The 144,179-nt window shown below is 36.4% G+C and overlaps 7 protein-coding genes and 2 pseudogenes across 12 annotated transcripts; 3 read left to right on the top strand and 6 right to left on the bottom strand.

Annotated features, from left to right (window-relative positions):
• Positions 1-11,966: 11,966 nt before the first annotated feature.
• On the bottom strand, positions 11,967-18,223 carry gja1b (gap junction protein alpha 1b). Of its 2 annotated transcripts, none has more exons than XM_052095205.1 (2): positions 18,096-18,223; positions 11,967-14,701 (listed from the first exon to the last, which is right to left on the bottom strand). In XM_052095205.1, the coding sequence occupies exon 2, from the start codon at positions 14,683-14,685 to the stop codon at positions 13,543-13,545; it is 1,143 nt and encodes a 380-aa protein (XP_051951165.1). In that variant the 5' UTR covers positions 14,686-14,701; positions 18,096-18,223; the 3' UTR covers positions 11,967-13,542. The 2 variants fall into 2 exon arrangements, with proteins under 2 accessions (XP_051951165.1, XP_051951166.1); XM_052095206.1 differs by having other exon boundaries at positions 11,967-14,697; positions 18,096-18,215.
• A 1,818-nt stretch (positions 18,224-20,041) lies between these two features.
• LOC127621559 (gap junction Cx32.2 protein-like) lies at positions 20,042-25,757 on the bottom strand. 2 transcript variants are annotated; one of them, XM_052095213.1, is made up of 3 exons: positions 25,569-25,757; positions 25,142-25,226; positions 20,042-21,132 (listed from the first exon to the last, which is right to left on the bottom strand). In XM_052095213.1, exon 3 carries the CDS (start codon positions 21,108-21,110, stop codon positions 20,307-20,309), a length of 804 nt encoding a protein of 267 aa, XP_051951173.1. In that variant the 5' UTR covers positions 21,111-21,132; positions 25,142-25,226; positions 25,569-25,757; the 3' UTR covers positions 20,042-20,306. The 2 variants fall into 2 exon arrangements, with proteins under 2 accessions (XP_051951173.1, XP_051951172.1); XM_052095212.1 differs by having other exon boundaries at positions 25,142-25,207.
• Positions 25,758-29,343: 3,586 nt separating this feature from the next.
• LOC127622452 (gap junction Cx32.2 protein-like) lies at positions 29,344-30,026 on the top strand (annotated as a pseudogene).
• Positions 30,027-31,791: 1,765 nt separating this feature from the next.
• gja12.1 (gap junction protein, alpha 12.1) lies at positions 31,792-35,104 on the bottom strand. Its single transcript, XM_052095214.1, has 3 exons — positions 34,960-35,104; positions 34,386-34,457; positions 31,792-33,346 (listed from the first exon to the last, which is right to left on the bottom strand). Exon 3 carries the CDS (start codon positions 33,310-33,312, stop codon positions 32,638-32,640), a length of 675 nt encoding a protein of 224 aa, XP_051951174.1. The 5' UTR covers positions 33,313-33,346; positions 34,386-34,457; positions 34,960-35,104; the 3' UTR covers positions 31,792-32,637.
• Positions 35,105-36,205: 1,101 nt separating this feature from the next.
• gja13.1 (gap junction protein alpha 13.1) lies at positions 36,206-39,620 on the bottom strand. The gene is made up of 2 exons (XM_052095211.1): positions 39,463-39,620; positions 36,206-38,759 (listed from the first exon to the last, which is right to left on the bottom strand). The coding sequence occupies exon 2, from the start codon at positions 38,735-38,737 to the stop codon at positions 37,868-37,870; it is 870 nt and encodes a 289-aa protein (XP_051951171.1). The 5' UTR covers positions 38,738-38,759; positions 39,463-39,620; the 3' UTR covers positions 36,206-37,867.
• Positions 39,621-40,726: 1,106 nt separating this feature from the next.
• Positions 40,727-45,395, bottom strand: gja11 (gap junction protein, alpha 11). Of its 2 annotated transcripts, none has more exons than XM_052095209.1 (2): positions 45,239-45,395; positions 40,727-42,154 (listed from the first exon to the last, which is right to left on the bottom strand). In XM_052095209.1, exon 2 carries the CDS (start codon positions 42,127-42,129, stop codon positions 41,236-41,238), a length of 894 nt encoding a protein of 297 aa, XP_051951169.1. In that variant the 5' UTR covers positions 42,130-42,154; positions 45,239-45,395; the 3' UTR covers positions 40,727-41,235. The 2 variants fall into 2 exon arrangements, with proteins under 2 accessions (XP_051951169.1, XP_051951168.1); XM_052095208.1 differs by lacking the exon at positions 45,239-45,395 and adding an exon at positions 42,879-44,114.
• A 374-nt stretch (positions 45,396-45,769) lies between these two features.
• On the bottom strand, positions 45,770-55,859 carry LOC127621556 (inactive hydroxysteroid dehydrogenase-like protein 1). Its single transcript, XM_052095207.1, has 4 exons — positions 55,502-55,859; positions 50,497-50,948; positions 47,961-48,179; positions 45,770-47,861 (listed from the first exon to the last, which is right to left on the bottom strand). Exons 1-4 carry the CDS (start codon positions 55,719-55,721, stop codon positions 47,790-47,792), a joined length of 963 nt encoding a protein of 320 aa, XP_051951167.1. The 5' UTR covers positions 55,722-55,859; the 3' UTR covers positions 45,770-47,789.
• Positions 55,860-55,940: 81 nt separating this feature from the next.
• On the top strand, positions 55,941-109,174 carry LOC127622451 (protein broad-minded-like; annotated as a pseudogene).
• Positions 104,115-142,600, top strand: LOC127621553 (potassium/sodium hyperpolarization-activated cyclic nucleotide-gated channel 2). Of its 3 annotated transcripts, none has more exons than XM_052095203.1 (15): positions 104,115-104,153; positions 107,271-107,348; positions 109,122-109,310; positions 109,397-109,457; positions 120,366-120,418; positions 132,761-132,950; positions 134,060-134,164; positions 134,272-134,409; positions 137,007-137,159; positions 137,270-137,360; positions 137,485-137,594; positions 137,695-137,823; positions 139,450-139,687; positions 141,663-141,812; positions 142,182-142,600. In XM_052095203.1, exons 6-15 carry the CDS (start codon positions 132,774-132,776, stop codon positions 142,226-142,228), a joined length of 1,338 nt encoding a protein of 445 aa, XP_051951163.1. In that variant the 5' UTR covers positions 104,115-104,153; positions 107,271-107,348; positions 109,122-109,310; positions 109,397-109,457; positions 120,366-120,418; positions 132,761-132,773; the 3' UTR covers positions 142,229-142,600. The 3 variants fall into 3 exon arrangements, with proteins under 3 accessions (XP_051951163.1, XP_051951164.1, XP_051951162.1); XM_052095204.1 differs by lacking the exon at positions 104,115-104,153 and adding an exon at positions 104,666-105,187 and having other exon boundaries at positions 109,403-109,457; XM_052095202.1 differs by lacking the exon at positions 104,115-104,153 and adding an exon at positions 104,666-105,187.
• Positions 142,601-144,179: the final 1,579 nt, after the last annotated feature.

Below are 144,179 nucleotides of genomic sequence, written 5' to 3'. Positions count from 1 at the left end.
GTGGATATATACTTTGGTTTGTTTATTGAATGTGTCTATAGCAGTTAAAGGAGTATTATGTCATCCAGTGGCGGCTGGTGCTTTTCAAGGGTGGAAGCAGAAGCACAGATGTCACTTATCAATGGCAAACTGTGTATTCTTCCGTTGAACACAAAAGGAGATGTTAGGTAGAATGATATCCATTCACTTTTATTGTATCAGACTAACATACTATCTAACATCTCCTTTTGCATTCCATGGAAGAATGTAAGGTATATGCGTTTGGTACAACATTACAGTACTGTAAATGTTGACAGAATTGTTATTATATTGTGAATTATCTCTTTAAAGCAATAGCCACTTATTTCATTCTCTCTAAATCATATTGTTTCATATAAGCAGCTTACATGTGCCTTGCGAAACTAGTTTCTGCTGTTTTCAGAGTTCCTCAGCATCTGAGAGCCACTATTGCCTTGGCAGGTGAGCAGCCAGCAAAAATGAACATACTGTACTGTACATGGCCACATTTTTTTAACTAGGTTATACAGGTGAAACTCGAAAAATTAGAATATCGTGCAAAAGTTCATTAATTTCAGTAATTCAACTTAAAAGGTGAAACTAATATATTATATAGACTCATTACAAGCAAAGAAAGATATTTCAAGCCTTTATTTGATATAATTTTGATGATTATGACTTACAGCTTATGAAAACCCCAAATTCAGAATATCAGAAAATTAGAATATTACATGAAATCAATAAAAAAAAAGGATTTTAAATACAGAAATGTCGGCCCTCTGAAAAGTATAATCATGCATATGTACTCAGTACTTGGTTTGGGCCCCTTTTGCATTAATTACTGCCTCAATGCGGCCTTCAGCTCTTCTGCATTGTTTGGTCTCATGTCTCTCATCTTTCTCTTGGCAATGCCCCATAGATTCTCTATGGGGTTCAGGTCAGGCGAGTTTGCTGGCCAATCAAGCACAGTAATACCATGGTCATTGAACCAGGTTTTGGTACTTTTGGCAGTGTGGGCAGGTGCCAAGTCCTGCTGGAAAATGAAGTCAGCATCTCCATAAAGCTTGTCTGCTGAAGGAAGCATGAAGTGCTCTAAAATGTCCCGGTAGACGGCTGCGTTGACTCTGGACTTAATAAAGCACAGTGGACCAACACCAGCCGATGACATGGCTCCCCAAACCAACACAGACTGTGGAAACTTCACACTCGACTTCAAGCATCTTGGATTGTGTGCCTCCTCATTCTTCCTCCAGACTCTGGGACCTTGGTTTCCAAATGAGATGCAAAATTTGCTCTCATCAGAAAAGAGGACTTTGGACCACTGAGCAACAGACCAGTTCTTTTTTTCTTTAGCCCAGGTAAGACGTTTGACATTTGAAGCCCATGTCCAGGGCCCGTCTGTGTGTGGTGGCTCTTGATGCAGTAACTCCAGCTCCTCAGTCCACTCCTTGTGAAGCTCCCCCACACATTTGAATGGCCTTTTCCTGACAATCCTCTCCAGGCTACGGTCATCCCTGCTGCTTGTGCACCTTTTTCTTCCACACTTTTCCCTTCCACTTAACTTTCTATTAATGTGCTTTGATACAGCACTTTGAGAACATCCAACTTCTTTTGCAATTACCTTTTGAGGCTTTCCCTCCTTGTGGAGGGTGTCAATGATGGTTTGCTGCACAACTGTCAGGTCAGCAGTCTTCCCCATGATTGTGAATTCAACTGAACCAGACTGAGAGACCATTTAAAGGCTCAGGAACCCTTTGCAGGTGTTTAGCTGATTAGAGTGTGACACTTTGAGCCTACAATACTGAACCTTTTCACAATATTCTAATTTTCTGAGATTCTGAATTTGGGGTTTTCATAAGCTGTAAGCCATAATCATCAAAATTATATCAAATAAAGGCTTGAAATATCTTACTTTGCTTGTAATGAGTCTATATAATATATTAGTTTCACCTTTTAAGTTGAATTACTGAAATTAATGAACTTTTGCACGATATTCTAATTTTTCGAGTTTCACCTGTAAGCTGCTTTAGCATTCCTGATGCAATTGTAAACATGCTTGTGAATTTTTCTGGAGACGGAGAGCAAATACACTGGAGGTAAAATGATGTATAGTTGTTGCAGAGCAGCTGTAGCTTTTAGAAGGCAGGCAAAAGAAAGAGACAGGCAAAACCCAATAGCGCATAGGCCTATACATTCCCAGAGGGTTCAAATATCCTGAACAGCTAGTAGTGTGTTATGAGAAAAACAGGGCTCTAAATCCTGACATACATTCTTAAATTCTTTCTGAATGAAAGGAATGATCCCTGTATCTGTGCATGGCCTAAAACTTTGAGACATAATCAGACTGCTGATCTGTGAGGTGATTCACTTGCTTCTTTGTACTCTGAAAGTTTCAATAAAGTAGCAGGATCCTTTTGCCATGCCATGACTGTGAAACACTTGCTATGTTGGGAATGGAATACCTGCATACTGCACAGTTGTATAAAATGTTGTTTACAATTTTTTGTAAATCTTTTAATACTGTATATTCAATATTTATCTATAAACATTTCCACTGTGTTATAACGTGACCTCATTAGCTGAATTTTTTCCAATACTATGACTGTAAGGCCACATCCACACTAATATGTTATGAATTGCTTGGTCTTGGCTTCAGTGCCTCTTTTAAACTTCAACGTAAATGTTTGAAATGTTCAGAAGCCATATTTGAAACTCAATTGGAAGAAAATGAACAAGCTCAACACAACATTATAAAACTAAATTTCAGGGTTTACACATAACACACATACAACAAATTGCATCCAAATATATTAAACTGTTCACTCAAGCACAACAGCACCATACACTATTGTAACAGTATAAGGACGGGCAAGGAGGATGCAGGAACCGGCTGAACAGTAAACATAAAGTTTAATGGTAAAACTCAATTTAAAACAACATAAAACAAACACGAACACAGACACACAATGCAGCCGTGTGTCTCTCTCTCTCTTAAACTGGCACCTCCGGCTCATCTTTATCCCTCTCCCAGCTGATTGGCCCAATTCAAGGCCAGCTGTGTGTCTTCATGGCCTGGCCCATCCTCCTCCTCAACTATCAAACTGTTTACTTAAGTTTTTACGATCGAATGAAACAGTGTTATTAACTGCCTCATTATTCAATAACAGTTCCTTCGCAAAGTTTGAATCATATTGTGACTGGTTCACAAGCAATCCACACAAACATGAGAAGAAAAAAAGCACATACATTGTCAAAATCAAGGTGAAACAAGACGTACACACGTACAGTATCATCTGGACTGAGGAGCAAATCGCTGGAAATGCATCAAATCGGTCAAAGACATCCATCTAGTGCATTTTTTCAAACTCCAACGATTAAAAATAGCACAGATGGATGCAAGATGTCCAGGTTTTTGCTCAAAACAGCAAGACGCAGAGCAGCAGAATGAGGTCTTCTTTTCAGAGTTGTAACTTGACACTGTGTCTTTTAAAAGCAGTGCGAGATACATAACAACTGTCAAAGACGTCTGTCTCTGAAACAATCCTACAGCATGGCTATCATGATAGTTCTTCCTTCTAAGTGCCCTTCGGAAGCTGATTTATCCTGTTTGGAACACAGGGTTCATGTAAACTCTTTACTAATGTGATATTAAAATGAGTTTTCAATTACTTCATGCCCATTCTATGAGTAGAATTCACAAGCAATCAATAAAAGAAGCTGTTTTAACCACTCAATAATGATTTAACGTAATATATATGCAGTAAATAATGTGTAATTTGTCATGTTTACATTCTGCATTCATGGTGTTAATGTGCAAACATGCCATACTTATGCCTATAATATGTGCTGGGAACCCTCTGTTATTTAAAAATAATTATGACACTGATAATACAGCTATGATGGGTGTATTAAAGAGTGTTAAAGGGGCTGAATCCAGACAAACAAATTGCAGGAATATTTTAATTTGGGCAGATGTGTGAATAGCTTTTGGCTGCAGATGTCAAATGAGTCAAGCAGCATATCACAACAGAGTGAATGGGCACTTAAAAGTATGTGAGTAGATTTGATTCCTTTTGTAGACTAATTAAACAAAAAAAATCACTTGACATGTTCTTGGAAAATGTCTCTAGGTGAACGATCGTAAAGATGTTGGTAAGTTTGCACCAGCTAATAACTCTGCACTCCTGTGTGAATATTGACTGATCTTAACTGACTGTACGGTAATTAGTTGTCGACCAAAAAGTAGGTGGAGCTCCAGGTCACACTTACCGATGGCATGGATCAATGGCAGTAAGTCAAGTCAAGTCAACCCTATCTGAGGGTTGTCCCCCCCCCAAAATATCATTAAAATATGTGTATTGTAAACAATATAATGATATATTCTTAAAATAATTGTTTAAGAAATAAAATAATACAAATGCAAACGGGGCAACAACAAAAAAACCCTTGGTGTCCCCTTCAAAAATCGCACTTGAGAATTGTTATGTTTATTGCCCCCCCCCTCTAAACTCTAAACTAGGGGCTAGGGTCATCATGCAGCTTGGTTTTAGCCTAGCATGGACCCCCGCCCTCTTGCCGCGCTTCTGCTTCCTCGCACACCGCTTACGACGTCCTCTCCCCCGGCCACCGGCATCAGGCAACGCCGAGGACTGGAGGCCTGGTCTCCGCAGCAAGCCGAGTACGCGTAGCGCCTCCTGCAGTTCATCATGCAGCTTGGTTTTTGCATGAGTCTTATATTTCAGTAGTGTCTGGCGATGGTAGACACGAACACCGGTTGCTCCGATGTTCATATGTCACAAAAGTTAGGCTTTTTTAACAAAAATAGCACCATTTTGTATCTGGAGTGGCTGCTGCGTGCTACCGCGCCGCCATCTTGGACCAATCTGAGGTAAGAGGGTGTTTAGCAGCCGGTCCAAAGATTTCCTGAAAGTTCGTGCTTGCGAGCTGTTGAGCCACCAGAACAAACTCAAAAATCCCTTTGTTTTGGGCAAATTTTGTTCTAAATAACATCACATAAATTGTGACGAAATTCTTCAATTTCGTAAATTATTTATGTGAACTTGTTAATTTACATGAACCATCCAAAAAAAACTATTCACTAAAATGAATCGCAGATCCCAATGATAAACATAAGGGAATAGTTTATTTTTATCAGTTCATTTACTGGAAGTGTGTGAAATAACTGATTAACTTAAGCCAGAATGATTTGGTTTTCCCAGCGCTACATGAGAGAGTAAGGATAATTTAGATTAGCGCATTGGCTCCAGTGCTGCTTTCGCAATACAATGTGATAAATGTAGTGTTTTGTGATGCTCAAGCGCGACTCATTGGAAAATATAAAATTGCTGAGCTACTTTCTAACCCTACTGAAAAATATTATTAAGTCATTAGCATTGCTACTTTAAAGTTAACTACTCCCCGTTTCTTGTGGATTCATATTGAAATGAAATTTGACATGACTTTTACCGTCTAGGTTACTATTGTAACCTCCGTTCCCTGATGGAGGGAACGAGACGTTGTGTCGAAGAAGCGACACCAGGGGTCTCTCTTAAGAGCCTCGTGCATCTCTGAACTTGAGAAACACTTCCTCAACGCCCCATAAATTCGTCATAACCATCTGGTTCCCGGCACCCTGAAGGGGGGAACAAGGTGATGTGCCAAGCACGGGAGCAGGCCACGCCAGCCGCGCCTTTTCTCTCTCAATATTTCTCGCACAGAGTTAAAGTGTCTGGGGCCATCTTAACGCTATCATACGCATTGGGGAAGTCGTTCTTTCCAACTCCTATTTTTTCAGGGGGAAAAGCCCAGGCTAGGGGAGGAAAAGAGTGGTGAAATACATCACATGAGTTTTCAGGCCACATGTGTAAATTGGTGTGGTGGTAGATCCTACCTGCTGAGAGGGAGGAGTTGCTACAACACGCCGACCGGGGGCAGCGGGGACTGCCCAAGGGAGACGCGGGTCCACTCGTAAGGGGACCGTACTGCAGAAAATACACACAAAGGGATTAATCCACACAGTGGCCCGTCCTGTGGAGCGACTATTCCAGTACAGAGTAGTTTCAGTTCCCGTAGTGGGTCTGGTCGTGGAATTCCTCCATTGAATTCGTAGACCAGAGGGCTACGGAGGAGTTATCCAGGGAGCCAAGTTAGTGGAGTCTCCTGGGATAAGAGCGCACGTGATCACCAGTAGAGGGGAAAGGCACTAGATGGAAGCGGTACAACCGGTTAGTTGTTTACGCGTTACCGAGTTCTACTGGCTTGGACCTGAGAGAACACGGGATGAAACCGACTTTTTGTAAAAAATAAATCAATCTCGTATAGATATTGGGTGTTGCAGGAGTGCCATGGCATGCAAGGCGGAAGCAGCCTGTCCAGCAGCACTATAGGCTTTGGAGGTCAGTGTCGATGTCATCCAACAGGCCTTGGAGGGGAGCACCGGGCGATCCCGCCAGATGGCGGCATTCTCGGGACACAGGTGGATCGCAACTGCTCTGTCCACCTGGGGGACCGCCGAGTACCTGTGTGCCGCTCTGCCGTCGAGGGTATTGAGAGCATTATATTTGCAGCCAGCACAGATTTGCACTGTACAGATTCTCATTGCATACACAAAGCGTTAATGCTGCTAATGGCATTTTAGTGATAGGTCACTGTTTGCCTGACCCACTGACTCCATAAATCCCCTCTATTGATGTCCCTAAGATGTTACACCATGTTCCTTCTCACTAAGTAGCTCTTTAGGCATCTAGAGCCCTCAAAAATTTTAGCTATGGCAAATTCATATTGCCAAAAGTGCACTGCTCAAGTGATTCAGAATCCTGCATTCCTTGAATAGATGCTGGTTACAGTCAGGCAAATGAAATATATTTTATTCCCCATGCTTAGAATACTCCTGGCTTGATTTTCTCGAATTTGGACCTCTCAGTGGAAAACCGGGGAGCATCTGGCTAAATTTAGAGTAATGACCATAGTCGAAATATTGGATGTTGCTGGTGTGGAAGTGAGGGGAAAAATGCAGCGCGGCATTTAGGGGTGAGCATGGAAATATTTTGCTTATGCCAGTCAACACCACTATTGACTTTGGATGTGGGCTGCATACTTTCTACTCTCCTGACCTCTCCTTAACCGATGACAAGTCTTGTAATTTTAGCTATGGGCCCAGCGTGCCTGACTCTCCAAACCCCATCTACCTCAATTAGATATATCTTATAGAGTCCTGGTGAACTTTAAAGTCTCTCGTGAGACTCTCAGGAGCCTGCCATATTAAAGTTTATATGGCCTTTACACTTGGACAGGGAGCCAGTGAGCGATTGCTATCAAAACAAAGGTGGAGCTGGGCTGTAGACAGTGGAGAAGACAGTGGCAGGATCATGGTATAATCCGTCCCACATGGCCAACCAACTGCTCTGAGGGTGACACACGGCAGAGCATCTTATTTCAAAAAAAAAAAAAAAAAAGACTTTGTTTCAGTTCTTCCAAGGCTTTGCTGATTCACTCTGAACAGGGTTTGTATCTGGAATATGCTGCATGTGCTCACACGTCATGCTTTGATTTTCTTCTTATTCTAGTGCTTGTGTTCTGGGTTTGCACTTTATTCTGGCTAATTCTCTCTCTATCTTGCTCACAAAAGCTGCCTGAATGATTTGTTCACATATCGGACTAATTCGGTTCTTAAGTAAATTCCCTGACTCAAAGATCCAGAAGCAATAGTTCTCAAGTAAACAGCTCTAAGATTATCAGTAAATAACAATTTATATGTCAGTCTTTTCCTAACAAAAAGCTACGTATGAGTTTATAAGACTTGGAATGTAGTGCACCACCCCTAAGATACATTTATGGGAATTTTGGATCCATTTTGAAGCATAAAAGTTCCAGTCCCCCTTCATTGTGAAAATAACAACCAGTACATTCTGCAAAATTTCTCCTTTTGTGTTCTGCATAAGTAAGAATGTCATGTGGATTTAAAATGACACGAGAGTGAGTAAATGATGACAGAATTTTCATTTTTGGATGAACTATTCCTTTAAGATTTGTATCAAGACATTATACATAGCAATATATATTTCCATTCTTTACTCTTTCCTGTGCAAGATATTTGGTGCTTATGCATGCCATTTGCTTTACCCAATTTCCTGTATCCATATTATGAGTTTGTGTCTGTGTTTTGAGGCAATGTTTTAGTTCCTTCCTTTCGCTGTGCACTTGAGGGATCAAAGAGGCCTCATGAACACTGTCTCTCATATAATGCTCTCTAACTTAACATGTCTGTGTGACCGCTTTTCATAATAAATAGTTTGTGTGCCCTTAAATGAAGGAACATAAAAGTATGGCTTTTTGTGTTTGATGAGTGAGAACAAAAGCATAGTGAAATATGGTCCACTGGTGAACAAAATTGCTTGCAACCAATCTCCATTCTGTCAATTATATACAGTATTACTAATAACGCAGATGATTAATATGAATGATTTTTGGATTCAGTTAAATGAAAATGAAATGAAACTGCCCAAACCTTTTGTTGTGTCAATGAATATCAGATTCTCCCATGAAAGGAAATGGCAAAACTTGGGGTCACTCTCTGTGCAGACTTCCTGCTGGTACTTCAGAGGCCTAACCTAGCAGGGAGGAGCTCAGTTGCCTACGGTCAACATTAACCCACTCTAAACAACCAGCATGGGACTGAATCAATGTAATAAAGAAGGTAACAAATTCTGAGAGTGACAGACTGAAAAAAGTGTGCGATTTGGTAAGAAACGAGAGAGAGAGAGTTAAAGACTTTTGTGCTCTTTTCCGAAAACAAACAGAAAGTTCTAAGGATAAATTATACAAAGTTTGTAAGACTATTTTATTCATAAGAATCTACCCAAGATGGCACCTATTTCATTTAATGACAAGAATTATTGATTAAAAAGTTAAATTTCTTGCAAACTGGAGTTGCAACCAAGTTTCCGGGTCAAATGTCTACAAAGTGGGGCCAAAATACATGGAATTTACTGTATATTTTATTAACCATACACCCTAACCCAAACCCCAACTGTCAGTAGAGTAATTTAATCTTAGGAAAATGAGTGAAAATATAACCTCCAAATCCCTCTCACCATTGTTTCTGTTATTACGTCCTGGTTTTCATGGGACCAGAACTTTGTTTCTCTATGGCTGCTTAGATCAGTAGCACCTCAGGAAAATTTAAACATTTAAATTGATGCAAAAATGTCCAATGGGATATGCCGCTTGTCAGTTATCCAGCAGAATGGGATCGATGTCAGGGAACCGCAACATGTTGTATTTCCACATGATCCATTTTCTTTAAGCTATCTTTAAGCAAATCATTGTCTGTTACACTTTTTACAATGTTAAAAACTTTTTATTTGTGTGGCACATGGAGTTGATGCAAATGTAAAGCTTTTCAAATTGGTTTCTTATTAAATTCATTTAGGATGCTACCTTAGAAAATAGCTGCCTATTTAGGCAGTAGACAGCAAGGCAACTCGGTTTTGGAACAGAGCTTTGCTCATGCTGACAGAGAGAGTCTATTAGTGCTAAGTTTCTCTGACTCTGTGCATGTTCTCCACCTCATTAGACATGTTTGGGATCAACTATTCCATGTTTAATAAAACCGCAGCTTTTCTCTCAGCAGTCCCGGTCTGTCCAGCAGTGGAAAATTTTAAAGAAAAAATGCGATGAGGACGAATCCAATTTCTAACCGCACAGAAAGCTGAGACACCATTTGGGACTGGCGGTTCTCGCCATTGTAAGATTGGAAGCATCCTATTGTTTTGCTTTGCTTATGCTTATATAAACAGCAGGGAGTGGGCAGATCTCTCTGGAAGCATGACTGTGCATGATATGCGCACTGCCCCAGAGGTGAAAAGCGGCCAATCCCTTCAAATGTTGACTGTCAAAGTATCACACAATTTCACACCCAGCATGTGCGCTAGCATTCCACTGCTCTTGCTGAGATCCAAGAAGAACTGGACTGTTTTTGGGAGTGATATATGATGTTCTCATGTACTGATACTTTGTAACCACTGACAGATACCAGCAGGAAAGAGCTCCATGCAGGGATTTAATCAAAATACTGCTCTAAGTACTTTTAGGTAGCTGATCAAGATGGAGGTCAATTATTCTTGTTTAAGGATTTTTATACACTAGAAAACAAGATAAATATACTTCTTGGTGAGATTTATGCTTAAAACATGGAAAAACTTTATCTCAATATGATAAAAAGAAAAAAGTTAAATTAAATGTGAATTCAGTTTCTTTTCTTGCACCATTAGCCTGTTTTGTTATATTTCTCAATGGCTCTTTGCTTCCCTAGTAAATGCATCTCGTGTTTAGATTTTTTTTTTCCAGAATTTGTTGTAAACTTGTTTTGCATGGATAGAGAGGGGGAAATGGTTTAGTTGGTTTGTGAAGACGTGTCATTACAAAATAAATTTAGGCGGGTGTCCAATATAAAATATTATGAGAGAAGAACAGCAGCTGTTTTTATCAAACATGGGCAATGTCATAATAAGACGTCCGTTTGCCATTTTTAGTAAAGTTAGCAGCTATAACATAGATTCCCAGCACCACCCAGAAGTTGTGGTCTGGGTGGCTGTATAGGCACAGCAAATGTACAACTCACACACTGCAGTAGTTTGTGGGCAGAAGCCTGCTGCTATATATGCATTTAAACTATGCTTACCTAGATGAAATAAACTCAGATTAGACGTGTTTACCCATCACTTGATAGTGCACTGATTGGTTTCTAAGATGTATGGTGATCTGATGTTTCAGACTCATTACTTAAATATTTAGTGGTATTAATAGTGACTTATACTGGCTGTATATTATGTAGCATTTGGACACTAAGGTCACACTTAAAACTGGCTGGATGTCATTGCATTAGATACAAAATGTCAAACAAATTTGCACCACTAACAAAAGCTGATTGAGTGATTCTCACAATCAACTTCACTTTACCGAGCCATTTTTGCAATGACTTGTATGCAACTGGTGTCAAAGTATATTTTACTGGGCTTATGATGTCAGTTCCCCTCAAGTTCACAGAGATGTCCTGTCATCACATTAACTGTAGACGTGTTCCACCAATGTTTGACAACATGCAAATTGTTTTATAATTTCAAACAAACTTATTTGCTTGAAGTATGTGCTATATTTCTAAATTTTTATCAATTCATTTTTGAATGCACACACACACACACCTATATATATATATATATATATATATATATATATATATATATATATATATATAGGTGTGTGTGTGTTTTAACTCTTTACAAAAAGCCCCATCCCATGTGCATTACCCTGTATCATGTTCTGATGATTACTGGCTGAATTGATCAGTTCAGGCTCTATTATATGCACTAGGATTGTGTGATAAATCTGGTTGCAAATGATCTACATTAATTAGCACTAGATCAAAGTCTCATGCTTTTTTCTCATTCTTCTGCTCTAGCCACATGTGGTTCACAAACTCGGCCCAGGCATATGGTTTTATTTTGCTTTGTGGAAAGGTTAAACAGGAAACTTGGATAAGAGAAAAGGCACTGAAACTTTTTATATGATGAAATTTTGAAAGTTTCTGGGGCATTTTAAAACATACATGTAAAAAACTTATCAGTCTTTTGGTTTGCAAGTCGGTCTTGGCGTAGATGGATTTTGGCCGTTACACTGTTTTTGTTGCTATTGCCTGTTTAAACACAGTGGTTTGTGTAGGGCTAATTCTCTTGGATAAAACGCCTGCACCAGACTGCTTTAGATACTGGCACCAGACAAATTGCAGTGCATTTTGTCTTTTGTTTATCATAAGCCTCTTTATGGGTGTAAACATAAATAATGAGTAACTAGAAGCAAAGTTTGTGTATTAAAAATATCTACTTACAGTAATGAAACTTTTCTGTTCAACAACCTCATGAAAGTTTGCTCATTAAAATGTTTTACTGAGTCACACAAATACAAAATTACAAAGAAAAAAATCTTTATTGGTTAAATTGCTTTTTCACAGATTTGAATAATGTCCTTTTTTGTTTCATTGCTTGGTTTTTCCACTGTCATGCGCACTGTACAACAGTGGATTCCCATGGAATGGCATTAACTTTCTTTCCAATTAAACCCCCTTTTTTGATTTACCAGATGCAAAAATAGCTACTCAACGTCCAAAAACCAAGGTTTCTGCGAGAGCACTGTTAAAGTGTAGTGATTTTACACCTTGTAGTGTGTTGTAAAATAAATTAGTTACATGCATAACAGAGAACTTTTTGTCATTTTTGCATCAAATAACACCCTAGCCAAAATCTCAGTGCAAACACCATTGTAGCTGAAATATCCATGAGACTCTGCGAATGAGTACCAATATACTATGATGCAAAATTTGAAAATCAAAACAAAAGAATGTCCATAATGAAATTTTATCTACTAGTGTTTGGTAGTTGTGGAGCTACGCTGGCATATATCTCTTAAAATAACTGACTAAATATTAGTCCAGCTCTAACAAGCAGTCTTCTAAAAACTCACATTTGTGACATAGTTAGCTTGATTTACAGTACTAAATCTCTATCTCTCAAGCAGCAATGATTACATTGAGTTAAAAAAAATTCATTCACTCCAAGGTAAGAACAAAAAACATTAATTCTATTATTCTAATTGAATCCTAACTCATTCCATCCCCTATCCTCTCTCATTCCAAAAATCAAAAGATGAAAATAAAAATGGCATTTTAAAAGAGAACAAAAATAAAGCCTTTCTCTCAGAGACTTTTTAGAGCACAATTTCTTCAAAAATAAAAAATAAGGACTCAAGCTGTGTGACTGTTGGTAAAGCAGCTTAGTCCACATATAGACACTTCCATATCATACCACCACCCAAAACAACAAAATATCATCAAATAACAATAAACTGACACCACATAAATTCAAAGTTTATAAGGAAACTGACAGTCACACTGTGATTAATAAAATCCTCTTAATGTATTGCTGAAATCTGGATTATTGTCAATAAATATGTGATTGGATGGTATTAATTATGTAGACATAACCTTGAGTCTTTTTCTAGTGGTGGATATCCTGTTAGTCTTTATGAATAAATAAATATTAATTCATTAACACTAGGAGCCTGTTGGACAACATGGATTTGAGGTCAAACAAATGAGACATCTGACTGAGATCCAATTAAAAGTGTGATGTGGGAGTTAGAATGCAATTCTACAAATAGGAGTGCAACATGTTAAAATGGAATCATTGTGTGGCATTTTTAAAAATCAATCAAGGCATATTCTGGTGGGTTGAATTAACAGTTTGACAGGTTTGCCCTTGTGCCCTTGGCTTCGACAGTTCAGTTGTTAGGGCATGTTAGCTCTGCTAGTTTTAACATCATTATTAATCAATAGTACCTCCAGCAGTGTGAGTAATTTTATGTCTCTGTATCGACTAGAGTCTAGAGAGGAACTTGTGCAGAAGTAGCCCCGCCCCCTCGGTACAGGAAATTAGCCTGTCTCACTTCCTGCATCAGTCCTCTAGCATCATGACGTTGCACCAAGTCGCACAGCTAGACATCCAGGTCGTCGGGCCTCGGTCGACTGCTCATGCGGCTGCTGGCCCGACTGCATGGCCGTGCATCTATCAAAGCTAATGGCTGCAACTCGGGGCCTGCCGTTAGTTTCTTGTGCTCGTGCGTATCATCGGGGTACTCAAAGGCTTGAGCATGTGAATTGGAGATGGTGCTGCCGTTCTGGCCAAGACGATTTTGCTCGGTACTGTAGTTGGCCCAGTTTTGCTCATTGGCCTGCTTGTTGTAATTGCGACAAGAGTTGGTCCGCTCGCCGGTGGCTAGCTTGTAGCCAGGCGGTGACATTGGCGAAAGTGGCGCGGTCGGTGAGGAGCAACCATTGTAGTATGCGTATTTTGTGGGGGACAGTTCCTTAGGTGTAGGGCTCAAGGTGCCGGTTTGGAACTCGTTTTGTCTACCTTTCAAGCGGTCCTTGATCCGTTTGAATGACACGTAGAATAGCTCGATAACGTTGAGCACAAGTGAGACCACAGAAACCACCAGCATGAAGATAATAAAGACAGTCTTCTCCGTAGGCCTAGAAAGGAAACAGTCCACTTGATGGGGGCAAGGCGAGCGCTCGCAAGTGTACACGGCCGACAGGCTGAAGCCGTATATGTACCACTGGATCATCAGGAAGACCACCTCAAAGATCGACTTGAAAAGGATGCTCACGATGTAGGTGCGCAGGAGAGCACCCTTCATCTTCACCTTGCCATGTTCCTGCAGGCCATACTTGAGCTTCTTGAGCTCGATCTTCTTCAGATGGAGATCCACATCACCTCCGTCATTCTGTACCACCTTCAGCTCCTCCTCTCTGCGGTTCAGCTTCACCTCTTTGCGCATCAGGTAAAACACATGTGCTAGGTACAGAAGCGTAGGGGTAGACACGAAGATGATCTGCAGCACCCAGAAACGCACGTGTGAAATGGGGAACGATTTGTCATAGCAGACATTCTCGCAACCAGGCTGCTGGGTGTTGCACTTGAAAGCCGACTGCTCATCCCCCCAAGCTGACTCCACTGCAGTTCCCAGAACCAGGATCCGGAAGATGAAGAGTACAGAGAGCCAGATCTTCCCTCCGGCAGTGGAGTAGGCCTGCACCTTGTCAAGGAGCCTTCCCAGAGCACTCCAGTCACCCATCTTGAGGGAGTTCTAGCTAAAAAGAGAAAGCTGAGATGTAATATAGTGTATTTTTTGGCACATAAGAAGAACATGATGAGAGAAAGTAGGCTTTGGTGCCTGATCTGGACATCATTGTGAAAAGAATTATGATTTAAATGTAAGATTTACATAACATGAAGGTAACCTTGTCTCAGATCTGTTAGAGAGCTAGTTCAACCAAAAATTATGTTGTCATTTAGTCACCCTCATGTCATTCCAAACACGTTAGACTGTCTTTCATCTGTGGAACAGAAAAGGAGATGTTGGGCAAAATGTTAGTCTCAGTCACCATTCACTTTCATTGTATAGAAGAAAAAAAATGCAATATAACAAAGTGAATGGTGACTGAGACTGTCAGTCCCTAATATTCTGCCTAATATTTCCTTCTTCTTTTTTTTTGGTCTCTTTTTGAATGAACTATTCCTTTAAGGTAACTGTTAGGACTTTAATGATTACCATCTTGTATTTCATGAAATACAATTTCTCAACTAAATGCTTCCACAAGAGATTTTGCAGAAAGCGAGTATACATATTCTAATTTAACTATCTTAAAGCCTCTTTATTATCAAGAAAACATGGTTAAGCCACTAGGACATGGCTTGACTGGGGAATTTAAGGTGCTTATTTAGCAAGGTGTCTGTTCTTCCAGTCACAGCAGAGATTTTCAAATAAAAAAACAACATTGGCTTGAAATGAGAATTGAACTGGGAATCAAGCCCTTTATTAATTCTTTGTGCTTTGAAAAAACTCAAGGAACCACTGAAGAACTGTGTAACAAGTTCGTAAGTTGAGCAATGGAGGAGTCAGGAGGCAGAAGACTGTCATAGGAGTATTTTATTACTCTTCAGCATCACTCAAAAAAACATAAACAAAAATGGCTCTTAGTAGCCCCAAACAAGTCGTACTGCTACAGATGCAGGGATACTCTCTCTTGTCTCTCTCTGGCTACTGCCGCATCCATCTGACTGTCAGGTCTCCCTCCGCCATCACTATAACAAGACACAGGTGTTAGAGATAATGACAGCCCAGGTTACCGCTCTCCCTCTCCCGCAGACAGATAAACGGCCACGCCCCCAACCCACATACTCTGCACCGCCCAACTCATGCCGGGGCAACATACGGCCTGTCAACCCCCCCAACCCATTTGCACCCCCGGTCTGTGGATCACCTCAAATTTAAATGGCTGAAGTGCACCAGGAACCAATGGGTGGTCCGTGCATTGGTAACTTTCATGCAGTGGAGCCATTGGAGTGGGGTGTGATCTGAGCAGAGGGTGAAGGCATGCCCCAGCAGATAGTAGCGGAGGGTGAGTACAGGCCACTTGATCGCAAGACACTCCTTTTCAATGGTGCTGTATTTCGTCTCCCTCAAGGAAAGCTTGCAACTTATAAACAGCACCGGCTGTTCCTCCCCACCCACCTTTTGCTAGAGTACCGCCCCCAGCCCCCTGTCAGATTCATCTGTCTGCAAAATCAATGGGAGAGAGAAATTAGGAGCGTGTAAAAGCGGCCCCTCTCAAAGCACAGATTTTAATTTCAGGAAAGCCTGTTGGCACGACTCTGTCCACTGGAAGGATTAGGGCCCCCTATTTAGTAAGATCATCACTCTGCCCCATTTTGATGAGGGTCACTGGTGTTGAGGGCTCCGGGGTTGCAGCAGAAGCCCCCTCTCTGTCGATCAGGCTCTGGAATACCTGCCGGTCAAGGCGTAACTCCATGAGGGCCTGATATTGACTTTGCTGGATGCCAACAAGGGACTTGATGACTTAGCCCAGTGGTGAAGATTCCATGAAGACGTTTCCTCCGATCGCTCTCGGGTATCGGCACCACTGTAACACGTTCATAAGTTGAGCAATGGGGGAGTCAGGAGGCAGCAAACTGTCAACATGAGTATGAGTACTCTTCAGCATCACTCATAAAAACGTAAACAAAAAGGGCTCTTAGTAGCCACACAGATGCATCATACTGCTACAGATGCAGGGACAGTCTCTCTTGTTTCTCTCTCTGACTACTGTCGCATCCGTCTGCCTTTTAGGTCTCCCTCCACCATCACTGTAACATGACTCAGGTGTTAGAGCTGATGACAGCCCAGGTGACGAGACTTACCACTCTCCCTCTCCCGCAGACAGATACACGGCCACGCCCCCATCCCCCACAAACTGTCAGACTCAAGGGCTGCTACAGACACGAAGAGGAGCATCTCTTTAATATACTGGACATATTGTTTCCCTTTAGCATAAACCAAATCCCACATAAAAAAAAATAATTGACTATGTGTTTCGGCAATAAAGTCCCTTAAAGTCTCTTTAAATATTAATAGTCCCAATTAAAGACATCGTTCTCTATATTGGGGTTTGAGGTTCTTTACTCCTGCACTTTCAATGCAAGGTTCTTCATGGAATAACAACAAGGCTAAATATTATATTATTAAATATATATATTTTTTAAATAGTTCTGCTGTTGTTACAAGCTAAAGAACCCTTTTCTGGGTTTGTTTTCGTAAAGAGTGAAATGACTGGTGGTTTTGTCTGTCTGTAATGACGCTATAAGGGCAAACTCTTGTATGGTACTCTGTTTAGATATGCATTAAATATTGAGATATCTGGTCTGTATATTTATTGATTTGAAGATACAGTTATGACGATAACACTATATGACCCTTGAATCTGACCAACTATTCTGTCCAACTGTTTGGTATAAGCCAAAAATTGTATGAACAAATAAAATAAACCTTTTTTAATTTGAATTACACTGCATAAAATATGTAGTCATCATAAAAATCAGTTATAAACGCATGAGTATAACAGGTTCAACATATGAACAGCACCCCCTATTGTGTGCTTTTGAGGTGGAAAAAGCATCCCGTTTCTTCCCTGTAAAGTCGCATAGACTTTTACAGTTATTATAACAAAGTTAAAAAAAAAGAAGAAGAAAAAAGTTTTCTTTAGTTGATTGTCGAAAATAAAAAAAAAGATTTAGTTCCAGTTCGTTCATCATGTTTTTGATTCCCACCTGTCTTTTCTTTCAAAACTTTTAAAACTGTTTTCCAGATGCAAATATATTTTAAGTAATTTTATATTATTTAATTTTCTATAATTGCATTTCTGCCTCTTAAATAGCCTTTTTCAACCAAAAGTAACCTCGATATCTTACGTGAATAAAATATAATATCATGAACAGTATGACTATACTTTATTATAGAATTATTATAAACGTGTAAACTCACAAGTTTAGTTCAGTTTGTTTAAATTGAAATTCAATTTAAGAAGAACAGTTTAAAACACTTAAAAAAAACTTTCCACCGTGTTGCGCTCAGTCCTGAATATCAGTGCCGCTGTGTAAAGAAATCAAAAGTTTCTAAAAACTTTTAAGAGTGTGTGTAAATCTTACCTGGAGACAAGTAAAGAGTGGAGAGCCCTGTTGGGACTTTCTCCGTCACTTCTGGAGGTCAGGCACAAAATCCCAAGTAAAGCGACTATGGGGAAACTGAAGCAAACTTATCAAACTTTCCTCCCTTATAAAAGAGTCAGAGGGAAGGCAAAGCAGACGCACAAATCTGGTGAAGTCACATGACTGTCGACGTCACAAGTCTTCCTCGTACACTCTCTCTTTATGGACTTCTGCTAAAAGCAAATGTTTTTCTCTTGAAAACTTTGAGACATTGTCTTGTAATTCTGTAACATGTCATAGTGACTTTTCTTAAAACGTTATTATTAAATAATTTATTAGGCTAATATATTATGAATGTATTTTCATATTATATTATGTTATATTACATTACATTGTTATGACATTTCTGAATGCAATAATCTGTTACGCTACTGTATATATTTTCATGGATAATTTTTGGTAAATTTTATTTCTTAAAGTTAAAACACATTTTTGCCTGAGTTAAAAAAAAAAAAAAACGTTTAAAGCGTACAGTATTACTCTATAAACTTTTTTTTTTTTTTGTATAACAATATGAAGGAGATAAGTGGAAGTGAAAAGAGAAAGATCATGAAGGAATATTAGTAGCCTAATTGTCATTTTTGCATATATATAATTTACATCAAATTGAATTGAGTATTTCTTTGCCAAATTAAAGAAAAACTGACTTTAAAAGTATTTGTTAAATAAACATTAAATACATAATAAACAATACAAAATAAAATGAACAGTTTTTTTTTTTAATTTAATACTTTTATTTTTTTTGTCAATGTATCCCTTTTTTAAGATTTTTGCATTATTAATCGTATAGCAAATTCCCATCAACCTGAAGAGAGTAATTGTTTACTAAAATGTAATTAATACAGATTAAATGTATTTCAGTTAAATGAATACATTCGTTGAATGATTGAAATGTGTAAACCTTTATTTATTTTTATTTAAATTTATTTTGTGTTTGGAGTGATGGAGACCATTGTGTCATCTTCTTGCATGAATGTTCTTTAAAAATAATAATTATATTAAAATCCCAGGAGATCAGCGATACTCAAGTTACAGAAATACTCAAACCAGCCCATTTGGCACCAACAATCATGCCACGGTCCAAGTCACTAAGATGAATTTTTTTCCCTATTCTGATGGTTGATGTGAACATTAACTGAAGCTCCTGACCTGTATCTGTGATTTTATGCACTGCTGCCACACGATTGGCTGATTAGATAATCGCATGGATGATTGTTGGTGCAAAATGGGCTGGTTTGAGTATTTAATTAGGCACAATTAGGCAACTACATTTTTTATGATAATTCTCATTTCAATTCCACTGATCTCATTCCTTATACATTTAAAAGCAAATTAAACCAGGATTTATTTGGCATACATTAAGAAATCATTATATATTATAGTAGCTCAATCATTCATTATCTAGATATTCTCAGTGTTTTTACTTGGTGAGAGCACAAACTACATTGGTTGAACATCTTTCGGGTTTCTGTGTTTAGCAATAAATGCAGGAAGAATAGTGAAATAATAGTTTGTTATTTAATTTGTGTGTTATTTAATTTGTTACATTTTATTCAAAAAACAAAATCCGGTATGCTCCAAAGTTCTTAAAATATATGAATGTGCTCTTGAATGAGGAATAGTAATAATCCAACAAGAAAAAAGGAAAATCATGGCACACCTCCATATCAGAAATATATTTAAAAAGCCTTAAATGTCAATGGCTATAACAATAAGAGTTAAAAACAATGGGGAAAAGAGGACTGCAAACCTATGTGTGTTTTAGGCTGCACCCTGATGAAGGCTTTTTGCAGTCCTCTTTTTTCCACTGTTTTTAACTCTTATTGTTATAGCCATTGACAAAGGCTTTTTAACTATATTTTTGATCTGGAAGTGTTACTATTTATTGGCATGACAGAGAGAAAAAGAAATCACTGGCCTTGTAATGACAGGAGAGTCAGCCTGTGTGCAAATTGATAAATATTACAGCACCATCTAGTGTACAATAATATAAAGTGAATTTCCACATAGGCTAAGTTTAACATTGATTTGAATGATATTGTTGATTACATTGGAAGTATGTATTTTCCAATTACTTATTGACATGCATGCTAAAACCTTACTAGTACATTGACAGAATCTAAAGCTGAGGTCTGGCCCCATCAAGACCAACTATGCTTTGGTCCCACCTGTTTGAAGGGCCATGTTTAGCTCATTGTGTCTCATGCCATTAACAGGTTCTAGTTCTAAAGGAAGTGGCAAAGGATATCTGGAATCGTGAGTATACATTATCTCTCTCTTTTTGTGTTTTTTCCTAGTTATCCTCTTACAAAGCAAATAGAATATTTCTAGAACATTTAAAGCCAGAGACACACATGCTACAACCAGCATGAAAACCATGAAGATGTTTTTCTCAGTGGGTCTAGACATGAAACACTCGGTCACAAATGTACAGGGTTTTTGGTCACAGTGGAACTTATGCTGCATGAGTAATCCATACAGATAATACTGTCCAACGATAAAAGCAACTTCTAATAGGATCTTAAAAAACAGTTGAGTCAAGTAGCTACCCAGCACGCTGCCTTTAATAATGATTTTGCCCTTTTCATTTGAGTATTTCGGTGACTTTGCAACTGGGTTCCTTTTCAGCTCCTCTCTCAATTTGTTCTCTTGATGAATAACGTGCACTGCATGGCCCAGATACACCAAAGTTGGAGTAGATATGAAAATGATCTGCATCACCCAGAAACGAATATGTGAAATGGGGAACTTCCAGTCGTAGCACACATTCTCGCAACCAGGTGTTTGAGTGTTGCATACTAAGTGAGATCTCTCATCACCCCAAACACTCTCTGCTCCGGCTCCCAAAACCATGATTCTGAAGAGGAAGAGGACGGTCATCCATATTTTGCCGATCACAGTGGAGTGCGACTGCACCTTTTCCAGTAAAGCCGAGAGAAATCCCCAGTCTCCCATGTTCTCAGTTGCTCAGGGCTTCCTGGAGGGTAAATTGTCATAACTTTAAAACATCTATAGAACTGCTATAGAACTGCAATCACTGCAAATGTGATGAGTGGATTTGTTTAAGAGAAAGCACTGACATACTGCTCGTAGCTTTACCGTTTGCCGATTTTATATATGCTGCTTTTATTTTATTTGTTGTAACTTGCAGTTATTTGTCATTTTGTGATTATTCAGAGCATTTTTTATACTTAATATGTTGTTTTGGATTGACAGCATTATTGTGAGTTGTATGTCAAATAATGAGGTCCAGACGTGAATGTTCTTGAAGAATAGTGTTTACAGTGTTTGAAAATGTAAAAATATGTAATTCTTGGTGTTTCATAATTTATTATACCGGGGATGTACCCGCATCCCACACTTCTGCAACAGGTGCTGGATCAAGGCAAAAAGCATTGAAATAAAACTTAAGTGGATCCACTGTTTAATTATTCCCTTTTATTAATTTAAAAATCACAGCACCGTTTCGAACAGAATGATCTTCGTCAGGCACACATCAATAGGCAACACATCAATTTACAGTAAGTACATTTGTTACAACCAAACACATCATTATGTTCATCTGTTAATAATCACGGTCAATTATCTCATGATCACTCAATCTCACTTAATGAGAACAATTAATTAGTGTTCAAATGTCAGCAAAACATACATCACATCACAAACAGCAGTGAATTACATGATTGTAAATGTCACAATTTAAGTAAAAATGTTTAAAACGGCAAATATCAGATACAGGTCAAAGTCAAACAAATACAAACACCGATACAAAGGTAAACGTTACCCAAAAAGTTAATAAGTCACAAGAACGGATGAATATCAAAATCCAAATTAAGACCCTTAAGATACAAAGTGTTAAGTGTTTAAATATAATAGGCCTCTCTTTTTAATAAAATTGTATTTACATCACCACCTCTTCTGGGTGATTGACATGTTCAATACCAATGTATCTAAGTGTTCAAAGATTATATTTTTTCAAATTAAAATGAATTACCTCTGGATTATTTTGATCATTTGTACGTATACTACTTTAATGTTCTGCAACCCTTGTTTTTAGAGCACGTTGTGTTTTTCCAATATAGGCTTATACACAATGACATTTAATCATGTAAATAACGTTCTTTGTAGTACAATATTTTTCTAAATGGGGATGGGGAAAACATTAGTTTTAACAGTAAAATTGCATTGGCACAGTGACCACAACTATAATTGCCAAATGGGATAGATGACAAAAAATGAGTGGGACAGTCAATTGGTAAATCAGCTCTCATGGCAGAATGAAGAACGGGATCTGAATTTAAACTGTACCAGTGTTTGTTGACAATCTTCTTTAAAGGTGCACTCAGCTATTGCTGAGAAACACTGTTAATATTCCAACTCAACTGCTAAAACAAACACACCCCTCCCTTCAGTGCTCCTTTGGAAGCTCCGCCCCCAGCTCCAGACACTCACAACTCTCCTGCTACTTAATTTAACATCACAAAAACTGCATATATGAGTTCTGTGAAACATAGCAAAATGTATGTTACCCACCTATTGAGAAGAAAAAGAGGAACTACTGCATCTGTCTTCAAGCCTTTTTAACTCACAGACATCTCTCCACTGCTGAAAAGCCTTGCCGATGTTGACATGGCTCCTAGCCATTGACTTATCATTATCCTTCTTTTTTTATTTTATATTCGTATGACCTTTTTCTCTTGGTCTGTTTCTCAGCCATTTGTCCTCGTTGGAGTTTAGAAAGTTCGCATCAGCTGGATTTACCGTTGCTCTTCTAATATATTTCACTCTGCCCCCGTCCTGTGCACGCGCAAGGACTACACCCTGTTGCTGATTGGCTGGTGTAGTGTTGTGTGGATCGGTCTGATCCACTTTATTTTTGTGCCATTTACAGAGCCAGGGCTGTGTACAAATCCTAGATTTGTTTGCAGCCCACCCACAGAATGGACAGCTTGCAGACTGTTTGCAGAATTTGACAAAAAGTGTATTGGATTAGAATTACTGAGTGCAAGTCTGAAGAAATAGGGGAGTATTGGAATGACCAAACAACTTTATTTTCTTAAAATTTAACCTGATTTTTGGTTAAGCATACGTCCTGATTTTTATTTTCAAATCTCCTAACAAGGAACTCTCTCCAATTTTCGTTATAACCTCTCTCTCTAACTCTTTTCGTTAAGTCAATATTTTGTAGTGCGTAAGACTTTTTAGAGCTACAGATACGACAAATTCGATTAAATTGACTAATAGGCAAACTATGCTTCAGAGGGGTAGGATGATAACTTTGTTCATGCAGGAGTGTATTATGATCAGTCAGTTTTCTGTTCAGATCTGTAGAAATCACTATCCCTAATAATCAAAATATCAAGAAAATTAACTTGGGACGAGTCAAATATGACAGTAAACCGAAAATGTTTATCACTAGCATTAAGAAAGTGCTGAAACTGTAGCAGTTTATTTTCAGTACCAGACCACAACACAAGAATGTCTACAATGTATCTACGCCAGAGTCTTATATGCGAAAAGAACGGATTCTGAGAACAATTGAAAATGTGTTTTTGTTCAAAGAAACCCACACATTGGCATAATTTGGTGCTATAGTGTTTCCCATGGCTGTACCTTTATTTTGGTGGAAAAAAGTCATCTTTATATTAAAAAAAATTTGGTTAGCACCAAATTGTTTAATGTTTTAATTCAATCAAATCTTAGTCTTTTGTTTTGATGTGGATTTTTTAAAGCATCAATAGCTTCAATGTCTCCATAGTGTGGTATGTTAGTATAACGAGACTCAACATCAAAGGTATCTAATAATATATCATCAGATAATTAAATAGTATCATGTCAGTTGAATCCTTTAAAAAGAGGGTGATGAAGACACAATATGATTTAAAAAGCAATCAACAAAGGTTGAAATTTTCTCAATAAGAGACCCAATCCCAGAGATAATGGGTCTTCCTGGAGGCTTTTCAAGATTTGTATGTATTTTTGGAAGCATATAAATAACTGGGGAAATTGGGTGATCAACCTTCATGAAAGTAAACTCCTGTTTTGTTATCTCACCTGCATCCAAACAATGTTGCAAGTATTCATGAATCTCAGTCATAAAAACCTTAGTGGGATCAGAATTCAGTTTTTGCTAAAAGACATTGACACTCAAATGTCATTTCACTTCTTGATCATAATCAGAAAAAATAATAACTATAATGGAGCCACTCTTATCTGCTGGTTTAACTATAACAGTTTTATATATTTTTTTAAGCTTTTCTTTGATCTATTGTCAGGTTGTTGTGTACCTTGTACTCTTGTTTGTTGGGAAAATGTACTTTTTGATAACTTTTACCTTTGTATCTGTGTTTGTATTTATTTTACTTTGACCTGTATCAGATATTTGCTGTTTCAAAGTTTTTACTAAAATTTACAATCATGTGATTCACTGATGTTTGTGAATTGTTTGCAATTTTGGGAGACGGGTGTATGTTTTGCTGATGTTTAAACTCAAATTAATTGTTCTCGTTAAGTTACTGATTATTAACAGATGAACATAATGATGTGTTTGGTTGTAACAAATGTATTTAAATTGATGTGTTGCCTATTGATGTGTGCCTGACGAAGATCATTCTGATCGAAAAGTTGATATGATTTTGAAATGAATAAAATGGAATAATTAAATAATGTATTTTATCCCCACAGACATGTTGGATTCCGTTTACCAAAAAGATTTGTTCAGATTCATTTATTGATTCATTTATTGACAATTTCTGCAAGCCATGTAGATGGCGCCAAATGACCATCATTTAGGCCCATTGTAATTGCATTAAACCAAAAGCAGTCATTCACGACCAGAACAAGTCTAATTATCTTTAATTAAAATTTTCATTTCTACATTTCTACTAATTCTACTGAGAAACGTCAGCCCTGCAGAATATTGTAGCATCATAAGTGTTTCTTGCATAGACAGCCACAAACTGAAAATGATTTTGCTGCTGACTCACCAATGATTGCTGTGGATAAAAAAAATCTTTTAGATGCCTTGTGGGTTTAATACATCTGTTGCCACCCTGCAGAAATATGGCATAGCTATGGATTAGAAATAAACAAGCACACACACACACACACACACACACACACACACACACACACACACACACACACACACACAAATAAAAAAACAAAAACAAGGAAATACTTTTTTTGGTTTACTTATTTTGGTGATATGAAACTTTAGAGGCAACTTTTCTGTTACTTCACATAGTGTTACAGGCAGAATCAAGTTTTTTCCCTAATTTAATAAAATGCTAACAAATTAAACTAACTCGTCAGCAGCATATTGCTTGAATATATTTGACAATAAGTTATAGCCTATATAGAATATGTGACATTATTAAATAATATTTCAAAAATATCTTAAAATATTCTTACCTGGACAGATGGCTGCTAATGTGAACTTTCACATAAAACTAGTACTACTAATAATAATTATTGAAAGAAAAAGAAAAATGACATATATGTATTTCCTTTATCAGCTTGTTTTAAGATTCTGAGATTCAAAGATTATTCAATAACAATAATCTGTAGCTACAACTGTAGCCTAATTATCAACGTGGTGACAGACTCTCAGTCATCTTGTATGAAGTGTGATTTATTTGTATCTATTGGGTCACAAGATGCTCCACCCTGCGTGACAGAATAAAACTAGTTTAAACCAGACAATTTCACTTCTCTTTTTTATATCTAGCTGTATACATTAACACATTAGCGAACTTTGCCTGCATCATCAATCAGATTATTTTGCTGGGTGAGAGTGTTGATTGTGGTGGTGGTGTGGTGTTCTGAGTAAAGTTTAGGGCTGGTTATTCAAAGAATGCTGACTTGTAAGAAATTACAATCACTGTCGTGCACATGAGCAGGGCATTTAACCCTGTTTTACTGCAGGAGAATTGTCCTTGTAAACACTGCCATTCAAAGGTTTACTACTATACTATACTATACTATACTATACTATACTATACTATACTATACTATACTATACTGTGCTATGCTGTGCTGTGCTGTGGTATACTATAGGCTTCTATACCATACTCTATTATACTATACTATACAATACTGTACTATACTGTAATGTACTGTCATGTATTATACCATATTATACTCTACTGTACTGTACTATGCTATATTATATTACAGTATACTATACTATATTGTTCTGTATTGTATTGTACTATACTAATCTGTGCTTTGCTGTAATGTTTAATACGACTGTATATTGTACTGTACTGTGCAATGCTGCTAAAATATACTATACTGCACTGTACTATGCTATACAGTACTTTGCTGTGGTATACCATATTATACCATACTATATTATACTACACTGTACTGTGCTGGACTATACTATACTATAATATACTGTATTGTACAATACTTTACTGTTCTGTACTGATCTATACATTAACTATAATATTTCCCCTGATTTCCCAGAATTATGTTTAAAAATCTGAATAAATTTGTTGACAAATATAAATTGTGCCTATACATTTCTTGACAAAACAACATTTTAATTTTAATGTAATTTTTTAAGTGGACTAATGTTGGCAAGGCAGTGAAAGAAAAGCAACTGACAAGTGCCCAGCAGACATGTCAACTCTTTCAATATATGAAGTTGGTTTGTTGTTTTGACTCTTAATGTCACCTTTTGCATGTCATGTTTTAGATGAGTGTTAGATGTTTATTTGAATTTTTTTCTGCAACATAAACATGGCATGAAAATTAATCCTCTCTATACTGAAGCCAATAAGCCATTTTTTATCCATAAAAAAAAATTTATTGTCAGGAAATACATAGTACTGCGATGGACTGGCGACCTGTCCAGGGTGTCCCCCGCCTTTCGCCCAATGTTAGCTGGGATAGGCTCCAGCCCCCCGCGACCCTGTACACAGGATAAGCGGTTGACGATGGATGGATGGATGGATGGATGAAATACATAGTAGTTAAAGTACATAGTAGTTAAAGTCACCTAATATAAAGTTTGACCAAATATTTTAATTATGTAGATAAAAAAGCATACATTGAGTTTAACAAATACTTGAATTTATTTAATGTATAAGCCTTGTGCAATATCTGTGTTTTTGCAAACTCAGGACCCTTTTTTCAGCATAAAGGAGGCTTTCATTTATCATTATTTCACACGTATTTGAATTCTTGTTTGTATGTAATTGCGTGGGAAGCAGATCTGTGGACAATGAAACTCATATACAGTGAACTTTTAGCCTGACTTGACCCTGACTTGACCCTCTGGGTAAGCTCTGCTTACTTGTATAAGGCCATATAACACATGTGAGATACAATAAAAAAAAAATTCATGGCACTGTTTTCTGGATATCAGATTATTATGTTTGGATTGACCTATCACTTTACTATGTGTTGAAACTGAACAATACACATAGTTTGGGAGTGTAACTTTTGAAAAGTATTCCACATGAAGATTACAGAATGCATTCTGTAAAATGTAGTTTGTAATGTATTCTGTTAAATTACTCATGGTCAGTAACATATTCTAAATACTTTGGATTACTTCTTCAGCACTGGTAGATATTTTCACTTGTTTTGACTATGAAAACTGACAGTACAGTAAGACAAAATACACATGCTAAAAATCCTTTCTCTGAAAAACCGAAATATCTTATACAGTATTGTTTCTAAAACAAGATAAATCAAACTGATGATGTTTTAAGGATTTTTAGATATTTTTACAGGAATACAATAAAAAAATATTATCAAGAATATGATTTTTGCCCTAATATCAAAGGTCGTACTAGAAAAACTAATTATGATCCAACGTGAATTTTCTTGATAAAAAAATATGATCGTGTAATCATATGCACGTAAAATGGCTAGAAATAGCATTTTAGCTTAGCGTCAAACTGACAATTTTCACAAGGTTTATTTATATTTTCTCTGCTCCAAACTTTCTTCAAACGTACTTCTCTGTCTGCTCGTATGAATGTAACACAACAAAACATTATAACAAAATGTTTCACTGCTGTTCAAACGCATTTTGGATCACATCATTTATATGTATAAATGTTTTCCATCTGAAAGGACTAAATGTTAAATGAAACAGATGACAATAAAATGCAAAGTAATCTCTTCAGTAGTCAAAATACATTTTGAATGTAACTGTATTCTAATGACCAATTATTTAAATTGTAACTGTAGTGGAATACAGTTACTTATATTTAGAATTTTATATACGTAATCCCGTTACATGTATTCCGTTACTCCCTAAACCTTTGACTGGTAGTTCTTTACTAAAAAGCAAATACAAAAATGCTTTGAACACAATGCAAACGGTCAGATTATTTATTTTAACATTGTGCTTATGCAATTTTTTGATTTAGAAAAAAAGTATTTTGAAAAGACTATTTCATCACATAACATGTGGGTCATGACATTTCTGGGTTTATCATTTTCATGTATTGCAAAACATCTTGAGTCAGAGCTACGTACGTGCGTGCTTGTGTGCGTGCGTACGTGCGTGCGTGCGTGTTTGTGCAAAATGACCTGAGCACAAATTTAGCTGAAAATTATTTTGTAGGAGGTGGACACGGAATGAAAAATTTACTTAATATGAAATAAAAAAACTTGTTGAAGAACGGACCCTGGTGGTCCTTGATATCATCTCTTCATCCACATACAATTGAAGAAAGAGTTTCCTTCACTAAGGCTTATTATCATAAACATAAGTTAAGTTCAACACCTGGATCATGAATCTGATTTCTAATTTGCTAACTCTAGTTCTGTTGATTGATTATACGATAATTATAGCTGTAATTTATAGCATGCTTGCTTCCTGTATGTCACATTTAGATTATGTTAATGTTTTACCATTTTTTCTTATTGTATATTAGTAGCAAACTTTTAGATTTGCTTTTACTCTTCCCTCACCTATAGGCTTACATTTTAATTTGAAATGAAATAAAGTGAAAATCACTGCAAAGAGAGCAAATGCAGTGGTGGATCTTCCCTAGGGACAAAAATTATACAAAATTTCCAGTGGTAATTTGTAGCCAATTATCATCTTATTGGTTTCTGTGTTCCTTAAAGCACCAGTAAAATCATGAAATTCCTCAGATTTAAAAAGTAAAATCTCCCATGTTGTAGCTTCCCTCACAAATCAACTCATTTCCAGGTCAGCATGGGAGACTGGGGAATCATCTCCATGTTACTTGACAAAGTGCAATCTTACTCAACCAAAATCGAGAAGGTATGGCTGATAGTTTACTGATCTTCAGAATAATTGTTCTCGGTGCTGGACTTGATAAAGTCTGGGGAGATGAGCAGGACAAAATGATCTGCAACATCAAAACTCCTGGTTACTTAAACGCCTGCTATGACACAATCTTCTCAATATCCCATATGCGGTTCAAGGAAAACAATTTGAGATTAAATTTACGAAACCAGACTGAGAGAAGGGGTGTCAAACTACCAAAGCACACTGATGACAACGGGAAGGTTTACTACAAATGGAGCTTGCTTTGTTGTTATGATGAGTCTTTTTGTGACTATTGTGTTTGAGGCAGGTTCTATTGTGGGCCAGTACTATACGTAATTGGGCTTTGGATGCCTAAACAGATAGACTGTTTTGAAAAACCTTGCCCTGAGGTTGGCCTGCATTGTTTTACATACTGTAAACAGAGCGTCTTCATTGTGTTCATGCTTGTAATATCGTGTGTGAATTTAGTTTTGAATATAAGAGAAATATTCAATCTGATAGGTCAAAGAGCCCATCACAGAAAGAGCCCAGTGTATACACATAAAAACAACAAAAATACTGTTCTTAAGGTTCAAGATAAATGGTTAAATGTTTCTAAATTTTAAAAGTGGTATAAACTGTCAAAAGTTAACCAAAAAATTGTTTGTAGCTTTTCATGTCTCTCACACCTTACTACCTCTTGGTGGCGCCTATAGACCACAAAGCTAAATTTGGGCACTATTTTACAGCACTTCTGAAATAGCACTGGGTGCCAAAAAGACAAAATGTTTACATTTTGTTAAAATAATACACCAAAATTATTTTACCCAAATTAAAATACTTTTCAAATACAGGTTCAAATATAAATTATAAAAATCTGAGATAAGATGTATTTAGCTACTGCTTCTTTAACAGCACTAAAGGAATAACTCACCCCAAAATTTTTTTAATTATGTGTGTTCGTTTGTGTGTGTGTGTGTGTTTGTGTGTGTGTGTGTGTGTGTGTGTGTGTGTGTGTTTGTTTGTGTGTGTGTGTGTGTGTGTGTGTGTGTGTGTGTGTGTGTGTGTGTGTGTGTGTGTGTGTGTGTGTGTGTGTGTGAGTTGGTTTTTGTGGTTTACAAGGAACTTTATTTTAGGTTACAAACTAGTTATTATGAGGTTAGGGTTAGTAATGGCATAATGAGGTATTATGCCATAAATGTGGTAATGAGGATACCCCTAGTGTCCTCTAGTATTTTTAACTTCTTAGGTCAGCACTGTTCTAACAGTAATGAAGGTAAAACTTTATTCTACGTTATGTGTTTTCACCATTACAAGTGCATTTTCTGAAAGATTTTTCAGTAACACTACAAAAAGATCCCATTTGTTAACAAGTTAACATGAACTAACAATGAACAATACTTTTACAGCAGGGTAATGTTAATTTCAACATATAGTAATAAAGTTTAAATATTTTAACATCAGTTGATGTACTATGAACTAACATTAAATAACAATTACATTTTTTTGTATTAACCCACATTAACAAAGATTGATAAATGCTGTAAGATATATATTGTTCATTGTTTGTTCATGATACCTAATGGATTGACTAATGATAATGAATGGATCAGTTTGTAAAGTGTGACCCATTTTTATTTATTTATGTTCTTCCACTAAAGTATTTCCATCAATGTTTCATTAGAGCTCTTACAGTTCTCAATAATAAAATATATGTCTCCACATACATCATTAGGTAAGGAATACTTTAATAAAAAAATTAATGAACAAACTCTGTATCACAGATTGAAATATTTAAGAAAAACAATTACATTATTTACAAAGAGGGTTTCAACAGATTATTTTCACATTTTAACACCAGTTCACAAGGCAATGGTTTAAATTTACAGCAAAATCTAATAGTGCAAGAATTAAAATGATCTTAACAGTAGGAGCCTTCTAAGACAAGTAACTTCAAATACTAACACTGATCTCATATACAGTTACACATTGACATCCATGGGGTACTTTTTAAATTAACAGAGAAAGAAGAAAATTATTTAGATATGGAGAAAAGTATGTCATCATTCACTCTAGCCTCATGTTGTTCCAAATCCATAGTACATGTTTTCTTCTATGGAACACAAGAGGAGATGATGAATAGAATGTTAGTCTCAGTCACCATTCACTTCTGTTTAATCAAAAAAAAGATGCAACGAAAGTGAATGGTGACTGAGGCATTCTAACATTCTGCCTAACATCTCCGCTTGTGTTCCATGAAAGAAAAAAGTCTTGGAAGTTTGGAACTACATGGGTGAACTATCCCTTTAAAGTCTTGTAACTGTCTCAAAACTGTCATATAAGTCATGTGATAAGTCATAACATTATAATATACATTATATATCATATGTGTTTTTGAACAAACAAACCCCAAAAAAAAAAAATCCCTTTAAAATGGAGATATCTCATGATAAAAGAAATCGGTTTCTTTTCAAAAGGTTTATTTCAAACGAGGATATTGTCCTACATTCTGCTCTTCAACATCACTGAAACCATATACATTACTAATGGTTAATCCTCATAAAACTACCTGAAATACCCTATGGATCGACAGATATACACCAGCATTCATTCTTGCAACTCACAAAAATATTCTGGCAAAACATTGTCCAAAATACAAATAATCATACAACAGGAAACTGAAACTGTGCAAACTTATAACAAAATTAAAATACTTTTTATTACAATACAGGTTCAAATATCAATTATAAAAATCTGAGATAAGATTTATTTAGCTACTGCATCTTTAACAGCACTATAGGAATAACTCAACCCCCAAAAATGAAAATGATGTAATTCTCATTTTTAAATACTTTTATTTACTTTTTGTTCTTTAAGGAACTTGACAGGCTGGAGTCACTATTTACTTTCATTATAGCCTATGGAAAAAAGACATGTGAAGTACAGAAAAAAAAAAAATATATAATAAATAAATATATATATATATATATATATATATATATATATATATATATATATATATATATATATATATATATATATATATATATATATTGTGTTCCACAGAAAAAAGTGAGTAATATGGATGAGGAAATAATGACAGATTTTTTTTTTACAAAAATATTTTTGTGAACCCTTCCTTTTTTTTATCCTCAAATTTTTTTCAGAGCTTGCCGCACCTGTAATGTACATTTTGGATCCATTTAGGTGTTGGGGGAATGAACGCTGTGCACCTTGTTATTTCTTTGACCTGCGGCAAATCAGGTAGAACATCTCTACCACATTCAGCAGCAGAGAAACACATGCCATTACTAGCATAAAGATGATAAAAATTGTCTTCTCTGTAGGTCTAGACATGAAACACTCTACAGTGTAAGGGCAAGGAGACTGGGAGCATTCTATTTTAGGGAGCATTATGAAACCGTAAATATAGTACTGGCCTACAATAAACGCAGCCTCAAGCAAGATCTTAAAAATCAGACTGGCCAGGTAACTGCCTAACAATTGCCCTTTGATTATAACTTTTCCATGATCATCAGTGTATTTGTGATATTTGAGGCCTTTAGTCTCAGCCTGGCTTTCGGCAAGTTGACATAGTTTCTTTTCCTTGTGGAGGACATGCAGAACGTGACCGAAGTACAGAAGTGTTGGTGTGGACACAAAGATGATCTGGAGAACCCAGAAGCGTATGTGGGAGATTGGAAAGGTGTGATCGTAGCACACATTCTTACAACCTGGCTGCTTCGTGTTGCAGACCAGTTTAGATTGTTCATCACTCCACACCTTTTCTGCTCCGGCCCCGAGAACCATGATCCTGAAGACAAAGAGTACAGTGAGCCACACCTTCCCGATGACTGTGGAGTGAGACTGCACTTTGTCCAACAGCTTGGAGAGGAAGCCCCATTCTCCCATACTTGTGCTTCTTCAAACTTCAATGCCTAGAGAACTGAGAAAGAAAGCCACAATTTGTCTGGCTATCTTAAAAGTCAAATGGTAACACTTTAAAATAGGGTTCAATGTGTATTATGTATCAGAAACTAACAATGAACAATATATTTTTAAAGCATATAAACATCTTGTTTAATGTTCATTTATAAAAACATAACTGTTCATTGTTAGTTCACGTTAGCATAGAATTCATTAATGGGGCAGCTGTGGCTCAGTTGGTAGAGCGGGTTGGCCACTAATCGCAGGATTGGTGGTTTGAATCCTGGCCCACATGACTCCACATGCTGAAGTGTCCTTGGGCAAGACACTGAACCCCAAGTTGCTCCCAATGGCAGGCTAGCGCCTTGCATGGCAGCTCTGCCATCATTGGTGTATGAATGTGTCATAGTGTAAAGCGCTTTGAATTCCAGGTTAAAAAGGCTCTAAGTGCAGACCATTTAACACTAACTACTTTAATGTTAACATAAACAACTTAATTTACAAAATCTATTAGTATATGTTGAAATGAACATTAACCAAAAATAATAGGTGCTGAAAAACCATTGCTCATTGAAAGTTCATGTTAACTAATGTACTCAACTAATGTTAACAAAAGCAATATGTTACCAATGTTTTCAATGCTAATTAATGATATGTTTTGTGTTGTACACTGTACAAAATGGTGACCTACCACCTTAAGGAGATAATTCTAAATGATTAAGGTTATTACTTAATAACATAATGCATTCAGGTTGTTAAATACATTTTTAGACTTTTTTTAAAGACATTTTAAACAGTCAATTTAGATGTTAGCACATAAAGCACATTATCTTCAGAGTATATCAAAATAAGTATTGCCAGTCATATATATTATTTATTATGTCTGAATCAACCTCACTATATTACGTTATATAAAATAATTTCCTTTTTGAGGGTCAGATCAGGTAGCAATAGCTCCTTGAGGTAACAACCCCACATTTGCACTTCATACAGTATAGCTTTTGGTTCAAGTAATAATTAAAAAAATTATATAAACAAAGATAAGGTAACCAAAATACCTTGATGGGCTGCAATAATAACCCGATGTCTAGAGGATAAGAAGGGTTCAATGTGCAGCTGTATGTTAAAATCTAAGACAAAACAAATAAAACACGAGTTAAAAACATGAATTTGTTCATAAAGTAAATATGTTTCATAAGACATTTTGAATCGTCAAACATTGAACCATATACTCATAAGTACACAACACAGCATATTGTTTCCTTAAAACAAATAAAGCAAATAATGCCAAGCTGTGAAACATTATATTCAAGTTAATTTGAGCGAGATAAAACAATTATTCATAAGTAGGCAGCTGTTTCACAATACAGCACTCAAGCTACTCAACAGTGTTTTACCATGAATGTCTTAATTTTTTGATCAAGCAAAAAAATTGAAAAAAGTGGAAAACAGTCAGCAAATTTCCAAAATTCCTCTTCATAAATGAACAATACAACATTGTTAGATTGTAATCAGTTTAGTTACCTGCTAGTTTGTTAGAATCGCACTCTCTCAGCCACAGTAAACTTAACAATACCCATGATCTTTTCAGCAATCAATATCAAGAACCACACGGAAAAATATTTGTTTTACCTAGGAAAACTTGTGTCTCAATCCGGTCCTGATTGACTGTGTTGCCCAACGATTAAATGCCATGCATCAGGTGTATAGATTGAACTTCATTTCAGTGGAATTTCACAATCTTTTTTGTGTGTGTGTGGTTTGCTGTCACGTTCCTCTTGGCGTCTACAAATGATTAAAATGGCGTGGCTAAATTTGGGATAACAGGATAAAACTGACGCTGAAGTTAATTATTAATCATGTTACAGTTCTGTCTAGCATAGGAACATAAATGTGAGACAATATCTGACTTAACACTTGTATTCTCACATACTCATTTGTATAAATACATAAATACTGTACATTTGTTCATTCATTGACATGTTCATTCATTGACATGTTCATTCATTGACATGGCTTGCCACAGCGGTCTGATTTTCCATAGATTTGATAAATAATTTCTCAAAACAAGGAATATTGAGCATTAAACAGAAAAAACATTCCGATGACATGCACAACTGCTTTTATTACATAAGAAATCCTTCTGTTTTCGAGCAATAGGGTTTACATTAGACCTGAGCTGTAGTTATTTGAGTTATATGAGCTTTGGTTATTTTGTTTTAACCAACACAGCATCTGAAGTAGATAAAAATAACCACATAAAAACATTAGTTGCTGTTGTACAACAAAGGGTTTGAAATAATTTGGACGCAAAATAATTATATACCAGCTAAATCAGGTGAATTTACGAAAGGTTTGTTTTAGAATTTTTTTTAAATGTCATGAAACTACACATGATAAATCAGCAGCATGTCTATATTTGGGATAGGTCAGTAAAATCAACACAGGTGTAATTTAATTAGAAAAAAGGTATTTGCATTCTTGAATGAAGTACAAAGAAGCAGAAGAATGAAAAAGCTTTTTATGTGCGTTTTGAATAGTAGTATTAAATATATTTGTGGCAGGGTGGAGGGCGGGGCCGGGCCGTGATCATACACACCCGGTCCCTTATCAGGCAAATTAAGCCTCCGAGAGGGATAAAGGCCAATGACAGACGGTGGCGCGACGAGAGAGAGAGATGTGTGTGTGTGTTTGTCTTTTAAGTTTATCATTAAAACTATTATTTATATTGTCAAGCCGGTTCTCGCCTCCTCCTTTCCATTGATCCCTTCACAATATTTATTGGCAACACAGAAGGCACCATCATATATGTTTTTTAATAAACAAACAAAAAAAAATGTTCACTTTAAAATGGAGATACTCATGATAAAGAAATCGGTTTCTTTTCAAAAGTTTTATTTCAAACAAGGAAATTGTCCTACATTCTGCTCTTCAACATCACTGAAACCAGTTCTGATGGAGTTTACAATCAGAATAAACATCACTATAATTTGTCTAAATTGCAACAAATGAATGTGGAGGAAAAAATGAAAATGACAACATCAAAACAAACAAGACATGCGTGCAGTGCTTAAGTAACTCAGTGACTCTTAATACATATTTACTCAATATACATCATATAACACTAAGTATTTATTGACATAATATATCAAAACCATCCAATTAAAAGTAAAAACATGCATTGTGCAATCACAAAAAAAAACAAATTAATAATGCAATCTGTCTCAGGGGTATAAAATCACTGCTTTCTTTCATCAAGTGTGTCAGTAAATACTGTACGATAAGTAAAAAAATAAATGGAGAGATTTTCCTCTTAAAGACCCCAAGAGGTCACTTCACAAGCACAGTTTTCTTTCCTGTGTTGATGAAAAAGGTATTTTGGGTGGCACACTTTAAATTGCCTATAGGTTTTTTTTAGATGCATCACAGCCATTAACCATGATTTGCTACTTGCTAGCCAGAGGCAGTTGGTATTAGGGGAGGGGCATTCTCATTCTAGAAAGCAGTTGATTGGGCAAAATAAGCTAAGCACCCTCAAATGGACGTTAAAGCACCCTTAACTGCGGACGTCTTTATACATCGCTGCATTCATGCAGCATGTAGAAAACATAGCTATTCGTTGCATCATTGTAATTTTTTTTATCCAAAACATCTATGAACAAAGGCAGTGTTATTTATAGATCATCAAAAATAATTTTTACATTCACATGTCAGAATTGTTCTTACATAAAAATATCGTTTGCCTGCTGTTTCATTCTTTCATTCCTTAAAGACTTAATAAAAGTTATGTGTAATTCATTCTATTATTAATTTTCTTGGTTTTACTTCCCCTGTTATATACCAAGTTAGAAACATATCCATGCCCAATATAATATTTTTATTTCAATTGTTTAATTAATAATGTCTTCATACTACTAAATGTTAGCCTAGTTTATGTGTGAAAAAATGTACCTCCTAGTGTTCACTAAAAGCCTGATATTTGGAACCATTTTTATACAGATGGTGCTTTATTGTGTCTTCACTTTTACTACTAGAGCACCCCCACAAAATTCAGAAGCACCCTCAGTGATTTTGATCTGGAACCAGGCCTGGAGTGCAGAATGAGTCATTAATAATTTTGGTCCATTTTCCCAAAAGGGAGATACTGTGCATTTTAAATGCGTATTTATCTGCTAAAAGTACTTTTTTGTCAACTGTTAGGAGTACACTAGCATATCGATGACCTCAAAGCTACCAGACATGGACTAAAAGCCACAAAGCCTCTTTTTGATGCCAATTTTGATATCATAGGGACGTTAAAACCTACTAGAATTTGTACAATTTCAAGGTTTATTTGAGGCCACGTCCACACTAAAAGGTATTCATTTGAAAACACATACATTTTGCTGCATTTATTCCTCTCATCCACACAAAAGAGTTTGCCTCCATCGAAAATGAAGACTTTTGAAAACGCTCTCCACAACACCTCACTTTGGAAAACAAAAACTTAAATGGATTAGTGTGGACTTGTCCTGAATCTCTGGGATACAAAAGTTAACTTTTAATGGTCTGCCAGGAATTGTTTTTCCTCTTTTGCCCCATCCAAACTTCCTCCAAGACTCTGGCCACTTTCGAACTGCATGTTCAACTTGTTTTGCTTCAGGGCGTCCTCAGAGCTCAACTTCGGCTGCCAAGAAGACGAAAGACTGGCAGGATTTTTAGCCGAAGTAATATTACGAGTCTGTCGCTTGTTTGACCGACATCCCACCTTGGTGCACAACAGGTAGAACACCTCTATTACATTCAATAAAAGAGACACACAAGCTACCACCAGCATAAATATAATAAAGATGGTCTTCTCTGTGGGACGGGACATGAAACATTCAACGGTGTAGGGGCAAGGGGATTGGGAACAAGTAAATTTAGCGACCATAATAAACCCATATAAATAATACTGTCCGATAATAAAAGCAGTCTCCAGGATGATTTTGAAGAACAGCTGGGTCAAATAGCTGCCAAGCAGATTCCCCTTAATCTTGACGTGGCCACTTTCGTCTGTGTACTTAGGTGTCTTCAACATGTGGCCCTCACCAAGAATTTGTATCTTCTCCCTGAGTTTGTTTTCTTGGTGAATGACTTGCACCGCATGACCGAGGTAGACCAAGGTCGGAGTGGACACAAAGATGATCTGCATGACCCAGAAGCGAATGTGGGAGATAGGGAACTGCCAGTCGTAGCACACGTTCTCACAACCAGGTTGCAATGTGTTACAGACCAAACTAGACTGTTCGTCACCCCATACATTCTCGGCTGCCGCTCCTAGCACCAGGATTCTGAAGATGAAGAGAACACTCATCCATATTTTGCCTATGACGGTGGAGTGAGACTGCACCTTGTCTAGCAAAGCCGAGAGAAATCCCCAGTCTCCCATGTTTGTTGATGCTCAGACGTTCCTACAAAAAAAGCCAGGGAAAGGGAAGGAGAGCAGGTGATAGGCAAAGTCCATTTTATATCTCATCTAATCAATAAGCTTTTAAAGGACTGTCTTCATTAAAAGCATACCAAGACCACCTCTGAACAATTATTAGACTTAATAAATAATGAATAAGTCCTTCAGACAAGTTTAGTTATTATTGAGTCCAAAAACTTTTATAAAGAAAAGCAAATCGTAGATTAAACAAGAACACAGAATCAAGGACTATAAGAAACATGATTAGTACATTATTCATTGTAATACATGAACATATGGACAAGCACAAGTAAAGAAAGCAAATATTGATACAGAATATAAAGGTTTGCATAGCATTAGAAAACAACTTTATCGTCTTAGATCTGAATCATGGAATGAGAAATATATCTGGCTACTGGTAAGTGTTTAAGAGAACAAATTTTGGTTTAAAACAAGCTCTTTTTTAAGCAACGAAGAACTTGTTTCTCATGCTTTAGAGATACTGTACAGTACTATGAGAAAGCTTGTTAATTAGCTGTAATTAATTGGGCATTTGGCATGATTGCAGTCTTGATTCATTCTAATTTGAATTCATTCTAATTATTCTTAAACATTCACCTCTGTTGGCACAAACATCGCATTACTCTGTAGACTAACTTGAAAAATGTGTAAGTGAAAAGAATATGAACTATTGATGTACAGCTTACCTTTAGCGAAGTACACCTCTTCCTGATAGAAACCAAGCCACATACCAAGTGATAGCCAACAATAGCTGAACCTTGATTTTTTGGCTTTGCTTGTGTAATTGCTGAATATGCCCGTCTGTCACGTTGTCTGAGGGTAAGCAGACGAAAATGACTGGATCTTGAACGCATGTAGAGGAGTGTCACATTAATGATTGAAAGGTCCTTAGAATAATACAGTTTGTACCATGCTCAGTGTTCTGACCCTAATTAAACATAAACGTCCATCAGCTATTAAGTAATATATTGACGTTTATGGAGATGTATTTCTGCTGATGTCATTATTATTATTATTATTATTATTATTATTATTATTATTATTTTGATTATTATTATTTCTTTCTTCTTATTCCCAACTACAAATAGACCATCTCTTTTTTTGGAACATACTAAATTAAATCAATATTTTTATTTAATGAGCTTGTTGAATGTGTAGCAGTTGACAAACGCATAGTTTTCATGACACAATTTTGAGGTTTATTGAACCTTGCATTACAATTAAAAGCAAAAGATTTTAGGCTAAAATGAAAAATTTAAATAGGATATTTTCAGCTAACTTTTTCAGCAATATACAGTATTTTTAATTTGTTTAAGGATTATTCCGGGTTCAAAAAAACTGAATTTGCAGCATAATGTTGATAACCACAAAACATTTTTTTTAAAAGGGCAAGATAAAAGTTACATTGAGGCATTTACAATAGAAGTGAATGGGGCCAATTTTTGGGGGGTTTTAGTGCAGAAATATGAAGCTTATAATTTTATAAAAGCACTTACAGGTACATTAATTATTCTGCTAAGCATTGTGTATTAAATTTAAAGTTGTTTAAATAGTTGTTTTTAAGGGTTTTAGGGTTTACGGCATTATGTGTTCATGACAACACAGTTGTAGAACTGGATTCAACTTTACACAAAATGATTTGTAAGTGATTTTATCACACTAAAATCATGTTAACATCCAAATAGTTTTTGTCTTGTGGCTATAGTTTTGAAAAAGTGAGTTTTTTAAAGTTTACTGTTTGGCCTGTTCACTTCCATTGTAAGTGGTTAATCTGAACACTAATTGTGATTTCTACAAAAGTACAAAACAGTAGAAAGATTTTGGAACAGAAATTAAATTAAATCTATATTTATATTTAATCGGCTTGAAGAATGTAGCAACTGACAGTAAAACAGTTAACAAGACACAATTTTGAAGTTTGACATTTATTGAAGTTTGACATTTATTGCTATACACATGAACTCAAAAGTATGATTTCAGACTAAAATAAAAAACGAGAACAGCAGACGTTTTAGTTAATGTAATATCAATAGTGTAGTGTACTTATATGAAACTTCAACCTAAATTCTAAAGAACAAAAGGACATTTTTTTAATAGAAACTAAATTAAATCAAAATTTTATCAGCTTTATAAAAGTGAAACAATTGACAAAAACAGTTTACATAACACAATTTTGAAGTTTGACATGAAATTTTCTACAACAAAACACAGCAGTATGATTTCAGACTAAAATTAAAAACAAAACACTTCAGCAGTGCAGTATTGATTTGTTAAACAAAGGGTCAATGTAAAGTGTACTTTGTATGAAACTTCAATGGAAATTCTCAAGGTCAAAACAGCAAGCATGGGAGTTGTCAGATGTTGGATTGGGGCGCCTCAACAAGACACGAGTCACTTGGTCCAATGGCTGTTTGCTTAAGTTGACCGTGTGAAAGACCTTGTGTACAGAGACTTGTTGATCAGATATGGACCTCTAGCATGTCAGCTCTGTTGTCCTCTGACACCACACTTTTTGTGGCCTCATTGCCAAGTTCCCTCTTCTGAAGCTCCAGCTCATGATTCATCCAGTTTTGGATCACCTGATCTTTATTTTTGTCCTTTCTTTTGACATCCAGGGTCACAGGAGTGACGGTATAGCCCTGTTTTTGGTTAAGACACTCGTTGATCTTCTTGACAAACAGGTATAAGATCTCAATGACATTCAAGAGTAAAGAGATGCAGGCCACCACCAACATAAACCAAATGAAGATGCTTTTCTCGGTTGGTCTTGACAAGAAGCAATCCACCTTGTGAGGACATGGAAAACGAGAACAAACGTATTTGGCCTGAAGAGTAAAGCCGTACAGATAGTACTGTCCAAAGATGAACCCAACTTCAAGAAGTATCTTACAAAGCAAGCTCAGGATGTAGCTCCTTAGTAGACACCCTCGAATACTGATCTTCCCATTGTCGCTGCTGTATTTAGGGAGTTTGTAGCCTTTCTTGAGGAATAGGCTGATTTGCTCGTTCTTAAGCTCTTTCTTCAACATCACTCTGACTTTCTTCTCGACATGTATGACGTGGACAACATGGCCCAGGTAGGCTAGAGTTGGTGTGGACACGGAAATTATCTGCAGAACCCAGAAGCGAATGTGAGAGATGGGGAATGCTATGTCGTAACACACGTTCTCGCAACCTGGCTGCTCCGTGTTGCAGATGAAGTCTGACTGCTCATCACCCCAGACTCTCTCGGCACCAGCGCCGAGGACTAGAATCCTAAACACAAACAGGACGGTGAGCCAGATTTTCCCCACCACTGTTGAGTGTGTCTGGACTCGATCCAGAAGTCTCCCAAGGAAGTCCCATTCACCCATCTTTAGGTTTTCTTTATCTGAATTCCTGAAAATAAAGATTAGGTCGATAAAGAGTGATTCAGTAGCAACACGAGAGAGAAAAAAATAAAAAATGTATATTGTTTTTATATGATTTTAACACATACATTGCACATATTGGACATCATTATTAAAAAAACGAGCAGAATGAATTTGTGTAAATTGTTCATAAAACCATTCTTGCATTCTGAATTCAATTATATTTCAATTTCCAAAAATAATTTCCGCAAGAATGGATTTACAACTATTTACACAGTAATGTCTTCTGCTTCTGTTTCATGAATGAGGCCTAATTTGTTTTCATATATTTTTACACAATCACTGACTCATTCATAAAACACAAGCAGAATGAATTTGAGTGTCGTTCGTAAAATCCTTCTTATTTTAATTGTTGCATTAATTTCAATGCGACAAATTTACTTAAAGTGATAGTTCACCCAAAAATGAAAACTTGATTATTGTTTACACACCCCTGTGTTGTTATAACCCTATATGACTTCATTTACTTTCTTAACACAAAGGAAGAATTTGGGGAAAAAAATTGTGCTCAGTGATGTCATACAATGGCAGTTTATGGTGAACACCTCATCAAGCTTCAAAAGAATTCAAAAGTATTATTCAGAAGTCTAAATTTGTCCATGAGACTCATGATTGTTATGAAAGCATATGATATGATTTGGTGTGAAACAAAGCAAAATCTAATGTGTTATTTAGTTAAACTGTTCACTGACCGTTGATCTCCTGTGCACGTTCATGATAAGGGCACGAGAGCAACAGTTCACGCAGACCCTCATGACAATGGGGCAGTCAAGGGAAAACTAATTTTGTTTATCTAAAACACTGGTCCTCCATAGTGATATCGACAACAGAACACAACACAGCTGCACACAAAACAGAGAACAGAACTTACTATACATGTCTGAAGAGTTTGTAGTTGAAGAATTTATGCATTTCTATGTCCAGCCTTGATTTTTTGAACGGAGTACTCAGAAATCAAACAGAAACATAAAGGAGGCTACAGGCAGCCACAGTCTCACCATGTCCTAAACTGACGGGAAACGACACTTGATAAAAAGTATATTGTATGTATAGTTTTTGTCCTAACCAGCAGTGATGAACGACGCAACATTTTGTCGATTGCTTGTTTTCTATTTTCCATAACTCCGCCAGCTGTGAACTGCACCGGTCCAAAACAGTTTTTTAAAGACATAGAAATGCATCAATTCTTCGACTACTAACTCTTCAGACATGTTTAGTAAGGTCTGTTCTCTGTCTTGTTTGCGGATGTGTTGTGCTCTGTTATCGCTACTGCTGTGGAGGACCAGTTTTTAAATAAACAAACGAGATATCGCTTGAACACACCATTGAAATGTTGCTCTTGTGCCCTATCATGAATGCTCACAGGAGATCAACGGTCAGTGAACAGATTCACTAAATAATACATTCGATTTCAGTTTGTTTCTCAACAAACCTTATTGTATGCTTTCATAACAATCATCAGTCTCATGGAATAATTTATATTTATAAATCATTTCAATTGTACTTTTGCGTTCTTTTGAATCTTGTAGAGGTAGTCACCATAAACTGCCATTGTATGACATCACTGAGAACTATTCTTTTCAGAAGATCTCCCTTTTTGTTAAGAAAAAGAAAGAAAGTCATATAGGGTTATAACAACAAAGGGGTGAGTAAACAATGCTGAATTTTCATTTTTGGGTGAAGTAATCCTTTAAGAATTTTTAAGAGCAGTTCCAGACATTTGTTCTGATTATGAGGGCCAATTTGAATTCTGGTCCTGGATATTGATTGATAGTGACAATGACAATACTTAATCTCAGCTTGATGTGTTTTCATAATCTGCATAAGAATGACATTTCCATTGCTTTCAGTCTAACTTTGGCTTTTGAAATGAAGATTACCATACAGAAATCTGATATATTGCAAAATATGGAAAACACATATATGTAAAATATGTTAATTTATGGTTTAATAAAAAGTCACATACAGTTCTTGCATATACACTGTACATGTAACATATATTTCAAAACACTGGGAAAATATACACTACCGGTCAAAAGTTTAGGGTCACTTACTCATTCTTTATTTTTATATATATATAAAATATATATAATTACATTTTAGAATAATAGTAAAGTCATCAAAACTATGGAATAACAGAAACTGATCTACGGTAATTATGCTGTGAATCCAAATCCAAACAAATCCAAAATAAGTCAAATCTATTTTATATTTTAGCATCATCATCAAAGTAGCCAACCATTGCAGAAATGTACTCAGCATTTTCTCAATCAATTTCTTGAGGTATCACCCTGGGATTCTTTTTAAACAGCACTGAAGGAGTTATCATGTATACTGGCCACTTATTGGCTGCTTTTGTTAATTATTTGGTCCAAGTCATCCATTTCAAAAACATTATTTTTTTTTTATACATTTTGGTTTTGAAATTTAATAAAGTAATATGTTGGCACAATTATATTTTTGCCTACAAAACTAATTTCAAATATTTAAGCATACACCTTCAGATCAAACGGTTTTTAAGATCATGAGAAACATTTCAGTCAAGTGACCCCAAAAAGAGTATGTAACATAATTTCCCAAATAAACAACACACACACATGTCTATGAATGGATACATGCGTACGTTTATTGTTCATGTTTGCAAATGTACATTAGAATATATCTTTAACAAATGGCAGAAATGGAAATATGTTCATATATGCCCATGTATCAGATTCCTGTATGTGATTATAAGGAATGCTGCTGGCAGATAAATGAATGTCATAAGTTCTCATTTATGAGTTGTAATCATAAAACACAACATTTTATAGTTTATATAGTTACACAATATCAGTATAGTGGATAAACTAGGGTTGGGTTAGGTCAGAATTAGGATTAGATGTCTGTACTAAGTTTACGGTTAAGCATGCATTTATGGACATCCCACAGATTATCCAGTATTCTTATTGTATCTTTAAAAAAATAACAAAATCTTAAGTAAGCACTTTAGTTATGTCATTCCACCTTTGAAATAATTTGTTATACATGATAAAAAATGGCTCTTTTCACTTACCGCTATGAGTAGACGGAGAGCAAGTTACATGGGCTAAGTAGAGATGCAAGTAACAGGATTTCTCTATGCTTGCCTCTATCGAAGAGGCAGCTGGTGTACCAAAACAAACATGAGAATGCCCACACTATCAGTGTATAGACTCCAACCAATTTTCAGCCTTGACAACTAGAATTGGAGTATTTAACCAGAACATTTTCAATCATGTTTCTCATTAAAGAGTGTACGTGACATTATCTTTTCTGTTACAAAGGCCTGCTCATTGCACAGCTCAATAAAGCTAAATAATGAGTAGACCACCAGTTTAAAGATTTAGTTCACACAAAACTGAAAATGATATCTTTATATACTCACACACACACACACACACACACACACACACACGTTGTTCCAAACCTACAGTATGACTTAATTTCTTCTGTGGAACCCGAAACAAGATGAAAGTTTCAGTCACCATTCACTTTCACTATTTGGAAAAGGATGCAATGAATGTGAATGGTGACGGAGACTAATATACTGCCTAATAGTCTTTTGTGTTCTGCAGCAGAAAGAACGTCAGGGGAGTTTGGAACAACATAAGAGTGAGAAAATGACCAAATATAAATGTTGGGTTAACTATTCCTTTTTAGTATAAAAGTTATTCGTAAAGCTTGATTCCAATTGAATCTACTTCTGAAATGATTTTATAATGGGCTTAACTAGAAGAATCCATTGATGAAAAAATTCTATGCTTCGTCAAAGTGTAAAAGTGCAGTTAACGTTTTGTAATTCCGATATGAGTGAGATTACGTGAGGAGAGTGTGTTATGTGTTCTTGGCAAGTTTAGACGCCACATTTGACCTTCTTATCCCAGCATTTGTGATAGCACAGGCTATCAACATGACTAGAGTTTCTACAACAAAACAAATATATATACACATTAAGTTCTTGGACTGAACTAATAAAAAATTATTTCACTGAAGTTAGCAAATCCAACACAATAGCTTACTATATTTAACTAAACAGTAAGTGCTGAACACTGATATATCAAAGTAAAACGAAGTTTCCTCAAAACGTTAGATTGTAGTAGGCTTTTTATTGATGATTTCATAGTTTCAATTGCTAAATGAGTAACAATGCAATAACCAACCACTGCTTACACAATGCAAAACACACACACACACATATATATATATATATATATATATATATATATATATATATATATATATATATATATATATATATACATACACTCACCTAGAACTTTATTAGGAACAGTATGGTCCTAAAAATAGTTCCCAATATGGTCTTCTGCTGTCGTAGGCCATTCGCCTCAAGGTTCGATGTGTTTGCATTCTTAGATGCTATTCTGCACACTACAAATGTACAGAGTGGTTACCTGAGTTACTGTAGCCTTTCTGTCAGCTCAAACCTGTCTGGCCATTCTCCGTTGACCTTTTTCATCAACAATATGTTTCTGTCCACAGAACTGCCGCTGACTGTATGTTTTTTGTTTTTGGCAACATTCTGAGTAAACTCTAGAGACTATAGTGTCTGTTGTGCATGAAAATCCAAGGAGATCAGCAGTTATACCAGTCAAACCAGCCTGTCTGGCACCAACAATCATGCCACCAATTTTCCCTATTGTGATGGTTGATGTGAACATTAACTGAAGCTCCTGACCCATATTTGCATGATTTTATGCAGTGCATTGCTGCCACATGATTGGCTGATTAGATAATCAAATGAATAAGTAGGTGTACAGGTGTTCCTAATAAAGTTCTAGGTGAGTGTATGTATATATAAAAATCACTGCAGAGTATAGCCAGTATACTCGAAAAACTCTAGTAGTTCAAATAAATAATACATGTATTAAATATATTTTTTTCAGTAAAACTTTACAATAAATTTGTATAAGATAATATTAGTTAATGTATTAGGTATCATGACCCAACAATGAACATTGTTTTACATATTTATTAATCTTGGTTAATGTTAACTTATACTATTGTTCATTATAGTTAACTTATATTAATTATTCTGTTAAACATCATGTATTATTTGAGCTGTAAAATAGTTTAAATTGTAATTTTTACAGTCATTTTAGGATTTGTTGACATTACATCGTACAACAAAGACGTAAAATTTGCTATAACTTTACCCAGAAAATGTTAATACATGATTGTGTTACACTCGACTGAACTTAACTTTATTAAACCCAGAATATTCCTTTAAATATATGATCTTTGCAAATATATAAATTGTGGATTAAAGCTTAAAAAACAACAGTGCAAAAACATTATAGAATTACCAGTCTAATGGAGTTTTAAAATCATGACCCGAACCACTTTGAAAACTCTACCAAACATACTGTGCAAACAAATATACTGAAATTCTGAGGTCTTAAACTCATAACTCAGTATGATAGGGTAAAGAGTGAGTGGTTTCAACACACTTTCATCATTCATGTACAATGATGGTCAAATGTAATGTCTGGTCACTATAAAACTGAAATCTACAAAACCAATTTCAAGAACCAGGAAGTTTTTCACATCGAAAGCAAGAGATCCTCTCAGATGGCCTGTGTGAACACACGAGATCCCAGTATCCATGCCCACTCTGGGATGCACTGCACCAGTCGAAACTAGAAAAAACATGAAACAATGATGCACTAAAACTTGTGCTCTCTAGAGGAGTTCTGCTTTTCACTCAGAATAAATTCACTGGAATATGCTTTTTGTACCTGCATGGTGTGAGGCCAGTATCCTGTAGTTCTGTGAGAGACGCCCAGGGTTGAAAGAGCATGGCTTGCATATACTTGAGGACTTGGCACCAGCCAGCCAGCAACACCGGAGCCATCAGATCTTTGAGATGCAATTCTAAAAGGCAGCAAACTCTGCACGAAGATTCCTCGATGACCATATTCATAATTTAGCGCACAACTGAAGTTATCAAGAAAGGCCTATGGGGAATAGAAAACTCAATAGAATCAGAAGACAAAGTAAAACAACGTGTTGAAAAATTTTCCATTGTGTGGCAGTTAGGGCTGGCTGATATAAATGTTCACAATATGCAATGATTTTGAAATGTGCTTCTTATTTGGCCATTAAGTATTATAAAGAGTGTGTTACTAAACTAGATTTGTGATTTGCAGGAATGAGAGGATTAAGATAACAGATATTAACATCTAAAGACAAACATGCTTTAATAAGGTAGTGGACTTCAGTGGCAAAAATGGCAATAGAGTTGGTAAGTTTATTTAATTCTGTGAATCATTTCAGAGTAAATTTTTTTATGAATTGATCACCGATTCGTTTGCTTCAACACTCAAAAATATCTCTGTATTACATTTTTCATGTATTAAAATGATTCACTAAAATATATGTATGGAACTACTAATGTTACTTTTTTAACAATAAATAAAACCATTCTTCCTTCTGTTTATGTAGTAAAAAACAGCGCAGAAAATGTCCCTTGATTATTTTTAGTAAGTGAGTATTTTACATGTTGCATTTAAACATTTTGAATCCACTTGGTTGAAATTATGGTTATAGATAAATAGGGAAAAATCAAAAAAATTAAATCATATATAAGTATTTTCAGAGCAGATATATAAATATGAACACACACATATACATATATATATATTTTTTTTTATCATTACATACAGGTGAAACTTGAAAAATTAGAATATCGTGCAAAAGTTCATTAATTTCAGTAATTCAACTTAAAAGGTGAAACTAATATATTATATAGACTCATTACAAGCAAAGTAAGATATTTCAAGCCTTTATTTGATATAATTTTGATGATTATGGCTTACAGCTTATGAAAACCCCAAATTCAGAATCTCAGAAAATTAGAATATTACATGAAATCAATAAAAAAAAGGATTTTAAATACAGAAATGTCGGCCCTCTGAAAAGTATAATCATGCATATGTACTCAGTACTTGGTTTGAGCCCCTTTTGCATTAATTACTGCCTCAATGCGGCGTGGCATGGATGCTATCAGCCTGTGGCACTGCTGAGGTGTTATGGAAGACCAAGATGCTTCAATAGCGGCCTTCAGCTCTTCTGCATTGTTTGGTCTCATGTCTCTCATCTTTCTCTTGGCAATGCCCCATAGATTCTCTATGGGGTTCAGGTCAGGCGAGTTTGCTGGCCAATCAAGCACAGTAATACCATGGTCATTGAACCAGGTTTTGGTACTTTTGGCAGTGTGGGCAGGTGCCAAGTCCTGCTGGAAAATGAAGTCAGCATCTCCATAAAGCTTGTCTGCTGAAGGAAGCATGAAGTGCTCTAAAATGTCCCGGTAGACGGCTGCGTTGACTCTGGACTTAATAAAGCACAGTGGACCAACACCAGCCGATGACATGGCTCCCCAAACCAACACAGACTGTGGAAACTTCACACTGGACTTCAAGCATCTTGGATTGTGTGCCTCTCCATTCTTCCTCCAGACTCTGGGACCTTGGTTTCCAAATGAGATGCAAAATTTGCTCTCATCAGAAAAGAGGACTTTGGACCACTGAGCAACAGACCAGTTCTTTTTTTCTTTAGCCCAGGTAAGACGTTTGACATTTGAAGCCCATGTCCAGGACCCGTCTGTGTGTGGTGGCTCTTGATGCAGTAACTCCAGCCTCAGTCCACTCCTTGTGAAGCTCCCCCACACATTTGAATGGCCTTTTCCTGACAATCCTCTCCAGGCTACGGTCATCCCTGCTGCTTGTGCACCTTTTTCTTCCACACTTTTCCCTTCCACTTAACTTTCTATTAATGTGCTTTGATACAGCACTTTGAGAACATCCAACTTCTTTTGCAATTACCTTTTGAGGCTTTCCCTCCTTGTGGAGGGTGTCAATGATGGTTTTCTGCACAACTGTCAGGTCAGCAGTCTTCCCCATGATTGTGAATTCAACTGAACCAGACTGAGAGACCATTTAAAGGCTCAGGAACCCTTTGCAGGTGTTTAGCTGATTAGAGTGTGACACTTTGAGCCTACAATACTGAACCTTTTCACAATATTCTAATTTTCTGAGATTCTGAATTTGGGGTTTTCATAAGCTGTAAGCCATAATCATAAAAATTATATCAAATAAAGGCTTGAAATATCTTACTTTGCTTGTAATGAGTCTATATAATATATTAGTTTCACCTTTTAAGTTGAATTACTGAAATTAATGAACTTTTGCACGATATTCTAATTTTTTGAGTTTCACCTGTATAACCCAGCCATAATGCCGGTAAAAGTGCATTGTGGGTAATGTGAAACTTAACCGTAAATGCAGAGAGGGCAGCTTTTCTAGGAGTCGGACGTGAACAGCCCCCAATGGAAATGTTGACCACTGCTCCTTTTCCACTCTCTACCATAGTGGGCAGTGCCAGGCGGGTTACAAGTGTGGCAGCTACTATATTTCTATTCATAGTGTCCCACACTCTAGCTTCAGAGAGGTCAATAAAGTCTTGAGAGAGGTCTAGACTCAGAGACCCATCCAGACTGTTAATGATGAATCCAATGTCTTTACCGCAGATAGCATCTTTGATAGGTTTGCAGGCAGATGGCCCCTGAGAGAAATCGGCCTCAATTAGAATGGCCTCTACCCCGTAATTGTCTGTGATAGCCTTGGCAGTGTCAGCCACATTACTGATGTCATTGCTGATCAGAATCACACAGATGCCATGTCTGGCCAGTTCTTCTGCATATGCTTTTGCTACTGCCTCTGAAGCACCTATGCAACAACAAAAAAAAATAATAGGTTACATTTTTGTCAATTCAAGTTGATTGGTTTATGGTACTGTGACATAAAAAACATTTGTCTTAAGAGGGTTATATCTTCTGCTTTAATGTTTCATTAGACATTCTCAATTTTAGATTCCCAAACATTCCTTTTGCAAACTGAATAGAAGTAGAACAAGGAGTCCTGCAATAGATGGTATGGCCCTGACAGAGCCCAGATCTCAATATCATTGAGTCACTCTGGAATTACATTAGGAGACATAAGTAATTGAGACAGCCTAAATACATAGAATTGTGGAAAATTGTAATTAAGTTTTTTATGAAAGTTATGAAGTAACTTCCATGTATGAAGTTAATTATTCATGGAATATTTTTGAAAACATCCCAACTTTTAATTTTTCACAACTGCCCAAAATTTTGCACAGTCCTGCATACAGTATATATATATATATATATATATATATATATATATATATATATATATATATATATAAGGGCTGCATGATTTGGGGAAAATGTCATATTGTGATTATAGATGCTAATATATATATGCGATTGCGATATTATAAACATATGGTAACATGAGTCAACTTGCTTGGTTATCAAGGAAAATGCACAAATAGATTACTGATAATGCTGAAATGTGTATTTCTCAACTCAAACATACAAACTAGCAACAACAACAACTATAAATGCAGTGTTTCCAAATTAAAATAGTTTTACAAAATTAAATAATAACATCTTTGCATTACTGCATTTGTTATTTTCTCAATATTACACTTAAATAAAATGGAACAATTAAAGAACATACAAATTTTAATGAAATAAGATTGTCCAAACAAACAGGGACATTTAATCAGGATGTAACATGTACTTTCTATAAACTCTTTTGAAAAGGAAACTGGATATAAAAGTGTGGTTCACTCAAACCACTAAAACTCTTGTTGTTGTTGCTGTTGTGTTTTTATTTTTTAAATGGCCAACTGGTATTTCCAAATGCTCTTTCTAAAAAGTTCTAGTTATCGCTGGTACCTCTTGTCCAGTGTGTGGATCATTTTCTGAAATCCCACTTTGCTAACGGTGCATCATGTCTCTTTATATCTCTGTGAAGACTTGTCATATGGCGTGACACTCGCAAACACATCTGTAATTGTGCTTTGTTTTGTTTGGCTTACTGGGCTTTTTAATGTAGTTTTAGTCAATGAAAACTGTTGACATTTTAGACATAAGAGTATTATTGATAAGCATTTGCCAATCTTGTCTATCCAAAACCAATATATACATATACATATTTTATTGTTGTTGACATTTTAGTGTTATTTTTCACACATGAGTGATCTTATGATGATGATCTCATCAATGATGCTACACGTTGCAAGCTGCAGACAGCAGGGGTGAGAGACGAGCGTCTCCGTGTTAGAGTGCGCATCACCCGGCAGAACTTTATATCTCTCCCGGTCTCGACTCCCGCTCAGATTGTGTCTGTTCTGCAACTGGTTGAAGCGGCTCTGACCGCACCGAGAATGACAGTTTTGGAGTTTGTGTTTATTTACATGGTACACTCCTGTATAATATGAACTTTAATTAAGGATGAAATAAAGATATATCGCCAAGCTATGATCTGTGTTATTTTTTCTGGCCACCAGTTCAGTGTCGGTCTGCTCGGCGTCCATCTTCACCTGATTTCCACGCTGCACACCGGAAGCTCACACGTGCCACTCCCTAAACGGAGACCGACTTGTCATCTTTATTAGCGGTGTAGAAACTGGGCAAACAGCTCTCAAGAGAATGGGCGGTCACGTCCACACATGCACTTATTTATTTAATATAATCGCAGCATTTTTCTGTCATATAATCGCACAGGCTGACATCGCGATTGCGATATGATTAATCGTGCAGCACTATTATATAATATATAAAGTGAGCAGACGCATATGAGACATGTCCAATGATATTGCTTCGCAGCTTTTAGAACAAGTGCAAGCCAGTGAATATTTTGCACTGCAGTTGGATGAAAGCACTGATGTTGCAAATCAAGCACAGCTTATGGTCTACATTAGTTTCCTCGGGCAGGACAAATTTATCGAGAAACTTATTTTTTGTAGACCTCTTGAAGGCAGAACCACAGGGCAGGACATATTTAATATGATGGATCAGTTCATGACGGTCAATTCAGAATGGTCATGGTGTGTTGGTGTGTCCACTGATGGTGCTGCCGCTATGACCAGTAAGCGCAGTGGTGTGGTGACCCTGATCAAAGCGAAAGCCCCCAATGCTGTTGCCACACACTGTATGCTTCACCGTGAGGCTCTTGTGGCCAAACACATTGATGATGATTTGCATCACGTGCTGAGGGATGTAGTTAAAACTGTGAACTATATAAAATCACACCCCTTGAAACACAGACTATTCGGTTTACTCTGCAAAGAAATGGGTGCTGATTATGAGAGCTTGCTGCTTTACTCTGGCTTTCCCGTGGTGCTGTGTTAAATCGTGTGTATGCGCTGCGCAAAGAGCTGAGAGAGTTTCTCTCTGGTGAAAAATCAGAGCTTGCCAGCTGTTTTTAAGATGGCTCATGGATACTGAAGTTGTCATACATGGCAGATTTTTTCCAGCATCTCACTGTCCTCAATCAGAGCATGCACAACATTCACATATTGAACGCACAAGATAAGGTGCGCGCGTTCACGCAAAAATTATCTCTGTGAGAATGCAAACTGAAAGAGGGAGTTACAGAAATGTTTCCTCTCTATAACCAGGAGTGCATCTCCTCCACTGCTGACAACATCACACCCATAATCCAGTCTCACCTGTCACATCTTCAGGGCTATTTTAAACAATATTTCCCAGATTTGAACAACACCCACCTGGACTATGTTAGAAACCCATTTGCACCAGGAATTGGCACTCATCTGGATCTAGCAGCCCAAGAGCAACTGATTGATTTGACAAATGAGGGAGAGATGAAAACAAAGTTCCCCTGCCTTCCTCTGTCAGAGTTTTGGATGTCTGTGAGAAAGGACTACACTGTTTTGCTGAGAAGGCAATAAAGTGTATTTTACCATTTGCCACAACCTACTTGTGTGAAGCTGGATTTTCAGCACTGAAAGTACTTCAGTCCAAGCACGGGGCCCGTCTGGAGGTCGAAAGTGACATGCGCCTGGCTCTCACTAAAATGAAACCACGAATTGACAAACTGTGTAGAAGCCACCAGGCTCATCCATCCCATTAGGACATCTTGAATCAGTGAATGTGGTGGTGTTTAGTTTGATTCACATGTTTGAATATGCAAATGCTGCCCTTCAGGTTTAACTTTTCATCTACCAGTGCATTAATACTGTGAAAAAATGTACCCTGTTCAGTTAATGTATATATTTTTTAAGTGTTCAAAAAAACAAAAAACTACAGAAGGTACATATAATTGTTAATTGTGAGAATTATTTTTGGCTATAGTGAGTTGCCAAATAATAAAAGAAAATTTTTATTGAAACAGCATTTCATATTTACGTTTATTGTAATATGAATTTAAATATGTCTTTACATTATATACAATTATTTATTCAAAAATACATAGTTACCTTTATATTTTAGGTAAGGGGGTCCCCAGAATGTAATCATCATATTTGGGGGTCCTTGTGATTAAAAAGTTTGAAAACCCCTGAGCTAGACTGTAAGGTGCGTGAGAAGTGGCCGACTTATTTCCATAGGAGCAGAATCTGTACATTATTCCAAACTTTTGGCTGCCAGGGTATATTGTAAGCAAAATGAAATACAAGACTGTGTTGGAATAGAGAGCCTTTGCTACTAGATTAGGTTTTCATTAAGTGCTTAAATTCCATTTGGTTGTGTATTTAATGTTTCAGATGATGCGTTCATTACAACATTAAAGAGAAGACTCAGGGGTGCAGCCTTATTAGAAGAATAGCAAAGAAAAAGCAACTTTTGAAACAGAAAAAGAAAAACAAAAACAAAAAAGGATAGTGTGGGAAATGAAACACAGACATTGGACAACAGATCATTGGAAAAGAGTGTTATGGATCTTAACCCCATTAAGCTTTTGTGGGATCAGCAAGACTGTAAGGTGCATGAGAAGTGCCCGACAAGACAGCAACATCTATGGCAAGTGCTACAGGAAGTGTGGGGGTGAAATGTCACAGAGTATCTGAACAAACTGACAACTAGAATGCCAAGGATCTGCAAAGCCGTCATTGCTGCACGTGGAGGATTTTTTGATGAGAACTCTTTAAACTACTTCTTAAGAACTTCTGACATTTTTTTTTCAAATTGTAATATAAATTTTCCACATTCTTAATGTCTTGACTATACATTGTGATCAGCTGTATGCCACAAGAGCAAAATTTGTACATTATTCCAAACATTTGGCCGCCAGTGTATAATGTATCTATACACAGAATATACAGTACCATAATGATACTAATAAAGAGCTCAGGGATTGTATATATGCAACACCATACCATTAGATTGGGTTTAATGAGTTAAACAGGTGATTATAAATTATTAATCAGTAATTAATTTTTAACTTACCACAAATGACAGCCCATTGTCCATACTGCTGACTCAGATCTCTATGGCAGACAAGACGAGGAATAATGTGATGTCTTATCAGGCTATAACAGTCCCTCACAAATACAACAGCCTTGCTGACTGTGTAAAATGCACCCACCAGTGCCAGTGTTTCTACATAACAACTGCATGATCTGGCAATTTCTCTATACAAAAGCATGAAACTGTCGACCGCGGCCATCACAATTCTACACAAAATGTGGGGAGGAAAAAAATAACTTTTTACTTTCAAAGGATTAGCTGGCCCAGTTATGTTTTTGCTAACCCCAATATGAACAATATTTCACCAGGTCTCTCCTCTTCAGTCCAGCTGTAACACGTGAATGACGAAACCCGGAAAATAAACAATCAAGTGACGTGAGTCTATCACGTGACCAACCCAGGTGACTTCAGTCAGCGTCCCACATAAACAAGCATCAAATTTTCGTCTGTTTTTTTTTGTTTTTAAATTATTTATTTAACATTATTTGGTGACAGATCGTTGCTAGACACGGAATATATTCATATTGTTGTGCCACGGGATTATATCTGTATAAAACGGATGCTTTATAAACGGTATTGCGAACGCCTCATCTACTCTGGGCTTATTTCCATAGAAACGGCTGATAGTAACTGATGCTAAACTTACTTAATTATTACTCTGTGCTTTAATAAACGTCAATTTTTTTTTTTATTATTTCTAATGATATGGAGGCAGTGCAATTAATTTACTTGGTCAACTCCTGTATGACCTAAACATAGGACGGGTAATGTTTAAAATGGTCTGTATGCGTATACTAAATGTAGCTTTGCTAAGGAGGAACTCTGTTTATTAGCTATGAGTTTGTGAAATATCTGCGGGAGTATGTGGAGAGCAGCTTGGGAGTCATTATTGAATATCTGAATATTTACTTGCCTTTGATTTAATACTCCGATGTATGAATGTATGGATATATAATATGTAATACATATACATACATAATTGTTATTGTATCTTTAGCAATTATAATGATTTATCTTCTATGGATAAGTTACTTCTCTTTATTCTTTGTATGTATAGCACATTTTTTGTCTCCAATAGGCAGTTGACATGAAATACATGTCCTGTAGTGTGATATAATATTCGTGGCATGCTATAATATGCTGAACCAGTAAAGGCAAAAAGGTGGTTAAAAATTGTGGAATTTCTTTTTTTTTTTTTGTGAAATGCTCTGATTGCTGTTACTGTGCAATTTCCTTATCTAATTAATAAAGTGCGTCTATCTACTCAATGCATGTATACTACACCCATGTACTGTTACTAAACACATCTCCCTTAACACTCTATGCAGGAGATCTTTAGAAAAGAGTTTATCACACCCCCTGTAGAGTGATGTCTCATGAGGCAGAACTCCAGTGCCTGCTGTGAGAACTCCAAAAAAGTGTCAAAGAGAGAATCTCAGGAGCAACATCTGTGGAATGTGCCGAGGAGATCTTGTTTCATTTGGAGGAAACTGACAAGAACTTTCACAAGTGAGAGACCTGCCTCTTCCAGTACGTGTGAAAGCAGATTGCATTTTCTGTTTTGTATGTTTTTATGTCCTCCCTCTGTTTATTAGCTATGAGTTTGAGAAGTATCTGCGGGAGTATGTGGAGAGCAGCTTGGTAGTCATTATTGAAGACCAAGGACAAGAATTTGATCAAGGGCAAAGGTCATGCAGTAAGGTCGGTTCACCCTTGGACACCCTTGTTCATGCCATTACAAAAAAGGACAAAGGAGTCCAAACAGTATGCATGTTTTATGATTCCTGTTACCATGTGTTTCTTTATGTGACAAGATGTTTTAAAGTTGGCTCAACTGTTAGAGCATGGCGGCAAAAACGCCAAGGTCATAGTTTTGGTTCCCAGAGAGCACAGACATACTGATAGAACTGTAAGTGTTGCACTGAATTTTTGTCGTTGTGCCAAGTCTCTTTGTTTTATGCTGTTTTCAGCATTTTGTGCAGGTGTGCCATGTTTTTTTATATGCTGTTTCAAGCAATAAAGAACACTGTGTTTTATTCTATTTTAGATTTGTTTTTGTTTTTTGACAAGAATGCCTACAGTCTTAATGGCTCCTAAATCACTTTTGGATAATGGTTTTTCACTGCATGATGAAAAATATCTCCATTAATGCATTGAAATTAATCAGAAATCTTTTAAATCTGAAATGATAAAAGTAATACCACCATGTGCTTTTTGTGCGATTGATAAAACTGTTTATAGTATGCTTTCTCACTATGATGCAAAAATATCTGCATCAGTCCAATGATGAAAGTAGTTTGATCAGATGTATTTCAAAACTGAAATTGATTTATTTACCTTCCCAGTACAGTTAAGCTGTTCATGCTAGCAGTTTAGGATGTATCATGTGACTTGAATGAAGATTACATTTTTATTTATTTTTTAATTGCAGGTATAAACAGATGATGCAGACGCTAATACAGACCATCATGTTGGTTGTCGAATCACTGATCATTACATTTGAGAAAGAGCAACTGAAGAAATAGGAAATGACGACCGCTAAAAGTGAATACTCCCTGCATTCCTTTAGTTTTGAAAATAAACAATAATCTTTACAGTGAGTACTTACATTGGACGTAAACGTGGCAATGCAATAAACCTAAAAATACATACTATTAAAAAGTATAGCTACAATATTTAAACAATATACATGTTATCAGAGACTAGTGTGATAGAATCACTTACCAAATCTTTCTATGCAAAATTATAATCCAATATATTACCTCATGTCATGACCACGTAAATCTGGTAAACTCATTCAATTCCACATGATAAACGTAAGGATGAAAGAAAATGACTTTTTACATAGAGAAATAATTCCTAGAAGTTCATCCACCTAGAATAGTAGTCTCAGTTCAAAAAATAAGATTTAGACAACATTACAGCTCAAGTAATACACATTTTTCTAAGAAAGAATTAAAGTTTAACAAAAATGCAATCTTCACTTTTCTGCTTTTAAACCCTCAAAGTGCATGAGCCATTTTATTTTTTAACTGAGGAACAAGTTGAATTTTATTTCTGACGTAACAGACAATTTGACATTATACCACAAAGGCTGCCGATAGAGCTTACAGTTGAATTCAGAAGTTTACATACGCTTAGGTTGAAGTCATTAAAGCTCATTTTTTACCCACTCCACAGATTTAATATTAGCAAACTATAGTTTTGGCATATCGTTTAGGGCATCTACTTTGTGCATGACACAAGTAATTTGTCCAACTACTGTTAAAAGACAGATTGTTTCACTTTTAATTGGCTATATCGCAATTCCAGTGGGTCAGAATTTTACATACACTAAAGTAACTGTGCCTTTAATCAGCTTGGAAAATTCCAGAAAATGATGTCAAGCCTTTAGGCAATTAGCCAATTAGCTTCCGGTAGGAGGTGTACTGAATTGGAGGTGTACCTCTGGATGGTGACAGCATCATGTTTTGGGGGTGCTTTGATGCAGGAGGAACTGGTACACTTCACAAAATAGATGCCATCATGAGGAAGGAAAATTATGTGGATATATTGAAGCAACATCTCAAGACATCAGCTAGGAAGTTAAAGCTTGGTCGAAAATGGGTCTTCCAAATGGACAACGACCACAAGCTTGCCTCCAAAGGTGTGGCAAAATGGCTTAAGGACAAAAAAGTCAAGGTATTGGAGTGGCTATCACAAAGCCCTGACCTCAATCCGATAGAAAATATGTGGGCAGAACTGAAAAAGCGTGTGAGCAGGGAAGCCTACAAACCTGACTCAGTTACACCAGTTCTGCCTGGAGGAATGGGCAAACATTCCAGCAATTTATTGTGAGAAGCTTGTGGAAGGCTACCCAAAACATTTGACCCAAGTTATACAATTAAAAGTAATGCTTCCAAATACTAACAAAGTGTATGTAATCTTCTGACCCACTGGGAATGTGATGAAAGATATACAAGCTGAAATAAATCATTCTCTCTACTATTAATCTGACATTTCACATTCTTAAAATAAAGTATTGATCGTAACTGACCTAAGACAGGGAATGTTTTCTATGCTTAAATGTCAGGAATTGTGTTAAACTGAGTTTAAATGTATTTGGCTAAGGTTTATGTAAACTTCTGACTTCAACAGTAACTTGTATTGATCCCGGAACACCCCTTTAACACAACACTAAATTCTTCACATAGTTTTTTATAAACTCATTAGGATTGGTCGGCCATTTTCAGTCAGAGAATTCAGGATGATCTTTGTGTTTAATTTCAGATATGCTGGGAAGCCCTGCAGTCTCTGTGCTATGCCCCTCCCTCTGATGTTCTGAGCTATGAAAGCTGGAATGGCTTGTGCAGAAACCTCTCCGCTATGCTCACCGACTCTGATCCTGAGCTCAGTGTAAGCGCTTAGTTATGTGCCTTAACAGCTTAAAGTGGAGCTATTAGGAGTAATATTATCAAGCAATTGCCTGTTTCCACAGAAGAGGTGCAATCTTGTGGCCATGACCGGTTCCTCTAACTGCTGAATCCCACATTATGTAGGAGTGTGTTGCATGTGTTGTGTACACTGTGTCACTGTTTTCACATGATAAGGTCTTTTGATTTTTTTTGCAAAAACATTTTCCTCTTCTCCATTAAATGTTATGGTGAGCCAAGTTTCTTCAAGAAAACATTCAACATATTTTGTTTCAGAGATCAATCTCTACTCAAATTATCAGCATACAGTTCAAATTGATGTCAAACTGTTGTCGTTCAGCATGGCTACTACAGCACAACCGTTGTCTTTGGTGAGTTGTACCATGTTGCATCCATATTTCTGAACGCTAATGCCTAACCCCTAACATTAATTCTAAGGTCTAGTAAGAATGGTTATGTCATTTATGGAAAACAAGCATACAGCTTACTGCCTACTGCCTAGTGTATAAAGAATACAGCCTATTATTTTGTTTAAAATGGTTTGTGTAACAGTACACATTATGCAACAGTAAACATTTCAAAGTAGTATGCTACATTTTTGTCACATGCTCTCATTACATTTGTCACGCATTGCCACATCACCATACGAGCGTGTTTAATTCAGCAAGTGGCATCCAGTTATCATTTCATACATAAAAATGGTTTTCACACATAAAAATTGATTTAGCATTTTATTCCAATTTCCTCTAGGTGACGTCTTCATTCTTGGCAGCCTAATCAGATAATTAATAAAAAGAAGTTGTCACGTCTGATATTAATATTAATTTATTTTAATATTCATACTAATTTGTCACACTGGAAATTGAAGGTCAAGTTAAGCGCGTTTAAAATGTGGTGTATGCTGCACATTTTGGGAAATGTAGTTGGTTATCTGGGTATTCTATGCATACAGAAAAGTCACATACTGTGCATAGTGTACATACTGAGTACTGCAGTAGTAAGAGTAGTATGATAGTATGCTATTCTGAACATAGTCAGTATTCATTGGCTGATTCAAATTAAATGGGTAAAATAAACAAACTTTTCCAAGTGACCCCAAGTGATTAATTTTGAATTTCATTAATACTTTTTCCTAGATTGTTTTATTTTTATTAAATTTATTCCTGTGATTCTGTAAAAGAGGGAACCTTGGAAATTATCCACAGCCTAGAACATCAGCAGATTGGTACGGCTGACCTTTTGCCCAAAATGTGCACATCTACTATCAAACTTTATCTGGCATCTTGGCACATGTTTTGCTCTGCATGCTGTTACAGACTTTCCTCTCATGGTCAACTAGTTAGATTATCACTCCAAGTAGATAATTCCAAGGGTTTTGCGGGCTTACAATGAAGAGCTTTCCCAGAAGCCTGTTCTGTTTTTCAGTTGGAAGACCCACATGAAGAAAACAACCCAAACATTTGCACACTATTGACTTATCGTGTTATCTTCTGTTTGGAAATACTACTGGACTTTTGAACTACCCACAAGTGTAAAACATTCTTAACACGTCAGCTTGTTTCAAAAGATGCTTATCTAGACTCTGTGCTGAAGGTCAGAATACAGTGATTTTTGTTGCTTCCACAGAACAGTCGCTTATTATTTTCAGACATCATAATACAGTAGAATCAAGTTATCTTATCTTAAATTTTTTTTAAATCTAAATAGGTTCTCATGAAAATATGTCCAGGTCACATTTCATACCTTTTGGGAGTCATTAAAGTCATTCTTTTGACCTAGACATATTCCTCACAAGATTGGCAAAATCTCAAAATAGCCACAAAAATATTTCCGTCTCTTAAATGCGTTTAAATATGCTACCTATCTGCACTCACTTCACATTTAGATTTCAGTGCTAATTTAGAAATGGAGGATGAATACAAATGATTAAATTCATTTATAGAATGTTCAGAGAATGAGATCTCCTTGTGTTTTGCCCCTCAGGCCCTGCTCAGTGAACTCTCTACAGTTCTAAACAGTTGGAGTTTGTTTATTTCGTTTATTCGGTGTACGTGCTCGGGAGACTTGTGATGTACACTAATGGAAGGAAAAGTTTCCCCATTAAAGTGAAGAAACAGATAGGTAAGTGTAGATGGGAGGAAACAAACCCAGCTTGACGTTTGAGAAAAGCAAGTCTGACTCACAAAACGATATATCCGAAGCCGTTCTACATGTGTAATCTGTCGTCTGTTTCAGATCCGGCAATCTTGACTGACCTATTGGTGACTTATCAACATCATGTACCAACACCCAAAACCATCCTGTGGTTAGATAACACATACTTGTGTGTCATAAGAGCACGCCCGTTACATTTCGAATATAAATTTAAAGTCTGTCTGTGAGTGCAACTTAAAATATACGGGCAGTCTGTGTAATTTTTATGACCGTCATTATCTAGATGTTCGTAAAATGCCAATATGGGTGTGCCATGTTTTCCTTCTCACAGTGATATTAGCAATTATTTTTATCAGGATCAGAATAAAGATCCTTTTTATGGTTTTCTCTGGTATATCAAATAGACTTACTTCCTTGGGAAAATAAATTACAAATATTCTTAGTTTTACAAATTTTTATTTTGACCAAAGAAAAAAAATGAATGTTTATATACAGTATTTGGTTGTAGCAGTGGTAATATAGTTTTGTGGATCGAAGTTTTAATTAGAACGATTATTTAAGTATTGAGGCAAGTAACATTTTTTTAAAGAGTTATATTTTGTTTGGTAGGACTGTCAGTTTAACCTTTTTAGATCCTGCGTGAATTCCAAAGGACATCACTTTTCTCAGCTGTTTTTAGCATTTGGTGCCACCCAAATTGCTTATGTTCAGTAATATGGAAAAAATCAGTATACTGACTTCCAATGCCATTTTTTTGTAGGTGTATTTTCAATTATTTACTCGCCCGCCACAATAATCTAATGTCTAAACATATCTTTTTTATTTTAGGGCTTTTCATGGTAAATGTTCTATGTGATTTATTGAGATTAATTTGATGAATTAATAATTTTATAATGTACCTTTTAGGATGTTCAATAGATTAACATTCCTAGTTTCTTAACAAAGGAATTCTTGTTTCTTGACTGTCTCAGACAAATTTCCTCTTGGTTTGTCCTCACTGAACCTTTTGTGCTGCATTGTAAATAATTGATTAACCAAGCTCTCTAGTAACCATGAAGGAACTCAACCAATAAGTGTTGAAACGAGTTATCACACAGCTGTGTATGTCGGTGTTTGTATGTGTGAGTTTTCTTTAGACTCTCTCCAGGGCACCCGCAGGTCCATAAAAACTCTTAAATATCTTAAATTACAAGAAGTCTTAAATTTTGTTTGCTGAGGTCTTACATTTTGGGGTGTGAATAGGACAAAAAATACCTTAAAACTGCAAAATCTGAAGAGTCAAAATCATCATCTCTCTCTCTCACTCACTTTCTCTCTTTTGTGCTTCCAGCAATTAGCAGTTAATGCTCGAGTTTAGCGCGAGTGCGCGCAAGGACACACATTTTTTCTGAACGTACTATGTTACACTTGTATTAACATTCATAAACCCCTTAATCCGAAATGCAAATGCCGTTATTCTGCATCTCTGTAAGCGAGAGATTATACTGCTTATAATCAACAAAGCTGTCAAAGTTGCAATTTGCATGCGCTCGAGGTTGGCATGGTTTTTTGACATCTTTCAAGTAGTGGCGCTAGCTTATTTTAGAATTATTTAAGAATTCTAAAGCTAACAGAACTTTTCCGCTGCAGATTTACACATGTTACATCTCTCATCTCCATCTCTCTAGAGCTCCATCTAACATATACAGGTATTTTCTCTACCATATGAAACAGTCAATTTTTTTTTTTTTTTTATAAATTACAAAACAATAATAATAATATAATTATAATATTAATAATATACATAATATGAAAATATATTAGCTATATTTAATATTTAGTATATAATCTGTTTTCAATATACATCATAAATAAATAATTTAATCTGTTAAAATGTTCAATACATATTGTCAACTTTAAATGGCCACTTCTACTTGAGATATTTCACACACAAATAAAAATTGCCATCACTTTCCTTCATGCTTTTGCAAACCAGTATGACTTTCGTATTTCAGTGGATATCAAAAGGAGATATTAGGGAGTTTCAGTCACCATTTACTTCCATTGAATGACAAAAAGATGCAGCGACAGTGAATGAAACTTTTTTGTTCCATGGCAGAGTAAAATTCATGCAGACTCAAGGGTGAGCGGTGATGACAGAAATGTCCTTTTTAAATGAACTGCCCTTTAACTACCTGTTAAAGTATTTGTTAAAGGTATCTGCCAAGAAAAAATATATACATATTTAATTTTTGACCAGAATGAAACAAGGCTGTGAGGGATAGTTGTACAGTCTCTTCAATGGGCTCTATTGCAGTTTAAAGTGTTTTTGGATCATTCCGCAGACAAAACATATTTTAAAATATATTTTCAAGGACACTCAGTAGACAAAAAGTCCAGACAACATGAGTTGTGGAAAATCAGATGTGATCTAGGAGTTTTTACAGCTTTATACCATGTAGCCATTGAAGAGATGGTAACTCTATCTCTCACAGCTTCGTTGTGTATTTTCTTTTTACAAAAATGTCAGCGCATGCAGAGTAAGTGGTGGCAGAAAGACCACTGACTGTTGGGTTAGATTTGACAGATTATATGATTAAACGTAAGTATGACACATAACCATCATAAATACAAACATTCTTCGTGCTACAATTACTATAATTAAAATAGTAAATAACAAATATTTAATCATATTCACTGTAAATTTACAACTTTGTAAACAAATTGGTCTATCGCATCACGTCTCCCTGGAAAGACTAAAGAGAGGGGTCCCAATATAGGCTACATACTTTAGGCTACATGCATTCTTAATGAATTCATTTATAGTTGTAATGTTGCATATACTTTAAAAAGAAAAAAGAAAACGCATAAATGCACATTAAAACATAAAAAAAACATATCCAGCGACATCCAAGTAGTGGTTTTGTATTTACCAGCTAATTAATTATTTAATGTGTGTTTTTTATTATTATTATTATTATTATTATTATTATTATTATTATTATTATTGCAAAAGTGGTCTAAAATGTTTTATTTTATTTGGCCTTAAAGTTTTAAATTTAATTCCTTCGAAAATCCAGAAACCCTGCCTGTCCCCCACAATCGTGTGATGGAGTTGATGACTCTCTGTGACCGAAACTGAGTGTGCTCTGGAGTGCCTCTACCAAATCCCTGTTATAGAGACTTTGCTGGCTCCCATTATCACCCTGCTGAAAGGAAAGCTAGTCAGCACTACAATCACTCCCACAAGACCATGCATTATGTGGAAGTGTCTAGACATGATTATGAAATATGATTGCTGCTTCATTAAAGGGACCATTATGTTGATCACACATTTATGCCATGACGATTTCTGAATTACCTGTTTTTTTGCTGTTCAGTTTCGATAAACTGTCTGGGTAGACTGGGGAGGGAGTTTTGCATTGTGAATGTTAGAGGATTGTACATCAAATCCTTTTATTTTAAAAGAGCAAGGAACATCTTGTTTTCATAAAATGACCCTGAAGCGAAATATGCTTTTCTTATGTAAAATAACCCAGACCAACTGATACATTAATGACATTTTGTTTCACTACAAAGACAAAGTTGGAATTTAGAAAAACAAACATATAAGTACATATAAGAGAGGGATTGAGTCGTAAACAGAATAAGAAGAATATATTTACAGTTACTACTGGAGAAAGTAGTTTATTTAAATTCTAAAACGCAATATACCCTTAGAATGTCTAATCAGAGAATTCATCTGCTTCTTTCTTTTATTATGCATATGCATTATTGTGTTCACCCCAAGCATTTCAATTTGTCTTTTGTCGCAGCCCCAATTAAATTCCCTAGAAAGTGCCCTGACTCACATTGCAGACATCCTGGAATCGCTAACTCTGAACGAGGTTTATTACTCCTACTTTATGACAGAAATCTCATCTCGACCGAGGGTGAAATGTAAGTAAATCTAATTTTACTCTGAGGTTACATTCATTATTTCTTCTTGCTTCAAGTGCTGTACTGAGGTAGTCTCCAATTGTGGCATATACAGTATATTATCATTATGCTCATTATACACATTATACTCTTATAATGAGATGATGAGTGTCTTATGAGAAGAAAATAACCTGTCATTACTTAGTGACATTTGTGTCTTCAGTGAATTGAAAACCAAGGGGAATACCTTAACAATAGAATAGAATAGATGTACTCTGTGAAAGAAACAAAAACTAAGGGAATACTTTAACAATAGAATATAATAGAATAGATGTACTCTGTGAAATAAACAGAAACCAATGTATATACCTTACAATACAATATAATAGAACAGAATAGAATAAAACAAAATAGATGTACTCTGGGAATTAAATTAAAATCAAGGGAAATACCTTGACATTGTAATAGAATAGAAACTAATGTAATATACAGTACTGTGCAAAAGTTTTAGATACTTGTGAAAAATTATGTATAGTGAGGATGTTTTCAAAAATAATGTCATGAATAGTTTTCATTTATCAGTTAATGTCATACAAAGTCCAGTAAACATAAAAAAAGCTAAGTCAATATTTGGTGTGACCAACTTTGCCTTTAAAACAGCCCCAATTCTCCTAGGTACACCTGGACACAGTTTTTCTTGGTTGTTGGCAGATATGATGTTCCAAGCTTCTTGGAGAACTCACAGTTCTTCTATCTGTTTAGGATATCTCAGTTGCTTCTGTCTCTTTATGTAATCCCAGACTGACTCGATGTTCAGTGGGGGGGCTCTGTGGGGATGGCAATGCAATCTCTTGCAGAGTGCCCTGTTCTATTCTAATATTTTCTATTTGCAAAGGTAATGTTTGGGAGTCTAAAATTTATTTTTCCTATTGACACACTAAAGCTGAAGATATAAATAACCATCTTAAGACAAGTGTTTTTGTGAAATATCTTAAGTGCCTAAAACTTTGCACAGTACTGTTTGTACTTTTTGAATGGAGCAAAAAGTAAGGGGAATGTTTTAACATTAGAATAGAATAAAATAGAATAGATGTACTCTGCGAATGAAACCGAAACCAATGGGAATATTTTAACAATATAATAGAATAGATACGTATACTCTGTAAAAGAAAAAAGGGAATAACTTAACAATAGAAATAGAATAGAATAGATGAACTCTGTGATAAACAAAAACCAAGGGAATACCTTAGCATTAGAATAGAAAAGAAAAATAGAGTGCATGTACTCTGTAAAAGAAATTAAAACCAAGGGAAATACCATAATAGAACAGAATAGAATAAAATAGCTGTACTCTTTGAAAAAATGAAAATCAAGGGAAATACCTTAACATTCTAATAGAATAGAATAGAATATAATAGGTGTACTCTGTGAAAGGAGCCACTCAGCGGTTAAAGTTCTGCGTTACTGACTGGAAGGTCGGGGGTTCATGCCCCAGCACGCCAAGATGCCACTGTTGGGCCCTTGACCCTACCTACTCCAGGGGCGCCGTATCATGGCTGACCTTGCACTCTGACCCCAGCTTAGCTGGGATATGTGAAAAAAATAATTTCACTGTATATATGCAAAAAGAAAAATGTATATATAATGTGTGACCACAATAAAGGCTTCAAAAAGGAAAATGCCTTAACAATAGAATAGAATAGATGTACGCTGTGAAATAAACAGAAATCAATGTAAATACTTTAACATTAGACTAGAACATAATATAATAGATGTATGTAAAGCAGTTCAATGGAAAGGAGGCGGCGAGAACCGGCTTGACAGTATAAATAATAGTTTAATGAAGAAATAAACTTAAAACACACAAACATAAACACACAGAACAGGTGCCTGTAATTTTCTCTCTCCCATCAGACTGATTGGGGACCGGGCGTGTGTTGTCCAGCCCGGCCCCGCCCTCCTCTGCTCTACAATGTACTCGGTGTAAGAAATTAAAACCAATGGAAATACAATTATGGAATAGAAAAGACGTACAGCCAGGGTTGGGATGGTTACTTTTGAAATGTATTCCACTACAGATTACAGAATACATGCTGTAAAATGTAATTTGTAACATATTCCGTTAGATTACTCAAGGTCAGTAACGTATTCGAAATACTTTGGATCTTTCTTCAGCGCTGGTAGATTTTTTTCACTTGTTTTGACTATAAAAACTCTGCCAGTACAGTAAGACAAAATACACATGTTAAAAAAACATTCTCTGAAAAACCTAAATATCTTATGCATTGTTGTTTATAAAACAAGATAAACCAAATTGATGTTGTTTTAATGATTTTTAGATTTTGTTTACAGGAAAACAATAAAAACATTATTAACAAGAATACGATTTTTGCCCTAATATCAAAGGTCTTACTAGAAAAAAGAAATTATGATCCAACGTGAATTTTCTTGCTAAAAAAATACGATCGTGTCTGGTAACATGTGCATGTAAAATGGCTAGAAATAGCATTTTAGCTTAGTGTAAAGCTGACAATTAACACAAGGATCATTTCTATTTCTTGTGCTCCAAACTTACCTTAAACGTACTTCTCTGTCTGCTCATATGAATCATAAGAAACAAACATCATAAGAAAGTGTTTCACCGCTGTTCAAATGCACTTTGGATCGCATAATTTATATGTATAAATGTTTTCCATCTGAAAGGACTAAATATCAAATGAAACAAATGACAATAAAATGCAAAGTAATCTCTTCAGTAATCCAAATTATTTTTGAATGTAAATGTATTATAATTACCAATTATTTAAATCGTAACTGTAGTGGAATACAGTTACTTATATTTTGCAATTTAAATACATTATTCTGTTACATGTATTCCAGTATACCAACCCTGGGTACAGTATATATCATGGTATGTAATTGTAATAATGTAGCCCTAATATAATCTGGTATTCCTTCCTCAGTATTTCAGTAGCACATGTGATTGTGCAGTTTACCCAGAGGACTCTGGCTAAAGAGCTGCATGTGTTATCTGAGCTGGAGATTTCTCCTGCTGTAAGCGGGGCATTCATCTTTGTCTGTCGCCAGATGTACAACACCTGCAAGGGGCTGCAGGTTCTCTGGCCGTACAGCTTGCACGAGTACATTGCTAAAGCTTGGAGAAAGGAGACTTTTATGCAAACTAGGGCCAGTAAAGAGTACACTAAACACCAATTTACCATTTAGCTGTTGCTTTTATTCAAAATGATGTACAGTAATCTAATTACCAGGATGCTTCCCATGTGGGTAAATGCCTTGCACAAAGGGACAATGGTGCCCGAACCTACAACCTTTCAGTAACCAGCCCAGATCTGTAGACCCTAGGCTACAGCATCCCTGTTTTTTGGCTGTATTTTATTTAAGTTATTGGGTTACATTTATTAAACCTCTTAAGTTGAAAGCATAATTTTTGGGTTTTCTCCTAGTCATCATATTAATTACAACAAGACAGCCTGAACTTTAACTTGTAAATGTTTGCTATGGGAAATATGGGAATTTCTGTGGTTGGATGAGTTAAGTTATTAGTGCAGATTTTTGTTTAATTTAATAATAGTAATCCTTTAACCCATAGATAAAAACAACTTGTGTGGTGTATCACCAACCCTTGATGTTGTAATGTTTTTTTCCTTAGAAATGTATCATAGTGAGCCATTGCTGTTTTTGTATTTTCACAAAAAAAAAAAAAACATCTTTATTTTATTACTCACTGACTGGAAAACATATCATCTTCTGAATTGTTTGATTAATTTTTATCTAGACATCTGACCTATCCCTGCCCCATATTGACATTGAACTGTTCTGGCCTACATTTCATAGATTAAATGCCACTAAACTCGTTCCTTAACTCCAGAAGGGTTATTTTTATTATGACCTGTAGGTACTTGCAACAAAGCCCTTGTTCATAAAAATGAACATTTTGCTGCTTTTAGTCCATATCTGTTTGCATTAAGGTAATCTATAATGGCAAGAATAAGTATGTGAACCCTTTGGAATTAGCTGTTTTTCATAAAATGTGATCTCATCTTCATTAAAGTCACAAGTATAGACAAAGCACAATGAGCTTAAACTAACAACACACAAGCTATTATTATCTTTCATGTCTATATTGGACACATCCAATTAAACAAATTGGAAAAATGCATCTTTAGGCTAAAAGACGACAAAAAGGCTAATTAGAATCAGGAGTTGTCACCTGGCATCCAATAAATGAAATAAGATTGAATGTGTGGGTTAGAGCTACTTTGACTTATAAAAAGCACTCAAACATTTTATTCACAAGAAGCATCTGCTGACGTGAACCATGATCGCAAAAAAGAGACTTCAGAAGACCTACAATCAAGCATTGTTGATTTGCATGGAAAGGGTTACAAAGTTATCTTGAAGTTATCGTGTCCACAGTTAGACAAATTTTCTATAAATGGAGATGATTTAGTACTGTGGCTACTCTCCCTAGAAGTGGCCGTCCAGCCAAGATGACTCAAAGGGCACACCACAGAATGCACAATGAGTTGAAAAAGAACCTTAGAATGACAGCTAAAGACTTGACCTAATCATTGGAACTGGTTAATTTCTCTGTTCATGAGTCTTCTCTATAGAAAACATTAAACAGCCATAGTGTCCAAGGCAGGAAACCACAAAGGAAGCTGCTGCTTTCCAACAAATACATTGCTGTGTGCCTGAAGTTTGCCAAAGACCACCGTTTTACTCCACAATGCTACTAGGCAAATGTTTTGTGGACTGATGAATCTTTGGTTTAATTGTTTGGGAAGAACAAGCAGAACTACATATGGTGTAAAAAGGGCACCGCAATGGTGAAGTACGGTGGAGGGAGCATCATGATTTCTGGTTGTTTTGCTGCTTCGGGGCCTGTATCACTTGGCATCATCGAGGTAAAAATTAATTCTCAAGTTTATCAAGGTATCCTACAGGTTAATGTGTGCTGAAGCTCAGTAGAAGTTGAGTGATGCAGCAGTACAATGGCCCAAAACATCGAAGTAAATCCACTACAGAATGGCTTAAAAAAAAAAATCTACCTTTTGGAGTGGCCCAGTCAGAGACCAGACCTTAACCCAATAGAGATGCTGTGAAATTACCTCAAGAGAGCCGTTTACAGCAGACATCCTAAGAATATGGCTGAGCTGAAGCTGCTTTGTAAGGAAGAATGGTCCAAAATTATTTCTGAACATTGTGCAGGTCTAATCCATATAGCTACCAGATATATGCATTTAAAATATGCAGTCTCTCTTTTCCGGCTAAACAGACCTAGCCAAAATCATGACGTCACATAGCTGCTGAGAAATTTTGTCCAAACAAATGCTTTCTAGAACAAGAATGCACCGTCCCCCTACATCTGATCAGCACACATAGCTGTGTTCTTACCTGCGCTGATGACCACAATCCATGTACGGTGGTTCCAAACAGAATTTCCAATAGGAATCACTCAAAAACTTATATCCAAATGACAGTTATCTCCTTTCAGCCCTCTGAAGCTCTCACTGAGTATTTGTCTTTGAAGGGAATAGGGCATATAGATGATCACGTCTGAATTGAACGTACATGCAGGAATTGGAATGCGAGGAAAAGAGAGTAGTTAATAAATTTTTAAAACAGCTGTTTTTCTGAGGTTTCTTGGGATGTACAGCATTAGTAAGTGTTCTTTATTTGTGTTTGTTTGTGGGCTGGTTATGTAGTAACGTGGTCCGTTAGATCATCGTTTGGTTTTCAAGTCAGTGGTTTAAGCTCTTGACAGCATTTGGGCATAATTTGGATTACCACAAAAATACATTTAGTCTTTTCCCACCTTTTATTTAAAATAAAAGCAAAAATCGAGGTTATAGTGAGGCACTTAAAATGAAAGTGAGTGGGTCCAATATTTGGAGGGTTTAGAGGAAGAGATTTGAAGCTTAAAATTTATGAAAATACTTTCATTAATTATTCTGTTAAAATTGTATTATATGGGCTGTAAAAAAAATTAAATCGTTGGTTTTCCGGGATTACAGGAGTTTAGGGTGTTATGTAATCATGGCAATGAAGTTGTAAAATGGGATATAACTTTACACATAAAAGGTTAGTAAGCGATTGCAATACACTTGGATCATGTTAACATGCATATTGTTTACATCTTGTGACTATACTTTTAAAACAGTGAGCATTTTTGTGTGACTTTTTTTTTTAGTAAAAGGAGGGAATTAATTATGTGGTAATCAACATTAGCCCACAAATGCTTTCTGTTGAGCTTAACTTGTATTGAACCCATCAAATTCCTTTTAAAATCAAATACAATTTTTAGCTTATTCTGGACAGCAGCTGTCTGATCCCTGAGCAAAACAATATTAAAGTTTGAAGAACCACTGAACATCCATTCTCTAGGCTGTGTGAAGAGGGTTTGTTGAATACAAAAACAGTCGTGTTTTCATTACCTACCATGAAATGCTTCACGGTGGGTAATGAAACCCTCAGGATTCCCCTGACTTGATGGGGCAAGTTTGAGCTGGGTAAGGGAATCAACATGGCATATAATGTCTTGTCTCATTATTTAACTGTGGAGTTTGAATGCCATGCAGGAATCCACCCTGACAGTGAAGTGTCTTCCCCGCAGACCAGCTCACTGTTGTAGAGAATTCCCACCCCTGTTCCTGGAGCTCCCCCAACTTTGGCCTCTCAGGAGCTGCAGAGCGCATGAGTATCTCTTCATCATGTTTCCTGTCTTCTTCGGTTCCTGCTCAAGCTGTCTGTTTCTATGCTAAAATTGAGCATGGCCTGCCACTGCTGTTTTGTGAGGATGAATGAAGAAAATGAGAACTAATTAGCTCCTGATTCTTCAGGGTGGCCTGGGAGGAGACGCTGTTAGACAACCTGCTGAAGGGTTTCCCCTGCATTCTCTGCAGGGTTTTTCCTACATTGAAAATTCTGTGAATGCTGGGCCGCCAGAGCAAATTAAAGCCGAAGAATGTAATTTCTGAGACATTAGCGACACCAAACGTAATTGATTGACCTATGAATGGCTTACAGTACTTATAGTTGTCTCTGCATTAAGTATTTTAAAGAGCACCTATTATGGTTTTTAAACTTCCTTAGTTTTGTTTTAAAGGTCTCATACAATAGATTTACATTCATTCAAGGTCAACATTTGTAAAAAAATTCTCTTAATTTAAATTGCAGCATTACCTTTTTTTTCCCCAGTGTCAAAAACGACTCATTCAATGATCCATTCTAAAGGATTAATTCTAAACTCCTCCTTTCTGAGAGCCTACTCTGCTCTGATTGGTCAGATGTCCCAGTCTGTTGTGATTGGTCTACCACTTAGTGTAGTGTTTGAGAGCAGGTCAAAGCTGTTCGTGAGCAGCAAATGTTTTTTGTTTTTACCAAATTACGTAGGTTTGTACAGGAAGTAAGTCTGGAATTACTAACGACTCGTATCAGGTGTTCAGAATCTGTTCTTTCTTTTGGGAGTCAATAATTCCATTTGTCATACACTTTGTTTTTTGAAACTTTGCAGAAGTTTTTACATTCACAAACAGCTATATAACACACTACATGAAGGTTAATGCTTGAACAACCATAATTGGTGCTCTTTAACACAGGAAAATGCTTCAGATATAGCATAGTGCAAAGCTAATCACATGCTCGATTCTACCAGGCTTCCCTCAATACTGCGGTGCAGATCACAAAACGTATTCAACCCATTCAAAATTATACCCAAATTGTTCTACATTACAGCGCTTTGAAGGCTCGCCATTACAAACAGCACTGACAAGGAAAAGGGGGGAAACAATGCTGTGCTGTGTACCAACATAAATTCAAGACTTAGACAACGTTAATAAAATGTATCATGTTTTTTGCTTTAACACTGAGGGACGATTCTAGGTTCAGTGGATATTCAGGGCTTAGCCTAGACCTTTGTGTAGGTTCATGACAGAACTTTTGATCTGGTAACAATGCCAATCTCTAAACCATTTATTAGCCTGCTATTACCAGTCTATTTGCCTGCTTTCTAAGTTATAATAGCTTATAATAGTTATAATATAATAGTTATAATTATATTTCCACCATTTGATATTAGCTGATATGACTAGTAATTGTTATGTCATTGTTGCCTAACTTTTGTAACTCTTCTGCTCTCAGCCTGTGTTTACGGTACAAGCTTTAGCAGTGAGCTAAACACGAGACCCAGGAAAAGGCATACACAGGACTGGAAGTAAACCTTTACTGAAATCCATTTTCCTTTATCTTTTTTCTTGTCTTTTGTGTGAAACTGCAAAAAACAATAAAGATATTCTCAGAATATTGTCTCTTACAATGTCCCTTTGATTATGTACATACATCACAATATAAAGAAAATCACTATATAATACAGAAACTGAAACCATTTAAATGTACTCAAATGTTCTGCATGCCAAATATATGTGAACTCAGAAAACTGATATCTTCACCATACTTAAGCTCACATGAAATCTTTATTCACTCACACAATATATTCAGAATATGGATTACACTCAAATAAACCCACAATCTTATGACATCCACATAATAAGATCACATACAAATGATTTAGAGTATAAAACTTACAGATTATGCCTTTCTCAGGAGCAAATATATATGCAAGAAGAACATGTATGCAGCCTTGAGATCTCCACCATGTGCTCGGACTAAAACAAGATGACCGCTACATACTTAATGCACTACAGTTCTTATAATAACCAGTAGGTGTCAGCATTCAGTCAAATAAACCACAATTTATTTTGAATAAGTCAAAACAACAGCGGAAGATAACCTGCTCATAAGACATATTTTCGGATATATGTATTTTTCTTACTATCATTAGGACAGGGGGTGAGTTTTTTTGTTGTTAATGACATTCAATCTTAAAAGATGATCTCCTGTAACCATGGTTTCTCCTCATGCCATCAGATTAAGTACGTAGAAGAGCAGAGCAGTGTCTAAGCACAAGTCACGTAATTACCAAAACAATGTTCCTCCACAAGTAACCTGCAGTTTTATGCTCCAACTGCTAGATGGCCAAACATTACATAGTGTAGCTTTAAATATTGGAATATAATACACTTTAACTAAAAGTTTAAATATTACATCGGTGAGATGTAATTTATATAGTAAATATTACTGTCATAGTGTACAATTAACCATTTTATTTCATCGATTTGTCAGGTGCTTTAAGATTAGTAGAAGTTTGCAAAGTGTATGGCATTGTGTAAACAAGATAATAAGAGTTTTCAAAAACTCTACCCAGACAGGAAAGTTGACCAGACACACAACAACCGCATTCGCATGTGCAAGCGCTCTTCTTGCTTGCACGCACATACATGAGTTGTCATGGCTTCGGTGAGTTTGCTGGTTTATTCAGTTGTTTTGTTTTTCACTCTCCCTCTTGTCTCACAGGCAGAGCTAGCACGCATGATCAGAGTTTCCATGGGAACACTGAACATTCCCGGGGAGGCGCTGATCATGCCACTGATTAATGTGCTTGCTACACCTGTTCCACTCTAATTGCACTCCCTATTTAATCCTTGTGTATCCTCACTATCTTTGCTAGTTTATTGTTTGACCTGTCAAGTGTTAATCTTACTCTCTCTGTTTAATTGGTTGCCTGTCTCTTCCCATGTGTCCTCTCTGCCACTGGAGGCCCATGTGTCGAGAATATGCCAGCCCTCCTTTACCTGGACTTTGTTCTCTGCTCCACACGTTTCAATGGACACTTCCTACGGATCTGCTCCTGAGTTCCACAACGCATACACCTGTCTATGAACACACTCCTCCCTTTGCCCAATGCACGGCCACTATGCATCACGTCTCTAGCTACTGCAACCGTGTGCCAGGGTCACCAGCCTTCACCAGTCCAGTTTCAATAGACATTTGCTTTTGTTAATAAATCCTTTGAAGTGTTCTTCTGCATTTGGGTCCCTTTGTCTCACTTTTGTTCTGATATGCTGTAAAGCAGCCGGCAACAAAACAACTGAATTGAGTCTGTATTTGGTATTATCGAGATTGTAGAAAGACAGGTATTATTTTTATAAATGCATTGCATATATATAAATGTACTGTTAAAATATTAAATGTTTTAGTATAAACTTGATACCAAAGCAGTCATACATCTGACAACATTTGTGGCTAAAGCCCCAGTTGCCCAGTCCTAGCACTGCCCATGGTAACACTAACTGGTACAATTGACAGAAATGTTACAGATTCATATCAACTATATTGGGGCAAATCTATTAGACTTTGTTTTTGTTTTTTTAAACTGTGAAAGTTGTAGTTGAAGTTTCTAATTGTGTGTAGGATTTGATACCTAACCATGGTAATGAGGAACCATCAATGGTCTTACCTGTGGTTATGGGCTTATTAAAAATGCTACTGTTAAACAATAGAAAAACAATGGTAAACTTTCATAAGGGTAAGTCCAGTACAGTTTTGAATGAAGGGGTATAAAGTCTGGACTTCCATGAATTAAGGACAAATTATTGACAATGTTTTCATCCTGTTCTAGCCTACTCCTGTTCTGACTGGTCATGTTGGCTTTCATGGTCTGATATGTTTCAGTTGTCATGGAACAAAAGGAATATGTTTTGAATTTGAGTTGTTGGTTGATAGATAAACATATTTCCAGATTCTAGTGATTTACCCAAAGCTTTACATTATGCAGATATCCTCAGGCTGTCACCAGGGACAGAAAGCTGATGTAATAATGTACTGTATTTTCTCTTTTTTCAGGTCAGCAGGTGTGAAAAGTTTGGATATGGTGTGATGGTGACCCAAGTTGCTGCTACAGCCCTGGGCATTGTGGCCTTGCAAAGCTCAGGTAGTTAAAAGTCTTATTGATGACTAATATACTGCACATAAGTGAGCAAGAACAACAAATACTTTGTTAATTTAATCTGTCAGGAGACGGGAAATACAAAGCCATGTTAAAAATTTACTAGATGTATTTACATTGTTAGTGTCTCTACAATCCTTAAATGTTCTGTTACTATTGATTGAGGACTTTGGCACAGAGGAAGTTACTCACTGATAAAAGGTGTTGCTCAATACTGAAGGAAATGTTTTAACATTGAAACTTGGGTTTCAAGCTGTTAAACTAGTTGAACTTTGAGCAGATTTGCAAGCTTTGTCCAGACTATTGTGGTAGAGTTGTGGTCAGCCCTGGAATGTGGCCGAGAGGACGTAAGTGTTATCGATCCTAGATTAACCCTAATGGACCCCATCGACAGGAGCTGCCATAAGGTTCTGACCTCCCATCACTCACTTTTCAATAAATATACTTCTATATAAAACATTTTGTGTTATTTACAGTTATTTAGAAGCAAGAGCTATGCTTCAATTCGAATTTATGGATTTAAATAAGACTTAGATTTGCCAATTTCCATAGTGTGTGTTGAAAAGCTGAGTAAATCATGAATAAATGATTTTAGCAATCTTAGACACCATCAGTCACTAGTCACACACAGTTTTATTTGGGTAAATTAAACTTTATCAGGTGATACTTCAATTGTAAATTTAAAGGTGTACTAAGTAATTTTTCCTCCAAAAGAAATTAATTGACATTTTAAAATATATGTATAAAATCATAACCACTAACATGAGGTGAAGATTCTAGTCAAATAAGTAACCTTATAGTAGCTGTTTTATTCCACATGAAGAGGGTCTCCTCATGAGGGCGGCCATGTTAGAATCACATGACCAGCTGCATACTACCTGCGTAATCTCAGAAACTGCCCTGTTATTAGACATATTCACTCATGGATTAAATTAATTATGTCTAACTGAGAATAGTAAATATCTATAATCCCACCTGAAACTGATTACTATTGATTTTTAATTATGCTGCATCCAAGCCGCTAGGTATCAGGAAGTCCAAGATGACACAAATAAAAAAAAGTTACTAAATGCTCCTTTAATATACACTTTAAAGTCAACACAAATTCCCAACGCATTGGGAAACTTCATTTCATTGGAAATTGATTGGATAGTGAAAAGTGGGCGTTTCATGCCAGAATTAAACTAGACTTGAATGTGAGATTGCTAAAACAATGTATAAATAGCTAAATTGCCCGGGTGGCCTTGGTGAAGTCAGTTGTTTCAGAGGCAGAGCTAGTTATTTCATTTGTAATCAAGTTTATTCCAATATTTCACACAATAAGATCAGAAACGGCAAACTCTTTGATTAGAAGCATTCACCTAAAGTGGTAATGAATGACCTGGAACTGAACTGTTGTGTTTTTGTGAGTAATACCAGTAATTATTTATGTGTGGATGTCTGTAGTTGTTCCTGTCACTAGTGAAACTGCTTTCTTCACCTCAAGTTGTTTGGGAACTGCTGGCACATCGAGCACTTCCTAACAAGACCAAATACAATTTGAGAGAGATGATCACCTCAGTTTTTGTGAGTCCTACCTCTCAACACCAAACTTATATTTTATAATCTTAGACTCACTCTCTATGAGTCAAATATTTGGACACCAGAGTTTCCATTACCATTTTTTTACTAATATCCGACACATTCAAACATTGTCTGACACAATGTCCAGTGAAAATATTAACAAGATGCATCAGCAACCACTATAGTTAATGCCAAAAGTGTACAGCATGATGGCATACCAGTGATAACTGCTTTCCCAAAGTTTGCGGAGTCCAAATCCACGACTACAACGTGTTGTATCCCTGGGGAAAGCAGCCGTTATTCCCATCTCGCATGACTGCATTGAGAAACCTTCTCATTTCAGAATCACATTAAAACAGCCTTGCATTGTCGTCTTCCAGAGAGAAGGACATCAGGCTTAAGTGCATCTCAAGTTGTAGAGAAACACTAGACAAATTTGACTTCACTCTGGCAGTAAAACGCTTTTGTATAGTCATAAAAGACCCATAAAAGACCCAAGGAATTTAGCCAAGATAAGACATTCTAGGCCTATGACATAACCTAACAATTTGTTATTTAAATATTTATTTATAGAGGAAAATATATAGTACATTTTTTGTTTTGCCCATATTGTTGAATGTTTTTAATAAATTTTTTAATTTATAATTGGATGCTATTTTCATGATGGACATTTTATTTTATGGAAAAGTAGTTAGAATAAACCAATATTTATCATTTATTTGACTTGATTGTGTTATTATAAGCCTATATTGCATAATTATGCATAGTCCATTACGTTTACAGTGCAAAGTAAACACCAAAATGAGATGATAGAATTTTTTCCAATTTGTCCGGCTGACTTTATCATTCCCGGACACGTTGGCTGGCACCAAAAGTTCTTAGCTGAAACTCTGTATGAGACAATTATACAATTTAGAGTTTATTTTTCTCGTTATCTTAAAACTTTTGATTAAAAGGCCTATTATTGTATGCTTGAAACCAATTTTACAGACATATAAATTGTGCCTGTAAATTGTTCATATTGTGTAGAAATATGAATTTCTATTAAAAACAAAAAAAGTTATTTTATGTAATTTTTTTTATGGAGGAGTTGGACCAGATCGTATAGGAAAAGCAGCCAACATGTGCCGGTATACATGGGAACTTCAGTACTATTTAAAAAGCATCTCAGGATGCACCTCATGATGTTTGTTGAGAGAATACCCAGAGTGTGCAGAGCTGTAATCTAGACAAACAGTGGCTACTTTGAGGAAAATAAAAGATACATATACAAGCAAAAAAAAAAAAAAAAAAATATATATAATATATGGTATATATATATGATGACTATACTATATCTATAAATGTGATATAAATGTATATATATATACATATGAGTAGTAGTATGTGTGTCTTAATCGTTTGACTGCTGTTGTAGGTTTCTTTTTATCATAGGCTAGAACATTCAAATGCGTGTATGATGCCAAAATGCTTTCTACGTAGGTAGTTCACTAGGTTTTAAGTCATGCATAGTATCTGTCTTCATAAATATGATTTTATCAGCTTTCCATTTTCTAAGACTTATTTGTCTGCAGATCTTTAGAATATAGTCTAGCAGGTGAGATTTTATTAATCTGGATTAATCCTGATAATTTGAGAGCAGACTTTTACCAGTGATGTGCCACATAGCACTATGGTCAAAATCAAGTGTTTTCATAATCACTCATTCTTTCTGTCAGGACCTGATGGACCATCTCATCATTATTAACTCTGATGCAAAGATTCACTCCCTTTTCAACTGAGCAGTCCTACACGTTTGGGCTGAGGTAAAATCAATAGTTCAGTCTGCTCTACTAGTAAGTAGACAGCAAGAGCACAAAAATGACAGAGGGTTCTTCTAGAGGCTTATTATTTGATTAGCCTTTTTTTCCCTCCATTAATTCTTCTTCTCCAGGGATCAATGGCAGATTGATTTAGCTCTTTGTGTCCTCTATGCTATGATTATCCTGAATTAATGCCAGACAGGGTGTTACCAGGGTGTTACCATTTGAAAGAGCTCAGACTCTCAAAGGAAGTGAAATTGAATGGTGTAATCTATGCTAGATGCATTTTGCCATCTTTATTATCAGCTAAGAGAAAAGTTAAGGGTTCGGTGCTCTGGATCACTTACCGCAAGGTGAGATCACATTTACATAGTTACATAGTGCTGCGACAATTATTTCCCTTCAGGTGGTATTTATATAAAAAAAGATGATGCCAATGTTATTTATTGAATATAACATACTATAACCCCCACAAAATAATGGATTAAATGGTCGAAAAATTGCTTATTGATTGCAAAAGTAATCAGAAGTCTCCTTAAAATCAAACATTAATTAATATTACCATGAACAGAATGGAATATTAACATGACATCAGCCTCTCTGTTTAGATGATTTATTGTGATGTGTTATGATTCAGAACTTCTTGAAAACAGGCTTGTCTTTATAGTTTGAGTTTCTCTTTTTCAGCAATGTCTCTCGAATTTAATGGTGTTATGCTCTTGGCAGCCAATAATTCTATAAAACTATTGAAACCATATTTAATGTATTCTGGGTAGAATTTGTTTATGGTTTTTGAGGATGAGGGCATGTCAAGCAACCCTTCCATGTTTGCATCTACCTAATTTGGCTAGCGCCTAAAGCGATCAATTTAGCTGCGAAATACTGAAGAGTTTGATTGAACGTTCGGCCTTTTGACGTAAATAACAACAAATATCAAGTGTTTTACCCTCCCTTTTAAAAGTTGATAAACCTGTTTATTTTTCCATACTAACTTCATGTTTAAAGGGTTATTTTGTATTGATTTTTTTGCATTTAGTATATTGTTTATCCCTGCTGGAACCAGAATCACTATTACTGTTTTTCCTATAACAGGAAATGTTTATCTGTTTTATCATGATAAAAATGTTACAGTTATGGAAAAGTGCCTTAGCTCTTTCCTTTCACTTGAGTCGTTCCATTATTTTAGCTAAATGCCATTGTGGAACATAACATCTGTGATCAGCAATGCTTTGCCAGACAGCTTTTATCTAGAATTGAAGACTCAATATTGACTGAGATTCTAAATAAATATTGTGTCTGTTTGTTTCTTTATTTTTATGCATTTGTGTTATACCAGGTTTAATGTTAATGACAAGTGGTTCTGCCTAAATCTAAAGCTTTAGATGGGAAGTTGCCAATAGTGATCATCTGTAGCCATCTGAAGATATTTATGATGATGAAACCAAGTGCTGTTTGTTTGTTGCCATCATGTTTGGTTTTATTACCCAAGTCAAGATGTAAGATGCAGAGAGCACTGTAAAATAAAGATCCCCAGGCATATTCTGCTTATAGAATTATAGACTTTCTCTTCATCCAGGATGTTTACGATGTATTGATGGATGTACTAATTTCTTTTTTTTTTGCATTTTCTAAAGAAACTGTGAGTGGTGCTTACTGCCATGTCCACCATGATGCTAGGGTATGGTGGGTGGTTTCCAGAGCATAGCAATGTGGGTTACTACGTGTTCTGAGTGCTTTTTAGTGTGTTGTAATGTGGTTGCTTACTGGCCCAAGTCCAAAGAACTGGCCCAAGTCAAATATGCAGCATCTTTGATTTGATAAAATGACTTATCGATAACCTGTCCACTTCATTTACTGAGCTCTCATATCACTCTACTTCAGGGGAGACTGAGACTATCAGGACTGAGTGTCTGGCTTTTGGGATGGCAGAGAGAGAGAGAGAGAGGTGAAGATGTACATAAAGCAATGGGAGTTTCTGGGTGTGGGTCTATGGCAAATGAAAGAACAGCGACTCATGCGCCTCTGTAGAGACCCATATTATAAAAGAACCAATCCCACACTCTTGGATTTGAATTAAATATGACCCGTTTACAAAATGTATGCAATGCAATTCACATCCAGTGTCATTCAGGGTTAAGTTTTAAATCATAGTACATTAAAAATAGCATGCCAAAGTGATGCAAGTGTCCATATGTTTGCTTTTACATTGAGTGACGTTTCAGACATTTATGCATTTGGCAGACGCTTTTATCCAAAGCGATTTACAGTGCAATTATTACAGGGACAATCCCCCTGGAGCAACCTGGAGTAAGTGCCTTGCTCAAGGACACAATGGTGGTGGCCGTGGGGTTAGAACCTGTGACCTTCTGATTAACAGCCCTGTGCTTTAGCCACTACGTCACCACCACTCCAATTTAGAAAAAAGCTTACACTGCAGTTTTTAAATGCAAAACCCTTAAAGTATCCCCAGTACTGGCTCATTGTCTTACAACATATACAGAAGTATGAAATACATGCATACAGTGCAGTAGTGCGAAATAGGACACAGAGTTTTTGCCTTCAAAGTAGATGAAGACTGTAGATTTTGTCGTTGTTCATTCTTATTTTTTTTTTAAGCTGCAAACGAACCACTGATGCTGCACTGATTCAACCTCAGTCACAGTACATTACGATTTAATGGCTGCACTGAGAATCCTCTCCAATCAGCTCAACTCAGCTCCATTGAATCACATCATTAGAAACTATTAGAGAGAAAAAAAATCAGTGTCACCTTACAATTCCAGCAGCTCAGTCCCTCTGGCTTCTCAACAACTGATATATGCCACTATATTGTTTTCCAATCCATAAAGAATATCCTTGTCTCATTAGTCCATTGTACGATTTCATGGTTTATTACTCTTATGGCCTCCATGCTAATTTCCATGGTAATTTTTCAGCACAAAAAATATGACAGAATTTTCATTTTGGGTAAACTATCCCATTAATATCATTCTGACAGATTGCAAGACGTCTAGGTCTTAGAAATGATTGATATTTTTCCAGTTTTCAGCAATGGGAAATTGAAGTAATATTGTTTGTTTTCCTTTTAAACACTTAATATTTTCTCTACTTTATTCTTTTCTTTCTGAACTGTTCCAGGCTCTTAAGTGTTCTGTGCTGTAACCTGGATTCATATCTGTACTAGAGTCTCAGTATAACCTCTGAGTTACTGCTGCAGGGTCAGAGATACAATACAATGACAATGCATCTGGCTTAATGTAAATTTCTTCAAGTATCAGCTCTGCCATTTCCACCAACAACACTGCTGCACACAATTCAAAGTGTGGAATGGTGGGTTCTGGTCGATGGGCAAGTTTGGCTTTGCCCAAGACAAATCCTACATGACCTAGTCCGTCATCAGTAAATGATTTGATACTGCAGCCATCACCTTGTTAGATGCATCTAATATGTGCCTCGGTATGCTTAGCTTTAGAGAGTGAGTGCTTTACGTAGGTGCGTGGGATTTGAAGGTTCTTTCATTCCTGTAGTGAATGTCTCCATGTTTCCCTGTCCTTGTTTGTCTTCTGAAAGTGGAGATTTCTCACAGTAGAGCTCTTCTATGTATAGTCACTGGTGCCACTAGGCCAAGGGTCAAAAAGGCTTTTGACAACAGACAATACTCCATGACGTGTGAAAGGTTTCTCTGCATTTGCAACTTTGAAGGTGAATGTATCCAAATCTTCCGTATCTCCCAACATAATCCAAGACTTCTCTGGCTTGGAAGAGTTTCATTGGTAAGATTGAAGTCTTTTATACCTTTGGCTAAATCCTCTGGAGGAAAGGCTTTCATCACTGTGGCAGAGTTAGGTTTGATTGGGGGAATGCTATTTGGGTCTGCTTTAGCAGGTCAATGGCATCTGCTTCAGTTGGCAAATATATCAGTCCATCATACACATAAGTGTCTTCCACAAACTGACGTGATTCTGACCCATGTACATGCTCACCTGCTTGTGCAGCATGTCTCAGACCATAGATAGAAATGTCAGGGGAAGGACTGTTACCAAAGATGCACTCACATCTGATAGTCAGTGATCTCTTTTGCCATATTTTCTTTGTGCCACAAAATCTTCAGGTACTTCCTATGCTCATCTTTCACCACAAAACAATAGAATATCTGAAAGAAATTGAGGAATGCTGGTATCTACCAAATTTTAATGGAGGAGCCAGTTCAGCATGCTTGTTCTCAAACACCTTTTCCATGAAACCCAGGAAGTGTTCCTTAAAGAGCAATCTTGACAAAATATGAAATTAAGCTTTTGAGCCATGAGAGTACTTGTTCTCGATTATTGGGTAGTGGTCAAGGTGCTTTAAAAGGTAGAGGAGCAACCCAGGAATCGGTTTTATCTTTATGAAACTCTTTCCATGATCTCTAGAAAGCCTTTGTCTTCAAAGTAGTGAGCACACTTATTGTCATCTTTAGTCCTCTCAAACACTGTGTGACCAAGATTATCAACCTTTTTATGGACTGTTCTACATTAGGTAGAATGCAATGTGTTGTCTCTCTGCCATTATTTACCTTCTTTTTCAAAGAAATGTGACCTGGGCAAGGTGCAAGAAAGAAAGGTCTGCCATTCTCGAGCACATTTATCTTTAAGCGGTTTATGGTTTGCTTATGAGCATTACCAAGGCAGACTTCACCTATTAGATCCCAGCCTAAATGCACCCTGATGAGGTCTCTACCCAACAAAAGCAGGATTTGGGCATTTGAATCTAATTTTGGAATATATTTTGCAATTAGTTTGAAGTGAGGATGGCAAAGTGATATCTCCTGGGTTGATATCGCTGATATGTTGTCAAAGATTTAATTGCATTCAATGAGTGGTGGAACATCGATGCTCACACCTCTATTGACTGCTTCAATCTGAAAACCATATGCTTTTCTTCCTGTCATCTCTGATGCATGGGGCAGTAAGGGGATGGGCTGCTTTGAACTTCAAATCAAATTCAGATCGAGCCAAGTAGCGATTGCTCTGATTATCAAGAATACAGGTGAAACTCGAAAAATTACAATATCATGCAAAAGTTCATTAATTTCAGTAATTCAACTTAAAAGGTGAAACTAATATATTATATAGACTCATTACAAGCAAAGTAAGATATTTCAAGCCTTTATTTTATATAATTTTGATGATTATGGCTTACAGCTTATGAAAACCCCAAATTCAGAATCTCAGAAAATTAGAATATTACATGAAATCAATAAAAAAAAAAAGGATTTTAAATACAGAAATGTCGGCCCTCTGAAAAGTATAATCATGCATATGTACTCAGTACTTGGTTTGGGCCCCTTTTGCATTAATTACTGCCTCAATGCGGCGTGGCATGGATGCTATCAGCCTGTGGCACTGCTGAGGTGTTATGGAAGACCAAGATGCTTCAATAGCGGCCTTCAGCTCTTCTGCATTGTTTGGTCTCATGTCTCATCTTTCTCTTGGCAATGCCCCATAGATTCTCTATGGGGTTCAGGTCAGGCGAGTTTGCTGGCCAATCAAGCACAGTAATACCATGGTCATTGAACCAGGTTTTGGTACTTTTGGCAGTGTGGGCAGGTGCCAAGTCCTGCTGGAAAATGAAGTCAGCATCTCCATAAAGCTTGTCTGCTGAAGGAAGCATGAAGTGCTCTAAAATGTCCCGGTAGACGGCTGCATTGACTCTGGACTTAATAAAGCACAGTGGACCAACACCAGCCGATGACATGGCTCCCCAAACCAACACAGACTGTGGAAACTTCACACTGGACTTCAAGCATCTTGGATTGTGTGCCTCTCCATTCTTCCTCCAGACTCTGGGACCTTGGTTTCCAAATGAGATGCAAAATTTGCTCTCATCAGAGGATTTTGGACCACTGAGCAACAGACCAGTTCTTTTTTTCTTTAGCCCAGGTAAGACGTTTGACATTTGAAGCCCATGTCCAGGACCCGTCTGTGTGTGGTGGCTCTTGATGCAGTAACTCCAGCCTCAGTCCACTCTTTGTGAAGCTCCCCCACACATTTGAATGGCCTTTTCCTGACAATCCTCTCCAGGCTACGGTCATCCCTGCTGCTTGTGCACCTTTTTCTTCCACACTTTTCCCTTCCACTTAACTTTCTATTAATGTGCTTTGATACAGCACTTTGAGAACATCCAATTTCTTTTGCAATTACCTTTTGAGGCTTTCCCTCCTTGTGGAGGGTGTCAATGATGGTTTGCTGCACAACTGTCAGGTCAGCAGTCTTCCCCATGATTGTGAATTCAACTGAACCAGACTGAGAGACCATTTAAAGGCTCAGGAACCCTTTGCAGGTGTTTAGCTGATTAGATAGTGACACTTTGAGCCTACAATACTGAACCTTCTCATAATATTCTAATTTTCTGAGATTCTGAATTTGGGGTTTGCATAAGCTGTAAGCCATAATCATCAAAATTATATCAAATAAAGGCTTGAAATATCTTACTTTGCTTGTAATGAGTCTATATAATATATTAGTTTCACCTTTTAAGTTGAATTACTGAAATTAATGAGCTTTTGCACAATATTCTAATTTTTCGAGTTTCACCTGTAAAATACATCAAACCAATGGAATCCCACTTCTCCTGTAGACTATGTGGAGGTTTGTCTTCAATAGGGTTGATGCCACAAGCAGTATTGAAGTAATCTAACTCTGGTAAGTATCCATCTTCTTTTGCTAACTTAACTCTCCAAGTCCAAGAAGATCTCCAAGTTCTCTTAATTTGATATGGTATTTGATGGAAATATGTGAGAAGTTATCTAGTTTTCTGAAAAGTGCACTTTCTACAATTTCAGTTGCGTAGCATTGATTGAGTCTGTACCAGGCCATTTGAGTAGGAGTAGTAGTAGTATGTATTATTTAATGCCATGTCAGCGATCAAAGCTATTTTCATGGCAAGAATTCAATTGCAAAAAACAAATATCATATAAATACAATAAAAACAAAACAAATATAAATAGCAAGTCATATTATACAATATTTTTTTTAAGATTAATATATGATAAGAAATCCAAAACCTTTTCAGGCACAATCTCATTAAATAAGTCCTTTAACGAGGTAACTTCATAAAAGAGCATTCTACTTGTGTTAAGACCAGGACAATCTAGTAAAATATGTTTGACAGATAAGGGAATATTACAAAACATACATAGGGTTGGGTCTTCACCTTTAAGCAAAAAGGCATGGGTCAGATTTGTGTGACCTATACGGCATCTGGTGTAGACCACTTGATCAAATCTTGTTTTAAATATTCCACTCTTCTTGCCACTTATTTAAAATATATCGGTTAATAATCGGTCTGATATCTGAGGGAGGGATTTGACATTCATTAACTTCCTGATTAAGAGCTTCCTTAGCAGCTGCATCAGCTTGTTCATTTCCTGCAAGACCAACATGTCCTGGAACCCAGCAAAAGATAATGCTGAAAAACTGATTTAGTAGATAATCCACTTTGGTTAAGATGCAGTCCACTAAAGGATGGTCAATTTTTAAAGTGTCCATTGCTTGAAGGCAGGATTTAGAGTCAGTAAAAATTATAAAAATTTTTGCAGAGAATTTTCAATGTGCTCCAAAGCTAAAAGTAAAGCACGAGCCTCAGCAGAGAAAATTGAGCACTGTTTTGGAATACGAATTCCATAGCGTTGATTTCCAGTCACCATTGCTGCCGTTACACTGTTTTTCATCTTCGAGCCATCTGTGAATATAGGTACATGGGAGGGAATTGGTTTCTTATTTCCAAATATTGCTGTCTATATACATTTGGATGGGTCACTCCTTTCTTCTGATGAGTCAAATCCAAATTGATCTTAGGCTTCTTTAGTTTCCAGGGAGATATAGAATTGAATTGTATTTGGGTTAGAATGTTCAAATTTATATTCAAGTTCTCCAAATGAGGTTTAATACTGAATACCAAAGGATCTGATACTTTTAGGTTTGCTCTCATACAAAGGAGTAAATTGTGGGTTGAAGATTGAAGAATAAGCGGGGTTGGTTTTATTTGCCTTTATTTTGAGAGCATATTGGAGTGAGAGCTTCAATCGTCTGTTTTGAAGTGAAGGTTCATTGGCTTCGATGTACAAGCTTTGCATCGGTGAAGTTCTAAATGCTCCCAAGGCGAAGTCAGTAAGCCCTGATGATGTACTGAGTCCAACATCCGCTTATATGATTCTCTGGCAGAGTCATAAATTATGCTTCCATAGTCCAGCCGGGAACGAATTAGTGTTCTATAGAGTCTCAAAAGAACCATGTAATCTGCTCCCCATTTTGTTTTTGCCAGTACTTTCATTATATTCATGGCTTTAAGACACCTGTTTTTAAGTGCTTTCAAATGAGGAATGAAAGTCATTTTGTTGTCAAGAAGGAGTCCTAAGAACTTAATTTCTTTAACAACATTAATCGGTTCTCTATTAATGAAGAGTTCTGGGTCAAGATGAAGGGATCGCTGGATACAGAAGTGGGTACAGACTGTTTTTGATTTAGAGAATTTGAATCCATTTTCAACTGACCACTGATATATTTTGTGAATGCATAACTGCAGTTGTCTTTCAATTGTACTCATGTTCTTCCCTCTATAGCAGATGCAGAGATCGTCCACATATAAGCTGCAGAATATATTAGATCCAATGATACTCTCAATGCTGTTTATTTTAATACTGAAGAGAGTGACAGAAAGAATGCTTCCCTGAGGAACTCCAATTTCTTGTTGTGAATATCCGACAAGGTGTTTCCTACTTGGACTTTGAAATATCTGCTGGTCAAAAAATTGGAAATAAAGATGGGTAATCGTCCTCTAAAACCCATGTGGTAAAGATCTTTCAAAATCCCATACCTCCATGTTGTATCATATGCTTTTTCCAAGTCAAAAAGACGGCAACAACATGTTCTTTTCTAATGAAACCATCTCTAATATAAGTTTCCAGTCGGATTAATTGATCCAAGGTGCAATTTCCACGTCTAAAGCCACATTGATAGTCACTTATTTGTTTCTTCGACTCCAGAGTCCAAACAAGCCGATTATTTACCATTCTCTCCATCGTTTTACAGAGGCAACTGGTAAGAGCGATTGGTCAGTAGTTATTTGGATCTGAATGGTCTTTTCCTGGTTTGGGTATAGGAATTACGGTTGCTTCTTTCCAGGAGGGTGGTATTGTCCAGAAGACCAGACAGAGTTAAAATTATCTAAAAGAAGAGATAATATGCTTTGGGGTAAGTGCTTTAAGAATTGATAGTGAATTTGGTCTGGCCCTACAGCAGTGTCATGGGAACATTTTAAAGAGTGTATTAATTCATCCATCTTGAAAGGTTGATTATATACTTCTTTGTTATCAGAACAGAAGTTCAATTTTTCCCTTTCCTGCTGTATTCGAATTAACTGGAACTCAGGGAGGCAGTTTTCTATTGACAAATTCTTTTCAAAAGATTCTGCTAATGTGTTTGCTATATCCATTTCCATTGTCTGGAGAATATCTAGTTTTTTAATATGTTGGATATTAAATCCATTTCCAATGTTCTTCATTTTGCGAATCATGTTCCAGATCCTCTCCATGGGAGTATAGCATGTTAAACTTGATACAAATTGTCTCCAGCTTTGCTATTTTGCTTCATTTAAAATTATGCGAGCTTGAGCTCTACAAATTTTAAAAGATATAACATTAGCCGTTGAAGGCTGTTTATTAAAAAGTCTTTCCGCCTTTTTCCGTGCCCCGATAGCTTTTTTACACTGCTCGTTAAACCAGGGGTTAGCTTTACAGTGCGATTTAGAGGATGTCTTTGGAATTGTTTCATTTGCAATATCAATTAACTGTTCAGTAAAAGTTTCTATAGAGTTCTGATTGTCTTGAGTTGCTGAAATACATTTTTCATAACACATAATTTCGAAAGAAGGCCAATTTGCTTTTTTAAGTTGCCATCTTGAAGGTCTTTGTTGGACATCCGATTGAGGGAATGAGGTAATAAGTGGAAAGTGGTCACTCCCACATAAACCGTCCCAGACCCGCCATGTACAATCTAAAAAGATTTCAGCACTGCATATAGTCAAATCAATTGCAGAATATGTGCCATGACCTGGATGAAGGTAGGTTTTGGTTCCATCATTTAGTAAACACAAGTCATTTTTTTGTATAAAATCCTCCATTCTCTTTCCTTTAGCATCACATCGATCTTCTCCCCATAAAGGATTATGGCTATTAAAATCACCCATAAGTATAAATGGAGTCGGCAATTGTGCTACGAGTTTGTCCAATTCTTTCAGTGTAATAACTTCGCTGGGAGGTATGTAGATAGAGCATAATGTAATGACTCTATGAAAGGTGATACGTACTGCTACTGCCTGTATTTGGGTATCCAGTACAATGTGACTGTGAATAATATCCTTTTTAACCAAGACAGCTGATCCACCAGAAGGTCTTTGTGCATTTGGTCCATAGACATTAAACAGTCTAAAATTTTTAACAGTCAGGGATCATTTGGAGATAAGTGAGTCTCTTGTATACAATAGGCAAGGGGGTTCAAAACAGAAGTTAAACGTTGCAGCTTTGCAAAATTAGCTTTTAGACCCCGACAATTCCACTGGATTAAAAGATTACTCATCTTCAAGTGGGAAGGATAGGTACAAATCCTTTATTCTTACACTTAGGGGAAAGACTACGACTTCGACTAGTCGTAGGTTCTGACATTTCGACATCTTTTGGGTTGTCATGTTTTGAAGTTCTGTTTTTATCTTGGTTTGGTAGTCGAGTTACTGTATTTTGAGGTTTCCTTTTCTCTCTGGAATCTCTTTGTTCCAACTGGGTATCTTGAGTCGGGTTGGTTTGGATACATACATTCTTGCTTTTTTGTGAAGATGAATTCTTAATATTACTAATAACTTGAGGTTTGTCTGTAGAAATCCAAGTCAGTTCCGTCTGAGTACTAATTTCTCGTATATTTGGTTTGACCACAGCAGAGTAGGATCTATTCAGCGTGAAGGCAGGGAGACCTTCAACAAGTTTTCGGGCTTCAGGATAGCTCACCTTCTTTGTGTGTTTAATTTTTTGTATTTCCTTCTCTTTAATCCAAGCAGGGCATTTCTTTGATGAGGCTGCATGGTCACCAAGACAGTTTTTACATTTAGAGGGATTAGTACAGTTTGTTTCATGGTCATCCTTACCACAATTGTGGCAAACAGCCTTATTTTTGCATCCAGCAGAACCATGACCAAATTTCTGACATTTAAAACATCTCAACGGGTTTGGTATGTAGATATCTACAGTGACACTTAGGTATCCTATTTGAATTCTCTCTGGCGGGAGAGGTCTGTTAAAAGTCAGAATGTATGTTCCTGTTGGAATTACTTGTCCATCTTTTTTGATACTTATTCTTTTGACATCAATCACACCTAGATGATTCAGTTCTGAGGTTATGTCAGCTTCATCCATGTCTTGCAATTCTCTGGTGCGGATCACTCCTTTGCTGTTATTCAGAGAAGGGTGACAGAATGCTCTCATAGTGACTCCAGCCAGATTTGTTGCTCGTAATAAGTTTTCGGAGTTTGCTTTCCGAGCGCACTCCACCAAAATTTGTCCCGATCGCAGCTTTTCAATATCCTTGACTGTTCCTGCTATTCCTGTGATTCCTTTCTGAATAGCAAAAGGAGACAGTTTAGTGAGAGGGCTGTCAATTGATAGAGACTCAAGTAAAATAAATCTTTGCCAATTTCCTTCTTTTGAAGAAAAAATGTTAGTGGTTAGTTCGGCTTCCAAGTCTTGTTCCAGTATCCGTTTTTGGTGTTTTGTTTATTTGCCATGTTTAGAAAGAATAGATTCATCATCTCTGCTCCTCACCCACCTCGGAGTCCTACAAGGGGATGTACAGTGCCGCGGGATTCCACCGGATGTACACCAAGGATACAGTTATGATATACTTGAGCATATAAATACAAGATTTATACTACTCAATTGACCCTACGCCAGTGCCTTCTGGAAGAGGTGAAAACTAAATAGTTGGTTGTAATTCTGAACCAAGTCCAGGGCAAATCCTGACAAGCCGATTGATTGGAATGGGCCATTCCAACCCCTCGTCTGAATGAAGTAGGAGCCAAAGTGATGTGTGGGATATATGGCGGCCGCAGCAGGCCACAATCCTCAAGCACCAGGATCTCTTCCTCCACTGACACGAGTCGCAACTCACGGCGTACAAGTTGCCCCATTTGTCGCCTCTTACGATCAGCAAGGGGGTGCTAGGGACCTATTCTACCCCGGGTCCCCACGGGGGACCAGGCCATTTGAAGAGCCACTTTTGGTTTATTTACATGTACAGATCCGATTCTCTTCACATACTCTGATGACTCTCTGCCCATCCACTTTGCTAAAGAGATATAGTTCATTACCTGCTGTGATATCCAAGCCTTCAATGTCATTGACGAAAGAAGATTGCCATGCTCTATAATTTTCAGGACAATCGTCAAACTTTGTCAATCCATGTGTCAGATATTTTGCAAAGATATTTTCCCAGATATTTTGCAATGTCTGTCATGCTTGCAGCTTAGGTGTGATCTGCTTGTAGTCTGGTGATTGGTGAAGAATGTGCAAAGGAGTGCTGGTGAGATATGTTGAGAGTTTGGGCTGAGTGTGGTGAAGGTAGTTCATGCTTTAAAGGAGATTGTTGTATTATTTGGCTGCTGGGTAACTGGTAACTTATGGGTTTAGTAGTTAGCTGTTCAGATGGCTTTGTCACCTCAATGTTTTGTGGCTGTTCATCTGCTGCAACATGTGGAGTGTAGTGCTGTTGATGACAGGTCCATGTTGTGAGGTGATGAAGCACAAGAGTTGCTCTCAATGATAAGCCACTTATTCTGATCTTTAACATACTCATCCGTCTGCTCTTTGACAGTCTGAGGTGTACGGAGCTACTTATCACTTCCCCAGTCCTCCACATCTGCAGCCTCTAGAACTTCAGCCTGAGCAGCTGCTGCCTCATTTTCCACCTGTAGTGCCTCAAGTGTGGCTTTCTCAGCTTCTAATCTTGCCCTCTCTTTTTTCATGACCAGCTCTCTTCCAACAAATGATGCACGTGCAGCTTCGGCTACAGCCTGAGCTCTGGCTACTGCACTACTTGCTGAAGATCAAGTGCGTTTAGAGACAGCCCAAGAAAACGTTTTAATTTTTCTTTATTTATCCTCCATTATTCTCTATTGACGCTTGCTTGGTTGTCCAGCAGCTTTTTACTATACATCTGTGCATATTGTTTTACAACGATTGACAGCAAGCTAAACTCATCTAAACTTCATCACAGACAAAGTCAGGAAGCAAGCTTCAGTATTTTAATGAATACAGAAGATTCAACTCTATAATGAATCAGAGTAGAACTAAAGAAAATAATATAATAGTTAGAAGTTTTCCTAGTTATTCTTTTAACAGAATGTGTAATGTTTTTAAACATAAAAATAAATACACAACTACCTATACAGAATGCATAATTCTTAAATAAAATAATAATATGGCACGTCTTCCATTGTATATAAACTAGGTTTCTAATGCTTATTGGTAAAATTATACAAACATTATACTTAAATATAATTCTGTCAAACGTTAGATTATCAAACATATTACAAAATATGCTATATAAACCACATAAATAATACAATACTTACAACTATTGCTCTCTTACAACTTCCAAAAGCAAGGATGGATGAGGATTATCCAGGAACACATTGTCTGTGTGTCTTAGGTACTGGCCATGTGGTCTTAATAACTACCTACTTCCTCTTATGCAACGTCTTGCAATGTTTTTCAGTGTCCTTTAGATGGCGACAGACAACTACACTTCTCACATCATTACTTAATGCAATGCAGGGGCAGAACATTTACCTTGAATGTAGTTCATCATGACACACTGATTCAAAGTGGCTTTCCAAAAGTAATAGACTAAAAAGCTGGGTTTATTATTTAGATTATTTATGTTATGTACTTAACAGAGTGTACAGTGGATCCAAAAGTCTGAGACCAAAATGCTTCTGTTTTTTTATAAATATATATTGTATTAAAGGCATAACAATTGAATGTAAAAAGTTCCTAAGAGCATCATTTGTGCTTTAATCAAAGCAAGGAACTTTTGACTTTTTGTACAAAGAAGTTAACATGGTCAAAGTTATTTGATTAGTGGCCTAGAAATCTTATCAATCTTAAATATTTCCTATACATTTTTTCATCATTTTAGACATTTTTCGCTCAAAATCCAAAAACTTGCCAGGTTTATTTTCAGGTTTTAAATTAGTTTACCAGATTTTCACCATGGTCTCAAGACGTTTTGACCCCACTATATGTATTTACTGTGGTTTCATTGTATTTCTTGTTTATACTACCTTTATTGACCCCAGGGAATTTATAATTGACGGTCTGTCTGTGGAAAGAAACCACTTCCTTTGGTGTAGATGGTGGCCCTTCTGAGAGGAGACTTCCTCCCCGAGCCCTGCAGAAGGTGATGGCACCTCCTCGTTCCTTATCTGCTTGTATATTTCTACTTACTTTGAGTTGATCATGTGGTAGATACAGTATAAGATTTCTTCCTAGTTTTTTCTCTCTGTGTAACAGGGACACATATCGTTTGCAACACACATTATGTACAAATTACATTTTATGCATTTGGCAGACGCTTTTATCCAAAGCGACTTACAGAGCCCTTATTACAGGGACAATCCCCCCAGAGCAACCTGGAGTTAAGTGCCTTGCTCAATGACACAATGGTGGTGGCTGTGTGGATCGAACCAGTGACCTTCTGATTAACAGATATGTGCTTTAGCCCACTATGCCACCACCACTCTAATAGATACAAATAAATATGAATAACAATGATTTTATGGTGCTCTGAAAATACCATAAATACCATTCCCCTCATAGGGGAATGACCCTAAACCAATGGTGTCTACGTACCCTCTGTGAAAATAGTTTTCGACATGCCCAAGACTATCCGCACAAAACTAGTAAATATTGTCCTATAATTTATTAACAGAATTAACCAGATTATAAATTGCAATGCTCCTCTCCAATATTTGATATTAATTTGATAAATGAATGCTGTCATGATCAATAGAAGTACATAAATATATTTTTTTAACAAACTCCTGTTTTTCATCAGTATGCACTGGGCAGTAATAGCGCAAAGTTGATTGCAGTAGACAAATAGTGCTGACCTTTTTTGTTGAATAAAGCTCAATCTATAATAAGTCTAATTTACATTTAATGGAGGCTTGTTTGCACTTAAAGGAATAGTTCACCAAAAAATTAAAATGCTCTAATCATTTACTCACCGTCATGCCATCCCAGATGTGTATGACTTTCTTTCTTCTGCTGAATGCAATCAAATATTAATATATATATATATATATATATATATATATATATATATATATATATATATATATATATATATTCAGCTCTTTAGGTGATTACAATACAGGTGAATGGTGGTCTGAACTTTAAAGCTCCAAAAAGCACATAAAGGCAGCACCAAAGAAATCCATATGACTCCAGTGGTTAAATCCATGTCTTCTGAAGCGATATGATAGGTGTGGGTGAGAAACAGATCAATATTTAAGTCCACAATTACTATAAATGCCCATTACATTTATAGTCTATACATTCTTCTTCTTTTGTTTTTGGCAGTTCATATTCTTCATGCATATCGCCACCTACTGGGCACCTTTACTTGCATTGTATGGACATACTGAGCTGAGATATTCTTCAAAATCTATTTGTGTTCAGCAGAAGAAATAAAGTCAAACATCTGCGATGGCATGAAGGTGAATACATAATATGCTAATTTTATTTTTTTGGTGAACTATTCCTTTAAAAGAATGAAAGTGAATTCATTGAAATATGCACGTCACAACGATATACCAGCGTAGGTAGTGTCTGGGTAAACTGGATTTCTGGGGGTTATTGAATATGACTTATTTTTGAGCTGAAATACCTTCCAAAAGTGGTGCAACTGTTTACTGAATTCACTACAATATGTGTTTTATTTTCCTAAATTTTACATTTCATCTCTACAGCTTAATTCATAGGATATTCCATAGCTATACACTGTCGGAACTTCAAGGACAGTTTTTCCTCTTTTTTTGACAGGCTAATTTTTCTTATTTACTGTCATGGCAATACATCTTTATTTTTATAGTGACAGCTGTCTCCGGCTCAATAAATAGAGGCTGGAGTTTCTTAACAGCTAGCAAAAACTCTTCCTTTAGGAATAAGTATCAGCACATGAGTGAATGCCCATTCGTTGATTCAGTGACATTTCTTTTGGCTTGCCTTGAGATGTTGGTAAGGACTGAGTCAGCACATTGTCATTTTGAAGGCCATGTAGTTACACAGTAGTACAGCCAATGTTAAAAAGTAAGGGTAACAGAAGTGCCATAAAAACGGTGATTGACCTTGTTGTCAGTTATTGATGTCTATTTGTATATGGACTCTTTCTCAGAGTCAAAGATCAGCGCTTTCTTGGCCTCCTCTAAAGAAACAGAGAGGGACGCTAGCTGGATGGATGAGTGCAGGAGTCAGTTCTGCAAGACCATGAATACAAAATCAAACACTCTCAATGGATATGGGATGACGCACATTCAGCTCAATCTGAACTTCACAGCAAGCTTGATACCTAGCTGTGTGAATCTCATCTGAAAGTTTTTAATGTATTTAATAGAGTAATTTCACGAGAAATCAATATGTATGCCTATCCTATTCTCTGAATCCGACCTTGTATTTTTCTGATACAAGGAAATGTTAGGGAGAATTTCTAAACTGCTCTTTTCCTTAAATGGAAAGTAGATGGTGATTTATATTGCCAAGCTCCATTAAGCACAAAAATAAAAGTAGTCCATATGACTCGTGCACTATATATTTCAAGTCTTATGAAGTCTTTGTATGACCAAACAGACAAAAATATATTCAGTGAACTGCAACCTAAATTTCGTCTATGTTAGGCTTTTCCATGAGCGAGCGAGCTCCACTAGGAACTGTACAAGCACTAAAGGTATAAAAGTAGAAGTATTCACTGTATCTTTTTGTCTATATTTTTTAAACTAAATAGCTCAATATGTTCTTTGATTCCTTTGCCATGCACTCAAGGGAGAAAAATGTCTTCCGGTTCACTAGAATTTAAAGATAACTTATTTTCTTTTTGCTACTACTTTAGTACTCACTGATCTGTTGGAGAGGGTTATGTTGCATCTTTCATCTTCACCCACCGACTGCTTCTTTCCACCAAGGCCAAGGTCAGTCAAAAGCACTTAAATGTTTAGTGAAAATATATATATAATCAAAAATAACAGCTAACATTGATATCATTCACATATGAGGACAAGAAGAAAGCCTGCAAGCACATGTGGCATAATAAAAACACATGGTCATAGAAAAATATTCCTTTTAATCTTCAAATAAGTCTATGAAAATAAGATCAGCATTTTATATTCACTGTAAAAAGACTTGTGCTATCTTGACTTTGTATAAGAGTTGAACTATTGAGCTTGATAAGGCCAGTATAAGAGAAACTTGCCTCTGTTGAACAATGTGGTCATTTGAAAAATCTGGCTGCATAGCATAGCTGAACAGAAAGTACAAGAACAAAGACAAATTCAGCATAAAGCATTTCAGTTTACATAATTAATATTTACCTTAATTGATTGATTTAAAAAATATTTCAATATAGACTGAATTCTATATAACCTATTAAAATGTAATGGTTATGAATGGGGACATGTAAGTCGGCTGATATTCCAATTAAATATTATGAGACTAAATTCAGAATCATGTTAATTCTAAGAGTTGAAAGTCATGGGGACACACCTTTGGCACCTTTTCCTAACAATGACCCTTAGGAAGGCATACATATATCTTTGTGTATCATAAATTCTTGATTTAAAGTGCTGTTGTACTTCTAGGCAGAGCATTGATGAAAAATACATGTCTGAAATTTTTCAAATCTTAGAAATATATCACCATAGTATATTCTCTGCCTTCTATTCATACAAACTGAATTATTTAGAAAATAGGCGGCTAGTTGAAGCTCTGTTGGTTTTTTTCATTTATTAAACATAATGGTTCAGAGAAATAATATTGGCCAAGCTCTTTTTACACACACACACACACATATATATATATATATATACATACATTCCCAGTTGAAAGAAATATCTGCAGCGCTGAGCCATTTTATTTTGGCTGATTCAAAAGAAGTATTTGAGAAAAATTTACACTCTCAAATTCGCTCACATAAATGTCAGTTTTCTTTTTATTTCAGAATGATCTCTTAAACTTTCATGCTTTAAAAAAATACTTTTCAAATACACTTTTCTGTATGAGTCATGGATTGGGTGAAGGATCAGTTAAAATGGCATATTAATGGTGGTCTGGTTTTTGGGAAACATATGATCTTTTAATTTAAGCTCAAGCATCTCCCTGAACCTGATAGTAATGTTCAATTTGCAAACAAATTATTTTTTGAAGGAGTTCTTTGTAAAAATTTGGTTGAACCGATTTACAAAACACTTTAAATCACTCAAATCTATAGGAGAATGTTTGTTTGTGAGTAAAACAGTGTTGGCAATACAACATTTAATGCAATCTATTTAACCTTATCGAAAACATAAACATAAATAGCAGAATTTACCGTTAAAGTCAAACTAATATGTGAATCAGTTTTTTAACCCGGTTCATTGAGATGAAATTTCCAACCAACCACTAAAATGGATCAGACTTCCCAACACATTAAAATATGTGTTACCTGTATGTATAATTTAAATGGGAAGTATCCTGCTGTTGGTATTTTGGACTCATCTTTTTATTTTGCAGGATTTCTTGCATGATTCATACCTCTGGTCGTGGGTTTGTATTCTCCTCTCTCATTTTAGCAGAGCAGTCGAGGTGAGCTGGCACAGTCTGCATTCTTCATCTCACTTAGTAGTTTGTGTCACAACCGCTTACTGATGTGAGCACCAGGAACAATGATTTGGCATTCAGGTTTAACCCCTACGCTCCCATTGGCTCCTTTGCCAGCCAATCAAAACCAGTCACTTCACTTCACATTCATCTACATTATGTCATCATTACAGTCCTGACATTGTTGTGGTATTAATGAGGATGGAGGAATGGCCCCATAATTATATCAGTTGGCTCATTTCACTCTCACCAAGGGCATTTACTCAATTAAGGCCACTCTTAAGCATGATGAATGTAGATTGGACAGCTGATTTTGAATTGTGGGTACGTCAATGCTGAGATAAACTTATTATTCAACAACACATTTTTCAATGCTCTTTTGCTACTCCATATGTGCTGCATTTGCCAAAATTAAATTGCTATCGATAGCCCGAAGAGGAGGTGTAAATGGAAAATAATTTATCTTCTCTTTTTGGTGTGGGTTTTAGTGGTGGACCACATACTCAAATCCTGACATATGTAGAGCAATTAGGTGTGGGGATATCCCTCATGTAATGTATTTGTGCCATCTCCAGACAGGAGCTTCAAAGGAACGGCAGCTGTGTCTAATAGTAAAACTTTGCAAAGGCTTGTGAAAACACTAATGGACCTTTGAAAGGGTAGACACCATATAAAAAAAAATTGCAATTGAAAACAAGACTGAGCGCTAGATGTTCAGTCTGTTCTGTGGGTTGTGTTGTCCGTGAAGCTCTAAAATACCTAGAGAGATGAATCCGTTAGCATTCGCATTTGCTGGTGCAGAGTCCCACCGACTCCCCCATATGTAGCTACGATCTTGACACCAGTTATCATGTGACTTTCTCTGCAGCCACAGAAAAATGATGTCCTCACAATGCTCATAACTGTACGTGCAGAAATGGTAGGTTACAGTAATGTGAGTGTGGCTGGTGTGACCAAATTAGGCAGTAAATTAATTGAATAAATAAATATAAATAAATTACTTATGGAATTTTACACCAGACCCTGATGAGTGGCACAATTAAAAGCTTAAAACGGTCATCATTTTAGATTGATGTATCATTATGAATTATGCATTACAAGTTAATTCACTATATGTTTTTTAACATGTTTCTATAATCAATATTGTTTAAATAACCATGACACAAGACTGCAAAATCAAGAGTTTGTGTTTGTTTATTAGATTACTTTGTCAAATGCATCCACATGTAGTGCAGGAAACAGGTACCTTATCATCGTCTTTTGCTGTTTGTCCAACAAGAATGTGCGAGTTAAGTTTGCTTCCAACCTCATGAGTGTGAAGTCCTTTGATACTTGCGCTCAAGACTGTTTAGCCCAAGATGGAGCACTTGCATTAAAATGAATGGGAGAAATTGGAAAACGCAATATGGCGGATGTAAAATTGGAAGACCTGGCTCACAGGTAAAAGTGCCAATCACATCTTAGATACAGACATCGCCTGTCAATCAACTTCAGAATGTGAATGTGCAGTATCTAGACCAGCCAAAAAAATAGAATTTGGATCCATAGAAAATAGCCGTTTGAATTTTTTTTGAAAGGCCGTCAATGGGGAAAAATGCTCTTAAGCACCGGAGGGTGTAGTTCCTACATCTACCAGCAGGGGCTAAGGGGAACCTTCAAATTAGCAAATTCCTGCCCCTCATGTGCTATCTAATGGGGCTTTTCCACTGCATGGTACAACTCGACTCGACTCTGCTCGCTTTTTGTGAGTTTTCTACTGTGGATTGTACCTAGTACCTGGTACTTTTTAGTACACCTCGGTCAAGGTTCCAAGCGAGCCGAGCTGATACGAAATGTCACATCAAAACCCTGCAGATCACTAATTGTTCAGAGAGAATCTTCACTACCACTTAAAGTTAGCTACAGTGATAGCAGTATCATTTGTTCACGCGGCATTCAAATTGTAAAAAGAAATGGCTGTGTGCAAAACCACGCCGTGGTCAATAAATGAGGTGCAGACGTTCCTCTCATTAGAGTAGGGGAAAAGAAAAAAAATAAATACATGTAAATGTAAACTTTTAAAATGTAAAAGTGACTACAGAAACATCAAGGAAAAGTGGAAGTGGTTTGACCAAATGGACGCTATCTAGACCATTGAGCAATGGGAGGGAGATTGCCCTGGACTCCACGATGGAGGATGGTATGTTAAATCTATACTCTGCTTGAAAGCTTCACTTTATTTAGTTGACCAGCTACTGGAAAGCTTGCTTCTAAAACATCCAGGCCAATTTAACTGTTACACTTGTGTAAAATCACCATGCAACAACTGTTTTATGCAGCACAATGAGCTAGTAGCTAACAGCTAGCGGTCATGTTATTGTGTATTGTTTTGTGTCATGTTTAAATTGATGTCACGGCAGTAGAGGCAGCGCAAATATGACGATCAACCTATAATCCCACCCATGTTGAGGTGGCACTAAACAGCAGTGGAAAAACAAGCTCATAAAAGTAAAGTGTGTAGAGTCGAGTCGAACCAGTGGAACGTGGAGTGGAAAAGTGCCATTAGGGTCCATTCAAACTGAACTTGTTCTTGCAGTAAAAAAAGTTAAGCACAGGACAACAAATAAAATATAATGCATTTTTTTCGAAACGCATTCCTGTGTGAGAGACTGGATAAACAGAGAGATGCGGCAAAACATTCAAGAATGTCCATCTATTGTATGTTTAAATGTTTACAAACGGAGGCAACAATGTATTCGGTGTGAACGACACCTAAATGTTCTAGATCACGTTTAATTATCACAACTCATGGTTTCAATGTGTGACAGGGTGGAAGGCGGGGCCAAGTGGTGATTCTGCACACCCGGTCCCTTATCAGGCTAATTAAGCCTCTGAGAGTGATAAAGGGCGAAAGCGGATGGTGGTGTGACAGAGAGGGATCGTTTATGGGCAGCTGTCCATCATGTGTGTGTTTGTATCTTTTGTTTAAGTTTTTCATTAAAGTATTATTTATATTGTCAAGTCGGTTCTCGCCTCCTCCTTTCGCTTATATCCCTTTACACAATTATTTTAGTTTATCAGCTGGATTTCTTTTGGCATGACGTAGTTTTGATGTTACTTAAAAGTTTTTAATAATAATGTGCGTTGGCATACTTAACTAGGACAGCAGGCTAACAGCATTGCTGCTGAATTGGCTCTTTAAATATTTTTAATTTAGTTTGTCTAAGCGCACTCTTCTCCCATCATATGATCATCTTTTGATGAATTATTGCTGCCATGGTTACTAGAAAATGTACACAAACAATTACATTTACCATCTGCTTTCTGTGGGGGCTCATAAGAGTCAGGCAAATAAAGTTGTTTTGTGAAATAAGGTGCGATCTATAATTAAATATAATTATAAAAAGAGGTGTTTGCACAGAAATCAAATAACAACTGCATAATTTAAATACTAATGGGTTTAAAATACTGCATGCAAAAGTGGCGCAACTATTTTGTGAATTCACTCCATAGCTATTCATGAAGATGAATTGTTACGCAGCTTTACTGAAAGCTTCTGGCTTTGGACAGTCAGCACACAAGTTAAACTCAATATGAACCCATTTCGATATTTTGACTTGAGGCACATTTAGGTAATTGTAACTCTCTGTTAACCCTCATTTGGTGCTGTGTTTCACAGGGAGAGAGTGCAGATAAAACTGAATTTAATTCAATAGCAATAGTTGTTCTTATTAGTCTAGAAATATTGCCTTGAGAAAGTTATAATTATGTAAATGAGCACAAGTCAGTGTTATGGGAGAAGCATTTTATGTCTATTCACCTTTGTTTATCAAGGTCTTATTGGATGAGGTATTAAATGAAGAAGGCTTACAAAAGAGATTGTGTGTGTGTGCTCGTGTGTTTCTGTTGAGCTGTATTAATATAATTACCTCAGTATAAAAATAATAGAAGTCATTGGCATGCCCTCATAAAGATATGAATACCAACATGTGTCTGTTTGTGTGTATGTGTTTGTAGGTATGGCAAGTTCCTGAAGTTATTGAGAGTTGATTCCAAACAAGATCTGTGTCTTCTGCTTAAGCACCGTCAGGAGTTTCTTTCCCAGCAACGAGTCAATGTCACCTCTGAGCTCTGTATCCTATTCTTTGAGTTGTTTTTTATTGTAGTGGAAGCATTCTTACATTATGTCATCATTACATTTTAATGCTTATCAAATTATTAGTTAAAGGAATATGGAGAGGCAACTATAAGTAATTTGTAGGTTGATTCACCTGAAAGTGTAAACACTGGCTCTGTGGTACTTTCACAAAACTTTCATGCATCTTCACCAGCCTGGAAAATCTTTGGCGCAACTAATGATATGAGTTTGTGGGGGGTTTGGCTCACCTCTGAAAAAGGGGAAAACATTTTTGCTATAAACAGTTTATTAATTTTAATCATTGATTTGAATAAATTCATTTATATTTATACTGTATTGATTATTTGTTGGATCCCTCTGAAAATGTAGGCCCATTAGATTTTTTTAAACGCTTGATTCATAACAACAGGTTCCAATATATTTATTAAATGAAAAAAAATCTGATGCAATTAAAAAATGTTGATGGATTTCACCTGTTTGCTCACCTAAGAATCATATTTGGCCAAATTCCACTATCATGTAAGTCTAGCACATGCTTTATTTGTTGGTTTTAACATAACACAGTCATCGTGCTACCTCTCCAGCAATCTTAAATCATTTAGAAGCTGAGATCAAGTCTTATTACTTATTAACCTTTATAAATCACACATGATTTATGCATATGGCCCCAGATCTTCAATTCCCGTCCTACATGCAAATAAACACAGTTTACTTCTGTGAATATGTGAATATAGGGCAGTGAATTAAAAATATGTGATTGATTTGATTCCAAGTGACTTTGCCCAGTGCACTTGTGTGCATGTGTGCGTGTGTGTGTGTGTGTGTGTGCGTGTGTGTGTGTGTGCGCGCGCACTGTGTATTTTTCCACCTCTGGGTTTGTTGAAGGTAGGATATGTCCTTGCGCATTTTAGGCTGTGCTTATTGTCAGTGTTTAGTTTCAGTTTTGTTAACAATCTACATAAAAAAAATTATAATAATTGTTATATCTCTCCTTCAACAGGCTTCCATTTCAATGTTTGTTATTATTTACTGCGCAACCCGAGTCCTATGCAAATACTCGGAAGCAGCTGTTGTGTTTCCGCATTTTCCCCATGCTGACGTAGTGCTGTTTGGGAATAATGTTTACATATGTAGCTTGAGCAGCTAGATGCATTTACACTTGACCTTGTTTCATTAGGAATGCATCTCAAACCACCAGGTGGATTTGTACATGGATTTATACATGGAGTGGTGGTGGTGTAGTGGTCTAAACCACAGTACTGGTAAACTGGTTATCAGAAGGTTGTTGGTTCAAGCCCCACAGCCACCACCATTGTGTCCTTGAGCAAGGCACTTAACTCCAGGTTGCTCTGGGGGGATTGTCCCTGTAAGAAGGGCTCTGTAAAATTTACACTAGGTCTTTTCATTAACAGATCTGATCAGTAAAAGTGAATGAAGTGACCAAGTGTAAATACCCCCTTAAATACTTTTGTATATCTTGAGGTCCATGGACTGTATATAAACTATAATATAGATTAATTACTTTAAATGATCTCAAAAAACATGTTTGGACTTTCTTTAAAATAAATGTCACTTATTTTGTAGTTTTGGTATAAAATGCAATACAATTCATGCATTTTTAAATGTGGCTTAAGTGTCCAAATGTTTTTTGGGGTCACTGTATGGCGTTCTCGATATTGCTCTCTAGATATCGGTATCTTTATCAGCCATTGAAAATCCCAAATAGGTCGATCCTCTAACCTCTACTGAAGATTCCTTGTCCCATGTTCCAGCTTATTTTCAGGGTTGTTATCCTGGTCAAGACAGGTTTTCCTCCACAGTTCTCCTGCTCATGCATGGGCCGCTCACTCAGTCTGCTTTTGCGTTTCTTCCGTCTGCTGCCGTCTGCCTTCTTGTGGCCCCTGAGGCTGCACAGCTCTGTGAGTTACAGCCTTATCCATTAATACAAGCTTTGTTTTGCATTTCTAAGTCTTACTATCTTTCCCACTTGCTGTAGAATCCTTCTTTTTCATGCCAAACTTCATTACTTGCAGCTGGAGTAGACTGGAGCAACAAATTGCACACAAAACATACTAAAGTTCAAAAGTTCACCCAAAAATAAAAGTTCTATCATCATTTACTAACCCTCATGTTGTTTCAAACCCATTTGACTCTAGAGATGTTAGCAGAATGACAGCCTTATTCACTATTCACTTTCATTGGATCATTTGGATCATCATGAAAGTGAATGGTGACTGAGGCCGTCATTTCGTATGACTTCATATTACTTTTTGAGTTTCACAAAAAAGTCATATGGTTTTGAATCAAGATAAGGGTGAGCAAATGATGACAGAATTTGTATTTTTAGTGGAACTGTCCCTTTAAGCTTGGCCGCTGCTGGATATTTGTAAGCTAGTAACAGTTGCATCCCTCCCACGTTGAATAAACTGCTGGATTTATATGTATAAGGTCGTGTAGCTTCCATATCCTTATACCATAAACAAAATGGGGCATTTTGACCTGAGTTATCATTCCAATCTCCATTTGCATAGGAAGAGCCTTAATACTAGGAGGAAATGTTGAATACCATGATATTACTTGGGCAAAGTCATTATAGTGGAACCTATAAAATTTGAATGGAGCAATCTCTCTCTCGGAACAGCAGATGGTAAACAGAGCTCAGTTAATAGAGTTTCAGCTGTAAAAATATGTGGGGGAAATTATAATGCTCCACACACAGGAGTTTGTCTGATAACAGTTCCATATTTATGAGCTGTCAGAGTGGCAGTGCATGTAAATCAGTCAGCTGAGGACAGAGAATGAAAATAAAGAGAAGAGAAGACAATACTCCCATTTCCCATTGTCCCCACTTAACAGGAAGACACAGAGCCAAGCTAATGAAATGTCGGCTGTATCATTAGCATGGGTTTACTTTGATACCCTCATGCATGCAAAGTGGACCATAACAGATGTGATCTATTGTTGTCTGTGCTGACCAGCATCCTTAAAATAATTTTGCTGGATTAATTCAAGTTAAGCTCAATCGACAGCATGTGTGGCATAATATTGATTACCACAAAAATGTATTTTGACTTGACCCTCCTTTTTTTTTTTTTTTTTTTTTTTAAAGAAAAATCTGGGTTACAGTGAGGCACTTAAAATGGAAGTGAATTGGGGCCAGTCCATAAACATTTAAAAACTCATTATTTCAAAAGTATGGCCACAATACATAAACAATTTGCATGATAACATGATTTTAGTGTGATAAAAGTGCTTACTAACCTTTTCTTTGTGAAGTTATGGCCAATTTTACAACTTGTAATGTCAACAAACCCTAAAACGACTGTAAAATTAATTATTATTTAAAGAACTTTACAGTTCAAATAATTCACAAGTTTTATGTTTTTGTTTTTTTTTTAAACCCTCCTAAAATTGGCCCCACTTCTGTTGTATGTGCCTCATTTTAACCTTGAGTTTTGCTTTTTTTTAAGTAAAAAATTATTTACTCACCCTCATCCATTTTTGAAGTCGATGGTGATTTTTTATTTATTTTTTTCTAACTTTTCAATAGGTAAGAATAAAAAAAACTTCCATTAGAGTAGTCCATATGACTTGTTTTGCGCTGTATTCAAACTAAGTCTTCTAAACCATACAATAGCTTTAAGTGAGGAACATACTTTACATATAAGTTTTGATTCACTAAAATACATAATCGTCAGCTAGATTGCATTGGCTTATGAACACTTGAAATATAGCTCACAAGTCATATGGACTGCTTTTATGGTGTTATTATTCTATTTGGATATTGTTAGTAAAAATCACAGTCCACTTTCATGGTATGGAAAACAGCAGCTCTGACATTCTTCAAAATATCTCCTTTTTTGTTTCATGGAAGAAAGAAGAGCACACATTTTGAACGATTAACATGAATGTGAGGAAATTATGACAAAATGTTCTTATTTGGGTGTATTATCCCTTTATCTATTAACTAATAATATTAATGTTTTTTTTTTTGTATTACAGGTGCACCTCCCTTTAGAGATTGCCCAGGCAGGCATTCATCCGATCTAGTCTTGCACAGAGGAAAAAGCACAATTCAAGGTACATTCACATTTCAAATTAAATCAAAAGTATTGAGTGAACTATCCCTTTAAATCTTGGTTGTATACATTTTACCACTCATCCAACTGACTTTATTCACAATTATCATTACTGAATGGTGCTGATATCTTGTTGTTCACCTCATCACTTGCTGCAATATAACAAAAGCCAGAAATCTTTGTGGGAGCCGCATTTCTGACGTTGTGAATCGTGATTGCTGAGTGAACTGTGTTACTGCCAGAGTTGAAATGTAAAGATTCAAGGGCATTCTACTGTGACATGGATGATTGAGAATCTTCCTAGATGAATGCAGTGATTACTCAGTGATACACTCTCTCTATCTTGGGTTTATACATATGATCTCAAAACTTTGCATCAAATTTAGTCAAATATGACCTTTTCCAGCAGTCAAGGACAAGCTTATCGAAGCCTAACTGTACTTCCTGCATTCAGTGGATTTTATTTTTGTATTCTTCATCTTTTTTGCTCTATTGATAGGCCTCGAATTCCACTGACAAAACGAAAAAAAATATTTCTATGTGAATTTGGTACCTGGCAATTGAGTGGGCCTACTGCCGTGTAAAATCAGAGGAAAGCAGAAAGAAGGTTTCAGAGATCTGTAGCATCGGTTTACACTTTGTTTACCTTGTTGTTCATACATTATACATTAGACTCTCAGACTAACAGCAGAAGACTGCTTTAATTGTCTCTGTCTGGTACTTTGGCAAGACATTCAGTTAGATATGTTGTGTGTTGTATGATATCCAGTATCTTGTTAAACTCAATTACCCTAAAGAGAGCTGCCACTTTGTTGTAGTAATTGCACATTAATAACATTTATCACAGATAAAAAAATATATACACTCTCTGACAAGAAAATAATTTATGCCAAAGTGCATACTGAACTATTAAACTGCTAAAGGGTTTAATCAATACATACACAGCTGAATAAAATGCAAATTACAGTACCTCAGTCCAACAATAACTACAACATATCAATCTCCAAGACTTGTAGAAACTAGTTTTGTAACCAGAAACTGAAGGAAAGAAGATTTTCTATTTTAAATTGAGTGTCACCTCCATCATAGAGGGCACCCTTGTCTGTGCACTCGGGAGAGTGTTTAGCATTTTAGACAAAACCAAGGCGAGTGTCTGAAAGACACAGATGCTGTATAGACTGTCTAGTGGAATGGCCTGAATGTACAGGAGGAAGGTATGCCAATATCGGAACACATCTGTGATACTGCAGAATAATTGAATAGCTTCTGAGGAGCTTCTGAAACAAAGCAGATGTTCTATCAGAAGCCTATGGATAAAAGTGAATTCTGCATACTATAATTCAAGAGCAAAGATGCATGTGACAGAGATTTCTGTATGTGAGATCCAAGACTAAACATTAACTCAACATTTATAGTGATTTGTGAGCCAGTGTTGCCATGTCGTAAGCCTATTGATCAGGACGTTCAAACAAACGGAGCATCATTCTGCCACATAGCCATATATTATTTAGTATTTACACTATTTTAACATCAAACTAATTACAAACATCACCTTTTAAGTATAATTCTAACAGTAAGTTTGCGATTGACTGGATCAGATCACAGTCAAGGGGGTATTTGTAGATTATTTTTCCAGCATCTTATACTGATTAATTTTAACAATGTATGATCTAAACTTTATAAATTTTTCTCATATGTTCTTTCTTGCTCTCTCTCTCCTTTCCCTGCTCTGTCTCTGTATGTCTGTCTCTCTCTCCCTCCATTTGTTTTGCAGATTTGTATTCAGTGGCTTGGCCAGTGTTTCTGGAACTGCCTGGACTGGCCTGAGATCTGTCAGTGTGTGACTACATGCGTCCTCATGGGACCAGATTACCAGGTTTATATGTGTATCGCTGCCCTCCGACACCTACAGCAGGATATCCTGTAGTACACACAGACGCAGGACCAGCAGGTCTTTCTTAAGGTGCAATAAGCTCGAAATTAACAGACACTATATGGCCAAAAGTATTTGGACACAAGACCAGCACACTCATATGTGCTTCTTTAAAGGAATAGTGTGGGGATAAAGGGATGATAAGGAGGACACGAAGGCGAGTTAATCCACTCACAGGTAAGACTCTTAATTTTCTTCCTTCAATACAGTTGTTGCACTCTTCTTGGTGCTTTTCGTTTGTTCAGTTTGCATATAGTCACTCCCAAAATAACCACTCCCAATATAACTCTTTAATAGTTCAAAACACTCAATAGGTAACCAGGCCAACTCTACACACTCGCGTCACTTTCTCTGTCTCTGTCTTCTGCTCGTGGCTTGGGTGGTTTTATCTGCTCTCCCCATGCTCACTGGAATTAGAGACAGGTGTTACTCATAATTTAGCTCAGGTGCAAGTGCCCTTACCGCTTTCTCTCTCACCGGAGGAGCACTTGACCACGCCCCCGCTGCCACATATAGTTCACCCAAAAATTTTTTATTCTGTCATCACTTACTCACTTTCATGTCATTTCAAACCCATTTGACTGTGGAACAGAAAAGGAGATATTAGGCAGAATGTTAGCCTCAGTTACCATTCACTTTTATTGTATGGAAAAGACTGACATTCTGTTGTGTTCTATTGAAGGTTTGGAACAACATGAGGGTAAATGATGACATTATTTTTCTTTTTAAGTGAACCATCACTTTGACTATGGACATAAGGGCTGTCAATAGTGCTGAGAAAATAAATTGAAATTTTTCACTGAAATATTACCAAAATTCAAATTATATTAGAGTTTTAATGACATTTCTTTTCAGATAGGGGGAAAAACCTAGAAATCATCTTATTTTTAAATTGACAATGTCTCCTACTTCCACAAGAGGGTGCAGTAAATCAATATAAACCAATCAGCACCATGCTGTAGGGACTGTTTATTGCAAAGAACATTTTTAGTTATTAACAAATGTGCGTAAATGATAAAGTCAAAAGATTTAGCCAGTTTTTATTCTAAAATTCTACGTAAAAAAATTAAATGAGAAAATAAACATTTCAATAGAGGGTTCTATTTTAACAGTGTTGCACAGTAGCCTATACCATGCCATAGTACTGCCAGAGATCTTCTATACCAAGATAACAATCTCCGTGCTTTTACCATAGGAGAGAGCGTTAGAGTCACCTAGAGTGTTACAACAGTAAATCACAAAATTGAGCATTCTAATGTGCATTTTTATCTTAAATTAGACAAAGATTCAAATTCCAAATTCACAATGTTTAATGAGAAATTGACCAAATGTCTTTTTTTTTTTTTTTCATTTTAAATAGTACATCTATCGTTTGTGCAATGTTTTGCTTGAAAAGCATGTTTGTGATATCTTTGTGCCAAGTCATTTTTCAAATTTGGATAGCGCTTTTCACAACACACTGTAATTTCAAAGCAGCTTTACAGAAAATTATGCTATAAGAGAAAATGAAGCTGAAATACTGTATCTGTAAAGTCTTGGAGTCATCATTGTTCATCAGCTTTGTTTAAAATATATTGTACTCGGTTAGACATTTTGTTATATAAATGTAAAAATATTGTTATGCTATATATTTTAAGTGTGGCCTAAGTGTTCAAATACTTTTTGGGACCACTGCACTTTATATATGCACTGACATGCAGCCTTTTACAGCCACTAGCATACAGTACCTTTTTGGGCAAATACAGAGGCAGTATTGTTTTAAGGGAGCACTGTGTGCAGTGTACGGGTTCATGCCAGGGAGCATGACTGCAGTAAATCTGTTGTCCTTGTTTCATCCATAAAAGTTAAACTTTTCAGTGTGTGTGTGTGTGCGTGCTGTCGTTCACAGTGTTATCATAACAACAGAAAAACCATTCAGACAATTCCTGAAATGTTTAAGGATGTGTTCATATCCAATACTACAGACCATATCTACATACATTTCATCTAAATTAATGATTGGAATGGAAATTATTTGTAACAATGCCTCTTAATGTCATGCTGAAGTTGAATGCAGGGGAAGATATAGCTGAAATAAAAACTCAACCAAAGCAATCCTTTATTTGCAGGATTTCAAAAGCAGTTTTCTGTCAGTACTGTACACTTTGAACACTTTGAAAGCCATGACGCAGTGTGCCTTCAAAGCAGCAGAACCTTTTTTCTCTCTCTCTCTCTCTCTGTCAGTAACAATAGGCAGTGAACGCGTTTTAATGTCTTTAGATAACAGGTACTTCTAATTAAATTGTAATTTTATTGTTTCATATTAACAATAATGTGTGTTCTTTTTTAACTTTGGTTTAGCTTAAGGGAAAATATCAGGCCATTTTTAATTTGTCCTAATTGTTCTTCCTAATAGCTCTGATGTTTGATGTTATTGTTGTTTTGTTACTTCGCAGCTGTCACCCATGGTTTTGACATATTCAAATACAGATTATTCTGGATATTGGGTTAATTCAGGTATATTGGCCAGTCCGGCCCCGATCGGCCCCAAAGTGTGTCGGTCCACTGGGAAAATGCCTGGTATGCCAGATTACCAGTCCAGCCCTGCCTCTGCTGAAGCTCTCAAATCGAATTCATGCTTATTCAGATTTTAATTCACTGACATGTGTCACACCCTAGGTTCGACATCAAAGTTACCAAAAACAACATGTTTTGTATTCGATAATGACAGGCCAAGTTTGAAAACCGAATGCAAGCCATATACTGTACTATTCTTTCTGGAGCTCAATAGCCCCTGGAGCTTTCGTTGTTTGGGACAGAGCATTATGAGCATCAAAACATCTCCTTTGTGCTCCATTAAAGTCAGTAATACAGGTTCTAATAGCCATGAGGTTGAATAATTGATGCCAGAATAAAACATTTTGGGTGAACTACTGTATTACTTAAAGTTAACCAAGTTAAATTATATCTCATCTAATTACAGATCACTTCTAGCAACAGCTAACTATAACGGGGTTTGTGAAGTAACAGAATACTTTTAATGTGTTACGTAATCAGGATACCAAAAAATGTGTAACTGTACTCTATTACAGTTACATAAATAACAATGTAATCAGATTACAGTTACATTTGGTAAGAATTGGGATTAGTATCAGGATTATACATTTGAATTTAGAATTAAAGAAACAAAAGATCATCCAAACATAAAATTACATGGACCATTACTTGCCTGTGCTGTAATGTGATTTGTGCATCATTGACGGCACATTGGTACATCACTTATTTATTATTACAGCATAGGACTGGGTGATAAAATGATATCAATATTTATCACGATAAAAAAACTCCATGATATTGATGATAAGCTTTTGAGTAATTTTCGATATTTAGCCTGTGTTCTACATCTAGACATGCATGTTGCTAAAAACACTAGCAGTTTGGCTTTCTTATCATATGTTTTCACTGGCGCGTGGTAAGCGAATGTGAGAGAGCGCTTTCAATTCCTTCCTATGGAAGCCGAGCATCAAGCTCGCAAGGTGGATTGTAAATTTGACAGCTGTGCGGGGCAAGCGGTTCCCTAGCGTTGGGAGTGGCTTTGTGTGGATTTCTTCCACGTCAGTGGAAACGCAGCCGCAGACTGTATGGAGTTTCTACAGCCCCCGTTACGCTGGTCACCGCGTTCCAGATCTCAGATTGATTCCATCTTGACTGCAAGGCATCATTACAATGGTTACGCCCTCTCAGTTCAAAGTGACCAAGTCTGTCAAGCTCCAAAAAAAACACCATTAAAGTAGCCCATATGACTTTTGTACTATATTCCAAGTCTTATGAAGTCATACAATAGATTTGAGTGAGGAACCGAACAAAATCATTCACTGAAAATCTCTCTGACTGGACATGTGGCATGAGAAATCAATGGTGTTTAGTAGAGGTGTAACGGTTTAACGTGGGATGACATCGTGGTTCAAATATGTGATGATACCCATCTTGGAGACTGGACTTTTTTATTATTATTTTAACATCTGGTCTATCAGTACACGCAACGTCCTACGCCTACATAACGCGGGCATACAAATGGAAATCTCTTCATTGCACACAAGGAGCTCTAAAATACAATTGCACACTAGTAGGCATAGGTGTTGTAGGATGAGTTCAGCTGAAACACCAGTTCAGCAGCGGGAGAGAGACGTGCCTTTTCAGCACAAGAGACTGAATGTCCGTTTGAAGCATGAGACTGATCTGCTCTAACTGCACCAGGGAAAATAAAGTTTACAGAGGTTTAATTATAGTGCCATATTAATAAATCTACTATATGCAGTAAAATGCTGAGTATTAGGTAGGCTATAATAATGCTATGGAGGAATATAATCCCTAAATCAAATGTCATGTCTGATTTGATTTCATCATTTTTAAATTATTATAATTTAACTGGATTAGCATGCACTTCCATTAAATATGTTTTTTTGAAAAGAATATTTAGATAAAAGAATATGTATTAAAGAATCAGAGACAATATCAGGGTTCCCACGCATCCCGGAAAACCTGGAATTTTGCAATGCAGTTTTCCAGTCATGGAAAAAATCATGGAAAATTTGAAATATACCTAAATGTCTTGTAAAAATAATGATTTGTAGCTACTGGAAAGTCTTAATATAACCATTTGACTGTGTTGCTAGCAAGGTTTCTTTTACAAGCACAAACATTTAAATAAACAACTTTGTATAGTTTTTTCACTGATGGCGGCTGCGCATTGTGAAACAGCATCAGTAGTTAAGGGTGCTTAAACCCTCATGATTGATTAGAGCAGCAGCCAATCGTGGTGCAACCGAGGCAGATCTCTTGATTGGTTACAGCTACGACCAATCGCGTGCTTTGCTTCAGCGGCGCAAGCAAAGTAAGAAGCAGCATTTGTGAAACTTGTCATTCATAAACACACTGACACTAAATGATCTGGTACTTGTACCGACGGAATGAATGAGAGGGGCATGTTGTTCGTTTAGCATCGGCATGTTAGTTTGTTGTTCGTTCAGCATCGGCATGTGAGTCTACCTTGTTCATCATGGAGAGTAGAAGGACAAAAATGTGTAAATTAATGTGTAAAAGTGACTGATGTTTCTGCACGTTGAGGGGATGTCACATGACTTGTGTCAGAGCTGTCAAATACATTGAAGTCTATTGAGTGACACGTCAGCACAACCTTGGCTCCAACTTGGCTTCACACACGTTTTGCCTCACAATTGATGTCTTTGAGAGTACAAAGCTACATTAAATATTTTAAAATGGTTGAAATTTATGTAGAGATGCTGAACGTCTCATAATTTCCCTCTTCGTCCTTCCGACGTACCATTCTCTTTGAAATCAATGCATTCGCAGCATTCTCTGACGCAGCATAACCTCTAGTCAGTGTGTAGGCGCCCTAATGTGGAGGACAAAGCACTGTTATTATGCCATTATTGTTGTCTTTTCTGATAAAAGACATGTTCAGCCGTTTAAATACAGTAGAAAAATGATACAGTACATCTTTGTTTTTATGCTTAAACATTCTACTGAAGTCAGTAGATTTGACATGCTTTGAATAATATAGAAGGTTATTGATACTCATTATTATTATTATTATTATAAAAATTGTTTGCCATGAAGCATTCTGCTTATCTGGAGGTAAGAAACAAAAACACACAGAAATGGCAAAATAAAAGCTTGATTTAAATGGACACGTGTTTTTGCTTATATATTACACTTGTTGGGTGCATAAAATGGCCTGGAAAATTGTGGCTTGATAAGAGTGGGAACCCTGAATATTATTTTAAATGTTTTTAATTTCCATTTGGTGTCACATTGCCCTGTTCTGGGCTGATTTTCTCCTGACAAAATTTCTCCTTTTGTGTTCCATGGAAAAAAAATAACAGCACATGGGTTTGGAACTACATGAGGGTTAGTAAATGGTAAATGGTTTCTTTAATAGACTTGTTCTCACTTTTTCCAATGTTTTTCATGTGTTAGCTTCATTAACATAATCAGTGGCCAGGAAGAGGGATACAGAGCATCCATTAGCACATCAATTGACTGTCGAGACTCCCTGAGTTAATGGCTTTAAGCACTGAAAAAAATAATTCGGTCACTGAGAAGAACTGACAAGCTGATCTGGACTTTTTTTTAATCACACTCAGCTGCATAACATCACAAATGCTGATTAAAATAGTGATTCTGTCAGAAATAATAAAAAAGCAACTAATGATGGATAAAAATAATCTTGATGGACATTTTTCAGTTTTGGTTCATTTTAAAATATAACCTCAAGAAAGCCAACTGAACCATGAAGAATCCATTGATCATAATATAATGTCGGAGTTGTACTTGCTCTATTTGATATTTTTATTCCCATCAAAAATCAAATATGGCATGTTCTGAAGGCCTACATCAATATCAGCAGTCTCTTATTCCCTTTCTAAGGAAGCTGTATATAGAGGCTGCATCAGTTTGACAGACCATCATTAGCACATAGATGCAATCTCACCCTTGCCATCTATCACACAGTGAATAATGAATTAGATCATTAGAGAGGTGTCTTTTTTCTTCTCAACAACTGCTAAATATTACATAGTGTTTACCCAGTAGTAGGAGGAAGGGCCAGTTATAATTTTATGTTGAAACGTTTCTTCAAAGTGTAGATTTTTCACTCTTTCTCTGTTGCACTTCAAGAAGTTTAGTTAAATAAGTCCCCATGCATCCTTTTGATTTGTGTATGTCATAATAAAAATACTGCATTAAACTCAGTTGTGTGTCATCGGTTGATTCAGTCATTGTGTAATCATAACAAACCTTTTCGCATTAATCAGGTTAATTATTTAATGACTCGTTGTTAGCCAACAGTCTTCTGAAAAAAAGCTGAACTGTTGTCTTGTGTTCACTTGTTGTAAATTGATAGTAGCAACCTTTTTTGTGACATGGATTTTGATGATGTATCTAACAGACCAAAATGGCAGGATAATTAGAAAAGGCTAATTATGGATAATTAAACTGATTAAGCTATAATTAAGGACCATCTGTCTCTGTATTTGGCTTAAGGATTGCATTAGCATGATTTTTTTCTGGTAAATAAATATACTTTATTCTCCTTCATATTAATTTATTCCCAGTTATAACAGCAAATTCGACTTCCTGAAAAATCTGCTGTGAGATTTATTTAAGGCCAAGCTAAGCAGTTTTTCTTCACATTGAATGCGTTTACATGCACGCTCTTACAACAATTATGCTTTTAAAAAGCCAACAATGGCTGTGTCTCATTTGGAAGGATGCATCCTCTGGAGGTCGCATTTGTCGGCCGCATCATCGAGGCTGTCTCGTTTAATTTTTTTTTTATTGGGAATGCAAAAAAGGTTAACAAGGTTGCTTTAACCCCTCTTTGTAAGTCCCGCATTCTCGCACACCAATTGGTCGATTATAAGAGGCTTGCAGCAGCTATTGGCCAAATTCCTGCCTGTCAATCTCTCAGCGAACACACAAAGCGCAGTTGTATTCGGCATCATACAGTTGCTTGACAGTAGCAGCAAATGACAGCTGAGTGGAAACACTCACCCTAACAAAAGTGCAAATTTACAGAAGATTTGCTCCAAAGAATTCCCATGCTTTCATCCAGGTCGAGATCCATGGGAAGCAGAATGTATGACATGTAAAGCTGGCACTTATGTGTCAGTTGCTAATAAAGGTGCAAGTGATTTAGAAGCACACATTAGCTCTGCGAAGCATAAAGGTTCAGCAAAAGGTGAAAGTTCATCAGGTAAATTAACAGACTACTTTTTACGACCAGGTAAAATTGTTATCACATTACTTCATTTTCCATGGCCATTCAAAATAATAGTAATAGTAAATGAAGGTACACTCATGGCATCAAATATTTTATTTTAGTACATGGACATTCAAAAGAATGTTGGAAATATGTTATGCTAATATAGTGTATTTTTCACTGTATTAAAGTATACATAGCACTGTTGAACCCTATTGTTCCACCCCCCGGTGAAAAAAATGGTGTCCTCTTTTTGGAAAGCCAGAATATGGACACCCTAGTTAACATGTTTTTAGTGTGATTAAATAGCTTATTAACATATTCTGTGTAAAGTTTATCCAATTTTACAACTTTGTTGCCAAAATGATGTAACACAGTAAACCCTAAAACACAAAAACGACCATAAAACAATGTCAGCTTTACAGCTCAAATAATACACAAGTTTTAACAGAAGAATTAATGTAAATGCTTTTGTAAAATAAGCTTCACATTTCTGCCTTTAACTCTTCAAAACATTGGCCCCATTCACTTCAATTGTATGTACCTTGATTTTTACAACTTTTTTTCTTCTTTTAAAAGAAAAGGAGGGACGAGTAGCCATATTTTTGGAGGGTAATCAACATTATGTCACAAAAGCTGTCGATTAAGCTGAACTTGTATTGAAACCAGTATATTCCTTTAAACCGATCAGCACTTATTGATCTCTATGATTTAAATACATGGAAATACCTTTTATGCCATTCTTAGTGGCAAATCCAGTGTTGTGCACATATCTGTTAATACATTAAAAGCAGAGAATAACCTGATGATTTCAAGTCTCATGTAACCCCCCAGCCTGGTCAAGCTACTCTAATTGCCAGAGGGGTTTAGAGGGGTTTTGGTCAGTTGTTCAGACTGGGATACCAACTGGCTGACCAGCTGCACATAACTTGGCAAAGCTGAGAGGCAAGCTAGACCAGCTTAAACCAACTAAGGCTTGTTTAAACTGTTTTTCTTTTCACTAAGGTACTGTGCATTGATGGACAAACAATCGATTTGAGGGTCTTTGAAGAAGATATCACAAGCATTATCTATCTCTATTAAACTCGACAATCTCAAGGGCTTAGGGGATGAAACCATTTTCTTTCTGTATCCATTCTAATGTGGTCTGATTAGCCCGTGATTAGAATTTAAGACTTCAGATCTCCCTTTTCACTATCTGAAAGCTCAATAGCATCAATGATGGCCTGATGGTTGGTTCCTTATGCAAGTGGTTGAGATGGAAGAAAGTCGATTCTTGGTCCTCCTGGAATTGAGAATGCTTATGGTGAAAGCAGACTCTAAAGAGAGTCAAAGTCTGCAGACTTTGAACATAAAAGAGATTTACTTTCTTCAAGGAAGAAACTGAAGAAAGTAGGCAGGGGTGGAAAGAGTATTGAAAAATCCTACTCAAGTAGAAGTACTGTTACTTCCTAAAAAATTTAGTATGAGTAAAATTAGCTGTCCTAAAAACTACTCAAGAGTAAAAGAGTAGCTCATTTAAAAGTACTCATAAGTAGTGAGTTGTAGCAAAACCTGTAATGAACACTGTATGCCAACGTTTAAAATACATCACTTATCTAAAAATATAAAAAATAAAAAATATATTATAATTAATATTATTAAAAAATATCAATGTTTAATTCTATTACATTAATACTTTTAAAGCTCCTCAAGTTATTCAGCCAAAAGTAGTGAGCTGTTTTCTCATTTCCTTGTTATTGTTGTTTGATTTATAGCCTTTATATGATATATAGCCTACTAGACACTGCTTAATTCACGTACATGTATACTTCAAGTCTGACATTTTGATAAAAATATGCTTTTTGTCCTACTGTTTAAAGTTCACTTTAGACATAAACAACTGCACTTACATTAATTCCTCAACAAGACTTATAGACTTACTTGAATTATAAAGTGTATTTGATAATTTAGGCTCGTAATGGCATTTGCGTTCTCGGAGCACACGCGCATGTAAACGTTAACTGCCTGTCAATCAAACAGTGCGCAGTAAGAGACATCAGGAAATAAAAAGTCAATGTTTTATATTTTCATATAGGCTAAATATAGAACACTACTCCAAAGTTTGATAGAGAACATTTCTCTTTTTTCCGATAAACATCAATATCATTTTAATCTCTCACAGCAGCCAAAACATCTCAGTGATAGATAGTTAAATTACAGGCTACCTTATAGACACAGTAAGCATTTAGTAAGCAGAAATATGAAATTTACCTCAATATGTTTCCTCAAATAAACTCACATGACACAGTCAAGGCCTTTGTCACTGCGAAAATCCCTTTTAGGTGCAGCGGCTGCAGCCGTGATGTTCAGGTGTTGAACTGTGTTTGAGGCAGTCCACATCCATTACAGATGCCGCCAAATCTGCAGCTGCTGTTCAAATTTGTTATGTGTGATTTGATTTGATGGGAGTCACGAGACTCTCCTAGCCAGTCCTAGATAAAAATTCATTCAGGACAGGGAAGTAGCGAGCACAGACGGTGGGAAAATAGCACCGCAAAAGTACAGTTACAGCACTTAAAATTTACTCAAGTAAAAGTATAACAAATTTTAAACTACTTATAAACGTACAATTTTTGGGAAAAAGTAGTTAATTACAGGAACGTGAGTATTTGTAATTCATTACTTTGCACCCCTGAAAGTATAGACAGAGAACAGGCCGAGAGGCAGAAGATTACCACATAGACTCAACACATCCATCTCCTGGCACACAAAAAGTAGCCAATAATTTACAACAGACACTATGTATTGTTCATTTTCTTCCTCAATCAAGTTGGAACCCGACTCCCATTAATAACATTCTGTTGCTGAGCATCTGAATTGTATCGCTGCTCTGCAGTTCTACCACAGCTTGGCTCCTATTGTACTGGGAGATTGTTTCTTTACAGCAATTCTTTTGCCGCCGATTTAATCCATAATGATATCATCAGCACAATTCCCCTCAGGCCCACCTGACGAGACCATCAGGTTAATTGCAAAAGTATCATTAGCATTATCGTGGAACCAGTCCGTTTGCAATAACAGAAACACAATACTTACCAGAGCACAGAGGGAGTCTAATGATTCAAATATGAGAGTGTGATGATGAACTAGTGTTGATAACCCAGGCAAAGTGGCATTGTTCACGAACATGTCTCCTCGCCACAGGAACACAGATCCCAGATAGTGTTCAAGTGAAGTTATTATGCCAGAAGTGTACGCCAAAGCCAAGGAGGAGTCAGGGAGGTGAGGCTTTTTTATTTAGACTGTGTGACATGTTAACCAATGCACTTTGATCCCTACAGAGGTCCTCCGGAGGACAGAGAAGAACATTGGACACTCAGTCAGCTTTAGAAAGGTGAGTGGATCAGTAGTGCATAAATTTATCTGTCAGGTGTGGTCTCACTGGTGTCATTAAAGCTGTGTTGAAACTTACTGTTGCAGATGCAAAATCCGTCTCACAATAGACCCTTTGAAAATGGACAACACCATTGTCTTTCCATCAGACCCTATGAAAATGGACATTGATACAAGTTAAGCTTTTTAAATAAATACAATTTTATATATATATAAAAGGAGGGGCAAGAAAATGGACAACACAGACAACACAGTGATCTTTACATTGGACCCTATGAAAATAGACATTGCTGTCCTCACAATAATTATATGTGTATGTGTTAACATGATTTTAGTGTGATACAGTCAGGAATTTACTGGGTTACAGCTTTTGCCAGATTACAGGGTTTACCCGTGACATGACCACAAAGTTGTAGTATTGGCTATAACGTTACACAATTTGTATGAGATTTGATCATACTAAAATCATGTTAACATGTATATTGTTTGTCTTGTGGCTATGTTTTTGAATGTGTATTTTAACAGCGTTATCAATTTTGTCCAGTTTCGAAGGGTCCAATGTGACATGGCCATTATCTAATTTCGAAGGGTCCATTTTGAGGTTGCTGTTGTCCATTTTTGAAGGGTCGACCATGCAAACAGCATTATCCATATATTGTTTGTCTTGTGGCTACACTAAATTCAAAGCTCGAAGCAATAAAAGACAGAACACACACTTTTGGAGTTCCAGAGAGACTCGGGAAACACAAGATTCTGTCCTCCGATATAAACCAGTTTGCTACACTTGATGTACACTCATCAGATCATGTCACATCATGATCATTGTTCAGCAAACAGCATCTTAAAAAGGACAGTGCTTAATCCAGGAACATTCTACACTAAGTCACAGTACTTTACCTATTTAACCTTCTAAAATTTACAGAATGCATTTAAATCCATGATTTATACAATACCTAGACTTGCTAGGTAATTCTGACAATTGCTTTGAACTGTGGTAACTTGTATAACTGACAAATTAATGATTATAGCCTGATATACCTCTTTAAAATGTGTGTTATGTTTTATCTATGTTGTATAACCAATTAATTAACCAGTATGATTTGTAACCAGGGATTTTCATGTTTTGTTACCTACACGTACAAATATTAATGAAAGAATGTCAAATTTGGTATGCAAACGCTCGCTTAGTTACATGGAGGAAGCTGATGACAACGAATATCATGTCTCTTGTACCATTCTCAAGATATAAAATTTCATGATTAAATATGCACTATTTTTGAGTGGGAGATTTGTAAGAATCTGAAACATAGGACCATAAATCAACTGTTGGAAAAAATAAGGACAGCCCAATTGACCATGTGACTGAAAAGTCAATTCTGATACTGACACCTTTGGGGATGCAGCCAATTTCAGTTAAAGCAATAAAGTTTGTCTGTATTCAAAGGTGATTGACAGTAGTTTATTTTGATAAATAATCTCATCCCTGTTTCTAAAAGATTTTGCTTCAAAGTTGTATCTAAATATGTGTGATATTATTTTCAATAAGCCATGAGAATGAATCATAATTCACTTATTAAAGCTAATTCCTTGCAGTAGAAATTATGAGCGGATACAACGAGACGTTGTATTACGACTTTAATGGTGGAGAATTTATTCAGACAAATAATCTAGTTATTTGTCATTCATCTAATTTATAATTGTTGTCATCAACCCCTAAATATCCTACATCTGTCAACCACCCACAACACTCTGGCATAGAATTTCACACAGGAAAGCACCACTCAAAATGTAAAAAAAAAGAAAACATTTTATGAAACTGTATTATTGTATTTTGTGGTACAAATATGATTGTATCTGAATGTCCACCATGTTACTCTAGTCAAAAATCAGCATGTTTACTTATCCATTTACAGCAAAACAGATCCAGAAACAAACACCTAGGGTGTGTTTTGATTGGATTACCATCTGCTAGAACCAAATGAACTTTTGTCAGGAAAGATGCCAACTGTCACATCACCATTAAATGGTTTCATAAGTTGTGCTACTTTTATGTTCACCACACAGATAGTGATGCATTATGTAAAACCATCGCCCATAATAGACACTTTAAAAGAAGGCAGGAGACACAATAAAAAAATCTTTCAGCTGTCCATGCAATGTGATTGCACGTTTATTCACTCAACACCCACTATTCCATTTGGCTAGTTATTTTGGTTTCATTGCCCTGTTTCCTTTTTCATTAAGTGGTGCATACCATTTTATATCAAATTGACAATAAAATAATCTGTTCATGTCTATGGGAAAGGGGTGACTGTTATATATTAGCATGCAATATTGATTAGAAATAGGAATGCTTTTGTTTTATGATTACAGGTTTAAAATAGCAGGTTTCAGCCTGACAGTATTTTGAAGTACTGAAAAAATATTATTTTCTGGCCAATTAGACAAGCTTGATCAATTTCAGTGGGCACTGTCTGTAATTTATCATTCTCATGCTTGGGAAAGATGGAGGACAATGTCTTGTGAGTCCATTTTGAGGACAGTGGTGGCCATTTTGTCTATTTTCAAAGGTTCCATAGTGGAGGTAGCATTTGCGAGGAAGGCATTGTCCATTTAGTCCATTTTTAAAGTACCATTGTTAGGATGTGTTTGTGCATTTTGTCTATTTCTGAAAAGTTAGTATCCGAAGTGTTTTTGAGTTTGCTGTTGTCCATTTTTGAATGTTCCGATATGAGGACAGCATTGTCTGTTTTCAAAGGGAAGACCATGCAGACAGCATTATCCATTTTGTCCATGTTCAAAGGGTCCATTCTGTCCAATATCAAAGGATCCATTATGACCTTGCCGTTATCCATTTATGAAGGATCCATTTTGAGGTTGCCTTTGTCAATTTTCGAAGGTTCCATTGTGAGGACAGCACTGTTCAATTTCAAAGGGTCCACTGTGTGGACAGCTTCATCTATTTTGTCCATGTTTAAAGGGTCTATTATGAGGATGGTGTTGTCCATTTTTACAAATTTAGAAGGTACCATTGTGACGTTGCCAGTATGTGTTTTCGAAAGGTCCATTTTAAGGTTATCTTTGTCCATTTTTGAAGGTTCCAGTGGAGGATGGCAATGTCCATTTTCGAAGGGTCCACCATGCGGACAGCATTATCCATTTTGTCCATGTTCGAAGGGTCCATTTTGAGGTTGTCATCGTCCATTATGTCCAATTTCAAAGGATCAGTTATGACCTAGCCATTATCGTTTTTTGAAGGGTCAATTTTTTAATGGTCCAATTTGAGAACTTAAATGAGGGAAGAGTTTAAATAATTGTTATTTGTTTGTGATAATCATAACTATGCCACAAACGCTATTGATTGAGCTAAACTTGTGCTGAACATGGAAAATTCCTTAAACATTAGTTAACGCATTTGGAGCAATTTATTTATTAAATTATTTATTTAATAAATAATAGATAATAAATGTATTTATTTTGTTTTCCTCAGCAAATAATGTTTATTTGTGCATGGTAAGTTCATGATACTTCATAATACATAAATAATGTTAACATACAACTTTTAACATAACAAATTTATATGTAGGAATTAAAATGTACCAAACTGCAGTAAAAGTATTATTCATTGTTAGTCAATGTAAACTATTGTGCTAATTACTGTTAACAAACATAACATTATTGTAAACTGTTACTGTATGATTTTTAAACTGTTTTATCATGTAATTCACCATCATAGCGCTATGAATTACACAGCAACATGTAACAATTTTGGGGTTTTGTTAAAATCCCTAACACTAAGTATGAGCAATAGTAATAGTGGTTATAGACATAGCTCCACTAAGGCAAGCACCACTAATGACTCCACCTTGGATAAAATGAATGGTTAAAAAACTCCCCAATAACAAACGTATGTGGCCATGTAACCGAAGACCAATAATATCCTCTTTACCTGTGCTACTACACGTCAAAAAAATGACACAGGCATTTTGTCCTCCAATATATATTAGTAAAAAAATAAACAGTGTCCTTGTTTGAGTGCTTCCAGACAGCACGCAAGGAGAGATAAATGATTTGTGTAAATTGGTATGCCAGCAGCTTCTGTGGCTTCCTCCACTGATCAGATCAAACAAGCTTCTGCTGAATGCTCTTCATTCATCAATAAAACCCCATCAGCAGACTAGCAGCAGCCTCGAAGGGGCACTTTCACTGAAACATTAATGACAGACATCACTGTGCATGTGCTGCAGAAAAGTCTGGCAGATAGTACCAACACAAGAGTTTTTGGCAATAACGTTGTTGATGACAAGCGGTGGCTTGCATGCACACGCATACCTACACGCTTCATTAAATTTAGATGCTAGAGATGGGCCATTTTCTCAGAAGGATGTCTGGGAGAAAAATATACAAGCTGGCAATGAAGGCATTTTTCACTGCAGCTCCTAAACTCTTACAAATGACTTTTGTGGTTATTTGTGACGGCCATTGTTTGTTCATTTCCTGTTGTTGGTGGCAATGTGCTAAATCATCTCTGGTTATGAAATCCCTGGGATATAATGATTAGACCATTTCTTCTTATTAGACCTATGACTCAAAGAGCAATTTTCTTGGTTTAAAGTAGAGCCTTACACCACAATAGCTAAACAAATGGGATTAAATGGGAGAAGGCTGTTAACATCAAGTAAAACCTGAAATACATTGGTTCAAATATCATAAATGGTCTTAATTGACGTTTTCTTTCATTTACAAATCAGTTTGTTGTGATAAGCTGAAAATGGGATTCATAACTACGATGCTTAGGAAGGAAATTGCAGTTGTTTTTAAACTTTCAGATGATTTGGTTGACAGTTTATTTAATGGTTGAAGTTTAAAGGTTAATGTGCATACAATTAGGTAAGCCATTTGTAGGTTACCTCCGAAAAGTGTAAACGCTGTGGTTCTGTGGAGATTTCAAAACATTGCTTTGTTTGTTTGAACATCACGACCAGTCAAACAGTAACTTTGGCTCAACCAATGGTGTGAGTTTGGGGTGGGACTATCTGTTTGTCTGATCATTGGAAGATGGGGAAGATTCAGGAAGCCTGTTTGAAAACAATCGTCAGTTTTGCAGTTCTGTTAGGAGCACCAAAATTACACACTTCACATTTAATGGTTGTTTTGAGTAATATTTTGCCATTCTGACCAGTAAGGAGCAGATGAGGCTGCCTGAGATTGCTCATTACATTCTGGCAGACTGCAAATTCAGAGACATTTTTGCATTAAACATGAGCCCCTTTAAGGAGATCTTTGAGGGGTTTGTTGTCACTTGACATCAGGTAATTTATGAAATGAATGCATAGACAACCGGCAGCGATGATATTTGACACTGAAAGTGTTTTTGGTTATGATTTTTTTGTTGTTTGTTTTTTCCTTTGCACCACTGCCTTAGCCATTCCTCATATATATATATATATATATAAGACTATGTGCACTGTGATATGACCAAAATTCTTTGTTCCATAATGATTTATGTAAGTGTACTTCCAAAAAAAAAAGGCCACTTGGAGGCGCCAATAGACCACTTGTAGTAAATCTGTAAACCAATTATCAAAGTAGTTCAAAACACACAATTTGTTTATATTTCAGTGTTAAAAAAAATCCACACAAACCAAAATATACATAAAGATATATTTTTTTGTAATTATTATTATTATTTGGGAATATATTATAAAGCATTCAATATATATGTATGCATTTTAGAAATGTGAAAAGAGCATTGCAATTTGAAATGTTGCAATGGAAATAAACTTTTACTTACAATAAAGATGTTTCTGTTCATTTTTTTCCCATACAAATGCAAACTGACTTCATTTTGACTCGTCATTTTTCAGAGCTTTTGACCCGTTCACCCAGGGTCTTTAGCCACTGCCACAAGCCAGGAAGCCTCGCTCTCCCCAACTTCGATCACTGTCAGTAAAGCCTGGAGCACACCCGCTCCCAATGCATATTGAATGAAAATCAGTGAAAAAATTAATTCAGTGCATTGGGAGAGCGTGTGCTCCAGGGTCTATCTCTTAGGAAATCCATAGGACCGGACAGGATTTCCCCTTGCCTCCTAAAAACATATGCTGAGGATCTTACCTCAGTTTGGTGCACACTTGCTAAGAAGTCTTGCCCGATTGAGAATAATGATTTTAGGCCTTTTGCACTGACATTAGTTGTAATGAAATGCTTTGAGAAAAATATTGAGTCTTTACTGAAAATAGAGGTGAACTCCCAATTGGATCCTTGGCAGTTTGCGTACAGACAAGGAAGGAACACTGAAGATGCAATTAGTAATATTACCTATTTGGTTCTTAAACATTTAGAGGATACAAAGTCATATTTACATTTAATTTTTATTGATTTTAGCATTTAATACTCTTCAGCCACATTTATTATTAGACAAGCTAAAAGAGATGGATGTTAATCTATTTATTATAAAATTGTATTTTTCTCTTTTAATTAAAAAGAGTCCAACCGGTAAAAGTCAATAAAGCCACCTCTGATCCAAAATCGATTAGCATAGGCATTCCCGAAAGATGTGTGAGCTCACCAGTTCTTATATACAAATGGATGTGTGAGCAAAACTCCATAGAATTATATAGATAACTTTTCTGATGATACTGCCATTCTTAGGCTACTACACAGTGATTACGGAATATAATTTTACCAATCGGAAATTAAACAGTTTGTGGATTGGTGTGATGCTCACCATCTTATTGTAAATTTGAAGAAAATGACAGAGATCATATTTGATCTGAAGTCCATTGGGGATCACAGCCCTGTATTGATTCACAAGGAATCCATTAAACAGGTTACTTCATGTAGATAACTTGGTGTCTATATTGATAATATGTTTACATGGCAAGTTCATGTTGATAACCTTTGCTCTTAGTTGCAACAGAGGATGTACTTTTATAGAAATTTTACGGTGTCAATAGTAAGATTATGTATTTGTTTGATTTTATAGAGTGTGATCAAGTATGGCATACAGGTGTGGTATGGCAATTTGCCAGTACAAGTCGAAGCTTATACTTCTCAGTGAGAAGGCAATGAAGATTTGATGAAGACCAATATTACCTTCAGGCTCTGTATGAAAATTCTTAGGGAGGCACATTTTAAATGATTCAACACATATCTTACATTCCGAATTTGAGATGCTACCATTAGGTAGGTGGTTTAGATTGTAAAAGTGCAGGTTGAACCGATACAGGTATTAATTAATTTGTACCATCGGCGGTGAGATTATTGAATAATAAAAGGTAAAGGATTCTATTAGTACTCTTGCAATGTGGCTGTTTGACTATTTTTTTGTATTTTCCGCCGGTCCAAAAGCCGTATTATTTGTCGAAAGTACGGCAGTAACATGTTATAACTGCGCACCACGCGTAAAAGCGGAAACAGTCCACGGTTTTCCACTCCAAACATTTGCGAATCGGCATCAGGTGTATATAACCCTCATATCATTGTTTTAATCTTTTCATAAGCTACACGACCCATCAGTCAAAAATCATCTAGTTTTTCATTGGCTTTGAGACAAACATGGATAATGCAAATGTCACTCATGTCGACAGTCCTGTTTTGAGTGACTGCCCAATCTCAACTGCACAGAAAATTTTGAGAGATGCATGCAAATTTTGAGTGCTGCCCTCTTCAGGTTGAACGGTGGCTACTGCAGTTGAATTTTCCTATTGGCTGTTGCGGTACTTCGTGACGTAAGCGGTGACAGCTGTCGTAAGCAGGTTCCAGCTCACCACGCCAGATTCATGTACATGTCGTCTTACTATGTTCGCGTTCCATATCTTGCGACCGTGTGAGGAATAATAATAACATAGAGTCTGACAGCAGCTGTCAATTAATCCGTCACTACGAGTCTCAGGTGCCCTTATTTACGGTGAATGGTCATCATTTAAAATCCCGCCGTAAAATGACTTAATGTGTTTTTACACCAAAGTGGCTCTTTTTCCAGTATTAATGTGTAAGTTAGGGTTGAGTAGTTATTCAAACAAAGACAAATACTTTACAATTCACTTATTTTATTATTATTTTTTATTTGTGCAATTTAGAAACGTTGAAGTCCCTTCGCACCTGTATGTTAATGTAACTCTTGCAGTAATTATTTATCATAATTTAATAACTGCCTGTGTTATTCTGTTGAGTGTTGAAAAACCATCGAGGAGAAACGCATCATGACAAGTTTTAGAAAGAAAAAAAAAAAGAGTAAACTCGTCCGCATTGCGACAAACATTAGTCGTTCTATACATTTTTTTTTATTATTATTATTAAAACTGAATAATAAATTAACAGGGAAGTAGAGATGGCAAAATAAATGTATAATCTCCGCCTTTATTGAGTTTTGTAATGCCTGATAGAAAAGTATCTATGAGAGCAATATAATACTTTAGGCAATTGCACAATAGTCTCACTAGTCACAGATACACTTCAGAAAATTGAGTACACAACTATTTCTGGGCTTATAAGTTACAACAAACCAAATCAATGCAGAACATTGTATCTCAAAAGCATTACAATGTGGCCCCCTATGCACTACTTAAAGCCCGATGTGGCCCCTTTACCAAAATAGTTACAAATATTAATAATTACACACATCACCTTTACAAATTTGTTTCAGGATTTTACACGAGTAAAAGTAAAATGTTTCAGTTTCATATGAAATAATCTAAAGGTAGAATTACTAGAATTATTATTAGACATCAACAGTGGCCGTTTAAAGTTTCAAGATGTGTTTCAGCTAGTATTCATTTTTCATAAATACATTAATTTATTATTATTATTTAAGACTATAGCACACTGACCTAACCATGGTAATGAGGAGCCTTTCCTTCTGTGTAATATGTGTATAAATATGTAATATTATATAATAAATGAGATAATAATGGGCCCATATTAAGTACAGTTTCTGTAGATTTTGACATCAACAACAAAAATAATGTCACATGATGCATGTCCTTGTACCGGAAAACCATGAACAAATCTATGCAACATAAAAGGAAATGCAACCCAGGATACATTAAATACAGGTTATGTTTAATCTATGGCAGGACGACACAGAGGCGTTTCCAGCATTGAAGGACATCCGAGGCTTAGCCCAGACCATTTTATTTTCACACTAGCAACCACTTCTCTGTAGTCCAAAGCTGGTGAGAGGGTATTCTTTGAGATTTGCTCTGGCTGGGCCTGTTTCTACAGTTCCTAAACCTTCCACTTTAGTACTATCCTCAACATCCTCTCTTCTCCCTGAATCATATGTGATGCAAAAGAACAGATACAGCACATAACTTATTGCAAATCAGCTTCAAACAACTAATTCATCAAGTGCTACATATTTCAAAGTGTAGACCAATACCATTGAAGAAGAGCAGATCAGTGGAATTGCCCTTAGATCTATCATGATTCTTGAATTTTCATGTACATTAACATAAAGTCATTACAAAAGAGTTATATTATAGTGAGTAAAGTGAAGCAAAAAATTTTTTTTTATATAAATAATTTATATTTTTTGACATAAATAGTCAAAATCATGTATAAGATCCTAAGTTAAAGCAATACATGAATGACTTTAGTCTAAGTTCATTGACACACATGGCATCGAACTGTATATAATTCTCCATGTTCATCTGTCAAAATCCTTTCATTAGGATCATTGAGATAAACAATGTTTCACTTTTAACTTTCTCTAAAGTAAAGTGACTGATTAATTGCCAGTTTCCATGCCTGATTCTGGCACATCTTTGCTACCCTCAAAGTGTATATTTACTACAAACTAATATCACAAAACAAGTCACACATACATTTTATGTTAATGCTTATTGGTTATCCTTAGCGAAAACAACACCTGATAAACAAGAAAATTATGCTATGAATGGGACTCGCACCGCGGTCTCTGGCGTAAGAGGAGATTGAACTAACCACTCGGCCAGAGGCTATAACATTTGATAGTTGGCGGTAGTGGAAGTCTTGAGGTTTAGCCTGCTAGATGATGATTTTGAGACTTTAAGGACAAAAACAAATGAGAATTCTTACCCACTGACTTCTTTCGGAAATTTTAGAAGCCTCATTTGCTTCATTTTTGCTGTCTTTCCTGCTAACTGCTGTTAACTTGCCACTAAGTAACGTTAGTTGATGTCAGCTCCTCCCCTACCTGCTGCATATTCAACAGAGAGGAATAAACGGAGTCGCCCATAGGCTACCAACAGCAACGGAACTTATTCTATAGGCTAGATTATGCCTATGTCTATTTTTACAGGCTGTATGCAGTATGTGCAAAGCCAAAACACAATGAAATAAGGCAACTTATGATTTCAGGGGTTTACATAGGCTTTTGTCCGGTTTCATATTTGTCAGTCAACTTTTCAAAATTCATTCGGGGCTACACTCAAAACGTTCAAAATCAGCTGCCACCGCCTCTGAAGGAGACGGAGCTGAGCTCCGTCAGGATGTGTTGTGGACCTGAGGAGGCGGAGCTGCGCTCCGGCCCAATTTAACCTCTGGTTCTCTATCCCCGCCGGGGTCTGCCCACTTTTCCAGCATTTTCAAATATTTCTAGTGGGTGGAGTCAGACTCTGAGCAGGTGTTTAGTTACCCTTTAATGTATATTGGCATACACTCTCTGAGCACATTTTTAGTAATACCTGTACGCTTACATATTCACGTGATTATCTAATCATCCAATCATATGGCAGCATTGCACAACGGGCCAGGAGCTTCAGTTAATGTTCACATCAATCATCAGAATGAGGAAAAAAATTTGATCTCAATGATTTCAAAATATTCCTTTTTAAGCACCGTGGTCCAGCCCTAATAGCGCCGGTGTCCTGAACATATATGCTATCTATCAGGATGTGCTACCAACGCTATATTCGCATAGTTTGAGGGTTGGCGTACCTCTGAACTTGAGAAAAGGCCAATGAGAAATTGGCAGACAGAATTTGCATGTAGCCTGAACTTGTTCAGACTGTTGAAGCTTTGTGACAACTGCGCTAAAAAACAATAGAGACGCAGCGCAAAGGATGAAACGGAGCGCAAGTGTCGCCATGACACCATATAACATATCATGTTAAAAAGTACTTCACATTTTCAAAAACGCATGTTGACATTCGGTGTGAACGGCCCCTAACTGTCTGTGAGAGCGCGTGCGCGAAACAAGATCGGTAGGCCTGTTAATTTTTTCATATAGGCCTACGTTACAACTTAGCCAGTTGTGGCGTAAATGGGCACTGAGTCACAATTTTCGCACTACTAATTATGTGAGCGTTACACCATTAGGCCTACACTTAGGTAGGACGTAAACTTACGTATGAACGAAATATTCACGGAAGCCTCCGACCAGGAGTAACGGAATAAAAAAGAATACTCACATAATGACATCATGAGCTCATGTTTTGGTTGACATGCTTCAGTCCTCTCGAGATGTAGGCTATATGATGGTGTTGGCATTTACACTCGTAAAAAACGTACTAGCCTACTTCAGCTTGAAACCGATCTGACGGTGCACTTTCCCGTGCTTTCAACATTGTCAATAAGATATTAAAATGAAAACGTTTCTATTTTTCCAGCCTGTTGTATGAGTAATTATTTATTTATTGTTAAAATAAATAATATATGTTAATGTAATTTTAATATATTTATAATAATACTGATTGTGCCGCGCGCTGTTGCGCCGCGCGACTCTAGTAAATTCAAATAAAAATAAAGATCTAACGAACGTATTCTGCTGTGAGTTGATCAAGCATTTTGTCGCGATGGGTGAAAGCTGGGTGATGCACCCATTGAGTACCGTAAGGTAATATACGGGCACTCCGTGTAATCGTCATTATATAAACTAATAAGATGTATTTTTTCTGGTAGTGTCTAATAATATGACAGTAATCTGTTAGGAGTTTAGTAAGGGAGACCGTGACAATAGTAACTGTCTCTCTCGGCCTCAAGAAAATAAGTTTCACTTCGAGAGACTTTTTAGTTTTTTTCTTCTACTGTCCAAATTTGTGAGGACTTGCCTTTATATTTAGTTGTTGTGAACATATGGGAATTTGTCTCAAGGGCTGTATCTCAGTTACTGTATGAGTTTGAGTTAAAAGTCAAATTAATTACACAAATGCTCGTTTTCTCCAGCTGTGGTTTTGTATTTTGGATTCAAACATCTAGACCAAAACGGTCTTAAATTAGAAAAGGCCTACTTTTTGGTAAATTGTATGTAAATAAGTGAACACTATTAAACCACACTGGGATCTTATATTAAAAGCAATATTATTATATATATTTTTTCTGACATAAATGCTGACTTTTGCTATTGTTTCTCCTACAGGCATTACCATCTTATGTTTATGGTGGCATTGACATTCGTGAACCTCATAACAATTCCTCTGGAAATGGCATTTGCGGATGACTTGCATGATGTTACCCACAAATGCTGGCTGGCATTTAATGTGTTTTCAGACCTTATTTTTTGTGTTGATGTTGGCCTCAATTTTCGGATTGGTTTTTTGGATGGTCAGGTATGAATACATCTTCATTTTCTTGTAGTGTATTATTTAGATATAAAATTTCACTACAAGAACTTTTTAACCCTTAAATGCATGGTAATTTTCCCAAACACTTACAAATTCAGGTTTAGAGACCCTGCACTTATATCTATAACAAATTGATATACAAAATGCCCAGATAGTGTAACATCTAAACATTATTTTCAAGACAATTAGAAAAAAATCTAATAAAATATATTTTGTTGTTTTATTTTTCATTAATTATAGAGATAATGCAACAAATCAGGACAAATCAATAACAGGATTCGTTATTTTCACCCTGTAATTTCATGAAATTTAACTGGATGTCAAACACATATTGAGCAATACATAACTTAGAATCTACACATGTGTAATGTATGTGTAACTTATATGTAGCTTATGTGTATTATTTTCTCTGTAGTGCACCCAAATGACAATAGTCATAAACGTTTCATGTGTTGTACTTGCTGTAGTTTACTTTGATGTTTCTTCATCAAATAACAATGTCAAATGTAAATCAAGACATCACTGAAACATCAGCACCACCTTGTGTAAAAAAATAACAAGTATATTAGGTATGTGTATACACATATAAAATACTGATAATTCACCATTGTTGATAGTTCATTGTTGTGCAGAAAGACAAGGTGATATAGTATTTATTTGTATGAATATAGTACACATTTCAATTGTAATACACAAATAAATAGATATCCTGTGATAGTAAACTTAAATATATTTGAAATAATTATAAAACATATAATAATGATTATACAAAAAACGACACTTACATACCTCGGGTCTCTAGAGACCCTATTCACTTTTGGTACTTAAACAAAAATAAGTGTGTGTGTGTCACACTATTTATAAGAGATAGATTGAGGAATACTAAAGAGGTTTAAGCACGACTCCAAAAACTGGATGAGGTGCAGGGGGGTAGAATGAGGTCCCGGGTCTTTAAAGGCCCGAGGTCTGAATATAAGGGTTAAGATGTTATCGTATTTGTTTTTTATCTTGTCTATATTTATTTATTAATTTATATGAGCATTTCATTAATTCTTATAAAAATGTATGGCTTTACCTATTTGTTTCTTGTCTAGGTGCCCATCCTTGATCCAAAACATATACGAAAGGATTACTTGAGTACTTGGTTCTTTCCAGATGTGGTTGCTGCTTTTCCTGTGGACATTATCGTTGTTATTTTGGTAGTTTTGTTTAGCCTGTTAATATTACAAGCATCATTCATATAACGTTGCATATTAAATATACATTAAGTAACCCTTATCAAAAAAGCATTTTTAATTTTTCTCAGGAGCATCATTATCATGCGGATGCAAGTTCGCTGATAGCTTCGAAGATGTTGCGGGTGCTTATGTTTGTGAGGGTTCTGGGTCTGATTCGTCTTCTCCGTGTACCAAGGCTCCTGAGATTCTGCTCTCAATTGGAAGGTGTACGTTAAGTTTTAATACAGCTGGTTTCTCACTTTCATATTTTTGCAGGCCAATAGTGATGGGAAGTCTGATTCTTTTCCACAAACCAATTAAAATAAAATATTCACCAGTTCTTTTACATCATCGCGTGATGACTTCACTGTACATAAAGCTAATACCCCGGCATTGTGGAATACACACTCAAACACATTCAATAAAGCCCTATGTAAGTGCATATTGCTGATTATTACATTTTATACAATTACGTTTTTATAATAAGGGTGTTTATTGTCATCGATGTTTCATTTAGTGATAAAGAACCCAATACTGACACTTATATACAAATGTGTTTTTTCTATGTGTTTAAAGCATATAAAGTGAATAAACTAGTTTTAAATAACTCACCCCTTTTAATCTCCATGCACAATACTCAATAGCATATTTTACATTTAACAGATGCTTTTACCCAAAGCAACTTATAAATCAGGAACAAAACAAGCAATTTGTCGTACAAAAGTCAACAATATCTTCAGTATTGCATTGCCAAGTTCTCACAGTGGCTAGAGTAGTAAAGAAAAAGACAGACAAAAATGTTAACTTTTTTTTTTTTTTTTTTTTTTAAGTATGTACATTTAGTGTTGATTGGTTAAGTGCTCATGGAACAGATGTGTTTTTAGCTGTTTCTGGAATGCTGAGATGTATCAGCAGATCGCGTGGAGGTTGGAAGCACATTCCACCACAGAGTGAATGATCGTAAAATGGGCTTTGTGCCTTTTTGCGACAGGACCACCAGGCCCCGCTCGTTCATTGGCAGCAGAGAGCGATTTGGGACATAGTCTTGGAGGTGTGAATTGAAGTAAGAGGGAGCTCTTCCATTAGCTGTCCTGAAGGCCAGAGTCAATGCCTTGAATTTTATGTGGGCAGCTACTGGCAGCATTCTGGACCATCTGCAGTGGCTCAATCATGCTAGCTGGGAGACCGGCCAACAGGGCATTACAGTCTTGAAATGACCAGAGCTTGGATAAGGAGCTGTGTAGCATATTCAGACAGGAAAAGTCTGATTTTCCTGATGTTGTAAAGCACAAACCTGCAGGACTATGCGGTTGATGAGATGTTGGCAGTCATTTTCCACCACTCCCAGGTTATGGGCTGTCCTAGCTGGCATTAGCGTAGTTGAACCAAGATGAATAGAGAGGTTGTGGTCAACAGTTGGGTTGGCTGGGATCACGAGGAGTTCTGTCTTGGCAAGGTTGAGCTGAAGGTGGCATTCCTTTATCCAGGCCGAGATCTCAGAGAGAGGCAGGCAGAGATGGTGGGGTCATCAAGCTAGAATGACAGGTAGAGCTGCGTATCAACTGTGTAGCAGTGGCAGGAAAACGAATTTAGTAGTAAACTTCATTTAAGTAGTAAAATTTATTTACATCTCTTGACTGAAAATGTTCACCCCCTCATTAATTTGCTTGGTTGTTTTATTTGGTATTCAGATTAACTGACACTGGTCCAAAATGTGATGCGTGGTGCGAGCGTGAGGCGATTGTCTTTGTTCCACGACAGCTTTCGGGTCTTTGAATAAGGTATAACGTGCAAGTAAAGGCAGCTGGTGGAGTTTCTGGTACCCCCCCTCGGGTAAGGTGGTGCCCCCCTAGGGAGTTGGTTCCCTACACAGACTGTAATATGCTTATAGGGTGTGGTGGTACTGGTAGCTACCTCAACCTCCTCTATCACACTATTTGAATGAGGACTCTGAAACATTGAAACCATCTATTCTTCCACTACAAACTCTTTAGACTTGTTTTTAAGTTCTGTTCTGTTCTCTTGCTTGTGTGCAGCTATGCTGTGTTTTCTGTTGTTAATATCGCTGGTGGTCCTGATGAAGTAAAACAAATGAGTTTTCGCTTGAACACCCCATCTCGCACATACTGCGTAACTACTACTGCTCTCATGCAAGGTGCTCTAAAGCTTGCGTGCAGACTCATGAACGCTCACAGGAGAATAATGGTCAGTGAAAATATTGACTAAATAATACAGCAAAAAAGATTTCAGTTAGTTTTGCACCAAATCTTATCGTATGCTTTCATAACAATCATGAATCTCATGGAATAATTCCTTAGACTTCTTAAAGGGCCTTTTCTAGGCAAAGGCGAACTAGGCGGTTGCCTAGGGTGCCTGTATTACAACACAGTGGTGAGTTAACAATGAATTAATTTTCATTTTTGGGTGAACTATCCCTTTAAGATTTACTTGAGACATGAACTGTTTCAAATGATTCAGTCTGATTTGGTGAACTGGTTCAGCTCATTCACTAAAAGAACCAGTTCAAAAGAATGATTTGTTCATAAACTGGACATCACTACAGGACAACATTTTGAAAAATGCAGGTTCCATAAAGACCCAAAAGTACCTACATTATAGACACAATATGGTCAGTTATTTTGTCTATTTTTGCTTTGCCATAGAAAATGGTTCCATTCAACCAGAGCAACAGACAAGCAGTGGGATGGAAAACAGTGAAGCATCCCAGTGCTCTTGGAATGCCACTTATCCAATCAGATTAGAGCGGAAGCTGAACAAACTGTTGTATAATTTCTGACATTGAATATCTTATTCATCATTGTAGGTCTCGGCTGTACAAATTAAGAGATCATTCAGATATATATTCGTTATCCTGATGATATTTCTTATTTGGCACTGGAATGGATGTATCCAATACTTCCTTTCTGCACTGGCAGAGTTTCCCCCAGACTGCTGGGTCATGAGAGAGAATCTCTTGGTATGTCTCAACTCAATTTGCTATTGTTTTTGAATGTATTGTTTATTCAAGTAATAATAAAAAAGAACTAAACTTGTATGCCCTACTTTACTTGTATTTGTCTGTTACAGAATACCTCAATTGGGGAAAAATACTCATTTGGTTTGTGCAGAGCTCTCTCTCAAATGACCTTGATGTCAGCTGACCCACCAACACGTATCTGTACATCACACCACTTTCTTTCATTTTGAGAAATTGTAATATGTTTATTTTTGTATTTAAATATAACACCTGAAAAAAGGCCTAATTTACATTGATGTGAAATAATTTTCTGATTTTTTTGTAGGTATGGAGGAATGGTGGAATATTATGATTAGTAGGGTGATTGGATTTTTCATTTTGATTGCTCTACTTGCCTACATGATCATATCATTTGGTAACACATATAAGAAAAAGGTGCTCTTAAGTGGCTTTTCGATTGTTTTCTGATGTTTGTTGAATAAATACATTAATTCAAAGGGATGTCAAATAATATACCATAACCAATATATTACAGAAAAAAATGCTGAAATCCTCTGAAATCTTCAAACTGCTGCCTAGTGCCTTGCGCCAACGGATTACTCAGCATTACCAGTGGCAATTCGAAAACAGCATCCTTGACACAGTGACAAAACCATTGAAAAAGGTTTGCAACTAGTCAAACTGAATAAATGAAATACATGCATTTTATAAAGATTTTTGTGAACTAATAAATTAATATGCCTTTGAAGGTATAGAGCGCAACATTGTCATCCACTTTTCCAGCCGTCTGGGTTCTGGAAGTATTTTTCCCATTTATTTTCTTCCATAGGCTTTTTATAAAATCCTTCATAATGGAACCACTTCTGAGATGATTCACAACATTATGAACTTTGATTAGAAGCTCAAAAGTATTTGAAAATTGGACAAAAAGACAAAGGTACAAGACTGTGTACTTAACCATCTTTTACGAGGGCATGAACTGCAATCCCAAAAAGCATTACGAATTACGAATTGAATACAAATTATGGAAATATCTAAAGCTTTTGATATAAGGTTGTTTATTATAAGTATAGAAACAATATTTTAAGTTCACTGGAAAATATTTATATATACTGTATATACAAATACTGTATATTTAATTTGAGGGGGTTGGGAAACCGACATGATTGCATCATACACAGTGCTTCGTGGAAGTGGGAGGTTGTTGCCAGGCTTATTTGGTGGGCTTTTTAACAGCAGTTTTCTGATTGGTGGATCTTTCTTTGCTGGACAGTGGGTTCTGCTCTTAAAAACGATCGATGAACAACCTCTGAGCTCATGGTAGGTCTGTCTTAAAAGTTTATAAGATATCAATGAAAAATCAATTAATCTATGGAAAAAATAAATGGGATGTTTACTTCTGAAACCAGACTATTGCACTTTGTTGGTTGTTTTCTCGGGTGTGTGATGTTATAAGTTATGGTGTGCAGTGTGCATATTTTACCTTGATTTCAAGTTGAATACATATTGTGTTGTTAATCAACAATTCCCTCAAAGCTCAAGTGTGTTATTTAATATGTTTAAATACTGTTTCCTGTCTATAAGTAATGTATAATTTCTGTAATTCTAAAATTATAAACTTCAGCATCAAATTACTTTCATTTAAACTTCATTAAAAGGGATACTTCACCCAAACAAATTTATTCTCTTGTAATTTAATCACCTTGATGCCATCCCAGATGTGTATGACTTTCTTTCTTATGCAGGACACAAACAAAATATTTTTGAAGAATATATCAGCTCTGTAGTTCCATACAATGCAAGTGAATGGTGGCCAGAAATCTGAAGGTCCAAAAAGCAGTTAAAAGCAGCATAAAATGTATTCATATGACTTCAGTGGTTAAATCAAAATCTCCACTTTCAGATGTGAAAGTGAAACTAAATAAGCACCACATGTGACTTTCAGATGTGAAAGTGGAGATTTATAGTAAAAAAAGAGGACTTAAATATTGATCTGTTTCTCATCCACACTTATGTTGTTTTTGAAGATATAGATTTAACCTCTGGAGTCTTATGGATTACTTTTATGCTGTTGTTATCTGCTTTTTAGACCCTCAGATTTCTGGCCACCATTCACTTGCATTAAAAGGACCAGCAGAATGGAGATATTCTTATAAAAATCTTCATTTGTGTTCAGCAGAAGAAAGAAAGTCATACACATTTGGGATGGCATGAGGATAAGTAAATAGTGACCGAGTTTTCATTTTTGGGTGAACTGCTTTTTAACAATGATATGTTTCCGGTTTCAAAGGATATTATGGCAGCCGTCTGTCCCAACTTGCTGACAAAAGGATCCATGTTCAAAAACTGTGATGCAAATTTCATCGATGCCATCTTGATGAAGTTAGAGTGTGAATTCTTCCAGCCAGGTGACATCATCATTCGTCAGAATGATCAGGCTGACCGCATGTATTTTATTGAGATTGGACGGGTGCTGCAGGTGACTGAATTCAAGACTGAGGAGCTGTGTGATGGAGACCAATTTGGAGGTGACGTATGACAAATGTTTTGTGGTATGATTCAGTTGGGTTTCAGGTGATCCAATCACAAGTTCTGGATCAATACAGGTGAAAAAATGTGATCCGATCACTACTCAGTTGTCAAGTGACCCTTTGCTTAGCTCCGCCTCCCTTGGTTACCATTGCTTGCTCTGACCAGCTTTACAGAACTTCCCATGGGAATGAATAAGAGATTGCTGTGAACAGTGTGATTTTTGGCAAAATATTCTTATAGATGAAATTGATAATATTTTTAAGTGGACTGGAATTAAGTGATATTGTCAAGCAAATTTATCTGATGCTTTTTTGGTAAAATAAATTGTTAAATTACACAGTAATTTGATTGAAAACTGTTGAGACTTTGAATCAGAATCAAGGCAAACAATTATCAGTCACTTGAAATAGAAAAGCATTTTGATAGCGATTACACATCTGATAACATTAGTGTAACTGCTCACAACATCTCATAACAAACTATGCTGCTGTGAACTCTTTATTTACTATTACCTTTATTAAACCATGAATCAATATGTGAATTAATTAATGTTACGTTTTTCACTTTAATTTACCATGGAGCAAATGTAGGTGTCCACGCTGATATATAAATGTTCATTTGGGAATGAGGAATAACACAGTTTAATCCATATCATGCTCTTCTCGAGATTTATTTAAAGAATTTCTTTCTTTTTTTTTTTTTAAAGAAAGAAAAAACAATTACCATGTGTCACTATTACATTTTATGGATAATTTATTTTCAATTCTGCTTAAAGCTGTTCAAACAAACATTGCTCACGTAGACTCTCATTGGAAAAAAGCAAGCGCTTGTCAGAGAAATGGTGTGCGTCAACAGTTGCTAAGATAGGATTGATCAGAAATGCTTTTAAGGTGGGGCTTAGCGAAGGGTCAGTTGTCTGTTGTCTTTAAACAAGGATTTTAAGCTTTAAAATAGATTGTAACACAATAATAGACCGATGTGAAAAGAAAAAAATAATAATGGTTTGCTACTTTTTGCAAACATTTGCACACAGTAAAATACCTGTGTTAAATGTGTTAAATTATATGCATATGCACACTGAGCACTTTATTAGAAACACTATGGTCCTAAAAAAGTGCCCTATGTGGTCTTCTGCTGTTGTGTCCCATCTGCCTCAAGGTTTGAGGTGTTGTGCATACTGAGATGCTATTCTGCTCATTACAAATTTACAGAGAGGTTATCTACGTTACCGTAGCCTTTCTGTCAGCTTAATCCAGTCTGGCCAGTCTTTGTTGACCACTCTCATCAACAAGTCATTTCTGTCAGTAGAACTGCTGCACACTGAAGGTTTTTTGTTTTTGGCACCATTCTGAGTAAACCTTAGAGACTCTAATCCCAGGAGATCAGCAGTTACAGAAATACTCAAACCAGCCTGTCTGGCACCAACAATCATGCCATGTCGAAATCATTGAGATACAATGTTTCCCCATTCTGATGGTTGATGTGAATATTAACTGAAGCTCTTGACCCATATCTAAGTGATTTTATACATAGCAGTCCTACCACCCGATTGGCTGATTAGTTAATCGCATTAATAAGTAGGTGTACAGGTGTTACTAATAAGGGGCTCAGTGAGTGTATGATATTATTTATTCCAGGTGTATGAGGCACCTATGCAAATTCCTATTGAAAGTGATCATTCCTATACCCTGCTTACTCCGAAGGACATAGCTCTTGATGTGGGCACTCTAAAGGGATCATGGCATTACTGTATGAATGTACTGTTTGCTAACAATTTTGCAGAAGGGCTCTTCATGAAAAAAAAAGCTTTCATTTGGAGCGACCCTTCGGGTGCTGTCACCTTCCAATTGTGCTCTTCAAGGGCAAAAAAAAAATGCCATTTGGGAAAAACTCTATATCTTACATGAGTAAACAAAATAGTCAGTAGCCTCCAATCCAACATTGAAATAGTTTTTGTTCATGTTTCTGCAGATATCGGTGTACTTCTCAGAGGAGATCAGATGGCAACTGTTCATGCTGTGACCGGCTGCAGGCTTTTCACCTTGTCTGTTGACAAACTTCAGGAGCTTGAAGAGGAGTTCCCAGAAGATGTCAATATTCTGAGAGCAGCAGCTCAACAGCGTAAAAATTAGAGCAAAAGGGGCCATTCACACAGAACATGTTCTTGCTTCAGGACAGCTTGACAGAACGCAGTTGAAGGGAAAAGAACACAGGCACCTAGAGACAAGTTTTTTTCTTAATTAAACTTATTTTAATGATGCAGCATCTTTAAAAAATGTGCCGCTCATGGTGCAAGATGCATTGCAGTGGTCAAAGACGTCTTTCTAATGGATGTTTACATGGACCAACAATTAAAAGATAGCATAGTAGAATGCAAGAACTCGTCCTGCTGTGGACGGCCCCTAAATCTTTCATTATAAGTATATTTGATGAGCTAGAATCCTGATTTGACTCTCTGGTTAAGAGTTGTGTTTGTGTGCTTTACTAAAGGAGCTGACCTGGAATTCCAAGCTCCATCCACATCCAGCAGTGTGTGAGACGACAGTCCAGGACCTTAATCTTAATTTCGATTTGATAATATCTTTGTTTTATTATTTAAGAAATTGTATTATTAGTTATTTTTCATTATTTTAATTATACAATTTTCTTAATTGATATTTTTTATTTTAGTTTTAATGGAATATATAATTTAATTCATAACATAACATAATCTATTACATATACATTAGATAAGCCTTAGTGTGGTGCAACCGCTGCCTTCAACCTCACCATGGACCCAGCCTTTGCTTGGAACAGCCATACAACATTATTACATTTGTTATAGAATAGATACAAATAGAATACATAATAATTTAATATAGAAAAGAATGTATTTCACAAATTAAACTACTTTCTTGTTTCATAATTTTAAAAGTATGTTTTAATAAATATATTGACAAAACTAGTCAAGTAGTAGTTTTGAGTGTCTCTCCTGATGAATATACAATGTGATACGAGTAGTATAATGAATGCAATCATATTGTTTTTTTTGGTGTGTGTTGCCTTCTGACAGTGTAAGATCTGTAATGAATTCAGATCTTGAATCTTACCTGTAAGTTCTACACTGTTTTCAGTTTGCTAGAAATCTAGTGAGTTGCATGTATATGTTCATTCATTATGAGAGGCCCAGTGAAACAAGGAATATTTTACCCCAAAACAAATATTTTGCCCTCCTCTTCTACATCTACATCTACATCTACTATGTTTATGTTGTTCCTAACCTGTATGACATTCATTTATGGAAAACAATAGGAGATGTTCACAAAGAAATACACTCAGACCTCTTGTTTCATACAATTTTATGCACACTGTAGAATCGACTCTGGATTAAAGAAAACAGAACCACTTTACAATAAGACATTGGGTATAATGAAATAACAATGAACAACCTTTTTTTGCAGTATTTAATAATGTTGGTTAATGTTCAGTTTTGAAAATGCAGTAGTTTATAATGCATTAAATAATGTCAACGTATAAAACTTAAAGGGTAACTAAACCCTAAACCAACTTTTTTTAGTTAATGATCTGTAAGCATGGGGCTTTATTAGTACTGGTCATTGATTCAAGTAATTTTTTTGACATTTGTGTATAAAGTGTTTTAATTCTACAATATATGCTGTAAAAACGTCTGAGTGCTGCCCTCTTCAGGTTGAACGGTGGCTACTGCAGTTGAAGTTTCCTATTGGCTGTTTGCGGTACTTCGTGACGTAAGCGGTGACAGCTGACGTAAGCAGGTTCCAGCTCACCATGCCCTTGGTACGAGCTACCACGCCCATGGCAGTATAAAAACCATCTTGTTTCGTCAAAACCACTGTAGCGAGTCAGGAGTTGGAATTGCGAGTATTGAAAACGATCAGGATAGAGTATTTTAGCATCTATTTAGCATAGAATTTATATAGTTATTTAGATTATTTCGTGTAGCCTAGGTAGTTAATTAGCATATTTGTTAGTGTAGTATTGTTAGAAGCATAGTTAGTAGCATAGTATTGCGTCAGTTAGGATAGCGTCAAGTTAGCGTAGATTATCTGTATTTAGTACAGTGGTCAGGATGGTACGTAGGTGTAATGTTGCTGGTTGCAACTGCTGGACTTTATTGCTTTCCATATAGACTTGGAAATTAGGCGCCAGGGGTTGCACGTCCTTGTTCTGGAAGACCGCGAGTTCCCGCCTAGAGCTGTAGGAGTGTGCAAACTGCATTTTACTGATTGCTTCTCCAACGCAATGGAGGTGGAAATGGGCTTCTCCAAACAGCTCGTGCTGAAAAGCGACGCAGTGCCAAACGCTGCTCCTCCTGCATGGACTCCACCACCTCAGCGGCGTCTTGAGGTGAGTGATCATATATATTTGAATCACAATTTATGGTTAGGCTAAAGTTAATCCTCTGGGGCTGACAAACGCGCGTTCGCGATGTGGGAGTGTTAAACGTATTGCACCCTTATACATTGTATT

Source organism: Xyrauchen texanus, chromosome 28 (genome assembly GCF_025860055.1).
Source record: "Xyrauchen texanus isolate HMW12.3.18 chromosome 28, RBS_HiC_50CHRs, whole genome shotgun sequence".
Lineage (NCBI taxonomy): Eukaryota > Metazoa > Chordata > Actinopteri > Cypriniformes > Catostomidae > Xyrauchen > Xyrauchen texanus.
This window is presented reverse-complemented; position numbering and strand designations above follow the sequence as displayed.

Excerpts from the sequence above, each read along its gene's own strand:
- gja12.1 (XM_052095214.1), bottom strand. The coding sequence starts at position 33,312 with ATGGGAGAATGGGGCTTCCTCTCCAAGCTGTTGGACAAAGTGCAGTCT.
- gja11 (XM_052095209.1), bottom strand. The coding sequence starts at position 42,129 with ATGGGTGAATGGGACTTCCTTGGGAGACTTCTGGATCGAGTCCAGACA.
- gja1b (XM_052095205.1), bottom strand. The coding sequence starts at position 14,685 with ATGGGTGACTGGAGTGCTCTGGGAAGGCTCCTTGACAAGGTGCAGGCC.
- LOC127621559 (XM_052095213.1), bottom strand. The coding sequence starts at position 21,110 with ATGGGAGACTGGGGATTTCTCTCGGCTTTACTGGAAAAGGTGCAGTCG.
- LOC127621556 (XM_052095207.1), bottom strand. The coding sequence starts at position 55,721 with ATGGCCGCGGTCGACAGTTTCATGCTTTTGTATAGAGAAATTGCCAGA. Across the intron at positions 50,949-55,501 it reads ACAATGGGCTGTCATTTGTG|GTGCTTCAGAGGCAGTAGCA; the intron begins GTAAGTTAAAAA and ends GTTGTTGCATAG. Across the intron at positions 47,862-47,960 it reads ACTGGCCTCACACCATGCAG|TTTCGACTGGTGCAGTGCAT; the intron begins GTACAAAAAGCA and ends TGTTTTTTCTAG.
- gja13.1 (XM_052095211.1), bottom strand. The coding sequence starts at position 38,737 with ATGGGAGACTGGGGATTTCTCTCGGCTTTGCTAGACAAGGTGCAGTCT.
- LOC127621553 (XM_052095203.1), top strand. The coding sequence starts at position 132,774 with ATGTTTATGGTGGCATTGACATTCGTGAACCTCATAACAATTCCTCTG. Across the intron at positions 137,595-137,694 it reads GTAACACATATAAGAAAAAG|AAAAAAATGCTGAAATCCTC; the intron begins GTGCTCTTAAGT and ends AATATATTACAG. Across the intron at positions 139,688-141,662 it reads TGATGGAGACCAATTTGGAG|ATATCGGTGTACTTCTCAGA; the intron begins GTGACGTATGAC and ends ATGTTTCTGCAG.